The 121,896-nt window shown below is 41.0% G+C and overlaps 1 protein-coding gene and 1 pseudogene across 1 annotated transcript; one reads left to right on the top strand and one right to left on the bottom strand.

Moving 5' to 3' along the window:
* Positions 1 to 343: 343 nt before the first annotated feature.
* nck2b (NCK adaptor protein 2b) lies at positions 344 to 88,142 on the bottom strand. Its single transcript, XM_063054047.1, has 4 exons — positions 87,986 to 88,142; positions 32,199 to 32,441; positions 6,931 to 7,652; positions 344 to 2,372 (listed from the first exon to the last, which is right to left on the bottom strand). The coding sequence occupies exons 2-4, from the start codon at positions 32,422 to 32,424 to the stop codon at positions 2,178 to 2,180; spliced, it is 1,143 nt and encodes a 380-aa protein (XP_062910117.1). The 5' UTR covers positions 32,425 to 32,441; positions 87,986 to 88,142; the 3' UTR covers positions 344 to 2,177.
* LOC134349948 (sin3 histone deacetylase corepressor complex component SDS3-like) lies at positions 49,561 to 50,585 on the top strand (annotated as a pseudogene).
* Positions 88,143 to 121,896: the final 33,754 nt, after the last annotated feature.

Raw genomic sequence — 121,896 nt, 5'->3', positions numbered from 1 at the left:
ACGAAATTGTAAAGACTTTGATTGTTCAAAGAGCGAATAAAATAGTATCAAATATAAAGTGCCATTCTCAGACTTTAAAAGCTGGCTTTAATAATGGTCTTCAGGGTGGGTTTGTGCCAAATGGAGCTGGAGTTGCACATCCAGTAGAACAGAGCTGCAGTGACTAGAGTTCAATTCAGTTATCCAGTACCACCTGAGCGGAATTTGCACTCTTGATCCACCCCCTCCACAGCCCTAAGACATATGGATTAGTAGGTTAATTGGCTACTGTAAATTCCTGCAAGTGAACAAATGTCAGGTAGAAATTGGGGTAGTTCATAGGAATATGGCAAGAATATAATTCAACTAGTGTAGGGTGCTGGTCAGTAAGCTGAATGGTTCTGTGAAATAGTTTTTATAACTCATTTTTAATTAATAATTCATGTAAATGATAGAAAATATATTCAAAATGTGACAAAATTTTATGTACAATTGCAAATATTTCTGTATCTCATGCTGATGGGAAAAATTATTGTTCAAGAAACAATTCATTTATGTTTACATGTGGCATCACTTCATTTATATTTAATCCTAAACTAAGAACACACATTTACACAAAGAAACAAATCAACCAACTTTCCAAGACAGGACAGCCAGACCTGAAAAAAAAAGATATTATTAAGCTGCACATGTAAATTGTCAGGGACTGAAGAGTGAATTCTTCTCCCCAAAAAAATGAACATTCAATACAAAGAAAATAATGGCCAAAACCATGTGCAACAGCAACTTGCAAGGTTTTGTCTGTATGCAAAACAATGATTGCATGATAAAGTTACAGAAAGTGTTCAGTGAAACTGGAATGAAGGTAGCTAAAAACATTTTGTCTAAGTTGTTCTAGAATTTGGTCCAGTCTAATGTTAATTTTGTAATATGTAATTGACACCCCTTTACAAATGGGAATACATTGGAAAACACTTTCTAAACTATTTAGCATACTAGACTAATTAGTGTTATTACTTTTTTTTACTTAATTTTTGTCAGTGATAACTTGAAATCATTGTTTTCATTTAGACACATTTTCATAAACTGAAAAATACAAAAGTAGATTTCTCCAAGAGAAACTATGAATAACTTTGTTTAGCATAAATAAAAACATATTGTGTCATAGAAAAATGTGACAAATGCTTAAGGGGATGATATGCAATAATTTTAAAGTTCATTTTGGGCTGACTACACAACTATAGTACTAAAACTATGCTTCTAAAATGATATGTTAAACAGAACTAAAATGTGTAAAGTGTAAAAAAAATCACAAACTACACATCTCATGCTAGTAACCCCCAAAATGATCAGTTTTATTAATCTCACTTATTAGTGTCAACAACCTGCTACATATTATGGTGACAATTAAATACGTATTATTTACTGGAAACAAGCATAATGAGAGTGAGTGGCACAGCTGAAAGCACAGATAACATTGCCCTTCAGATTCTGACATTACAGACACCTGATTTCCATTAATCCTAAGCCTGTACTTTCCACTAAATGCAAATTACAGATCAAAATTTGTTACACTTATTTCTACAATTTTCCTTTGTAGTCTAGCAAGTTAAGTGTTGACAATTCTATTGATATAATCTTTATGTGAAATTAAAATTATATAGAGTACAGTGTAAAGCACTTCTAGATTCTAGGAAATCTCAGTAACTACTTCATAAGCAAAAAGTATAGTACTTGGTGCCACATTTGTTATATCTATTTTCTCTTAATTAGCTGTAGCTTCAGTGCATTTAAACTGTGCCCGATAGTTTTCTCAAAAAGAATATAATTAGTGAATGTTTTAATTGGATTAATTAACACTGCAGTTTCAAGGACAGCATCTTCTAATCATCCATTTTCTAGCTAATTAAGTGTACATTTGGGAAAATCTAGACCAAGCGAGTACAAAAGTGAACACTAAGAAAGTGAAGAGGTTCAACATAACCTTTGGAAGGCAACATGTTTAATAGAATTAAAGACAAGCAGGCAAATGAACAGGGAAAATATATAAAATACAAAAGAAAAATATAATTAATGACACTCAAAGAGGCAAATCCATAGAGAACAAAGTATCAGAATCTCTTAACATCTTTATTCTTTATAATTGTTCAGACCTAAGACTTTGCTAAACCTGGTCACCACCAGGTCTGTAGCCTTTATCACTGCAGGGGTTTGATTAGATACAACTTGTCTCCATGTTCACTTGTGAAGATAGGTGCCTTTTTGTAGTGTTCTACCAATTCATCCATTGTGTTAAATCGACGTTGCCCAATACAATACACTCCATTTACTAGCTGGACCTTGAAATGTTTGTTTTTTCCTGATGCTTTTAATGATATTGACAGGTCACTTGGCTGAAAGAGAAAAATAATTGGCTCTGATTATACTGTTTGCATAACACCAACCTTCAAATATTTACTCCAGCAAAATTATCTGATTAAATTAACACTTTCACACCATCTCATTAGATTGTGTCCTTTATGGTTGAACAGTGTGTTTCTAGACCAAGAACGTACTGAAATAAAATTAATGTCCGATTAATTCATTAATGCATTAATTAATTTTACCATACACATTTAGGAAACTGATCAGATACATTGAATCAAATGGCAGGTTGCAACTTCATCAGAAATCAAGTTACAAAGTCAAGTTCTGGGAGATCCTCCTGAATTTCATATATATCTTGATTAAGTTATGCAAACAAAATGGATGTACTAAGTTGTTAACCTCCAATTAACTCACAGAACTGATGTGAAAGTAACTTGCAAATGGCTGGAAGAACTGACGATTGAAGAAAAAGCTGCTAGGCACTTCAGAGTTAATCATTTTCACAGAACTACATCATTTTACACCAGTAACAGATTGGGCTGTGGGTGGAGAACAGGACAATAAATTTCTTCATTTTCATTTGTACCAAGCTTTCTGACTTAATCTATTCACACTCATGCTGCATACCTAATGAGGTAATATGAGGAGAGCAATGAGAGGTAGAATATTCTAGCTGTCAAAATTATACAAATTACTAAGTACAATTGTTGAAATATTGACTGGTATTTTAAACCATTATGCACTGGTACCCCACTTGATTTTCTTAATATCACCTTGAGAGTGCCAATTCAAATTAGAGCACTTGGTGCTGGTGTCCAAACAGCCACAAGTATGTGCCCTATCTCCCACCTGTGCTTTAAAATAAATATATTCTCTCTGGCTGTGTAATGCACTTTGCCGTCCTGCAATCCTCATGCAAAATACTGTCATCAGCTGTGTTCCCAGCCAAACAGCTGTGATCTCACCAGAGAGGAGCTGCTATCAGTCCCAGGAACAATCCCCAGTAACCAAGCAAGCCAAGATATAGTCCAGCTTGCCCAATACAAGTCCTTACAGGTAGCTACTATATTATTGCCTTGGCTGTCAGACTTTAACCATTACATTTATGTGAAATTATCAATGGAGGGCCGCACCCTCAATCAGGTTCCCCAAAATGTTAATACTACAAGGAATGCATTTTTGCTCCTAATTCTGGGAATTCAATCCAGAGCACGAAGATATCAATATCCCTAGTTGTAGCTGAGCCCTCATTCTGATATAAATCGTTTCAATTTAATTCCAATGACAAGTTAATAGGGTTGTTAAGAAGGCATATGGTATGTTGGTTTTCATTAGTTGGGGGATTGAGAGATCTCAAGAGCTGTGAGATAAAGTTGCAGCTCTACAAAACCCTAGTTAGAAGACACTTGGTGTATTGTGCTCAGTTCAATAGCCTCATTATAGGAAGAATGTGGAAGCTTTAAAGAAGGTGCAAAGGAGATTTATCAGGATGCTGCCTGGACTAGAGGGCGTGTCTTATGAAGATAGGTTGAGTGAGCTTGGTTTTTCGCTTTAGAGTGCAGGATAAGAGATGACTTGATAGAGGTGTACAAGATGATAAAAGACCTAGATTGAGTAGATAATCAGAGACTTTTCCCCCAGAGCAAAAAAAAATAAGAGGGCATGATTTAAGGTGATTGGAGGAAAGTATAGGAAGAATTTCAGATGCAAGTTCTTTACACAGAAAATGGTGGGTACGTGAAATGACCTGCCGAGAGAGGTGGTAGAGGCAGACACACGAGGAATTTTCGGAAATTCTTAGATAGGCACATGGATAATAGGAAAATTGAGGGCCATGTAGGATGGAAGGATTGAATGATCTTACAGCAATTTAAAAGGTCAGCACAACATCATGGCCAAAAGACCTGTACTCTTCTGTAATATTTTAAGTTTTATAGCCTTAAGAGTTTCACTGATGTACAAATTTGTTGTTCTATTTTACAAAGGGTAAAAGTGGACACTTGACACCAGCCAGTGATGCAGTGGCATCAGCACTGGACTTTGAGGCAGATGGTCCCGAGTTCAAATCTGGCCAGATCCCAACTTGGGCAGCAGCAGTATCTGTGCGGAAGAAAGGCCTGGCACATCTTGCCATGAAAACCCTATGGACAATTACACCATCCACAGGGTCGCCATGAGTCGAGGCCAACTCAACAGCACTCAACAACAACAAAACTAGACAATGATGAAAAATTGAAGCAACACACACAAAATTCTGGAGGAAATGGACATCCATCTGGCTTTGGCCTAAAACATTGACTGTACTCTTTTCCATCGATGCTGCCTGGCCTGCTGAGTTCCTCCAGCATTTTGCATGTGTTGCTTGGATTTCCAGCATCTGCAGATTTTCTCTTGTTAATGATGAAAAACTAATGGAATGTACAGATCAAAAAACAATTATTCATAAAAATTTAACACTACAGAAAATTAAAGTTTAAAAAATGTAGCTAGTCCTTTGTACACCAAAATATTAGCAAATAAAATTCTGTCTTAGAAAAGATATGGAATTAAATTAAAATTATCTTAATTTCCTGTTGAAATGATTCCAAAGAATCAGTGTTAACAAACTGAAAGATGGCATACAGATACAATGTTCTCATCTTTAAACGAAGGGAAACCAGGAAAACGTGTGGACAAACAGTCTAACAACTTTAAAAAGGAAGAATGTATATTTTAGGAGGCATTGACAAGGATATATAGCTAATGCTGACAGTAATCAGAACCATCTGGTATCTAACAAAATACATTTTCCTCTTCCTTACTTCTTCCCTCAATCTCACTAAAAATATTATTACACAGAAACTCAAACAGAAAATCCAAGCAGGCAGTATTTTTTTTTTGATGCCATACTGGATGAGTGGTTAAATTCTGTATTAATGGCAAACTGTAAAATCAGAAGCTACAATTTTTCACCAGATTAAGTCAACCTGTCATGGATATAAAGGATACAATTTCCACAGCAGAAAAGTGTGAACATCTAATGTATAATAGCAGGTTTTAGGGTCTTAAAAATGAGTCAGAGGAGCAGCAACTATAATTAAGCTTTCTATTCCAGATGTTGGTGGGGCGGGGATTGCAAATGAGAAAATGCTCTTCAGTTTACTTCATACTTTCCTGTTTTATATGTACGAATGATTTAAAGGAATGCAGTAAAAGGCCAATGAATAGAAAGCAGTAAAGCTCTTAAATAGCTAGCATAGATTTATTGGGATGAATAATGATTCTATTAAATGGAATAATGGAAGGTTTCACAGAAGCAGTTAAATATTTATGTATTACTTAGCATTTACAATACACAGTTCAATACATAGCTCCCCATTAATTCTTCTGCCACCTACCTTCACTATGGGCAATTTGCAGTAGCCAATTAACCTATCAATGTGTCTTAGGACATGTGAGGAAACTGAAGCATATGATGGAAACCTAAGGTCACAGAAAGAACATACAAAGTCTACAGAGAGTACCTAAATTCAGGACAGAACCCAGTTCCCCAAAACTATAAGCAATATCACTAGCTGTTGTACCAACATTCCACATCTGTGATATGGGAAAGTGCAGGTTGAAACATGGAAGGCAGGCAGGAACATTAGAACCAAGAATAGGGAAAAATGGGAAACCATTTTGCTCAAAACTGCAGATTTAATAACACTATAGCATGTAGATTCATATATTCATATATACCAACAGTGCCACCTGTTGGCTTAAAAGCTGACTACTAAACATTCCCCCTTTAAAAATAAATTCAGAAGGTTTTATATCCAAATTTGCTGAAAACTACTGGCCAGAAACAAATGTGAAAATAACTACATGGTATTTTATGTATAATCCTGAAGCCCACATAACAAAAATGATTTGCACTTGATCTAGAGAAATTTAGGATTATTGCCTTGTACCAGAGAAGAAACTAATTTTAAACTTGGAAGAGAAGATAACCTAACATAGCAAAATAACCTATGCCAATATATCTGAAGCCAGTTTCACCTTCATGTTTGACCTTCATGTTTGTTCATTGTACAAATAGGAGCTAGTGATAACTGATATTAGTCCAGATTTTCCTGTTTCTGTGAAATTCTAGCCTGTTATACTAAAAATAAAACTATCTATTTTATTAGCTATTGAAATTTCCATTGCTTTGAGCTTAAAAAACTTTAATCAACAGTAAGTCATGGCATGCAAGTCAAAACAAAAAGCATACACGATGACTGAAGCATGTTCAAGCAAATGCTAAAGAAAAACTTATCCTAGATGTATTAATATTTCAGGCATCACAATTATATTTTTCATTTCTTGAGTGAAAGAAGCCGATGTGTTTGCAAAACTGGCAAATAGTGCAACATGTGCAGGGCACTTTAAAAAATACACTTGGCATGAAATTGTTTTCTGAGTAAACAAAAAAATAACTAGCATTCTGATAACAGATTAAACCATTGATCTTGCCAGAAACTACTCACAACAGTTGTATGTTAATTCATTCTCATACAATCTCAAAAACTGTCAAGCTATACAAAAACATCAATTTGCTGACTAGGCCAGCATGATACTCACCGATGACTCACTATCTCTAACAAGAAAGTCGCCATCAATTCCCTTCTCATTTAGAACCATTTCAGCCTGATGCCGTGTGACATTACCATAGTACCATTCCTTTCCAGCGAACTTTCCTGTTGAAGATGGGCCAGTATAGCTAATCTGAGAAGCATGTGAGCTGCCCATAGGAGGTCCATCATTTAAGATAACTACATAGTTTTTGGGAACAAGACCAATTTGTCCTTTAGAATTTTGACACTTCCACCATTCTGGATCGTTCTCTGGTTTCTCAATGACATCCATAATCTCACCCTTTTCAAAATTTAGTTCTTCCTCTGTGACAGAGCTGAATGGGTAAAGAGTCTGTACCACATGAAGTACTTTTGTGGTTTGCCCATTACTCATTGCTGCTCCCAGTCTAGATGAGAAAAAACTGGGTGAATCAGCAGTGGCCTCGTCAACTTCTTCTACAACATAATTAGATGGAAACCAACCAACTTGTCCATTGTAGCCACCTCTCCACCAGCCATCGCTACATTTTTCCATAACAGTAACACGTGATCCCTTCACAAGCGATAACTCATCATCTCTCTCCGGCACATAAGCAAATTTGACATACGCTGGTATATTCAAATCATATATACGGTCCGAACTTCCACCATTTGTTGAAAACTCTGCATCTGTGCTTGGTGTAGGGGAAGCATCTCTTGCACTCGTCTTCCTTCTTGCTTTACCCAAACCTGTGTGGAAAATACAAAAGATTTTAAAAAACTGTAATGTATAAAATGCAATAAACATTATTAAAAGAGCAATGAAAAACCAGGATTTTATTCTTTTTAATATTCAATCTTTGTTTAGCAGAAAGCATTTAAAGGCAAATGTCTACTTGCTTGGCAACCACTACACTTTCAAATATAGAAGCACTTAAATGCATGCTTCATTGCAAAATGTCATATCAATAAGTAATATTATTTAAATTTTTTCCAGATTAAATTGTCATATTCTTCAGATATGATTTTAGCTTCTCACGACCCAATAGCATTCAAAGTACACTCCAAAACTTCGTTTCAAAAATTGAATATTAATATTTTGGTCAGTTATTTTCTTAATAATTCTACAAAGTAATTTTTCAGGCATTTCCCGCAAAAGCCTTATTTTCCTGCAAAATATTGGCTTTCTTGGCCTTTAAGCAGAAGCCCGTGTTCAGTTGCTTTACCAGTAGAATTTGCTCTCTCCTTTTTCATACCTCCAGTCCACTCAATTTGTCCATCATTCAACTTAAATTGAAGAGGTAAATTATATTAATATTGCAAGGATTTAAGGTACTCCAGATTGACAAAGCTACCATCAAGCACATTTATATTCTACAGTACATAAAAAAGGCTTCATTTTCCTTGCATTACTGGCATTAACACCTTTAATAAAATCATGAAAACAAAGATATAAAGATTTTAAGACAACCAGAAATATGAAAAGCTACCAACGCTACTATAGAAGATGATTTGAGTATGTGTGTTACATAAAAATGCCATCTTACCAAACTTCCTCAATGTTGTGCTGTTAGCAGCCAGACAACATTAGTGGTTTTGCATTTTTTCCATTGAAAACTAGTCTTCATATGATTTTGCATTTTTTCATTGTCTTCTAACTAGATTGTTGGCACTAACTTATGGTTGCATTGAACAGCATAAAAACATGAATAATGTTGCTTCAAATATAATTATTGGAAATCATGCTAAAATAGTCTAAAGAACATGGTAACAATTATCTATAGAGAAGTGCAAGATACAAATCAAAAATCGCTATTAAAACCATAGAAAAAAGCACAGAATACAATAAGGGGCAATTTTACTTATAAGTCCTCTAATGCATTAATCAGAATTTTATAGCATTATTTGTTCCATGTAAAGCAATCCAGTTGTTTCAACAATCACTCTTCTCACATAAGCCTGTAAAATAAGCATCAAACCAAAGCTACTGGAGTAGACAATACTGTTCCTTTGCTTAAGGAAAGAAAGGTAATCCAGGAAATGAGAGGCCTGTCTGCCTCATATCAATGGCAGGGGAGCTACTGGAGAGTATAATTAGATAGAGGATTTACTCATATTTGGAAAAACAAGAACTCCATTTAGAACAGCCAGCACAGCTTTGTGCAGAGCAGGCCACATCTTACAAATCTGAGTGGGATTTTTTAAGGTAATCAAGGTGATTGAGGAGGGTAGCAGTGAATGTTGTCCACATAGAATTTCGTAAACTATATTAAAATGGACTTGGATAAAAATATAGACGGGTTGGCTTGTAAATTTGCAGATGATACAAAGTTGGTGGCATTCTGAACAGTGAAGGTGGTCAAAGGATTCAGCAGGACATAGATCAGTTATAGATTTGGCAGAGAAATGGCCAATGGAGTTTAATCAGGACAATTGAAAGGTGTTATTACTTTGGAGATGCTTAATGGCACTGATATACAGAAGATCTCAGGGTCCAAATGCATACCTCCCAGAAAACAGCAATGCAAGTAGATTGGTAAAGGTGGCGTACATCATGTTTGCCTTCATCATTAGGGACCTAGACTACAGAGTCTCGAGACGATGCAGTTGTATAAAACCTCGATTTAGCTACACAGGAAGCATTACATTCAATTCTGGTCACCAGTTACAGGGGTGACATGAAGGCTTTGGAGGGAATTATGAAGAGGTTTACCAGAATGCTGCCAGGATTAGAGGATATTAGTTATAATGAGAGGATAGACAAACTCGGATTGTTTTCTCTGGAGCACTGGAGGCCAAGGGGAAGGCTCAAAGATGATTGTAACAAACAGCCAGCAGCTTCCCTGTCAACCAAGAGTAAAAATGTCAAATGCTACAGGGCACAACTTTAAGGTGAGAGGGAGGAAGTTTAAAGGGGATGGGTGGGGAAAAAAGATAGAGGTCAGTGCCTGGAACATGCTGTCAGGGCTGGTATGCATGTGCAGGGAATAAAGGGATATGGATCATGTGTAGATCGAAGGTATTTGTTTAATTTGACAACATTCTTGGCACAGATACTGTAGGCTTAAGGGGCTGTTCCTTTGCTCTTCTGTTCTAATATGTAAAAAATATTTCATTATTATCTCTTTTTCCCCTATAATGAAACTATATCCATGAAAAGTTTGTTTTTCCAAATTTGAGCCTCATGATCTTGTATAATCCGCAACATTTTTTTGGTCCAAAGAGAAAGCCAGCTGCTGCTGAGATCCCTCAACACAAGGAATATCCCAGGGATTATTTCCTGCATGCTGTCAAGAACAGTAACATTCTTCCTAGTATTATGACCAAAATTGGACATTATTCTCCTGTTGATACTAACTAATGTTTCATACAAATTAGCAAGACCTCCTGCTATTGCATTTATAAAACCCATGATCCCAAGTACATTAAAAGCTGTCTTACAATATTTGCTATTTTAAAAGATTCATAAACATATATATTCAAGTCTCAGCTTCCATACATTCTTAAAAACTGTACCATTTAGTCTATATCACTTTTCCTTGTTCTTTCTGTTAAAATGTATAACTTGGCATTTCTCTGTACTAAATTTTATCTGCCTCTTGTTTGTTCATTAGGTCTGTATTACTCTCCACCAAAATTTATTTACTTCAAAGTTCAAAGTAAATTCATTATTGAAGTATGGATATGTTTTCTTGCAGACACTTATAGGGAAAAAATACAATAGAATACAAATGAAACGTACATAAAGACTGACAAACCCCAATGTGCAAAATGCAACAAACTTTGCAAATGACAAAATGCTGAGAACATTAATACAACTAGTCCTTGAAAGTGAGTCGGTGGATCACGGAATCAATTCAGAGTAGCAGTGAATGAAGTTAAACCCATGGGTTCAGGAGACTGATGGTGGGTAAGGTAATAACTATCCCTGAACCTGGTGGTGTTTGACCCACGACTTCTGCATCTCCTGCTTGATGATAGTGTGAGAAGTGGGCATAGCCTGGAAGGTGGGGATCTTTGATGATGGATGCTAATACTTCTGCAAAAACACATTAAAGGTCAGTCTTGCATTTCTCACCTTTGCTCAAACATCATAAGCAATATTACGGTAATTGTCCCCAAATACAGAAGAGTACACTTCTTGAACATCTTCAAACTTACCTACAAACTTGCTCATTCAGTGGTGGCTCAGAATTTTTCCAGCAATATAACCTATTCTTGCTTCTTAGCACGTTTATGAAAGTTTGAGGATACATGTTGGTACCAACGACATAGGCAGAAAGAGGGATGAGGTCCTGAAGTGTGAGTTTCGGGAACTAGGCAGAAGGCCAAAGAACAGGACCTCAAAGGTGGCGTTCTCAGGATTGCTGCCAGTGCTACGTGACAGTGATGGTAAGAATTGGAGGAGATGGAAGTTGAATGCGTGGCTGAGGAGCTGATGCAGGGGGCAGGGTTTTAGATTTTTGGATCATTGGGATCTCTTCTGGGGAAGCTGGGACCTGTACAGATTGGATGGGTTGCACCTGAACTCGAGGGGGAACAATATCCTTGCAGGTAGGTTTGCCAGCATGGTTCGAGAGGGTTTAAACTATTTTGCAATGGGGATGGGACCCGGAGCGATAGAGCAGTGAAAGAAGTGCATGGAGTAAAGCCAGATCTAACATATAGAGAGGCTTTGAGGAAAGAGAAGCAGAATAAACGGTGTAAAGGTAGTAAGGTAGAAGGGCTAAAGTGCATGTACTTCAATGCAAGAAGCATCAGGAACAAAGGTGATGAACTGAGAGCTTGGATACATACATGGAATTATGATGTAGTGGTGATTACAGAGACTTGGCTGGCATCAGAGCAGGAATGGATTCTCAATATTCCTGGATTTCAGTGCTTTAAAGGGGACAGAGAGGAGGGAAAGAGGGGAGAAGGGGTAGCATTACTGGTCAGGGATACTATTACAGCTACAGAAAGGGTGGGTAATGTAGCAGGATCCTCTTTTGAGTCAGTACGGGTGGAAGTCAGGAACAGGAAGGGAGCAGTTACTCTATCGGGGGTACTCTATAGGCCCCCTGGTAGCAGCAGAGATACAGAGGAGCAGATTGGGAGGCAGATTTTGGAAAGGTGCAAGAATAACAGGTTTGTTATCATGGGTGACTTTAACTTCCCTAATATTGATTGGCACCTGATTAGTTCCAAGGGTTTAGATGGGGCAGAGTTTGTTAAGTGTGTCCAGGACAATTTCCTGTCACAATATGTGAACAGGCCGACTAGGGGGAATGCCATACTAGATCTAGTACTAGGTAATGAACTGGGTCAGGTCACAGATCTCTCAGTGGGTGAGCATCTGGGGGACAGTGACCACCGCTCCCTGGCCTTTAGCATTGTCATGGAAAAGGATAGAATCAGAGAGGACAGGAAAATTTTTAACTGGGGAAGGGCAAATTATGAGGCTACAAGGCTAGAACTTGCGGGTGTGAATTGGGATGATGTTTTTGCAGCGAAATGTACTATGGACATGTGGTCGATATAGAGATCTCTTGCAGGATGTTAGGGATAAATTTGTCCCGGTGAGGAAGATAAAGAATGGTAGGGTGAAGGAACCATGGGTGACAAGTGAGGTGGAAAATCTAGTCAGGTGGAAGAAGGCAGCATACATGAGGTTCAGGAAGCAAGGATCAGATGGGTCTATTGAGGAATATAGGGAAGCAAGAAAGAAGCTTAAGAAGAGGCTGAGAAGAGCAAGAAGGGGGCATGAGAAGGCCTTGGCGAGTAAGGTAAAGGAAAACCCCAAGGCATTCTTCAATTATGTGGAAAAAAAAAGGATGACAGGAGTGAAGGAAGGACCGATTAGAGATAAAGGTGGGAAGATGTGCCTGGAGGCTATGGAAGTGAGCGAGGTCCTCAATGAATACTTCTCTTTGGTATTCACCAATGAGAGGGAACTTGATAATGGTGAGGACAATATGAGTGAGGTTGGTGTTCTGGAGCATGTCGATATTAAGGGAGAGGTGGTGTTGGAGTTATTAAAATACATTAGGATGGATAAGTCCCCGGGGCCTAATGGAATATTCCCCACGTTGCTCCACGAGGTGAGGGAAGAGATTGCTGAGCCTCTGGCTAGGATCTTCATGTCCTCGTTGTCCATGGGAATGGTACCAGAGGATTGGAGGGAGGCGAATGTTGTCCCCTTGTTCAAAAAAGGTAGTAGGGATAGTCTGGGTGATTATAGACCAGTGAGCCTTACGTCTGTGGTGGGAAAGCTGTTGGAAAATATTCTTAGAGATAGGATCTGTGGGCATTTAGAGAATCATGGTCTGATCAGGGACAGTCAGCATGGCTTTGTGAAGGGTGGATCATGTCTAACAAGCCTGATAGAGTTCTTTGAGGAGGTGACCAAGCATATAGATGAGGGTAGTGCAGTGGATGTGAGGATGTGATCTATATGGATTTTAGTAAGGCATTTGACAAGGTTCCACACGGTAGGCTTATTCAGAAAGTCGGAAGGCATGGGATCCAGGGAAGTTTGGCCAGGTGGATTCAGAATTGGCTTGCCTGCAGAAGGCAGAGGGAGTACTTTCAGATTGGAGGAATGTGACTAGTGGTGTCCCACAAGGATCTGTTCTGGGACCTCTACTTTTCGTGATTTTTATTAACGACCTGGATGTTGGGGTAGAAGGATGGATTGGCAAGTTTTCAGACGACAAAAAGGTTGGTGGTGTTGTAGATAGTGTAGAGGATTGTCGAAAATTGTAGAGAGACATTGATAGGATGCAGAAGTGGGCTGAGAAGTGGCAGATGGAGTTCAACCTGGAGAAGTGTGAGGTGGTACACTTTGGAAGGACAAACTCCAAGGCAGAGTACAAAGTAAATGGTGGGATACTTGGTCGTGTGGAGGAGCAGAGGGATCTGGGAGTCCAGGTCCACAGATTCCTGAAAGTTGCCTCACAGGTAGATAGGGTAGTTAAGAAAGCTTATGGGGTGTTAGCTTTCATAAGTCAAGGGATAGAGTTTAAGAGCCGTGATGTAATGATGCAGCTCTATAAAACTTTGGTTAGGCCACACTTGGAGTACTGTGTCCAGTTCTGGTCACCTCACTATAGGAAGGATGTGGAAGCATTGGAAAGGGTACAGAGGAGATTTACCAGGATGCTGCATGGTTTAGAGAATATGCATTATGATCAGAGATTAAGGGAGCTAGGGCTTTACTCTTTGGAGAGAAGGAGGATGAGAGGAGACATGTTAGAGGTGTACAAGATAATAAGAGGAATAGATAGAGTGGACAGCCAGCACCTCTTCCCCAGGGCACCACGGCTCAATACAAGAGGACATGGCTTTAAGGTAAGGGGTGGGAAGTTCAAGGGGGATATTAGAGGAAGGTTTTTTACTCAGAGAGTGGTCGGTATGTGGAAAGCACTGCCTGAGCCAGTGGTGGAGGCAGATACACTAGTGAAGTTTAAGAGACTACTAGACAGGTATATGGAGGAATTTAAGGTGGGGGCTTATATGGAAGGCAGGGTTTGAGGGTCGGCACATGTGGGTCGAAGGGCCTGTAATGTGCTGTACTATTCTATGTTCTCTATGTTCTATGTTCATCTCCAACCTTGATCAGGTTTGCCATTCCACTATCTTATTTTGCTGTATCTTTTCTGAGCACCACGCATCTAGAAATATTGAATAGCTGCTATTAATTTTTGATACTGTGTTTCAGTTACTACCAGAATATATTCCCAGAAAACTATTTATGCCTGTCCTTCACCCTTATTTGCTACGATCTATGTGTTTCCACACTTGAATTCTAAACCAGACTCACACACACCCAATACTGAACTACTTTCTAATCCAGTGTTAAGACTCACACCTTTGGTGTATGTTATTTCACTTTCGTTGCTCTAGGGTGGTAATGAACCTGCTCTATATTATTCAATCTGTTACCAACTGCAACCTGTGCAAGTATTCCACCCTCTTGACGACAAATTGTCCTATATGTTACCATTGCACAGATTTCAGGGCTGATAATTTACTCCCGGTGTTCCTACATTAATTTCAAGAATTCTCTGCTCCTACACTTTCCTTGTTGGAGTGAGTTGGATTTATTTAATTCTTCCAGGAAGTAATAAATGAACATGCAATTATTTCTTCGGTAGTTTGAACGGGGCACGACGGAGCAAGCGCTTGGAGGTCAGCCAGTGAGAACAGCGGGAAGAGTTTAAAAGGAAGACAGATTTACAGAGCGGGAGACAGAGTAGGAAGGCTTTGGCTCAATGGGGCTTAGGCGATAAGGTGTCGAGGCCAGGTAGGTTATATGTTTAAAATAAAGACAGAGGGTGTGTGTGAGAGGCTGGTTTTCTGTGCTCGGTGTCAGATGTGGGAAGTCCTAGAGACTCCTGGCCTCCCAGACGACCACTTCTGCACCAGATGCGTCGAGCTGCAGCTCCTTAGAGATGGCATTAGGGAACTGGAGCTGCAGCTCGATGACCTTCGTCTAGTCAGGGAGAGTGAAGAGGTGATAGAGACAAGATATAGGCAGGTAGTCACCCCGGGACCACAGGAGACAGAGAAGTGGGTAACAGTCAGGAGAAGGAAGGGCAAGAAGTAGAGAGTACTAGAGAGTACTCAACAGTACTCAAGCACGAATACTTATTGTCCCCCTTAACAATAAGTATTCCTGCTTGAGTACTGTTGAGGGGGATGGCCTACCTGGGGGAAGCAACAGTGGTCGTGCCTCTGGCACAGAGTCTGGCCCAGTGGCTCAGATGGGTAGGGAAAGGAAGAGATGGCAGCAGTGATAGGGGACTCTAGTTAGGGGGTCAGATAGGTGATTCTATGGACGCAGGAAAGAAACGTGGATGGTAGTTTGCCTCCCAGGTGCCAGGATCTGGGATGTTTCTGATTGTATCCACGATATCTTGAAGTGGGAAGGAGAACAGCCAGAGGTCGTGGTACATATCGGTACCAACAACATAGGTAGGAAAAGGCAGGCGGTCCTGAAAAAAGACTACAGGTTGTTAAGAAAGAAGTTGAGAAGCAGAACCTCAAAGGTAGTAATCTCAGGATTACTGCCTGTGCCACGTGACAGTGAGTATAGGAATAGAATGAGGTGGAGGATAAATGCGTGGCTGAGGGATTAGTGTGGGGGCAGGGATTCAGATTTCTGGATCATTGGGACCTCTTCTGGGGCAGGTGTGACCTGTACAAAAAGGATGGGTTGCACTTGAATCCGAGGGGGACCAATATCCTGGTGGGAAGGTTTGCTAAGGCTATTGGGGAGAGTTTAAACTAGAATCGCTGGGGGGTGGGAACCAAACTGAAGTGATGGAGGAAAGGGAGGTTGGCTCACAGAGAGAGGAAGTTTGGAGACAGTGCAAAAGGGAGGATAGGCAGGTGATAGAGAAGGGATGCGCTCAGTCTGATAGTTTGAGATGTGTCTATTTTAATGTGAGGAGTATCATGAATAAAGCGGATGAGCTTAGAGCGTGGATCAGCACTTGGAGCTATGATGTTGTGGCCATTACAGAGACTTGAACGGTGTAGGGGCAGGAATAGCTACTTCAGGTGCCAGGCTTTAGATGTTTCAAAAAGGATAGGGAGGGAGGCAAAAGAGATGGGGGCGTGGCACTGTTGATCAGAGATAGTGTCACGGCTGCAGAAAAGGTGGATGTCATGGAGGGGTTGTCTACGGAGTCTCCGTGTGTGGAAGTTAGGAACAGGAATGGGTCAATAACTCTACTGGGTGTTTTTTTTCCATAGACCACCCAAGAGTAACAGGGACATCGAGGAGCAGATAAGGAGACAGATTCTGAAAATGAGTAATAATAACAGGGTTGTTGTGGTGGGAGATTTTAATTTCCCAAATACTGATTGGCATAAGGAAAACCAATTTCCCCCGGGATCAATAAAGTATGACTATGATTATCTCCCTAGAGTGAGGGGTTTAGATGGGCTTCAGTTTGTTAGGTGTGTTCAGGGAGGGTTCTTACACAATATGTAGATAAGCCTACAAGAGGAGAGGCTGTACTTGATTTGGTATTGGGAAATTGTGTCAGGTCTCTCAGTGGGAGAGCATTTTTGGAGATAAATTGTGATCACCATCTCCTTTACCATAGTATTGGAGAGGGATAGGAACAGACAAGTTCGGGAAATGTTTAATCGGAGTAAGGGGAACTATGAGTCTATCAGGCAGGAACTTGGAAGCATAAATTGGAAACAGATGTTCTCAGGGAAACATACCGAAGAAATGTGGCAAATGTTCAGGGGATATTTGCATGGGGTTCTGAGTGAGCTGGTGATCTCTTTGGAAACTCACCCGGCAGAAGGCAATGGTAAACCACTGCTGTAACTTGCCTTGTACGCGGTTCCCCACTGAGAGAGGCATGGAGGGAAATTGTCTACTAACCAGAGAAACTCCGGATGCGACGTACCTTTCCGAGTAGGTACGTTCCAATGAGACATGGAAAGGATGGTAGGGTGCAAGATCCGTGGTGCACAAAGGCTGTTGTAAATCTAGTCAAGAAGAGCTTACAAAAGGTTCAAAAAAACTAGGTAATGATATGAATCTGGAAGATTATAAGGCTAGCAGGAAAGAGCTTAAGAATGCAATTAGGAGAGCCAGAAGGGGCCATGAGAAGGCCTTGGCGGACAGGATTAAGGAAAACCCCAAGGCATTCTACAAGTATGTGAGGAGAAAGAGGATAAGACATGAGAGAATAGGACCAATCAAGTGTGACAATGGAAAAGTGTGTATGGAATCGGAGGAAATAGTGGAGGTACTTAATGGATACTTTGCTTCAGTATTCACTGCAGAAAAGGATCTTAGCGATTGTAGGGATGACTTGCAATGGACTGAAAAGCTTGAGAATCTAGATATTAAGAGGATGTGTTGGAGCTTTTGGAAAGCATCAAGTTGGATAAGTCACCGGGACTGGATGGGATGTACCGCAGGCTACTGTGGGAAGCGAGGGAGGAGATTGCTGAGCCTCTGGCAACGATCTTTGCATCAATGAGGATGGGACAGGTTCCGAAGGATTGGAGGGTTGTGGATGTTGTTCCCTTATTCAAGAAAGGGAGTAGGGATAGCCCAGGAAATTATAGGCCAGTGAGTCTTACTTCAGTGCTTGGTAAGTTGATGAAGAAGATCCTGAGAGGCAGGATTTAGGAACATTTGGAGAGGCATAATATGATTAGGAATAGTCAGCATGGCTTTGTCAAAGGCAGGTCGTGCCTTACGAGCCTGATTGAATTTTTTGAGGATGTGACTAGCACATTGATGAAGGTAGATCAGTAGATGGTAGTGTATACGGACTTCAGCAAAGCATTTGATAAGGTACCCCATGCAAGGCTTATTGAGAAAGTAAGGCAGCATGGGATCCAAGGGGACATTGCTTTGTGGATCCAGAACTGGCTTGCCCACAGAAGGCAAAGAGTGGTTGTAGGCGGGTCATCTTCTGCATGGAGGTTGGTGACCAGCAGTGTGCCTCAGGGATCTGTTCCGGGACCCCTACTCTTTGTGATTTTTATAAATTACCTGGATGAGGAAGTAGAGGGATGGATTAGTAAATTTGCCGATGACACAAAGGTTGGGGATGTTGTGGATAGTGTGGAGGGCTGTCAGAGGTTACAGCAGGTCAGAGGCTACAGCAAAACTAGGCTGAGAAGTGGCGACGAAGTTCAACTCAGATAAGTGTGAGGTGGTTCATTTTGGTAGGTCAAATATGATGACAGAATATAGTATTAATGTTAAGACCCTTGGCAGTGTGGAGGATCAGAGGGATCCTGGGGTCCGAGTCCATAGGACACTCAAAGCTGCTACGTAGGTTGACTCTATGGTTAAGGCGGCATACGGTGCATTGGCCTTCATCAATTGTGGGATTGAGTTTAAGAGCAGAGAGATAATGTTGCAGCTATCTAGGACCCTGGTCAGACCCCACTTGGGAGAACTGTGCTCAATTCTGGTCACCTCACTATAGGAAGGACGTGGAAACCATAGAAAGGGTGCAGAGGAGATTTACAAGGATGTTGCCTGGATTGGGGAGCATGCCTTATGAGAATAGGTTGAGTGAACTCGGCCTTTTTTCCTTGGAGCGACAGAGGATGAGAGGTAACTTGATAGAGGTATACAAGATAATGAGAGGCATTGATCGTGTGGATAGTCAGAGGCTTTTCCCCAGGGCTAAAATGGCCAGCACGAGAGGGCATAGTTTTAAGGTGCTTGGAAGCAGGTATAGAGGAGATGTCAGGGGTAAGTTTTTTTTTTATTAACGCAGAGAGTGGTGAGTGCGTGGAATGGGCTGCCAGCAGCGGTGGTGGAGGCGGAATCGATAGGGTCTTTTAAGAGGATCCTGGATGGCTACATGGAGCTTAGAAAAATAGAGAGCTATGGGTAAAGCCTAGGTAGTTCTAAGGTAGGGAGATGTTCGGCACAGCTTTGTGGGCCGAAGGGCCTGTAGTGTGCTGTATGTTTTCACTGTTTTTATGTAATTTTTGAAGAATCAAAGGGTGCTAGTGGAGGTTTGGTTGCCTTTATTTTACCTTGGGGATGTATCATCCAACTACCAATTAATATAGAAGATTCACTTAAGGCATGGTGTGACTTTCAAACAGAATTCATTAATAACCCAAACTAAATGTTCAACCTTGTGGAATAGCACTAATCACTCAAGCTATACCACCCCAGAGGTTACATGATGGATCTGATAGGCGATATGACCAAACAACCATAAGGCTTAATTCAAAAGGTTGTTTTTTATCCCTCCTCATGGCTCATCATATACTGTCAAATACAAGTGGCAGACACACTTCATTAATAGCTCTGAAAGTAAACCTTTTATGCAGGGACTATTAGTTCTGCTAATCCTTAATTAACCTGAAGAATTCCAGTTATGGAAAAATGTTTCTGAACAAAGATAGAGTTATAGAAATAATAAGCCTATTATATCTTATCCACATATTCCAAAAGCAATCAACCTTGGGAAATGATGAATACATACGTATTACAATACATACCACTGTCATTAATGGAACTGAGCAGTGTCTGATGTCAGCCCCGATGAAGCATTATGTCAAAAAAAAAATGTAACCATTATCTTTAAACTTCTGCTTCCCTGTCATTTTGAATTTTTATTTCACTACATCAAGAATATTGAAATTTCAGAGTCAAAGCTTTTGGCATTTCTAAATTCATGTCAATGTTTAGAACCAATTATTAAGCATTGGAAGCTTAATAATTGAGAATATATACAGTCTCAGGAAGGTGAAAGACATGCACTTCAGCAATAATGAAACAAAACACATTTTTCAATTCTATAAAATTATTTGACCTGGGAACCATTTTAATCAATAACAATTCCTCAGCAAATGAAGCAATAAACAGCACTGTATGCAGCAAGACTGAGACAGGTAACATTCAAGCGTGGACTGATCAATGCAAGCAACATTCATGCCACAGAACTGCCAGCCAATAACCATCTCCAATCACCAACCCTCAACACTAAGATATTATCATTGATTAGATCCCTCGCCAATATCCTGGGAATCATCATTCACCCAAAACTCAACATAATCAGAGAGGTCAGAGATTACATATTCTGTGACATTTTACTTACCACCTAATAGTTCAAAGTTATTTTTAAACCATCAACATGATTCACACGCATGAGTGCAATACCAACCTTCAGCAATCAAACTTCTCATTCCATGAATTTGGAAAAAAAAACATACAATACTTTAGAGAAACTTCAGTAAAAGAACACCCTCAAATACCATACTCCTGTCAACCACAAATATTCAGTCCACATTTGCACCAAATACTGTTTCTGAAAACACTTAGGTGGATTTCAGTACAGTCCAGGTAAGCTTCTCAACTGCTTTCTTATTAAGCATCAAGATGAAGAATGACTAATGTCTGCAACTTGCATTTGATTGGGAAAAGGATCAACAACAAAAAGCAGCTAGTTCTCTAACTTTGATATTTGTTCTGACATACAAGTGTAAGATTACAATCAGAATCATATTCAGTTATATAGTAGAAAAAAGGTCCTGTGACCTAACATGACCAAATTCTTATCTTTACCAATTCCATTTACCAACACACTTAGATAGCTTTCAATGTCTTTGCATTCAGAGTCATATAGCACAGAAACAGAACCTTTGCCCAACTTGTCTATGCTCTCCAAGATGCCCTATCCAAGCTAGTTCCTTTTGCCATCATTTGCCCTATAGGTATCTAAACCTTTCCATAAGACAACTATGCAATTAGGTCTTTCGGCCCATCATATGCCTCCCCAAACCATGTATTTGTGCAACAGTTTTTTTAAAAAGTTACTGTACCTTCCTCAACCACCCCTTATAGCAGCTGATTCTGCCAAGACACCACACTTGCTGTAAAAAAAATATGGTTGTTCAAATTCCTACTAAATTGTTCCATTCTTCAAACCTATGCCCTCTAATTCTTGACACCCCAACTCTGGGGTAAAAAGATTGAGTGCATTTACCCTATGCCCTCATAATTTTAAACACTTCCATAACATCACTGCTCGGTCTCCAAGGCTCAAAGGAATGAAATCCCAGCCTATCCAACCCCCTCCCTAGTACACAGTCCCTCAAATTCTGGCAGTGTCACTGCAAATCTTTTTCTGTACTCTTTACAGAGTAATAATATCTTTCCTATAGCAGGGCAACCAAAACTGAATACAATACTCCAAGTGTGGCTTCACCAGCATCCTGTATAATCTCTTTGACCTCCTACAACCTCCAGGTTCTCCATGTCCCCTTTTATATTTAGTACCCCGACTTATAAAGGCCAGCATACCAAAAGCCACATTCATCGTCCTGTCTCCCAGTGTCTCCACTTTCAGTGAACCAGGTAAATATACTCCAAGGTCCCTTTGTTCTACAACACTCCCCAGGGTCCTGCATCTCACTGTGAAATACCTACCTGGATTGGACTTTTCCAAAAAAAATGCAACACCTCACACTTATCTGAATTAAATTGCATTTGCCATTCCTCAGCCCAATTACTCACTGATATATGTAGATGCTCCTGTAATTTTTGATAACTTTCTTCACTGACCACCATACCACCTATTTTAGGCGTTACCTGCAAACTTATTAACCATAATTTATATTTTCATATCAGAATAGTTGACATAGATGCCAAACAATAATGGCACACTACCAGTCACGGGCCCCCAAGCTAAGAAACATCTTCTGCCATCATCCGGTTTTCTATCAAGCCACTTATGTATCCAGAGAGCCAGCTCTCACTGGATTCCATGCCATCTAATCTTCCAGAGAAACCTACCACGTGGAACCTTAAAGGCTTTACTGAAGTTCATATAAACCATGTCTACTGGCATGTCCTCATCAACTCTTGGGGTCACCTCATCAAAAAACACATTCAAGTTTGCAAAATATGATACAGGTATCCCCCGCTTTTCGAACATTTGCTTTACGAAACCTCACTGTTACAAAAGACCTACATTAGTACCCTGTTTTCGCTAACAGAAGGTGTTTTCACTGTTACGAAAAAAGCAGCACGCGATAAAAGGCAGTGCGCACCCCGAGCAGTCGCTCTCCTCTGGATTCGGATCTGCAATCTCGCCGGCATTGCTTAAACACGTGCCTGTGAGCAGCCCTTTACAAGATGAGTTCTAAGGTATCGGAAAAGCCTGAAAGAGCTCGTAAGGGTGCTACACTTAGCGTAAAACTAGACATAATTAAGCGTTTCGATCGTGGTGAACAAAGGAAGGACAACGTGAGTTTGGCTTGTGGAAGTTGACGAAGATGATGTTGAAGAGGTTTTGGCATCCCATGACCAAGAACTGATAGATGAAGAGCTGATGCAATTGGAAGAGGAAAGGATAACAATCAAAACCAAATGAGTAATGATAAAGTATGACTTTAATTTTGAAAGGGTACATCGGTTTAGGGGATATTTGCAGGATGGTTTGAGTGCTTACAAAGAACTGTATGATAGAAAAATGCGTGAGGCTCAGCAGTCAAGTAAGCCTTCCACATCAGCCATAGCAGACGACTAACCTCAACGTTCGACATAGAGGCGGGCAGTCATAGGAGAAGATGAGCTGCCTGCCCTCATGGAAACAGACATCGCCCCAGTGTCCCACCACCCCAACAACCAGGCCGCGGACAGGAGGGTGGGACCACTGCACCACCCAAACTCCAAGTCTAACACACCACCATCAGTGTGCTCCGCGCTTTCCCAATTCCGGTAAGTGATACTACATTGTACATACATTATTTCTACTTTATACCGGCTGTGTATTTTTACGCAAACAACAGGAATTCTGCAGATGCTGGAAATTCAAGCAACATACATCAAAGTTGCTGGTGAACGCAGCAGGCCAAGCAGCATCTATAGGAAGAGGCGCAGTCGACGTTTCAGGCTGAGACCCTTCGTCGGAAGGGTCTCGGCCTGAAACGTCGACTGCGCCTCTTCCTATAGATGCTGCTTGGCCTGCTGCGTTCACCAGCAACTTTGATGTATGTTGCGTGTATTTTTACGTGTTATTTGGTATGATTTGGCAGCTTCATAGCTTAAAGGTCACTGGAGAGTGCTTGCGCCGTGTTTTTGCCGACGGCGCTTGCGTGAGATTTTCGCTACGGAGAACAGTCCAGGCAATGATTGTGGAAAAGTATTTCTACTTTATATAAGCTGTGTATTTATCATATCATTCCTGCTTTTACTATATGTTACTGTTATTTTAGGTTTTATGTATTATTTGGCATGATTTGGTAGGTTATTTTTGGGTCTGCGAACGCTCACAAAATTTTCCCATATAAATAAATGGTAATTGCTTCTTCACTTTACAACATTCTGGCTTACGAACCGTTTCATAGGAATGCTCTACCTTCGGATGGCGGGGGAAACCTGTATCATATGCACAAAGTCATGCTGATGACTCCCAATCAACCTGCCCTTCAAGATATACATATATTTTATCCCTGAGAATCCTCTCCAGTTACTTGCCTACCAGAGATATTAGACTTACTGGTCTATAGTTCCCAGATTTTTCTTTGTCGCCTTTCTTAAATAAAGGCACTGCATTCCTTAGATACTAAGTAATAAGACTAACTACTTCTACCCACCGACACAAACCGTATGATTCAGATTCCAATCACTCTATACTATTTCCACCTAATTTTAGCCTGTAAGGGTCCTAATGTAAAATTTGCCTCTGAGTTTTGTACTGGAAATAAGTCAGATCAATGGCCTAGAACTTACATACCTGTAATACAGCACATGACTTTCGCTCACCATTGAGTTATGCAAAGAAAATGAAAACCTGCTGAAAGTTGCCCAGATCCAGCATATATCCAATGGGCCAAATAGTCTCCTATGTTATAAAGAAATATGGAAAGATCCAAAATGGGGAGAGCTACTTCAGAATCAAATTTACTATCACTGGTGTATGTTGTGAAATTCATTGTTTGTGGCAGCAGTATATTGCAATGCATAATAATAAAACTATAAATCACTATTTATAAATTAAATAAGTAGTGCAAAAAGAGAGGAAAAAAGAGTGAGGTAGTGTTCATATTCACGGCAAAGGGGAAGAAGCTGTTCCTGAAACACTGAGCTTGTCTTCAAGCTCCTGTACCACCACCTTCATGGTAGCAATAATAGGGCATATCCTGAGTAATGGGGGTCCTTAATGATGGATGGATCACCTCTGAGGCATCTTGGATGCTGGGGCGGCTAGTACCCATGATGGAGCATCCTTTGCAATAGCCCCTCCATAACAGACGGTGATGCTTTCCCCTTTCTGAAGTCCAGAATCAATTTTCTGGTTTTACTGATGTGTGCAAGGTTATTGTTGTAACACCACTCAACAAACTGAACTACCTCACTCCTGTACATTTGCTCGTCAACATCTGAAATTCTGCCAAATTTATAGATGGTGCTTGAGCTGTGCTTAGTTATATAATTGTGTAGAGCAGGGCTTGGCAGGCTTTTCATGACATAATGCAGTTACATGAAAGGCCAGAACAAGCTTGACCCTCAAAAATGCAGGAAAAATGTAACAGCTTGCAAAGACAAAGTTATCAAGTTTTTCTAAATGCTACTTGATGGTCCAGACTTTCACAATTCCAAGTATTAAAAACCAATTAACACATTTAGAAACTACGTTTGTAATTGAAACATGAAAGCAAATGTAATTAATTAAATACAACTTGTCTTATTCTTATTATACTTACAAGGAAAAATGATATTTGAAATTGCCAGCATTTACCAGCAAGTTGGGGAATGCTAATTTGAGCTTACTTCATTTGTATTTATGTTGTATTCAGTAACTGCAATGAAAATTTTTCAATTAACTGCAACTCCCCATATGTTGGAATAAATAAAGGAAGAGTACATCTAATGTAGGTAGATAGGAAAAAGCCAAACCATTTGGTCCCTTAATTCCATTCTGCCATTGGCCAAGTGGTCAAGGCGTTCGTCTAGTGATCTGAAGGTCGCTAGTTCGAGCCTTGGCTGAGGCAGCCTGTTGTTTCCTTGAGCAAGGCACTTAACTACATATTGCTCTGTGACGACACCGGTGCCAAGCTGTATGGGTCCTAATGCCCTTCCCTTGGACAACATCGGTGGCGTGGAGAGGGGAGACTTGCAGCATGGGCAACTGCTAGTCTTCCATACAACCTTGCCCAGGCCTGCGCCCTGGAAGCCTTCCAAGGTGCAAATCCATGGTCTCATGAGACTAACGGATGCCTATATAAATTCAATGATGCCACTATCATTCGTACCCCAAAAATGTCCATTGCCTCAGCTTCTTCCCAAATTACAAAGTTATCAAGAAATCTCAAATTTAAACTTATTAACTGACATTCACTGCTTCAGGTGCAAGAGACTGCAGTTGCTGAAGTTTGGAGTAAATAAAGATCATTTTCTAGGAGGAACTCAGTCAGCAGGTCAAGCACCTATAGTTTGGAAAGAAACTATCAATGTCTTTGCAAACAACAGCAATTCTGCAGATGCTGGAAATTCAAGCAACACACATAAAAGTTGCTGGTGAACGCAGCAGGCCAGGCAGCATCTCTAGGAAGAGATGCAGTCGACTTTTCAGGCCGAGACCCTTCGTCAGGACTAACTGAAGGAAGAGTGAGTAAGGGATTTGAAAGTTGGAGGGGGAGGGGGAGATCCAAAATGATAGAAGACAGGAGGGGGAGGGATGGAGCCAAGAGCTGGACAGGTGATAGGCAAAAGGGGATACGAGAGGATCATGGGACAGGAGGTCCGGGAAGAAAGACAAGGCGGGGGGACCCAGAGGATGGGCAAGGGGTATATTCAGAGGGACAGAGGGAGAAAAAGGAGAGTGAGAGAAAGAATGTGTATAAAAATAAGTAACAGATGGGGTACGAGGGGGAAGTGGGGCATTAGCGGAAGTTAGAGAAGTCGATGTTCATGCCGTCAGGTTGGAGGCTACCCAGACGGAATATGTCAATGTCTCTGCAGCAGGACTGAGAGTGCAGAAGGTAGACAGCCAGTATGAAGGTGAGGGGAAGGGAGAGGCCAGCAGTACATACATGTAGGAGTATCATACATAGGTTGGTGACTTACTTGTACTTAATAGAAACCTCAGATTACTCCTCATATTATGGGACCCAACTCCTAAAGACAGACATTTATGATAATATTCACCACAGCTCTCAGTCTGCCAGAACATCCCTTGGTTACCAGAGTAAACAGGTGTTTGAATACCAAAATCTCAAAACTGGCACAAAAATTTATAGTCAAGCAGACACCAGTAATCACTATCCTTCCATTTGCTTCTGAGATTTGAACCATCTTTAACAAGCACCTCAAGACCTGAGAAATATACCACCATTGTCACTGCTAAATACTCCAAATGTACTGGAAGGATATGCAAACCAACATCAGCGCCCTCTCCCAGAAAAAATCCCCAGCATTGAGGCCTTAGATATATTCAGTCAGCTCAACTGGGTAGGCATTGCCAATCACATGTTCAGACTTCTGAAACAGGCATCCAATTCCAAACTGCTTCAGCAAGTGACTAACCTGTGGACATTTGAACAGATTAACAATGCTGTCTATCAAAGCATCCGTTAAAAATTGGAACATCTCCACTTTAGCCTGTGAATCTCAGACCCATCATCATTCCAAGTGGTTGCAACATTCAGAATAGCACTGAGAACCTCAGGTCTAAATGCCATGAGAATACAGAAGACCAGTTTCAACGGCAAAAGAGGCGGCCGTGGACTAATATGTCAGAACGGAAAGATGGATAGGAATTAAAATGGTTGGCCACTGGGGAAATCCCGCTTTTGGCAGATGAAACGGAGGTGCTTGACAAAGTGGTCCCCCAATTTATGTTGGGTCTCACGAATGTAAAGGAGGCTACTTTGGGAGCACCGGATACAATAAACAACCCCAAAAGATTTGTAGGTGAACTGTTGCCTCACTTGGAATGAACGTTTGGGACCGTGAATGGAGGTAAAGGAGGTGGTGAATGGGCAGGTGTAGCACTTTTGTTGCTTGGCTCTTTTGCCATGATGAGGCCATTCACAGGGAGGACCAACACCTTATAGCCTCTAAGCCAGTGGTCCCCAACCTCCAGGCCATGGACTGATACATTGCCGTGAAGAATGCAGGGGTGCAGCGGTAGTCGGAACGCACTCAGCACATCTTTAAGAAAAAAGCCGAAATAAACAAGCTAATTATTTAAGTGCCGCCTGGCACGTAAATGTCTGCCCAGATCAGAGGTGACGCAATCTGCAATCTCCAGTATTTTGTGTGTGTTGCTCTGTATTTCCAGCATGTGCAAAATCTCATGTTAATGACTTCAGTAGAATATTTGGGCATGAAACTCACTGCAATTCTGAAGAAGCACTGTACCGTCAAAAGTTGGATCATAAAATAGAGGAGCAGAATTAGGCCATTCTGCCCAGAGTCTGCTATGCCATTCAATCGTGGTTGATCTATTTTCCCCCTCAACCTTTCTCCTTGTAACCTTTGATGCCTTTACTAATCAACCTCCACTTTAAATATACCCAAAGACTGGCCTCCAAAGCCACCTATGGCAATGAATTCCACAGATACACCACGTTCTGGCTAAAGAACTTCCTCCTCATCTCTGTTCCTGTTTCTGAGGCTATGCCCTTTGGTCCTGGAAATATCCTCTGCACATCCACTCTATCTAGGCCTTTTTAATATTTGGTAGGCTTCAAAGATATCCCTCTTCATTCTTTTAAAATCCAGTGAGTAGAGGCCCAGAGCCAAGAAATGCTCCTCATACATTAACCCTTTTCATTCCCAAGATCATTCTTGTTCTTCTCCTCTGGAACCTCTCCCATGCCAGCACATCCTCTTTTAAAAGAGGCCTAAAAATGCTCACAAATTTCCAAATGTAGTCTGACCAATGCCTTATAAAGTCTCAGCATTACATCCTTGCTTTTATATTCTGTAAATGAATGTTAACATCGCAGTTGCCTTCCTTGAGAAAACATTAATTCTCTGCTCTCCGATATTTGTCAGTATCCTGGCAAAAACTACGCCAAGACGACAAAAGAACACCACAAGCAACTCCACAAAAAAGGTTATTGAAAAGCACAAGTCAGGAGATAGATACAAGAAAATTTCCAAGTTACTGAATATCCCTTGGTGTACAGTTAAGTCAATCATCAAGAAATGGAAAGAATATGGCACAGCTGTAAATCTGCCTAGAACAGGCCATCCTCAAAAACTGAGCGACCATGAAAAATGGGAACTAGTGAGGGAGGTCACCAAGAGACCCATGACAACTCTGAAGGAGTCACAAGCTTCAGTGGCTGAGATGGGAGAAACTGCACATACAACTGTTGCCTTGGATGCTTCACCAGTTGCAGCTTTATGGGAGAGTGGCAAAGAGAAAGCCACTTGAAAAAAAACTCACATGAAATCTAAGCTAGAGTTTGCCAGAAGGCACGTGGGAGACTCTGAAGTCAGCTGGAAGAAGGCTCTGTTGTCTGAGGAAACCAAAATTGGCCAGACTGAATGCTATTTTTAGTGTAAGCCAAACACCGCACATCAGAAACACACCACTCCTACTGTGCAGCATGGTGGTGGCTGCATTACGCTGTGGAGGTGCTTCACTGTAGCAGGCCCTGGAAGCCTTGCAAAGGTAGAGGGTAAAATGCAGCAAAATACAGGGAGTTCCTGGATGAAAACCTGATGCAGTTTGCAAGAGAACTCCAACTTGGGACAGGATTTGTTTTCCAGCAAGACAATGACCAAAACATAAAATCCAAGTTAAACAGGAATGTCTTAAAAAAAATTTAATATCCTGGAATGACCAAGTCAGAGTCCAGACCTCAACCCAACTGAGAATTTGTGGCTGGATTTAAAAAGGGCTGTTCACTCACGATCCCATGCAATCTGACAGGGCCTGAGCAGTTTTGTAAAGAAGAACAGGAAAAAATTACAGTGTCTAGATGTGCAAAGCTAGTGACCTATTCACACAGCCTCAAGCCTGTAATTGCTGCCAAAGGTGCATCTACTAAATACTGACTTGAAGTGGGTGAATACTTATGCAATTAATTATTTTGTATTTTATACTTGTAATTAATATACAAGTAGATTTACAAGGACGTTGCCTGGATTGGAGGGTGTACCTTATGAGAGTAGGTTGAGTGAGCAATGGAGGATGAGAGGTGACCTGATAGAGGTGTATAAGATGATAGAAACATTGAAAGTCTACAGCACAATACAGGCCCTTCGGCCCACAAATCTGTGCCGAACATGTGCTTACTTTAGAAATTACCTAGAATTACCCATAACCCTCTATTATTCTAAGCTCCATGTACCTATCCAGGAGTCTCTTAAAAGACCCTATTGTATCCACCTCCACCACTGTCGTCAGCAGCCAATTCCACACGCTCACCAGTCTTTACGTAAAAATACTTACCCCTGACATCTGCTCTATACCTACTTCCAAGCACCTTAAAACTGTGCACTCTCATGTCAGCCATTTCAGCCCTGGGAAAAAGCCTCTCACTATCCACACTTCTCATCCTCCGTCGCTCCAAGGACAAAAGGCCAAGTTCATCCAACTTTATTTTAGAAAGGATATACTGACGTTGGAGAGGGTTCAGTGAAGATTCACGAGAATGATTCCAGGAATGAACGGTTTACAGTATGAGGAATGTATGGCAGCTCTTGGAGCTCAGGAGAATGAGGGGGGAATCTCATAGAAACATTACGAATGTTAAAAGGCCTGAACAGATTAGATATGGCAAAGTTATTTCTTATGGTAGGAGATTCTATGACAAGAGGATTGAAGGACGTCCTTTTAGAACTGAAATGCGGAGAGATTACTTTAGTCAGAGGATGGGAAATCTGTGGAATTTGTTGCCACGAGTGGCTGTGGAAACCAAGTCATTGGGTGTATTTAAGGCAGAGATAGACAGGTTCTTGATTAGCCAGGGCATCAAAGGGTATGTGGTGAGTGGAGAGGAGTGGGGATGACTGGAAGATCTGGATGACTGGCCTACTTCTGCTCCTATATCTTATGGTCTATTCTCATAAGGCAAGCTCCACAAACCAGGGAACATTCTTGCAAATCTGCTCTGCATCTTTTCTATGTTTTCCACATCCTCCCGGTAGTGAGGCGACCAGAACTGAACACAGTACTCCAAGTGGAGTCTGACCAGGGTCCTATATCGCTGCAACATTACCTGTCAGCTCCTAAACTCAATCCTACAACTGACGTGTATGAATTCTTAACCATAGAGTCAACATGCGTAGCAACTTTGAGTGCCCTATAGACTCAGACATCAAGATCCCTCTGATCCTCCACACTGCCAAGGATCTTACAATTAATACTATATCCTGCCATCATATCTGACATACCAAAATGAACACCTCACACTTATCTGGGATGAACTCCATCTGCCACTTCTCAGGCCAGTTTTGCATCCTATCGATGTCCTGCTGTAACCTCTGACACCCTCCACACAATCCACAACACCCCCAAACTTCATGTCATCATTAAATTTACGAACCCATCCTTTCCACTTCCTCATCCAGGTCACTTATAAAAATCATGAAGAGTAGGGATCCCAGAACAGATCCCTGAGGAATACAACTGGTCACCGATATTGACACACAGGTACTCTAAATTGCCCTTTCTATCCAATCCTGACCTGTCTATGACGCTTGGTTTTGCTTGCTCGTCCTAACCTTTCCTGAATTCCACAGTCAGCACTTTGATCTTGCCACGTTGAGTGCAAATTTGTTGCTGAGGGTCCACCCAACTAACTGGTATATCTCGCTCCCTTATGCCCTTTCCTCACCCACTAAAATTCTGCAAACAATGATTATATTATCAGCAACTATAGTTGACATTTGAGATGTTGTTAGCCACATGGTCATGGGTTTAGAGAGAAGGCAATTCAAAGGCTGTTGATCAAACAGCAGTTCGGGCCACCGAGCCCGTTCTAGTACTCAATACCATCCTATTTACAAACTCTTTGTCCGTAGGCGGCAATGCCACTGTTTCAGTGTGTTCATCTGAGGGGCATTGATCATGTGGATAGCCAGAGACTTTCTCCCATGGCTGAAGTGGCTAACATGAGGGGGCACAGTTTTAAGGTGCATGGTAATAGGTACCAAGGGGGTGTCTGTGTTTTTCACACAGAGAGTGGTGGGTGCGTGGAATGCACTGCCAGTGAAGATGGTGGAATCGGATACAATAGGGTCTTTAAGAACCTCCTAGATAGGAACATGGAGCTTGGAAAAATAGAGGGTTATGTGCTAGGGAAATTCTAGGCAGTTTCTAGAGATTACATGTTCAGCACAACATTGTTGGCCAAAGAGCCTGTAATGTGCTGTAGATTTCTATGTTCTATGTTCGAATTTAGATCATTTTGTAGAGATCTGTTTTCATTTTGACACGAAAGAGTCTTTTTCTGTTAATCAGTGTCAAAAAAAGCCAATTAAATTCACTGAGATTCAACGTTATAAAACAATAAAACATGAAAACTTCTGGGGCGGGTGGTGAATACTTTTTATAGGCACTCTAACTGAAATATTAGAACACTGAGATATGAAAAACAACTGCTGCACAGAAAAATCTTTCTAATTTGATGACAGACCATCCATAAGTCATTAAAATGCATTCCGATGGTTAAGGAAACCAAAGTTTGTCCCTTCTATCCCATTTGGAGGACTGGACAAGACAGTACCTAAATCTTCATGCAAATGAGACAGAACACTACACTTTGAAGGATCAAAAGAAACACGCAACTCTCCATTTTAAGATCATATTAAAGAATCTTACTAAAGTGTTTACTTGCCTAATGTATCTTTAATGTTCTTCACCAGTGACCCCTTTTTTAAGCTGTTCTTTCTTTCTACATAGTTTGATGGAACATAACCAGTTTTGTTTGATGTATTTCTCACTCTCCACCAAGTTTTAGAATCATCCAGCAGCCATAATCGCTCATTTTTCTTGATGTCAAGTTCTTGATCCTGCTGTGCTGTGTAATCCCATTTTGCAATAACAATAACTTCTTCTGTCATCTTTCATCGAGTCCTTCCTATCAGAGAGAAGACAACTCAGCATTAAAAGAACATCACATTTGCTGAATGTTGAAACCCAATTACTAGCAAGTGATTGAAATTTTACCTTGCATTTATGTATATCTTTAATATAGTAAAATAAAAAGAAACGCAAGCGCTTTTTTATTAAAATAATTCTTTCCTCCCTTTCGATCTAATTATTCACAGATGTGGTCTGAACAGAAAAGGTTAAAGTTTATAATTAAGGAAAGGTGCTGTTCCAATCTAGAATCAGTTCCAGTTTGGCTAGGAACAATTCCTGCAATATCACTATTTAATTTTACATAAATGCTTTATGAATCTAAAACAACTTGCCCAATTAACAAACAAGCAGCAATTTGTTAAAAATGTTGCAATGTACATTTCTTCCTTTGAACAGTTCAAATATAAACAGCCTCAAATTTACATTTAAGCAAGGTTAAATTTAGAATGATTATCTAGTCAAATGATACAATAATTTCTGAAAGAAAGTATTGTTTTCAAATTGTTCAGAATACAAATTGATCATAGTGCACACTGAAAACAAATCCACTTGAAAAGCCGCAAGTCACGCATCAGGACTTTTTGTTCTTTCTTACCACATCCCCCACACAGACAAGACATGGAAATTATAGAACATTTGGATGTTAGATCAAGCTACTTTCATATAAACTGAGTCCAACCATCAAGTCACATGGATCACATGCATACTGATCTTCTGGATCAGCCTGCCACGAGGAACCTGGTCAGTTGCTTTATTAAATCCATGTAGACAACAGCCACCCTCAAAACCTTTTTTCTGGAAAAAATACACCTTCAGCTTATAGGACATGACCTGGTCTGCAGAAAGCCATGCTGACTGATCCATATCAGATCATGTTTTAACAAATGCTCATAAATCATATCCATGTGAATCCTCTGCAATAGCCTTCCTCCCACTGACATGAGACTAACCAGCCTATAATTTCCTGATTATCTCAATTTTGAATTGCATGTTTCAAGAGGAAAGTTTTTTTAAAAAAATGCATTATCTGGGACTTCTAAAATATTACTTTCAAAGAATAAAATCTATCAAAGGTTCCATGGGCTACAGTGGAAAGTAGAGAACATTAAATACCATTTATTAAAATTCACTTTTGCTACATGGTTACTAAGAGTTCACAGCACTTGAAAGGGAAGGAGGAAGTCAGCATTTACCCATCCAAACTCAGCTGCATTTTACAAGATTTTATTTTGGCATTAATCACGTTGAAGAGTAACGTGACTTTTGGTGTGTTCCAAAAGCATGCATATGGGTAAACTGAGATTATGGCAGGCTGAGGATGGAAAATTTCACTGGGCTGTAATCTGGCGACACAGGGATTTCTCTCCATTCCCATTGATGGAATAACATGTTTGTTACTTTCAATTGAAAGCCCATAGGGAAGTGGCACAATTTAACTTGGACTCAGAGCTTTGACATGAGCAGTGGTCTAGCTGCAAAACAAAAATCTGGCAAACATACTATACCGAATTGATCTTTGCAAATCCTGTGCATGTAGTCCAAGGAAAAGTGTGAATTTTGGCAATCTCCCCGTGGCTGCATGGGTATTCTCTGGGTACTCTAGTTTTCTCGCACATTCCAAAGACGTAGGTTAATTGGTCACAAGGGAGTAATAGAGCAGAACAGGCTCATTGGGTGAGAAGGACTTATTACCATACTGCATCTCTAAAAACATAACACTATTCTCATAGTTAAAGGAATGGAAAGGGAATTACATTTCCAAGTCCTGATAAAGAGTCTCAGTCCAAATGGAGACTGCTCATTTCTCTCCATAAATGCTGCCTGACCCATTAAGTTCCTCTAGCGTTTTCTCTCTGTTGCTCTATGTTTCCAAAGTCTTTTTGGTACTGCAGGAAAGAAAGGGCACTTTGTAGAAAGGAGCTTCAAAATTCACAACTTTTGATCTCCACAAGGAACAATAACCTTTACTCTGCCTCACAATTCAAGCTGTAGCATCATAAAACCTAATTAATATGGCAGAATTTAGGTCAGAGGTAACTGAACAAAAGCATGCTGGGATAGTAATTTGTCAAGAACTTGACTTTCTAGACAAGTCCAACAAAGTAAGCCTGTGAGCCTCCGTGCAAGGCCAGGGCACTTCTGTGCGAAAATAAGACAAGTATGCTCTGTTTTAGTTGGAACTCATAAAAAGGGAGCCCTTATTACAAGCAGATACAGATAACAGGAATAATCAGCGACTCAAAAAGGACTGTAGCATGGATAACCATACAAGCAAAACATTATTAAGAGACATTGGTAAAGTCAGAAATGAGAAAGATCAAAACGCTTTAACAGAGAATTTCATAAGTACATGTCAGCATTGACTTGATGGGCTAAATGGCCTTCTCCAAGTATAATATGAAATGAACAATGATTCTGTTTAAAAACAAAGGGCTCTATCTCAAATATTCCATGAGAGGCAAATAAATGCCAACTAAAGGAGAATAACAATCAAGACCTAGATATCCAAATACATGCTTTAAAAAAAAACTATTTGTTCAGCAGTGAAAACTTTTTTACTTAAAAAAAGGAACAAGTTGCAGATACCTGAGCATATTACAGTTAAATACAAAATATTAAAGGAACAAATAAGCAGTTTAAAAAGGAGAGGAAAAAAGGCAGGAACATATTGCCATTCCACCAAAAGCCAGACATTCTGGGGCAGGAAGCACTAAAGAAATGCAGTAGATATAGGGGGGAAATATTAGAAAGATGTACCAAAAGAATCAAAAGTTCTCGGCTACAGGGGGAACTAGAAAAGACAAGAACTTGAGCAATATTATCTACACCAAATGACCACCTACTCGAAGGAAAATCTTGCATCAAGCTTGACGAAGCTCTATACGGATGGTGTTTCCTAGAAATTACGGGATAAAGTCTTAATCGAGAGTCTAAATCAAGCGCATAATGACAGACATCAACATTGCCATGTATAAGCCATTGGGATCAAGACAAAAAAAATTGAAACAGAAAATAGGATGAAGAAGAGCCTTATCAAGAGCTCACTTCTGCAGACAACCTACAAAGCCAAAATAAACTTATCAAAATACATGTATATCACCATATACTACTCTGTGATTCATTTTCGTGCAGATATTTACAGAATAAAGAAATGCAATAAATTTATGAAAATTAAACATAAACTGACAACCAACGTACAAAAAATAAATAATGCAGCAAAAATGAGTTGCAGAGTCCTTGAAAGTGAATTTGTAGGCTGTGAAATCAGTTCAGAGTTGAGGTGAGTGAAGTTACCTATGCTGGTTCAAGGCACCTGTTCGTTGAAGGGTAGTAACTGTTCATGAGTGGTGGGATGGGACCGAAGGCGCCAGTACTTCCAGTCTGACAGTAGCAGCGAGAAGAGTGCACGACTTGGATGGTGGGGGTCCTTGTCGATCAATTCTTTCGTGCAGCAGCACTCCTTATAAATGTTGTCAATGGAGAGGAGAGCTTTACACGTGATGTATCCACCACTTCCTGTAGACTTTTCTATTCCTGTGCACTGTTGTTTCCTCACCAGTCAGGATACTCTCCACTGTTTATCCATACAAGTTTGTTAAAATTTTAAATGACATGCCGAATTTACGCAAACTTTAAGAAATTAGAGGTGAAGTCTGTGTGTGTGAGTGTGAGAGTGAGAGTGAGAGTGAGTGTGTGTATATATCAGTACATTTGGACAAGAGTTCTAGAGCAATATAGCATGGATACAGGCCCTATAACCTAACTATTCCATCCCAACTGTCAGCTCATTCATATAATCACCACCCTCTGTGTTAAACCATAGGTCTCTTGTCAATCTTTTCCCTTCTCTGGATCCTCAAAGTCCTCATCAAGTGACCACATTCAGTATGGAGATGTTATCACCATCCCTTGCTGACAATCAACACAAGCACACCTCAAGAATCAGCATTTAGCTCACTGCTCTATGCTCATGACTGTGTGGCTAAGCTTATTAGCAAGCTTACTGATCAAGCCTTGTGTATTTGCATCCAAATTATTTATATAAATAATGAATAATAAGAGCCCCAACACTGACTCCTGTGGCACACCATTGGTCACTGACAGCCATCTCAAGAAACACCCTTAAATCACCACCCCTGCTTTCTATCTCTAAGCCAATTTTGATTCCCCCTAATTAACTCTCCCTGGATTCCACAGGACCTAACCTTCCAAACCAGCCTGTGGCATGGGATCATGTTGAAGGTCTTGCTAAAGTCTAAAAACCGCTCCACGCTTCTGGTTACCTTTCAAAAAAACTGAAGGATTGTTCAAGCACGACTTTCCTCACAAAGCCATAAATCTGCTGGTACATCTTGTCCCTCAGAACTCCCTCCAGTAACTTCCCCACAACTGATGTCAGGCTGACCAGTCTGTTGTTCCCTTGCTTGTTCGTGCTATTCTTCTTAATTAGACCAACATTAGCCACCTTCTAGTCTTTGTGAATTTTGCAGTGGCTTAAAAAAAGCAAATATCTTCACAAGAACCTCTTATTTCTTCTCTACCTCCCACAAAGTCTGAGGCACCTACTCTTGCCAGCCACCATTTTACTCTTAATATAGCTAGAAAACATCTTGGAATTTTCCTTAACCATACCTGCTGGATCCATATCATACCATCCTTGCACTGACTTCCTTCTTAAGTTTATTTTTAATCTTTTTATGATCAAGGAATTCTCTTGTCCCAACCCACTTTCAATACATGCTTCCTTTTTTTTTTGACCAGAGACTCGATTATCTCTTATTAGTCAGGATTCCATAAACTTGCCAGCTTTACCCTTCATGTTAACAGGAACATGCTGTTTTTTGACACTTGCTTGCACTCTTAAAGGCCACCGACTTGCTATTCATTTTTTTCCCTTTTAAACATTAGACTTCTGCTAGATCCTACCCAATCCCTCAAAATTAATCCTGCTCCAGTTTAGGACCCTAATCAATGGACCTCTCTGAGCCTTTTCTATCACTATATTAAAACTAATAGGATTATAATCACCAGAGCTAGTGCGCTCCCTGACTGCCATTTCAAGTACTTGCCCTGTCTTGTCCCACAAGGCAGTCCAGTATTGCATCCTCCCAAAAGGACTCTCAGGAAACTTTCCTGGACACATTTCACGAATTCCACCCCATCCAGGCCCTCAACTCTTAACTGAGTGGCCCAGTCAATATCAGGGAAATTAAAATCTCTTACTAATAACAACCTTATTTGTATAACTATCAACAACTTTCCTTCTCACTAGTTCAAGTTTCCACTGACTATGGGGGGGGGGGGGTGATGTCTATAATACAACCCCACTAGAGTGACCCTCCCCTTCTTGTTTCCAAGTTCTAGTGATAGGACCTCAATGGAAAATTCCTCCAAGAATGTCAACTCTAAGCACCATTTTACATCCTCCTTTATCAATTCCTGTATTACCATAGAGATAATGAACATTATTATGATCCAATGAAGTCATTGCTACCATCACTTTAAGGCAGGGAATTGGTTTTATCATACTCTACGTAGAATGGAGACAAGTGACTGATTGAAAGGAGAGCCCAGTGCAAAATGAGAGCACAGCAAAGTTATTCTGAAAAGAAAAGCAGCTAGGCTATCTACAGAGCAAAGATGCTTCATGTATTCATAAAGCAGGAAGTCCACAATTTTCATGGACTGTATCAGTCTGTCAGTTAAGTTGGGGAATTCAATGGAATACCTTTGATGACTTTAACTGAAGTACAGAGATGAGTATTAACATCATCAGCATACAAATACATTTTGAAGTACAAGAGTGGACAGTGCAATTTGAATGCGATGTATCAGTACTTGTGTACTGTACTGCCTGGATGTAGGATAGTATTCCTACCACAAAGAGATATGACCTCAGCCCTTTGTGAGCGTACAACCACATCCACTGTGGATAGGGAAAAGAAAAAAAAATCATTGTTACCACTTTGGAGAAAAGGGTATGGCATAACCAACCAGAAGGCATCCGTTAGTCTTGCGAGACCATGGATCTGTGCCTGGAAAGTCTTCACTCTCCAGGGCACAGGCCTGGGCAAGGTTGTGTAGAAGACCAGCAGTTGCCTATGCTGCAAGTCTCCCCTCTCCACAACACCGATGTTGTCCAAGGGAAGGGCACTAGGGCCGATACAGCTTGGCACCGGTGTCGTCGCAGAGCAATGTGTGATGAAGTGCCTTGCTCAAGGACACAACACGCTGCCTTGGCTGGGGCTCGAACTCATGACTCTCAGATCGCTAGTCGAATGCCTTGACCACTTGGCCACGTGCACACACACAATCAACCAGAATGTTACAGCTTTTTAGGGGAATTGTAGTTGTTGATCCATCACAAGCAACATCAATTATTCTAAAATAATTACTGGGTACATTGCAAACTGAGCAAGTTACACTCAGGAGTTATACTTCATGGCCTGGAAAGGCCAGGAATGCATAATAATGTTTACAATATCAGCAACACAAGACTCCACCCGATCAATCCAGAGTCCTGGCTGAACATGCCATGGTTGAGGAGATGCATGGATTTTGCCAGGCTATTTATGGGGAAATGGTATCAAGTAGATGTGTGTTCCGAGTGGATAGATGTTACTTTTTTTTGCACAAGGCTAAAGCTCAAGAGAACTTGAAAATTGGGATTGACTTACGCTACCAGTTTTTTTTATGATTGATAATGGAAGCACCTTCCAAAGTGCTGAATCTGTCAAATTTCTCAGCAGGAATGAAATTAAATGTGCACACGCAGCACAATCTCAGTTTAAGTTTGGCAGAAAGTACACTTTTCCTAGTCTGACCTGCATTGAAAAAGATTGCAACGCAAAATTGTGACTGAGGTTCCAACATCCATTCGAGCACCTACTGAGTTATTAATGGACAGAGTATCAGACACACATGGATTAGGCTAAGGCAGAGTTTAGCATTGCATGCTTAAAACAAACTAGACAGTAGCTTGTCTTTCCAAATGCAAACAAGTGCTGCATTTCAGACACCCCTCCAGTAACTTTCCCCACCACTGGCCCATAGTTCCTTGGCTTGCCTTTGTAGCTCTTCTTAAATAAAAGATCTTTCAGTATCTCACCCATGGCTAAAGATGATGCAAATATCTCAGCCAGTGCCAGTGCAATTTCTTCCCTGGCTTCCCACAATGTCCTCAGTTATACCTGGTTAGGCCCTGCAAATATTAACTTTTATGAGCTACAAGACAGCCAGAACCTCTTTTTTATTGTGGACATCTTTCAAGACATCACTGTTCTCTTCCTTGATTTCCCTAGCTTCCATGATCTTCGTGCAGATGAGAAATATTAATTTAAGAACTTATCCATTTCCTGGGGCTGCACAGATGACCACATTGATCCTTAAAAAGTCCTTCTTCCATTTTACTCTTTTACTCTTAATATACTTATAGAATCTTTTTGGACCCTACTTTACCTTATCTGCCAAAGCTATCTCATGTCCCTTTTTTGTCCTCCTGGTTTCCCTCATATATACTTTTACATCCAGTTCTTTGGGAAAATGAAATGAGTTAGCTAGACTAGACAAAGAAAAGTGTGCTCATCTCAGAGCCCCATCGATAGTTCAAAAGGTGCAAGTTGGTATCTCAAAGTAATCCTCATATGATAACTGCACTAATGACGTACTGCAAGAAATTACTTTACAAGGCTAAAGTTGAAATGGAGTATGACCTATTCAGCGACAGGGAGGGGCTCATATTTGGTACACGTTTGTTGACATGTTTATTCATAAAGCTAACTAATTTCCATATGTTCAGTAAAGCTCTCTGATCAATATGCAGCTGAAGTGTATTAATACTATGAACTGGAGATTTCAAGTCAGGCAGCATCCATGGAAATAAACAGATGTTTTGGGCCAACATCCTTCTTCAGGACTGGAAAGGAAGAGGGAATACTTCAGAATAAAAAGGTGGGGGAGGGGAAGGAGGATGGCTAGAAAGTGATAGGTGAAGCCATGTGGGTATGAAAGGTAAAGGGTAGGAGAGGATGAAATCTGATAGGACAACAGGAGAAAGGAAAGGAGGAGCAGGCACCGGGGGAGGTGATGGGCAGGTGAGGAGAGGCAAGAGGTCAGAATGGGGAATACAAGGAGGGAGAGGGAGGGAAAGATATTCATACTAGTTGGGACCAAAAAAAAAATGAGTTAAGAAATTGAAAAGTAGCTTCCCTATTAGTGACTGGTAAGAATTGGAAAATCACTACTGCAAGGTTGAGGCAATTAGCTTAAGTGGATTGAAAGGAAATTGGAAAAAGCAAACGAGGCAGAAAATTATTAATGAAGGATTATGCTGCTAAGACATATACATGGAAGGATTAAATGGAAATATATGTATGCATGGAACAGATGAGTCAAATGACAGGCTTTCAGATTGGATATTCTATGTATTTCAATGTGAGCTGATTCAGAACACACCAGGAATGAAACAGAATATTTCTCATTAGGGTGGAAATGCTTTGGACTGTACGACTTTTCCAAGATGTTCAAAAGAAATCACATGCTGGATAAAATAAATACCAACCTGCAATTAAAAATGCAGAAATTACAGTAATTATACTGCACATGATAGCCAAATATATATGGCAATGTGTTTTTGATTGATTTTTTAAATATACATAGAGCTTAATCATAAGTGTCGGAATAAATAGCTTTATAACAATTTTCAGCACAATTAGGAAACAGGATATAGTATATATAAATTCTGCATCATGTATCAGTTTACGATATACAAAAATCTTGACTTGCCCGTAATTCTGATAACCTAAATGAGACAGTTACGTAAACAGTTCCAGGACTATGTTAATTAAATCAATTTTTACAACTGCATTAAAACCCATTTTTCCCTGAGCAGAGAATTTCAAATAGTTTTTTAAAAAAATATCTGGAATCAAGGAATTTCTAAATGAGCTCTTTAGGGTGCAGATTGGCTTGGCTACGCTCGCTGGTTAGCAGAACTAAAAGAACCAGCAAAAGAAACTTACAACTTAAAGGAACACACATAAAAATTGCTGGTGAACACACCAGGCCAGGCAGCATCAATAGGAAGAGGTACAGTCGATGTTGCGGGCCGAGACCCTTCGTCAGGACTAACAGAAAGAAGAGATAGTAAGAGATTTGAAAGTGGGAGGGGGAGGGGGAGATCCAAAATGATAGAAGACAGGACATCCTTCACCACACCTTGTTCCAATTCCAACCTCACTCCTTTCGAACGCTCTGCTCTCCACTCCCTCTGCACTAATCCTAACCTTACTATAAAACCCGCCAATAAGGGGGGTGCTGTTGTAGTCTGGCATACTGACCTCTACCTTGCTGAGGCACAGCATCAACTCGCGGATACCTCCTCTTATTTACCCCTCAATCATGACCCCACTAAGGAGCACCAGGCCATTGTCTCCCACACCATCACCAACTTTATCTGCTAGGGGATCTCTACTGCTACGAACCTTGTAGTTCCCAAGCCGGCACTTCCCATTTCTACCTCCTACCCAAAATCCACAAACCTGCCTATCCAGGTAGACCCATTGTCTCAGCTTGCTCCTGCTTCACCGAACTCATTTCTGCATACCTCGACACTGCTTTATCCCCCCTTGTTCAATCCCTTCCTATGTTCGTGACACTTCTCACGCTCTTAAACTTTTCGATGATTTTAAGTTCCCTGGCCCCCACCGCTTTATTTTCACCATGGATGTTCAGTCCCTATATACTTGCATCACCCACCAGGAAGGTCTCAAAACTCTCCACTTCTTTTTGGATTCCAGACCTAACCAGTTCCCCTCTACAACCACACTGCTCCGTCTAGTGGAATTAGTCCTTACTCTTAATAATTTCTCCTTTGGCTCCTCCCACTTCCTCCAAACTAAAGGTGGAGCCATGGGCACCCGTATGGGTCCCAGCTATGCTTGTCTTTTTGTTGGCTTTGTGGAACAATCCATGTTCCAAGTCCATACTGGGATCTGTCCCCCACTTCTCCTTCGCTACATCGACGACTGTATTGGCACTGCTTCCTGCATGCATGCTGAGCTCGTTGACTTTATTAACTTTGCCTCCAACTTTCACCCTGCCCTCAAGTTTACCTGGCCCATTTCCAACACCTCCCTCCCCTTTCTGGATCTTTCTGTCTCTATCTCTGGAGACAGCTTATCTACTGATGTCTACTATAAGCCTACGGACTCTCACAGCTGCCTGGACTATTCCTCTTCTCACCCTGCCTCTTGCAAAAATGCCATCCCTTTCTCTCAATTCCTCCGTCTCCACTGCATCTGCTCTCAGGATGAGGCTTTTCATTCCAGGACGAAGAAGGTGTCCTCCTTTTTAAAAGAAAGGGGCTTCCCTTCCTCCACCATCAACTCTGCTCTCAAACGTATCTCTCCCATTTCACGCACACCTGCTCTCACCCCATTCTCCTGCCACCCCACTAGGAATAGGGTTCCCCTTGTCCTCACCTACCACCCCACCAGCCTCCAGGTCCAACATACAATTCTCCATAACCTCCGCCACCTCCAACGGGATCCCACCGCTAAGCACATCTTTCCCTCCCCCACTCTCTCTGCTTTCTGCAAGGATCGCTCCCTACGCAACTCCATTGTCCATTCGTCCCCCCATCCCTTCCCACCAATCTCCCTCCCGGGACTTATCCTTGTAAGCAGAACAAGTGCTACACATGCCCTTACACTTCCTCCCTCACCACCATTCAGGGCCCCAGACAGTCCTTCCAGGTGAGGTGACACTTCACCTGCGAGTCGGCTGGGGTGATATACTGCGTCCGGTGCTCCCGATGCAGCCTTCTATATATTGGCAACACCCGACGCAGACTGGGAGACCGTTTCACTAAACATCTACGCTCTGTTCGCCAGAGAAAGCAGGATCTCCCAGTGGCCACACATTTTAATTCCATGTCCCATTCCCATTCTGATATGTCTATCCACGGGCTCCTCTACTGTAAAGATGAAGCCACACTCAGGTTGGAGGAACAACATCTTATATTCTGTCTGGGTAGCCTCCAACCTGATAGCATGAACATTGACTTCCCTGACTTCCGTCAATGCCCCACCTCTCCTTCGTACCCCATCCGTTATTTATTTATTTTATTATATATATATTTTTTTCTCTTTCTTTTTCTCCCTCTGTCCCTCTCACTATACTCCTAAGCCCATCCTCTGGGATTCCCCCTTCCCTCTTTCTTTCTCCCTAGGCTTCCTGTCCCATGAACCTCTCATATCCCTTTTGCCAATCAACTGTCCAGCTCTTGGCCCCATGACTCCCCCTCCTCCTATCATTTTGGATCTCCCCCTCCCTGTCCCACTTTCAAATCTCTTACTAATTCTTCTTTCAGTTAGTCCTGACGAAGGGTCTCGGTCCAAAATTTCGACTGTACCTCTTCCTATAGATGCTGCCTGGCCTGCTGCGTTCACCGGCAATTTTTATGTGTGTTGCTTGAAATTCCAGCATCTGCAGATTTCCTCACGTTTGCGTTGCAACTTAAAGGAATTAATTCCATTGTTAAATAAACAGCTTTTTCATTGCAAGGTATAAGCATGAAAAAATACAAACATACTGGCACTGTTCCTGAAAAAGTCCGGTAGCAAAAAGTAATAGTGCCTACTTTCCAAATCTCGTGATATATATCTTTTTTTTTTAAATTAGCTTCTAGCCTTGAAAATTTAATTGAGGAGAAACTCAGCAGTTTTTTCTTCCTTGCATGATCCACTCCAGTGCCAACTTGGAATTTACTTACGAGCACACGTGGGTGAACTCATGCAGTTTTGAATTTGATGCTCTCTGGACAAAGTTCAGAGAGTCAAAATTGCTAATGAAGTATCATTAGCTACTTTCTAATCCCAAAGAACTATTTCAACCCAAGATACAGGCCAAACAGAATAGTAAAATATAAATTATGTCGTACACGTCTGGATCAAAAGGCAGCAGCATCTTGATACTTCCAGTCAAGATGCTAACACCGAACGACGATTCCTCAGGTGACATCTTTCAGATAGCAAATCTTCTCAATATTTCACTCTTTTGACACCTTCTGCTTGTTCTTTTTGTCTTTGCATTACGGAAACTGCTGGAGCCTCCGACATACAGCTTGAATCTCAACAGAAGCATACAGTGCTCCGCTGTGTAAGGAGAGCTACCTTGTGGAGATCAGAGACGGGGAGGCCCCGAGAAGGTCCGAGAACACAAGCTGACTCATGGAAAAGATCAGAGACGAGGTGCTGGGACAAGAATGACTCCATCTCCAAGCAGCGGGGAAGATTGGAGCAGAGGTGAATATGGAGGCTGTCAATGATGACTTGGCATGAAGACAGTCAGCAGCTGGATTGGTGTGTTCAGCCCCGAGTGGGTGGTTACTCTTTACAGAGGACTGAGTTCATACGGTTGCTCTCCATGTACGCAGTGAAAAAACGTTTTCCATATTCTGAGATTTATGCGATTATTGCACTGTACTTTACATTGGTTTCCTTCAGCTTTTTGGTATTTTCTTGTGGATGATTGGGTGGTGGGTGATCTGTTAATTTTTTTTGTGAGGGGGTGTTGGGGAGTTTGGTGCTATTGTCACTGTTCTTTTCTGTGAGTGAGGGGGTCAAGGATTGTTATGCATAGAGGATTCTTAATTGTTACTGTGGCTGTTTTATTTTTACTGCAGGTGAGGAGAGGATTTTGGGGTCTGAGTTTTGTTTTTTTCCTTCTAAGTGCCAGTGCTGTGCTGGTGGTGCTGGGGGGGGGGGGGGAGAAAGGAGTTGAAGTTGTGTTTCGCCAACATGCATGGTCTTTCTGTATGTAATGGCTACAAGAGTAGACAAATATTAAAGTTGTATTGCACGTGCATACTTTAACAATAAAATCAACCTTTGAACGTCATTAAGAGCGTTCCTTTCTAAAAAGAGTTAATGTGTAATATGACCATAGAAGCAAAAAAAAACACCCTCTTCCTCTTCATAGATTACTGAAATAAAAACTATAAAAGCAATAATTTGTGAATATCCATGACTTTATATTGCTTCTGCAATCTCAAAACTATGCATTATCATACAAAAAAAAAGACAATTTAAATGGATTTGCAGAAAAGTAAATCCAAGTCCTGAGGACAGTCACTTTTCAGTTGGCCAATGTTCAAAGCTTGAACATTGATTTTGACACCGAGTACCAGTTGGATGCACTATGGTTAAGTAGATAACAGAAGTTCAAGGATGGTCACACCCATAGCTTCCGCAAACCTCAATACATCACATATCAGAACCAATTATCTGTGTTCCAAGATGATTAGGCGTAATGATCCTCAAGAGCAGGGATTCCCAACCTGGGGTCTATGGATCTCTCAATTAATGGTAGAGGTCCATGGTATAAAAAATGTTGGGGACCCCTGCTCCATGGAGTCCAATGTGAGCTAAGTTGCCCACAACATTATGGGTGACTCAGCAGAGCAAGAGTTTAAGGGCAACAGTGGTAGGAAACATGATAATAAAGGAATGGACCCAGTGGGGGGGGGTCAAAGTTCAAAAGTTCGAAGTGAATTATCAAAGTACATATGTCACCATATACAACCCTAAGATTCATTTTCTTACAGGTATACTCAATAAACCTGAAGAATAATAACCATAACAGAATCAATGTGTGTGTACAACCAGTGTGCAAAAGACAACTAACTGCAATCACAAAATTAAAGAAATAATAATAATATATAAATAAACAATAAATATTGAGAACATGAGATGAAATGTTCTTGAAAGTGAGTCCATTGGTTGTAGGACCATTTTAATGATGGGGCAAGTGGAAGTTGAGTGAAGTTATCCCATTTGGTTCAAGGGCCTGATGGTTGAGGGTAGTAATTTTTCCTAAACCTGGTGTGAGTCCTGAGGCTCCTGTACCCTTTTCCTGAGAGCACCAGTGAGAACAGAGCATGACCTGGGTGGTGGGGGTCCCTGATGATGGATGCTGCTTCTCTGTGACAGCGTTTCATGTTGGATGTGCTTAATGGTGGAGAGCGCTTTACTCATGATAGACTGGGCCATATTCACAACTTTTTGTAAGATTTTCTGTTCAAGGATATTGGTGATTCCATACCAAGCTGTGATATAGCCAGACAATATACTCTTCATTACACATCTATAGAAGTTTGTCGAAGTTTTAGGTGTCATGCTGAATCTTCCCAAACTCCTAAGGAAGTTGAGGCGCTGCCATGCTTTCTTTGTAATTGCTCTTACTTGCTGGGCCCAGGACAGTTCCTCCAGAACAATAACACAGAGGAATTTAAAATTGCTGACCCTCTCCACCTCTGATCCTCTGAGGAGGACTGGCACATAGACCTCTGCCTTCCTTCTCTTGAAGTCAATTACCAGCTGCTTCGTCTTGCTGATATTGGGTGAGAGGTTGCTGTTAGTAATAATTAGTGCAAAGAGAGCAAAGAAATAAAAACATGGTTTCATTGTCCATTCAGAAATCTGATGTGGGGTGGGGGTGGGGGGGGGGTTGCAAAAAGCTGTTTCTAAAACATTGAGTGTGTGCCTTCAGGCCCCTATATTTCATCCTCAATGGTAGCAATAAGAATATGATATATCAAGCATGACGGGAGTCCTTAATGACAGATGCCATCTTTTTTGAGGTAACACTTATTGAAGATATCCTCGATGCAGGGGAGGCTAGTGACCATGATGGTGCTGGCCGAGTTCATTACTTTCTGCAGCATTTTCTAATTTTGTGCAGTTGTCCCTCCATTTCAGACAATGATGCAACCATTTAGAATGCTCTCCACAGTTCATTTGTAGAATCAACAGAAAAATGTGTGCGTCTTTGGTGACATATCAAGTCAAACTCCTAATGAAAGAGTTGCTGTCATGCCTACTGATAGGCACAGGATAGGCACAAGATCTATCCTATGCCTATCAGTATGTTGGGCACAGGATAGACCTTCAGACATTGACACCCAGGAACTTGAAACTGCTCAACTTTTTCAGTGCTGATCCCTTGATGATGAAAACTGGTGTGTGTTCCCTCGACTTTCCCCTCAAGTCCACAATTAATTCATTAGTCTTACTGGCATTGAGTGTGTGCTGTATAGCCTACAGTATAATAAGGGACTACTTTATGTATTAGTAACAGACCGATGAATGCGCTATTAGGCACGTATTCATCTCTGTGCCAAGTTTGGTATCTGCCAGTAAAGAGCCATGAACCTTAACTCCCGTCTCCAGCATTTTTACTAATAGCATTGTTGTGTAACCAGGCCACATACACAACAAATTGGCGATGAGGTTAATGAACCTACATCATACAGGAATGGCGTGTTTTAATTGATAACGACACTTGGAAGAAGAGCATAAGGAAGGCGCCAAGGAGCGGGAGAGGAAGGCAGAGCGAGGCCGCAAGTCTGAAAGGAACCAATTTAACCAATTTCCCCCAGGATCAATAAAGTATGACTATGACTAGGAAGCGGGAGCACAGCCGTGGTCGGAAACGTCGGGAGACGAAGAGACACAGTCGGAGCCGCAGCACGTCCAGGCGAGACCGCAGCCAGAGCTAACCCCAAGGGGCTGAGGGTCTGCCTGCCCCAGAAGGGAGATAAAAAGGAGCAACGCACGTATCTAGATGGAGTGCGCTCATGGCGCTAGCAAAAAGGACACGCGAGTCAAAAAAAAGAAAACAAGGGGAAAACAGCGCTAAATTAACATAACAAAGATGGCGATGATTGGAACCATTACAGCATTTGATCGTGGCATTGAAGACTGGGCAACTTGCATTGAAGACTGGGCAACTTGCATTGGAAGAGTGGAGTTATATTGTGAGGCTAATGCTGTTAAGGGTGAAAAGAAAGCCAGCGCCTTACTCAGTATTATGGGAGCAAAAACATACAGCTGGCTATGGAGCTTGTTAACCCCTGAAAAGCCAGCTGACAAAACGTTCAAGCAAATAGTAGACACTCTCCAACAGCATTTAAACCCCAAACTACTGGTCATTGCTGAAAGATTTAAATTTCACAATTGGAATCAGAGCAAAAATGAAAGCATTTTTGAATATTGTGCTGAATTGCACAAATTATCAGAACATTGTCAATTTGGAGCTGGTCTATCAGACGCATTGAGGGACAGGTTAGTGTGTGGCATGCACTGTGAAACCACACAGAAGAAGCTTCTGTGTGAAAGAGACCTTACATTTGAGAAAGCGCTAAACATTGCAATATCAACGGAAACAGCGGTATGGGGTGCTTCCGAGATACAACAAAAATCTCTGGAATGCGACAAATAAAATGTCACTGAACAGAAATGAAGGAAAGAAATGTCACTGCTGTGGGCCACGGTCACATGACCTGGATGACTGCTGGTTTAAAGACAAAAAATGCAGAAACTGTGGCAAACAGGGCCACATTGGCAGAGTATGCAAAGCTAGTAAACAGCAGAAAAAGGACAAAATACGGAGAAACAAGAAATCCCAGAAAGGAAAATACAATGTACACAAAATGGAAGAAAGCATCCGATGAAAATGACTCAGATGAAAGTTGTCTTGTCTGCGACTTCACAGCATGTGCACTTTACATAGTTCCATGTAGGCCTGAAGTCTAATGTAGTTTTGTGTTGTTTCATGTAGTCTAGTGTAGTTTTGTGTTGTTTCATGTAGCACCATGGTCCTGGAGGATCGTTGTTTTGTTTTTACTGTGTACTGTATATGTACTGTGTATGGTTGAAACAACAATAAAAGCGACTTGACTTGAAAGAGACAGATGACTGAAGAGTATTAAGGATCACTCCACAAGTGGCAGGTGTGAGACTGAAAATGGAGTCGGACACAGGCTCAGCTTTAACAGTGATCTCTGTACACAATTACAAACGACTGTTTACTCACATACCTCTGAAACCAACTAAACTACTGCTAAAGACTTACACAGGACAGAAAGTGCGTCCCAAAGGTAAAATTAAAGTGACAATGACTTACGGAGTCAAAACACAGCAGCTGAACCTCTATGTACTGAACCACCAGGACCACCGTTGCTGGGACGTGAGAGGCTCAGAAAAATCCAGTTGGATTGGCACACCATCAAGGCACTAGATGTGTCAATAAAGGAGGGCAGCTTGGCGGGGAAGATGTCCACAGCTCTCCCCTCACCCATTGTCGACTATAACAACGACAAAGAGGAGCTAGACAGCATTGACGATGAGGACAAACGCAGTATCCGTGGCCACAACTCGGATGAAGATACAGAGGATGCAAGGGAGACAGATATTGCCAATAATCAGGATGATGAAGACTATCTGGAAGTAAAAGAGCCGATGTACCAGGAGAAATTGACATCTCTCAAAAGACAGCTACAGCAGCTACAGGAAGGCACTTTGCAGGAGTATCAGAAAAGGATGAAGAAACTAGATCAACAATTCAAGGAAAGAATGCGAAGTGCAGAGCTTTTTCTACAACTGGAGACAGAACAAACAAGTGGAAAGGAATTATATTAATGAGAAGAAAGCAGCAGTGAAAGAATTTGAAAATAACAAGATTGAGTTAGAAGAAAAGGAAAAGATGATTGAGAATGAGAGGCTAACAATGGAACTCACAGAAGATTCTATGGAGCTAAAGCCAATAATGACTAGGAAATTAAGGAGACCTAATGACCCTGCTCCAATTACAGACAAAAGATGAAAACCTGCACCTGTGCAGTTAAATTACTTGTTAACAGATGAACAGATAATGGAAGATCTGTGAACTCTCAATAAGCTTAAATCTCCAAAAAGACCAGCATTTCCGTCTTCTCCTGAACATCTTCCCAGCACTCCTGCTGAATCACCAGCACAAAGATATGAAGCACGAATAGAAGTTGGAAAGTTTTTTTATGATAAGCGATGGTATCAAAGGTCAGGCTATCTATTTGGAATCTAAGGAGAATACGAAGATTGGCTGTGTAATTAGCTTAGTTGGAACAAATGAGATATGGGTAAGGAAGACAAGTGATAGCACAAAGATGCGTATACATCTAGGACAGCTGCACAGAGGAGTCTTCATTATACGGAGACGATCTGCTGCCTAGAACTCTTAGCAAGTTGGAGGCGCACATCCTCTTAACTCCCTACGCTCAGAGGTAAACTTTTCATGATTTTTATATGGAAATCTGTATTAAAACAAACAAGTTTATTGACAGACGTTACCCAGAGAGGCAGAGAAGACCCCCCCAGAGACTTGAGTTATAAATGGGTCTTAGACCAAAAGTTTAAAAAAAAGCCTTGTTATAATTTGATATTAAGTTACTAAGAAAACAAATGGTAGGTGTTTGTATGTTAAGGGTAAGCATATTTATTTAGCATAGTGCCCCAGAAAAAAAAAGTTGATACACTATTAAAAGGGGAGGAGTGTACCATACAGCCTACAGTATAATAAGGGACTACCTTATGTTTTAGTAACACATCGTTGAATGTGCTATTAGGCGCATATTGAGCATGTGCTATTAGACACGTACTGCTCTGTATCTGTGTGCCGAGTTCGGTTTCTGCCAGTAAAGAACCATGAACCTTAGCTCCCGTCTCCAGCATTTTTATCAATAGCATTGTTGTGTAACCAGGCCACATACATAACAGAGTGCAAGATTGTTGCTGCGACACCACTCAACCAGCTGATACGTCTCATTCCTGTACACCTCCTTGTCACCATCTGAAATTCTGCTAACAATAGTTGTGTCATTGGCAAATTTATAGATGACATTTGAGCTATGCCAAGGCCACACAGTCATGGGTGTAGAGAGAAGAACAGTGGGCTAAGCATGTATCCTTCAGGTACGCTAATGTTAATTGTCAGTGAGGAGATGTTATTTCCTATTTGCACTGATAGTGGTCTCCCGATGAGGAAGTCAAGGATACAAATGCAGAGGGAGGTACAAATGCAGAGGGAGGTACAGATGCACAAGTTTTGGAGTTTGCTGATTAAAACTGAGAGTATGGTTATGTTGAACCCCAAGCTACTGTCAAAAAACAGCAAACTGACATTAGGTATTAATATCGTCTAGGTGATCCAAGGACGAGTGGAGAGACAGTGAGCTTGCATTGGCTGTAGACTATTGTGGTGATAGGCAAATCAGAATCAGGTTTAATATTGCTGGTATATGTCATGAAATTTCAGCGGATCCCTGTCCTTGCTTAGGCAGGAATTGATTCCGGCTATGACCAACCTCTCAAAGCACTTCATCAGAGTAGATATGAGTGCACCTAGTTGATAAGACATTGAGGCAGCTACCCCTGCTCTTCTTGGGCACGGGTATGGTTGCCCTTTTGAAGCAGGTGGGAACCTCCGACTGCAACAGTGAAAGATTGAAGATATCCAGTCAGTTGGTTGACAGTTCTCTACCAGGTACACATTCAGGGCCTGACGCTTATTCTCTCTTTCAAAGCATGCATAAAAAACATTTAGCTCACCTGGCAACAAAGCAACGTAGTCATTCCTGATGCTAGGTTTCACCTTACTGGCCTGCCAGAGCTGACAGGCATCCAGTTCCATCTTTAACTTCAATCAGTATTGTTTTAACGCTCTTAAAGTAGCCTTCTGGGCTTAAGTTAGATTAGCAGGGGGGTGACAACAAGAGCATCAAGTCAGAAAGTGGAGGAATGGAGAGGAAGGTAGATGGCAAGGCCAGTGAAAACAGGCAAATGCAAAGTAATAGATACAATGAGATGGATAGCTTGAAGCTTGTATATTTTAATGCTAGGAATATTATGGGTAAAGGTGATGAACTTAGAGCATGGGTGAGTATTTGGAGTTACGACGCAGTAGCCATTAGAGACAGTTGAGATGGAGACAGGAAAAGATGCTTAATCTCCCAGTGTTTCAATGTTTCAGAGAAGATAGAGAGGGAGGTAAAAGAATGAGGAGTTGCACCACTAAGCAGGGACAATAATATCACAGCTGCAATCAGACAGGACATAATGGAGGGCTCATCCACTGAGACTACCTGGGTCGATCTCAAAAATAGGAAGGGTACACTTTGATGGGATTGTACTACAGACTCTCAAATAACCACTGGGACATTGAAAAACAGATATGCAGGCAGATTGAGGTGCAAAACAATAGGCTTGCTGTCATGAGGGGTTTCAATTTCCCTAATATAAAGTTGCACCACTTTAGTGCAAGTGTTTTTTTTAAAAGATGGGGCAGCTTTTGCTGGGTGCATTCAGGAGGGCTTCTTAAATGAATATGTAGATAGTTTAACATGAAGAATGTTAGGTGTCCTCAATGAAACCTATAGAATGGTGAAAGGGCTCGCTAGAGTGGATGTCTAAGACCAGGGGACACAGCCTCAGAATAGAGGGACATCCTTCTAGAACAGACGAGGAGGAATTTCTTTAGCCAAAGGGTGGTGAATCTGTGAAATTTGTTGCCACAGGCAGCTATGGAAGTCAAATCATTGGGTATATTTTAGCCAGCGGTTGATAGATTCTTGATTGGTCAGAACATCAAGGGATACGGAGGTCGACGGAGCTCATTATCGATGTTAAACTTCACAGAAATTTACCTAATTTTGTTGTAGTCCAAATGGAATTGAGGACCTTTAAATTTGGATTTTCCCATTCACTGAAATTATGTATTTGTACGAACCTTTTGCCATTGCAGACAAAAAAAAGCAGGGTAGTATGACAGTGCTGTAATTGTACAAGTTATTCACAGCTCCAGGGACCAGAGTTCAATCCGAAACTCGGGCAGTGTTGTATGGAGTGTGCAGATTGTATAGACTTCCGAATGTTCCAGCTTCCCTCCCCCGTCTCAAAAAATGTGCCAGTGGAAGACAATGGATTGCTTTGCTGGGAACCAGCAGGTACTCAATGGACTAAATGCTCTTCTAGATCCAGTAAGGAAAATGTTAAAAATATAGAGCAGATAATAATTTCTTTAAAAGTATACAGAATTATACATCAACTTTATAATTAGAGCAGTGGGCAAAGGTAAGATTGCATTTATAAATATATTCAAAAATTAATAATCAAAAGCTTGTGAATTCCAATGAGTGCCTAATGAAAGAAATCAGTGTTTTCCTTAACAACTGAGTAGCAACCAGATGAACAGTCAATTTTGAATCCCAACATTTAATAAATGCAATGCAACAATTTACTTCAAAATTATAGTTAAAGAATATATTTTATGTCAATGTTTTAATGATGAATTTTGACTACTGTTCAATTTCTATTCAACAGAATTGAACAGTAGTACAGGTCGATCTTCACTAATCCAGCACCATTGGGACCTGAGGAGTGCCGAATTAGTGAAAATGCCGAATTACGGAAGGATCACATTAAGCATAATCAGTGCCAGATTATTGAAGGAACCGGATTACAGGTTGTCGGATTAGCGAAGGTCGACTGTATTCAAAATTGTACGATGTGACTGTACAGTAGCTGCTGCTTAACACTACAATCTCTAGTCAATTCAAGCGTGTGTACACCAATAACTTAGGCAAGGGGGAAAAGATTAATTTGAAAATGGGTAACTCAAAGTTCAAAGCAAACTTATTATGTGTATACCTTAAGATTCATTTCCTTGCAGGAACCCACAGGAAAATAAAGAAACACAATGCAATATAATTCACGAAAAATCGAAGTCAGACAAACATCCAAAGCAGGATATTCTTTTGCAAACTGTCCAAATAATGAAGTAAGCAAGTATTGAGAACTTGAGCTGCAGAGATCCGAAAGTGAGTCCACAGGCTGTTCAGCGCCTGTGAGTGAAGCTTGTTTAGGAGCGTAATGACTGCAGGGCAACATTTGCTCCCAAACCTGGCAGCGTGGGACCCAAGACTCCAGCACATCCTGCCCGATAGTAGTAGTGCTTTTTATGCTCAGTTTGACCAAAAGAAAAACATGGAGGCATCTTCACAAATTCCCACAGCCCCCGACGACCCTGTGATTACAGTCTTTGAGGCTGACCCCATGGAAAGCATCTGCCCCAGAAGGGTTACCTTTCAGAGTACTGTAGGACTCTTCGTCTCATGTTCTTGATACTTATTATTTATTTGTGTTTTTTTGGTATTTGCAATTTATTGTCTTTTGCACACTGATTGTCTGTCTTGGTGCGTGTGATCTTTCTCAATGACTGAGAAGTAAACAGGAATAATTGATGGACTGGAATAGATGAAGTGCCAGAACAGGTGCCAAAGGAAAAGTAGGAGGGAAAGAATTGAGTAAGGAGGAAGACAGAAAAAGTTAGGAAGATTTCTTTTAAAATAAACTTCCACAGAAATTAATTGCCTGAAGGAACGAGTCTCCATATTGTAAACTCTTAGTTTGCAAAAGCAAGGAAATCGATGAATGTTAATCATTAATTAATCATTATCTCATTGATAAAAAGGTAAAGGTAGACTCTGTATCAAGTTTAGAGGGTAATTTCTTTAAAAAAAATAGGACGACCAAGTTTTAAACTCCTGATATACCAATCCTTCAAATTTTCTGGACAATTTGCATTTTTGCTTCAACACTAAAATCCTACAAAAAGTAGTGGATATGGCCCAGTTCATTGCAGGTAAAGCCCATCCCACCATTGAGCACATCCACACAGAGCACCGTCACAGGAAGGCAGCATTCATCATCAGGGACCCCCACCATTCAGGCTGCTCTCTTCTCCCTGCTACCATCAAGGTGGTGATACAGGAGTCTTAGGACTCCTGCCACCAGGTTCAGGAACAGTTGCTACCTCTCAACCATCAGGCTCAAACTAGATGGGATAACTTTGCTCACCCCAACACTAAACTGATCCAACAACCTATAGACTCACTTTAAAGGACTCTTCTACTCATGTTCAAGATAATTTGTTGCTTATTAATTATTACTTCTACATTTTTGCAGTGTGTTGTCTTCTACACATAGGCTGTTTATTTGGGTGCAGTCTTTCATTGATTATATTGTGTTTGCTCTTCTCTACTGTGAATTCCCACAAGAAAATGAATCTTAGGGTTGTATATGGTGCCACACATGTACTTTGATAATAAATTTACTTTGAACTTTATAACCCACATATGAAAATACTGTCAACAACAGTGTTATATGAAGAAAGGTTGATCAAGGTGGGGCTTTCCTCCTTGGAGTGACAAGAGGATGAGAGGCAACCTGAGAGGACGTACAAGATTATGAGAGGCATAGAAATGGACAGCCAACACCTATTTCCAATGCCAGAGGACATCAATTTAAGGTGAGTGGAGAAAGATTCAGGGAAGATGTCAAAGGTAGGAGGGAAGATTTAGATTGATCATGGAGTAGGTTTATATAGGTCTTTATATTTTCTTTGAGATAGGCTGGCTGGTTGAGCGGTGTCAGAACAACACCTTTATACTCAATATCAGTAAGAGCATGGAAATGTTTGTTGACTTCAAGAAGGGGAAGTTGAGGGAACATACACCAGTCCTCACTGAGGGATCAGAAGTGGAAAGGGTAAGCAGCTTTAAGTTCCTGGGTACTAACATCTCTGAAGATCTATCCTGGGCCCAATTTACAGATGTAATTATGAAGAAGGCATGTCAGCAGCTATATCTCATTAGCCATTTGACAAGACTAGTGAAGTTCTACAGATATACCGTGGAGAGCATTCTAACCAGTTTGCATTACTGTCTGGTAAGGAGGGGCCATTGCACAGGATCTGAAAAAGATGCACAGCATGGCAAACTCAGTCAGCTCCACCATGAGCACCAGCCTCCCAGCACTAAGGACATCTTCAAAAGATGATGCCTCATAAAAGGTGGAATCTGTCATTCAGAACTCTATCTCCCAAGACATTACTACCAGACAGGAGGTACAGGAGCCTAAAGACACACAATGTTTTGCAAACAACTTCGCCCCCTCCACCATCAGATTTCTGAATGGACAATAAATACCTCACTATTTTTGCACTACTTATTCAATGCAATACAGTCCCGATGAAGGGACTTGGCCCAAAACGTCCACTGGTTAATCACTTCTACAGATACTGCCTGACCTGCTGAATTCCTCCAGTGTTTTGTGTGTGTTGCTTTTGATTTCCAGCAGTGCAGAATCTCATGCTTATTATTTAATTTCTTATTGTAATATTTCTTATCGTAATTTATAGTTTTAAGATGTATTGCACTGTACTGCTGTCGCAAAACAATAAATTTCAAAACGTATATCAGTTATACTGAACCTGATTTTGGGCTTAGGTTAGCCAAAGAGCTGTACTGTTCTATGTGTTATACAAACTTTCATGAATTTAATAGATAATGTATGAGATCATTTTCAGTCTGCTCTCTCATTGTTATTTCTTCACCAAGTTCCAGACCAAGTAGCTAAAATAGATACGACAATGCTTTGTGGTGGGAAAGTCAAATTAACAATCTGAAACATTTCTGGGAACCACTCATGAAAGCAGACCTCTCAAGTTTCCTAGTAGGTCATTCCCATTGTCCCATCAAGTTGCAACGCCATTTTGTCATTTTAGCTGCACTCCAATATTGAGTTTCTCAAGGTGGTACCAATTCTTGCAATTTTGCTGCAGTTTTGTTAGGGAAATCTGGGCCTTAACAAGAGCCAGCCTAGTCTTGGGTAGGTTTAATGATTTAATTTATTCATTTTAATGGAAATGAATAGCCCAGAGACAAAGGGGCAAGTATAAGGTTACTTTTTTTTTAAAAATTGAGCCGACAAATTTACTTGTGTGTATTTAGAAGCTTGTAACTATTTGAGTACTAAGTATTTTAATATTATTACAACTTGGATTTTTTTTTAAATGGAATCAGAATCAGGTTTATTATCACTGATACCATTATTATCTGACAGGGCATGAAATTTGCTGTTTTGCGGCAGCAGTACGGTGCAAAGACAAAATTACTATAAATTACAAAATAAATAGTGCAAATAAATGAATAACAGTGCTCATGGACTGTTCAGAAATTTGATAATACGAAAGAGCTGTTTCTGAATCATTGAATGTGGCTCCTCAGGCTCCTGCAGCTCCTTCTTGACAGTAGTAATAATAGGGCATGTCCCAGATGGTGAAGGCCCTTAATGATTTAATCATTAAACAGATATTGATTTTACCTTTGAATGCTAGTGCACAGTTCAACTGGCAATAAATCTTGTAAGGCTCACAGATTAAGCAATAAATACGAAGACTTAGTTTAAGATGAAATTGGTGATGCCCAGCAACTACTTACTGGGAGCAAAATTCAAAACCAAGAAAACTGCTTGACACTTTATTACTAACGATCACCCCTAACAATGGAGAGGCATGCAGAGACTGAACAATCAGAGGCGAAAGCAAGGCATGGCAGAAACAAGCGGAGGCGGGAGCAAGGAATGTCATGATGTCTGATCGATTTAAGCACCAGGCTGAATTAGAAAGGTCAGGAATGGGCGGCAGGGCCCAGAGCCCAGGCCCCAGAGCTGTCCGACAGCAAAGAATGACCTGATGTTTGGAACATCTAAGTGCTGGGCCAGATTAGAAATGTCAGGGATGTCGGGACCAGAGGTGAGGGGTAGGTCAGTTCTGTTTGCTGCTCCGAGTCGTTTACTCAGTCCTGCATTGAACTGAGATTGTGGCCTGTTCCGGTTGCAGTGACGCCTGGATTCATGTCTTTCATAAAACTTCAGTTCTGAACGCTATTTGTTTACTTTTATTGTTTGCACGACTTTCCCTCCTCTCTGTGCACTGGGTGTTTGACTGTCTTATTTAAAGGGTTTCTTTGGTCTATGGCTGCCTGTAAGGAGTCAAATCTCATGGATGCATAATGTAAACATACCTTGAACTTACTGCGTCTGACAGTCATCAAACAGGGAAACAGTCTTTTTGGCTAACAGAATATGTGCAACTACCCATTTACATTACTCCCACTTTATTATGCCCATATCCAAGATTATTTCACTGATTTACAGTGGCTGTTGACCCTCTTGTCCCCAGAACTGCCCCCATACTCCAGGACCCTTGGTGTTTGTCTGAAAAACAACAACCACTTTGGCATCTTACACATACAGAATACAGGTAAGCACATGGAAAGGATAGCTAAGCATGGCGTCTCCCTACTCATTATGGGACACGAGCAAGAACTATACTGCAAGCCAGATGTTATGGCACCAAGATCCAAAAATTAACAAGGTGAATTGAAGGAAGAAGAGTGCAAAGAACAATTGTTAGAGTTAAAAAGATTAGGATAAGGCACTCAAATGATAAAAAAAAAATCTGTGCTGAGGGGAATAAATGGCATGAGCAATTTTTCATACCTGTGCCCTCACATTTAGCATAATTGGGGAAAACCATTTTTGCACGAGACCTTCTGCCAGGATATGGGACTCAAATGAACAGGATAAGCAAATGTACATCTTTTCAACTTCCCCTTTCTGCATCCCCAGACAACATGGATTGGCAACATCTCCTCCACAATCACCATCAGCACAGTGCACCAGAAGGCTGTGTGCTTTGCTCTCTGCCCTAGTCGCTTTATCCCATGACTGAGACTAAGCTCAGCTCCAAAGCCATATTTAAGTTTGCTGATGACACCATTGTTGTTGGCTGAATCCTATAGAATAGCATATAGAAGGGAGATTGAAAATCTGACTTGTGTGCCACAACAATCTCTCACTCAGTGTCAGTAAGACCAAGGAGCTGATCATTGATTTCAGGAGGGGGGAAACCAGAAGACCACGATCCAGTCCTCATCAGGCATCAGAGGTGGCAAGGGTCAGCAACTTTAAATTCCTTGGAGTTATCATTTCAGAGGATCTGTCCTGGGTCCAGCACGTAAGTGTCATTACAAAGAAAGCATGGCAGTGCCTATATGTAAAAGAGTGTGAAGAGTTGGCATGTCACCTAAAACTTTGACAAACTTCTATAGATGTGTGGTGGAGAGTATACTGACTGGTTGCATTATGGAAATGCCCTGGAATGGAAACGCCTACAAAAGGTTGTGGATGCAGCCCAGTCTATCAGAGGTAAAGCCCTCCCCACCATTGAGCACATCTAAATGGAGTTCTGTTACAAGAAAGCAGCATCCAGAGATGCCCACCATCCATACCATGCTCTCCCTCTCCCTCCTGCCATCAGGAAGGTGGACAGGATCCTCAGAACCCACGCTACCAGGTCCAGGAAGAGTTTATTAAACCCTCAACCATGAAGCTCCTGAGCCGAAGGGGATAACTTCATTCAACTTTAGTCACCCCAACACCGAACTGTTTCCACAACCTATGGACTCACTTTCTGGGACTCTTCCTCTTATGCTCACAATATTTTGAGAAAACAAAATCTAATGGTTAACAATTTCAAATATTGACTTTTTTATGATTGATTGAAAGATTAAAGAAATATTCCCCCCCCATTCAGAAAGTGAATTTCTCAACAATTCCGCTGAATAATGCTTAATCTGATCAATTTTGAACTGCCATAATGGACATTCATTTGTCTTTCCAAAAGCCAAATAAAACACTTAGTATCCAGCACTAGATGAAAATCGATACAAACTACTTTATTTCACAACATTTGAAAATACAGAACAAAAGTTACGACTGGGCTTGTTTAAGCTGGAACATCCTGTATCATTTCAAGACAAAATAATAAACATAGAGCATTTCATGGTCCACATCAGTGAATCCTATAACCTAACAAAAACAAAACAACTTCTCATGACCTTGTGCATTTTCTTTGAGCTCAGCAAAAGATGCCTCTTGCAGCCTTCAATTTAAAAAATCTGAATGCCAGCCTGTCTCTAACCTCCCTTGATGATAACCTGCTGAGTATCTGCAACTTATAACCTCCAAAATGGGTAGGCTAAGCTCTTTTCTGTCAAGGTGAGCTAAAATGTTTTATCATTCACAGTCAGTTATACAGCACAGAAACAGGCCCTGACTTTTTGCACATCTACAATCCTAATTGCCTGTATAAGGACCATAGCCTTTCATTCCTATCAATTTATGTGACTAAGTGTTTGTTAACTGTATTAATTGTATCCAATTCCACTATTTCAGACACCATGTTCCAGATAGTGACCAACCTCTAAAACAAAACGTGCCATCACCTGTATCCCCTTTAAAACTCCTCCCTTTGGAGCCTATACCCTCAAACTCAAGCCCTGTAATTCAGGCAACACTGTGAATCTGTGCCCTTGATGTTTATTTTAAATCTATAACCACTGCTTCAAAACATAATCCTTAAATATTTCATCAGTATGGTACTTTTCATAGTGTTCCCCATATCCCAACAAACCTCCAAAACTACTCTTTGAAAATATCACAAAATCACATATTATTTGTTAGGCTATTAATTTTCTGCCTTCTACAGACAATTACTCTGCAATATATCAATGTGGCATTTCAACTCTGCCATTCAAGCATTGTCAGTTTGGTACAATGTCAAACGGAGACTTTTATTTATTGGAATATACACTAATTGATTCACTTGAAGTTTTTCCAGCAACAAATATGTCACCCCATAAGCTGAACTCATACTAGCTTCCCTTGTAGAATGATGAAACACACAATGGGACCATTTAGCTCAATGTTCCAAATATCCTTTTCTACCTTCTGCCGTAGTTGGATGCATCAGCAAGGGAGATGAGGCTGAGTACATGGCTACGGTAGAAACTTTATCACATGGTGTGAGCAGAATTATCTGCAGCTTAATGTGAAAAAGACTAAGGAGCTGGTGGTAGACGTGAGGAGAGCCAAGGCACCGGTGACCCCTGTTTCCATTCAGGGGGTCAGTGTGGACATGGTGGAGGATTACAAATACCTGGGGATACGAATTGGACAATAAACTGGATTGGTCAAAGAACACTGAGGCTGTCTACAAGAAGGGTCAGAGCCGTCTCTATTCCCTGAGGAGACGGAGGTCCTTTAACATCTGCTGGACGATGCTGAGGATGTTCTACGAGTCTGTGGTGGCCAGTGCGATCATGTTTGCCGTTGTGTGCTGGAGCAGCAGGCCGAGGGTGGCAGACACCAACAGAATCAACAAACTCATTCATAAGGCCAGTGATGTTGTGGGGATGGAACTGGACTCTCTGATGGTGGTGTCTGAAAAGAGGATGCTGTCTAAGTTGCATGCCATCTTGGACAATGTCTCATAGCCACTACATAATGTACTGGTTGGGCACAGGAGTACTTTCAGCCAGAGGCTCATTCCACCGAGATGCAACACAGAGTGTCATAGGAAGTCATTCCTGCCTGTGGCCATCAAACTTTACAACTCCTCCCTTGGAGGGTCAGACACCCAGAGCCAATAGGCTGGTCCTGGACTTATTTCCTGGCATAATTTACATATTACTATTTAACTATTTATGGTTTTATTACTATTTAATTATTTATGGTGCAACTGTAATGAAAACCAATTTCCCCCGGGATCAATAAAGTATGACTATGACTACATTTCTTACCTTCAAATATTTATCAATTCCAAATCAGGCATCTTTTAAAAAAAAACACAAAAGTTCAAGGTCTACAAAATTGCTACCTCCTGTTGAACATACCCATCCTTGGTCTCTGGATGGTGGGAAGAACTGAAAGGTCAAATACCTGTGGTATCCCAGGGAAGTACCATAAGTAGGGGGTCAGCCGATGCAAACAAAAGACTAGAGTCAAAGGGAATGATCCCTGTGAAATGCTGAAAGCGGATGAGAGGGATTCAAAAGGTCTTTCCAAGTGAACCAGCAATTTACTTGCACTCCCTCCTATCTAGCCCAAGGCAGTAAGTACTTGTGATATAAATTTCCTCTACATGGGAAAAAACAAATGCAGATATTGAGAGACCATTTTGCACATCTGTATTCAGTCCACAGGGGAACCCTTGTGCTTCACATTACCTGCCACTTTAAATATTCCATCCCACTCACAATTTGGGGCATACTTAAAGACTCTTGTTCTTCTAGATGTATTGTAGACTTCTAGGCTTGATATTGAATTCTGCAATTTCAGGTAACTCAATGTCTATGTTTATGAATCAGCCACTTGTTACTGACTCAGCTCATTTGTTTCTTGTTTTTCATGTTATTCCTCTGAGAATGGAAGATGTGTGACTTGTCAGGCAAGTCTTCCTGCTCTGCATTCCACATTTCCTATATTCTTTTGACTCTGATGAACTCTCTGCTCTCATTCCCTCACTGACCAGATAACCTTGTTTACAGTCTATCCCCTTGGTCACCAAAATTTTAGTCTATCCTCCCCACAGCTTAACAACCTTCTTTTATCTCCTTTCCTGTTCTGACAAAGGGTCATCAACCAAAAACATCAATTGTTTCTCTTGCTGCAGATGCATCAGCAATTCAGGCAAAAAACTGACTTTCAACACGTTAAAATTGTCCATGTAAAGAGACAATTACAAAAGACCAATTTTTTAAAAAAATGATTACCACCCTTAAAATACAATGCAGTTCATCTTTTACCTTGGAAATCTCAATTCCCACCCCATAACAAGATAAACTGCATTATACTAAGACAAGTGAATGCACAAGAAAGCCAGAAGCTATTTGACTACAACTTCCTGGTACTTCCAAACAAATCAGTGGAAGGCATAAAATTATAACTTTCCATGAGTGTCTATTTTTTTGGATTATCTCTACTAATTTAACTTAATAATCATACTTGTTTAAAAAGCAAATTTTTCGTTGCCTGTAAATTGTTTCATCTCCCATGCTAAGGAATTAAAATCTTCAAAATAAACATTAGTTTTCCTAGCAATTTAATGTATTCCCCATACTAATTTCCTGCCTTAAAGAGAACCAAATCTTCTGGCTTTATCCATCTGTATTTTTCAATGATTTGCACATCAGTAACATCTCGTTTCCTAAAACTATTCTTTTTACACACTGTCTGCCATGTTGTTCTTCTGTTAAACCTCTGTAAAACTAACCAGCACACAATGCAATATTCAAAATATATTCTAACCTGTACATTTTAGTAATCCAGCATTAATGATGTACAGTACATATAGAGTCTGTTGCCTTGCATCATGATCTAACATTCAGCAGCTTTTGATTGCTTTGCAATACTAGTCAGAATTTATAAGCGATGAAGTCACTATTCCAAACAAATGCATAGTTTCACATTCCCATTACCAGTCATTCTGTTAATTATTTGCAATTAAAGCATTTCACAATACTGATTACTTCCCAATTCTTTCTGAAGTCGTGTTTTGACTAGATATTACTTTCAACTCCAATTGTAGAGTCAGAGTTCTATGACATGGAAGCAGGCCCTTCAAACCATCGAGTTCATGCTGATCTGATCTTCTGTTGAATCCCACCTATATGACTAGAGTCAGTATACAGCAATTTTTCCGTAGCTTATAAATAAAAATACTTACTTGGACTTTATGAAATATAGTACATGATCAAATGTAAGTAACTAGCTATTATACAATGATGCATGATTAATCACTTCAGCAAAAAAAAAAGCAAAGCTATTCCTGGGTGGCAAATAGCCCAACAATCATACACCTCTACTCCATGTTACAAATTACCAAATGTCTTTGCAAAAGTACAAGATCTTTTCAGACTGGACCTTCCCACTATGTATTACAATTACAGAAATGCTTTTGTTGTAGAGCTTGTTACCATATAATCTGCAAATAGTATCACCGAAAGCATATTTACTTTACCACATGGCTTCTGATGGCATTACAGATTGTTAGAGGTGGCAAGGTAAACAAATAACACAGCTCTCACCATAGAGTCCAAAAGCAGTACAAACATGGGAACTATGAAATAAAGTAGCAATAGTCTATTTGGCCCCTTAGAGTCAGAGCATTACAGCACAGAACCAAGCCCTTTGCGCCCCTGAATATGCACCATACTGTTATTCTGCACAGTCCCATTAACCCACAGCTGGACCATAGCCCTCCAGTCCATCCATATACGTTTCTACTTATCCAAACTTCTCTTAAAAGTTGAAATCAAACCCACATCCACCTGCAGCTCATTCCACACTCAGACCACTATGGTAGTGAAGTTCACCCTCAGTTCCTCTTAACCACTTCACCTTTCACCCTTGACCTATGACATCTAGTTCTAGTCTCATCCAACCTCAATGGGAAAAGCTAGCTTGCATTAACCCTCAATTTTGTATCCCTTATCAAATCTCCTCTCATTCTCCTATCTTCCAGGGAATAAAGTCGTAACTTATTCCACCATTCTCTGTGACTCAGATCCCAAGTCCTGGCAACATACTTGTAAATTTTCTCTTGCACTTTTTCAATCTTTTTGATAACTTTACTGTAGGTAGGTTACCAAAACTGCACACAATACTCGCAAATTTGTGTGCTGGTAATTGCATCATGCCATATCTCCAGTTTTACAAAAATACCTAAGAACAAATCAACAATCTATGGATGGGAACAGCATCATTCACTACTGGAGTTTTATTTTTAAAGAAAATCTTATTTAACACCTCTCTCCTCATTTGAACTATTAACACTAAATTTGTAGGAGTATTTAGGTCATAAACAAACATCCCACAGATCCCTTTCGGTACCAGAAATGCAAATGCTTAATCACAGACAAATAAATAATGAACTTTAAATAAATCTGTAAACAAAAGAATGTTATACTGGCAAATATTTCCTAGTTAAGCACATAAATCTTTGAAGATGGTTTTTTAAGAGAATACTGTGGGTCTTGCATGTAGCCTTGGGCTTCATATGACAAGCATAAAGAAGTGGAGATTATGTTGTACTTCTATAAAACAGTGGTTTGGAAACAACTAGAGTATACATGAACACATGTGGCCAAGTGGTTAAGGCATTGGACTAGCAACCTGAAGGTCGTGAGTTCGAGCCCCAGCTGAGGCAACATGTGTTGTGTCCTTGAGTGAGGCACACATTGCTCCACGACGACACCGGTGCCAAGCTGTATGGGTCCTAATGCCCTTCCCTTGCACAACATTGGTGTCGTGGAGAGGGGAGACTTGCAGCATGGGCAACTGCTGGTCTTCCATACAACCTTGCCCAGGCCTGCGCCCTGGAGACTGAAGACTTTCCAGGTGCAGATCCATGGTCTTGCAAGACTAACTGATGGCTTTATTATTTACCTTATTATTATTGTTTTTGCACTTTGTAATTTGAACTTTTTTTTATGTATTTGCACTGTACTGTTGCCACGAAGCAAATTTTCATGTCATTTAAGTCTGTGATAATAAACCTAATTCTGACAATTCTAGATAGCACTCTCTGGAATGCAAAGAAGGTTTCAACATGATACATTAAAAAAATCTACTGGTACATTTCAAAAATAGAGATTTTGGCTGAGAAGATTTACAGGATCTGTATGGTGATGTATTCTTTGGAGGTCATGTAGAAATTAAAGAGATGCAATGAATCGTGTTTTGATCAGGCACGTAGACAGAAGCTGTTATCACTCAAGGACCAAATGACCCAAGTTTAAATGATAAGCAAAAGAACCTAGGGTGACTTGAAAAAGCATCTGCCGAGTAGTTTAGTCTGAAAATGTGAATGGAGAATCTCCAGGGCAAAACAGAATTGGTGGGCAAAAAATAAGTTACAGGGTTGCAAGGAATAAGATGTAATGCGATTAACTGGATTATTCCCCTAGAAGGCAGCATGGTGGCCTTATGGTCTCCTTTCATGTTGTTATAATAGCAGTGGCTCGACTACTTAACAAAGAGCAATCACATTCAAGTGGTCAGACGGTCACTTACGTATTACAATAAATTTATGACTATATTACTAAGTATTAAACAACTGTCCTAATTTTGATTTCCTCCTGAGTGCAAAACTATTAAAACATGTAATGAAAAAGCTCCCCCCTAACACACATAAATTAATTTTGATGGGCCTGCTGGGATATATCCCAGGTTACTGAAGGAGGCATGAGAGGAGATTTGGTGGGACATTGGAAAAGATTCTTACAAGCAGCAAATAAGATCCCAGAAGACTAGAGTGTAGTCAGTGCTGTCCCTTTGTTCAAGAAGGGAAATAAGGATAATCCTGAAAGTGATAGGCCAGTTAGTCTCACATCAGTGGTAGGGAAGATAATGCAGTGGATCTTTCAGGTTAGGATTTACTCACATTTGGAAAAACACGGCCTGTTCAGGGACAGCCAACATGGCTTTGTACCAGGCAGATTATATCTAGTAGTGGACTGATCAAGAACATGAGGATGCATGGAATCCACAGTAACCAGGCAGTCTGGATTCAAAACTCACTTGGCCATAGAAGACACGGGTATGGTAGAAGAGTTATTCTGACTGGAGTTCACCAGTGGTGTTCCAAAGAGATCAGTGGTGGGGCCTCTGTCATTTGTGACATATAAATAACTTGGATGAAAATGTAGAATGGTCAGTAAGTTTGCAGATGACACAGATTGGTGGAGGTGTGCTTAGTGTAGAGGGCTGTCAAATGATACAGCAGGATATAGATCTGTTTCAGATATAGCCTGAGAAATGGTAGATGGAGTTTGATCTGGTTAAGTGTGAGGCGTTACACTGTTGGTAATCAAATGCAAGGCGACAGTATACAGTTAGTACAGGATGCTTAACAGTTGATATACAAAGGGATCTTGCAGGCCCAGAAGTGGCTATGCAAACAGATACTGTGGAAGGGGGCATATGCAATGAATTTAAGAGTGAGGAAACATTGCAGCTGTGAGAAACTTCGGTTAAGGAGCACTTGAAGTATTGTGTACAATTCTGGTTGCCCCATTACAGGAAGGACACAGATGGTTCGAAAGGGTACAGAAGAGAATTACTAAGATGGGCTTCAGCTATAATGCAAAGTTGAACTAACTTGAGTTGTTTATCTGAAGCATCAGAAGCTAAGTGGGGAACTGATAGAAGCTTATAAAATGATGAGAGGCATGGATAGGTTACACAGATTCTCTCCCTCCCCCACCCCCAGGCAGAAAGGTCAAGTACTAGAGGACATACATTTAAGGTGAGTGGAGCAAAGTTTAAGGAGATATGTTGGGCAAGTTTGTTTTTATATACACAAACTGGTAGGTGCTTGGAATGGGCTGCTGGTATAAAGGAGGAAACAGAAACAACAGTGGCATTTAAGAGTTTGCTAGATAAACACATGAATATGCAGGGAATGGACAGATATGAATAATGTACAGACAGAAGGAATTTAGTTTAATTTAGTATTGAATTGGCACAGACATGAACTGAAGTATTGTACTGCTTTGTCTACATCTCTTGCGAACCCCAATAGACAGAAATTGTGTACAAAAAAACAGAAATACTGGAAATATTTGGCAGATTAGAAACAGAAAGTTAATGTTTCATGTGGTAACCCCTTCCAGAAACTTTCCAGCAACTACAGATTTATTTCAATTACCATAGAAAAGGCAAACTCTCATGCTGTTCTACCTCAAAAACACCTGAACATGCGTATGATTTTACATTATGGCCCATCTACTAGATTGCTGTAAGCAATCTCACTGTACTTTCCTCAGATCCAATCAACATCACTAAAACAGATTAGATATCAAAATTGCACAGCTGATTATAGGAGTTTGCATTCCCCCCACACTGCAAGTACTTTAGTAGCTGTAAAGTACTTTGGGATGTTCAGAAATACTATAAATTCTACTTTTTTCAACTTTCATTTTCTAAAAGCTACTGCCCTCAGCACAATTTACAATCTCATTACCATAGCCATAATTACAAATAATCTTGAGAGAATGCAGAATCTGAATTCAATTTACTATCACAGGCAAATGTCGTGAGATATGTTGTTTTGTGGCAGCAGTACACTGCAATACATAAAAACTATAAATTGCAATATGAAAATATATATTTTTAAATTAAATGTAGTACAAAGCGAGCAAAGGAAAACAAAATTGAGTTAGTGTATATAGGTTTAACTGCCCGTTGAGAAATCTGATGGTGGGGGGGAAGAAGCTGTTTCTAAAATGTTGAGAGTGAGTCTTCTGGCTCCTGTACCACCACCTTCACAATAGTAACGAGAAGAGGGCATATCCTGGGTGATGGGGGTTCTTAATGACAGATGCTGCTTTTCTGAGGCATCACCTTTTATACATTTACAATCGTACACATTGCATTCAAGATACATTATCAATTAATATCAATACTTAGCTTGAGGTATAAAATGTTGACTCAACCAGTAGAACTCCCCAGTTACAAGTAATGCCAATGATTCCAAGAAACCCTTACATTTCAACCTCCAGAGTATTCAAACTGAATTTCATTCAAATGCTTCTCTTGACACCAGACCCAAACGGTTCCCCTCCACCACCCCTCTTGTTCATCTGGCAGAACTAGTCCTCATTCTCAATAATTTCTCTTTTGCCTCCTCCCACTACCTTCAAACAAATGGTGTAACCATGGGCACTCGTATGAGTCCCAGCTAAGCCTGTCTTTTTGTCGGTTACGTGGAACAATCTATGTTCTAAGCCTACACCAGTATCACTGCCCAACTCTTCCTATGCTACATCAACGACTGCACTGGTGCTGCTCCCTGCACCCATATTGAGCTCACCAACTTCATCAGCTTTGTCTCCAACATCTACCCTGCCCTCAAAATTCCCTGGTCCACTTCTGACACCTCCCTTCCCTTTCTCAGTACCTCTGTCTCTAGCTCTGGAGATCCACTGATATTTTATAAGCCTACTGATTCTCACAGCTACCTGGATTATACTTCTTGCCACCTTGTCACTTGTAAGAATGCCATCTCCTTCTCTCAATTCCTCTGTCTCTATGGCATCTGCTCTCAGGATGAGGCTTTTCATTCCAGAACTAATAAAATGTTCTCCTTCAAAGAAAGGGGCTTTTCCTTCCTCAACCATCAATGCTGCCCTCAACTGCATCTCTTCCATTTCACACACATATGCCTTCATCCCATTCACCATGGATAGGTTTCCTCTTGTCCTCATCCAGCACATCACCTCCGCATCCAGCACATGACTCTCTGTAACTTCCGCCATTTCCAACAGGATCCCACCACTAAGCACATCTTTCCCTCCCTCCCACTTTCCACAGGGATCTTCCCTTAAGTGACACTCTTGTCCATTCTTTCCTCCCCACTGATGTCCCTTCTGGGCACTTATCTGTGCAAATGGAAGAAGTGCCACACCTGCCCCTACACCACCTCCCTAACTACCATTAAGGGCCCCAAATAGTCCTCCAGGTGAAGGAACATTTCACTGCAAGCCTGTATATTGGTGAGATCTGACAAAGATTGGGCTTGACATAAATCTGACACCCATGTTCCGTCAGCTAGAAAAAGTAGAATCTCCCTGTGGTGACCCATTTCAATTCTACTTCCCATTCCATGGTCACCTCTACTGCTGCGATGAGACCACACTCAGGTTGGAGGAGTAACACCTTACATTTCATCTGGGTAGCCTTCAACCTGATGACATAATCATCGAATTCTCGAACTTTCGGTAATTGCCTTTCCCCCACCTCACTATTCCCCATTTCCCTCTCTCAACTTATCTCCTTACCTGCCCATCACCTCCTTCTGATGCTCCTCCCTCTTCCCTTTCCTCCATGGCCTTCTGTCCCCTCCTATCAGATTCCCCCTTCTCCAGCCTTTTCTCTTTCACCAATCAACTCCCCAGCTCTCTACTTCACCCCTCCCTGGTTTCGCCTATCACCTACAACTTTGTACCTCCTCCCCTCCCCCCACCTTCTTACTCTGACTTCTCATCTCTTTCTCTCAGTCCTGATGAAGGGTTTCAGCCCGAAACCTCGACTGTTTAGTCTTTTCCTTGGATGCTGCCTGGCCTGCAGAGTTCCTCCAGTATTTTGTGTGTATTACTTTGATCTCCAGCACCTGCAGATTCTCTTTTTTTTCATTTAAATGGTTCCTTTCTTTTGGCACAATAGAAATCATGATGATTATTAATCATGGATCTGCAGTGATATCCAAGAACAAGATGCCACTTGTAAGTAGTCTGGGCACATTACATTCAAGACTGCTCATGCCTACCAATTTCATTACAACATAATCCAAATGGTATAACAACAGAACTACATTAAGTTCATTCATGTGTTCCTTGTAATACAGAAATAAATGGTGAGGTAACCTTACCTTTCAAAAAGATAAGCTCTGGACCCTGTCCATTAACTTTTTCCATTTTACTTTGGCTGTTAAAGGTGAAGACTTCTAACCAAGTATATCTGCACCTTAAAGTTGTTGTTGTTGACTTGTCCTTCAACAATTCCCAAATAGGACGGCATTGGTTTCCTTTCCGGTCAATAAGTCCCAAAAGGACTGGCTGCACTACTTAAACTGGTGTGCTTAAAGCTAGAATGCATTCCTTGAGGTGTAATAGAAAAGCAAAAGACAAATCTGATCTGAGAAAGCACTCTGAATTGCAACGATGCAATGGAGACAATAATGAAGGTGGTGGAATCAAGTTGAAAAATATCCTGTAAATTTACAAGACCACGATGAATGTCTATTGAATGGAATAAGAATGCCAGAGAGATCTGTGTAGCTCCATAGACCTAGGTATTGTTACTAGTCATTTAGTGATCTCCTATCAGTACCAAAGATTAGCAAATAAATCCTTCAACGTCATAACTGGTTACAAGTCATTACATAAGCAACCTATCAACAAAAACAAAGCAGAAATTGCTAGTACTAGGGAGTACAATTACAAGGTGAGTGGAGGAAAGTATAGGGAGTTGTTATAGGCAAATCCTTTACACAGAGTGGTGAGCGGATGGGACATTCTCTGGGGTGGTGGTAAAGACAGATACATTAAAGCCATTTAAGAAACTCACGTGGTTCAAACTGGAAAGACTGGAAATGGTTCAGTTTCTTGGCTTGTTGTTGGTACTCTGTTCATATTTCGTAGGTGTAAAGCAGAATGGAAAGTACTATGGCTCTTCACACCTTCAGCTTCGTCAGTAGACTTGTGCCTCTTCTGTTCTAAGCATTAGTAAGCCTGCCGAAGGCTACATATACTTGCTTGGATGAAAATCAGTAACAATGTTCTGAGACAGTGTGCTGTCAAGGTACATGAACCTGTTCACTGTGGCATATCAGAAATACTTAATCTGATTTGTAGTTTGTAAGATTTTCCAGCTCCACATATAACAGCTGTTTAGCAAACATGCTACCCAGTCTGATATATTGTTTTTAGGTATCCCTGACCATGCTCCTCACACGGCCTGCTTCATTCCACATTGAATGGGAATAGATTGACTGGCCTGGTTGGAACAGTAGAAGTGAGAAACAAAAACACAAGTGGGGGTAGAGACTGTGGTAGTGCACAATTTGGCTGCTATTGATATGTCACAAAACCCAATCAGCACTTGGTTTAATTCAAGTTCAATTGTCATTCAACTATGCACACGGATACAGCCAAATGAAACACAGTCTTCCTCTGTGGTCAAGGTGCAAAACACAGAAACAGCAGTCACACACCACATATATAATAGCAGAAAAACAGTTAGGAAGAGAAAAAAATTAATAATATAACCCAAGCCTCTGAGTGTCCTAGCCTGTAGATTGATGATACATGGATTTTCTCCTGGAGCCACATTTCTGAATGAACGGTCGATACCAGTTCCTCATATTGCACATAGCAACGGCAGACAAAGGCAATCCAGCTCGTCTCCCACCGGGCCAACACTTTCAGGAGGGCCCAGCCTCCAACCCAGCGCGGAATCCAGAGGGACACAGCCAACTCCTGCACCACCTTTTTCAGTAGCTGCAACCGGCAACCCTGAGGCACAGAGGGGAACCTGGTCCACACCACCCCTACCAGTTTCGCCAGTGAACCAGAGAATCGGACTTGCAGTGTTCTATGTATTACCAAGGTCCAACGGGGCCTTGCGATCACAACAGGAACACCTTGCACCATCCGTTGGATCGTAGACCACCAATGACAACTACAACACTGTACAACAAGTCCAGCTCCCTCACTATCAAGGCAAGTCTGCTCCAAGTCATGCATGATATAACATAATTTAGCACAACTGCAGTATCGCACAACTTGGAAGGAATCCACGATGTGAAAACAGCACATTCTCCACCCTTACAGGACTGGCGCTAGTCAATTCTACTAATGCCATCATACAATAAGTAAGCAGGCGAGGACAAGGTCGTAAGGTTTATATCTTGTATCTGTTGGCCCACTGCCTGCTGTTGACCAGTCTGGCAGCTATGTCCTTCAGGACTCTGCCAGCTGAGTTCCAGAAATGCTACATCCTTTTCTTTGTGATGTACACTGAAGTCACAGGAGTAAATCCTGTGGCTTTGCTACTTGGAAGTCCTTCTTGTTCAATATGCAGGAGCACTGATTTATCATCTAAGAGGAGATCCACAGTCAGGATACTCCCTCGTGTTTAATCTGTTGCCATGAAACTTAAATGGGATTGGACATCAGTATTAAGTACTCATACAACTATTTCCTCTCGCTGTTCTATCTTCTGCCCCGCCACAGAAGTGCAATTGTGATTAAGTCAGAACTCACCACTATTTAAAAAGTATCTGGATAGGTACAGTAAAAGTTTGATAATCTGACTGCTCAGAACTAGCAGATTTTCAGAACTACTGAATGTTATTTTACTAACACTGCCAGTTGTAATTCAATTCACATTGTATTAAAATGTTATCCATATTATAAACTCTCCAGTGATTCCGGCAAGTTTCAAGGGAGAGCAGGACTTTAACACCTGTGATTGGGATGGGATAGTAGATCATCAGATTTACGTGACTATAGGGCTATGGGTTTAATGCTGCAAGGTGGCATTCAGTGAGATGCTTATTTTTTCCAAATAGCTCACTTCTACACCATAAATTTACTCTAATTCTTCAGTCTGAGCCCACTATATCCAACGTGGAGGCCCAAGTAGTGTCTATCGGCCAATAGCTCAGCTTCTATTGCAGTACAACTAGCTTTCACCAAAATTTTCTGCGAAAGCTTAAATTGCTCCCACAATGATTCTGAACATCAAAATTGAAAGGGCACTGAGTCCGTCACAGTAATCTGAACTCCAGCTACTCTGAACTGCAGCAGAGCAGACAAATTCTGGCAGTGAGCAGGTGAATTTATGTCTGCTTCAAGATGACACTATTTGTCATCTCTCTACTGCCTATTGTCCAACTAGCCCAACCTCTTACTAATCTTACCAAAATAGTACATTCTGAAGCTAAACTCAAGGGCAAGAAGGGTTCAAGATCATTTTCAAAGTTTACCTGAAGGAGTTGCAATGAAAATCTGCTGTCTTCATCAGGAACAGCTTCTTCCCCTCTGCCATCCGATTCCTGAATGGACTTTGAAGCTTTGGACACTACCTCACTTTTTAAAAAATATACAGTATTTCTGTTTTTGCACATTTTTTAATAATCTATTCAATATACCTAATTGATTTACTTGTTTATATTTTATTTTGTTTTTTTTCTCTTTCTCTGCTAGATATGTATTGCATTGTACTGCTGCTGCCAAGTTAAAAAATTTCATGTCACATGCTGGTGATAATAAACCTGATTCTGATTTACATTGTATTACTACAGAATCAGCATGCAACACTTGGAAAAGACAAAGAAGGGAAAGCATAAAAGGTGAACGATTATGCTTTCATGTAGTAGAGCATAATATATGCCATTCAGTTGGTTAGGAATGCGTTACCTTGAATTCTGGACAAGATGACAGTGCAGTGATCAGAGAGACTGATAAGATAAGCTTGAATCCAATCACATAACACAAAAAACAAGCACACAGTTGCACGATTTCTCATTGAAAAGGTACACCTGAAGAACTGTATCATCAAATGGTAAGGTTGTGCAGCTTGCTGCACTGTACCATTAAGCTTGAGATATGCTCATGAAAGGCTTGCTAGGCTCCTATAGGGAAGTTCAGTAAGTCTAATTGTTTCTGAGAATGCTAATGTTCTGTTCACACTTTCTTTGCAACAACAAAGCTCTTAACTGTATACATACTGTGTATATAAACAGATTGTGTACTGGAGCTACATGTCATCAGCTGTTGTAGACATGAGATTCTGCAGATGCTGGAAACCTTGTGCAATACACACAGGAGGATGGGTTTCAGGCTTAGATCCTTCATCTAACAGATTTGACGTTGTGGCCCCTGCCCATCCTCGACATGAGCCATCTGTTGTTGGCCCCCAACCAACACATATTGCACTCTCCCCTCCTACCCCTCCTCACAGTCCCCCACCCTGCTCTCATGACTATACCCCTTCCCCACATGAAACCACCACGGTGGGCTTCACAGCTGAACAGATGAGAAGACAGCTGAAACGTCTCAACCCAAGCAAGGCTGCAGGACCGGATGGTGTCAGTACCAGGGTGCTCAAAGCCTGTGCCCCTCAGCTATGTGGAGTACTTCGCCATGTATTCAACCTGAGCCTGAGGCTACAGAGGGTTCCTGTACTGTGGAAGATGTCCTGCCTCGTCCCTGTGCCTAAGACGCTGCGCCCCAGCGGCCTCAATGACTACAGACCGGTGGCATTGACCTCCCACATCATGAAGACCCTGGAGAGACTTGTTCTGGAGCTGCTCCAGCTTATGGTCAGGCCACACTCAGATCCCCTCCAGTTCGCCTACCAGTCCCGACTAGGAGTTGAGGATGCCATCATCTACCTGCTGAACCGTGTCTACACCCACCTGGACAAGCCAGTGACCACTGTGAGGGTCATGTTTTTTGACTTCTCCAGTGCATTCAACACCATCCACCCTGCTCTGCTGGGGGAGAAGCTGACAGTGATGCAGGTGGATGCTTACCTGGTATCACGGATTCTTGACTACCTGACTGGCAGACCACAGTATGTGTGCTTGCAACACTGTGTGTCCGACAGAGTGATAAGCAGCACTGGGGCTCCACAGGGGACTGTCTTGTCTCCCTTTCTCTTCACCATTTACACCTCGGACTTCAACTACTGCACAGAGTCTTGTCATCTTCAGAGGTTTTCGGATGACTCTGCCAAACATGGTGTGAGCAGAATTATCTGCAGCTTAAAGTGGTAGATAAGGAAAGGGAACCCTATCCCTGTTATGACTATAAGAGGATGGGATGATGGAAGACGTGCAGAAAATGGAGAAGATACAGGTGAGAGCAACACCAATGGTGATGGAATGGACTCAGATATGCAGACATAGGGCAGTCAACTACCTCACAAACTCAGATTCGCAAACCCAGGGCTCCAGCCAACAGGTCTCAACTTTCGATTCAACCCTCAGGCCTCAATCCTGGGCATTCACCATAGGTCAAACATCAATCACCAAGCTTGATGATGGCAGGGGTGTTGAGCTCTGGCCTCACCAATATGTGAACTGAGGGCATCATCGGAGCTCATTCCTCCTGTCTGCATGGAACTCTTGACTCCGGAACATGCGGGCAACTTGTTGATCCTGGGGAAGCCACCAGCCTTCGTCCATACTTGTCATCAGTCTGACATCCTGGCCCAGTATGCAGATCCCCACATCAATGTCACTGAAAGTGGAGGGGAGACTCAACACTCCGGCCTGTCCTCTAATTCCCCTACATCCTTGTCCCTAAACAGTAAACTGATCCCTATTCCCCCCTCTGCCCCCAAAATCATGCCAAAGAACCAAAAATAAAACAGTAAAAACACAACATTGCTAATCCTTGCCTACAGATCACTGGTTAAACAAGTCAAATTGTTTCACCGGGAGATCAGCATCTGGCCAGAAGGTGCCACCTCTGTGCTGCAGGACCGCTCTGAAAGCATGGACTGAAGCATATTGAGAGAGGTGGCTACCTACAATCATCACATTAACATTGATGAATATGCCCAGCGGCACTGACTTCAACAATCATGAAGAGCTTTGAGTAATTGACTGGTAGTGAATCATATAGAATCCCACCTTCCAGCTACATTGGAGCCTTTCCAGTTCACCTACTACTCAAACCAGTCCACTGATGATTCATAGCCTCAGCCTTCCACTCCATGCTGTCCCACCTATAAAAAGATGCTTTGTATGCCAGGATGTTGTTCATTGTGCTAAATGCTGAGCTGAAGTCAATCTCTGAGTTTGCTGGGTAAACTATCCTCATTGGGCCTCAACACCCCACTCTGCAACTGGATCTCTGACTTCTAAATGGAAAGACCACAATCAGTCCAAGTTAACATGATACATACCATAGGCATCCATTAGTCTCGTGAGACCATGGATTTATGCCTTGGAAGGTTTCCAGGGCACAGGCCTGGGCAAGGTTGTTTGGAAGACCAGCAGTCGCCCATGCTGCAAGTCTCCCCTCTCCACGCCACCGATGTTGTCCAAGGGAAGGGCACGAGGACCCATACAGCTTCGCACCGGTGTCGTCACAGAGCAATATGTAGTTAAATGCCTTGCTCAAGGACACAACACGCTGCCTCAGCTGAGGATCGAACTAGCAACCTTCAGATCACTAGACCGACGCCTTAACCTCTTGGCCAGGTGCCAACACAACATCCTATAGCACTGAACACTGGTGGCCCCCACAGGTTGTGTGCTGTCTTCTGCTGTTCACATTCCTGATTCACGATTACACTGCCAGATTCAGCTGAAGTTCGCTGATGATACTACTGTGGTTGGCTTCATCAGCAACAGTGATGAGTTGGCATACAGAGGCAAGGTAGAGAGGCTTGTCAAATGCTCTGAGAACAACATGAGTCTCAACATGGGTAAATCAAAAGATGATTGTGGGCCTCAGGAAGACACAGGTCAAATGCTCTCCATTGCACATCAATGGCTTTGCAGTGGAGGAAATAAAAAGCATAAAGTTCTTGTGTGCACATAATGGACTATTTATCCTGGACCCATAACCTCCTTGCTACTCAGGAAGGCAGAGCAGTGTCTACACTTTCTGAGGAGATTGGGGTGTGCAAGGTTCCCTGTTCCTATTCCAACAACTTTCCATTGAGAGTGTCCTGTCTGGCTACATCATTGTGCGGTACAGAAGCTGCAAGACATCAGACCGCAAGAACCTATAGAGCATAGTAAAAACCATTGAGAGGAACATCGGGAGTCTCCTTCCCCCCTATTTATGACATTTACCAAGAGCTTTGCAGACAAAGGGCTTAAAGCATCGTTGAGGATTCCTACCACCCATCCCAGAAACTCTTTGACCCACTACCGTGAGGAAGGAAGTACAGAAGCATCAGGACTTCTGGGTAACAACTTCTTCCCTCAGGCTGTGACACTAATGAATATCCTGTCACCATCTGAGGTCTTGCTATGAACACAGCAAGCTGTTTACTGTAGTCAACCTATGCTGAGCTTTACCACATGCATTTTGAATTATATTTTCTTAACTTATTTATAGTATAATGTTTTGGTTTTATGTGATTTCTGTAAAATATGTTGTGTGGGTACACTATGGTCCGGAGGAACGTTGTTTCATTTGGTTGTAAATATGTTGTCAGATGACAATAAACAAACTAATACTAAGCATAGGGGTCACAGTTCAGCGCCACCTTGAGCATCCAGCTGCTCATCTCCAGCAGGAGGTAATGAAATGACAACGTTTGAGGAGAACCTCAGATTACTTTCATGCATCTGGTGGGAAGGAACCATGGTCTAATTTCTCACCCAAGATCTCGTACTTTTCTTTTAAAAAAAATGGTGATTTTCTGAACAATGGTTTTGGACTATTTTATCATCTCCAGATTTTGTAAACCTAAATGATAAACTCTTCAATGATTGAATTATAGATTCCATTGTGAACAAAAATACTAAAACTATCAAAACATTATAGAACAAGCCCAGGGAGATTCAACGTTAACCTAACGAAAGCATTAATACACTAATAAATTTAAATATCTGAATAAATTTAAATATCTGAATTTTGCAGCAGGTCTTCCATTTCACCTAGTGTTTTTAAAAATGCCCTTGGATAACACTCACCAAAACATCTGAAACAAGAGCCATACTGCTTTCAACATCTGTAACATATTTAATTACAGCCATTGAATAATTGAAGTGTAATACAGGCAAGGCTATATTATTTAATTGTAGTTCCAGTACACCATCACTTCATGAAAAAGGGTACAGGTGCTGTGGAATCAGAACTACAGTGTATTTGGATAGCAATCAAAGTAGTATTTTTTGCAACACTCCCTGGACTTTCTAGCTATTTTGGTCAGTAACTTGATATGGTTCAAATCAGACCCACATTTGATTTAACTTGGGCTTATGAGCAATTTATACAAGCAAACTCTCCTCATGAACAATTTGGTACCTAAAATGAAATTGACCTTAAATGGCATTAAATTCCTCATGAGGAAGATAGCCCATTTCTTGTCATTTTCTTTCTTCAGTTTCAGTGCACAACTGGGAAGACCGGGAAATAAGAGGAAGATTTTGGCTTATGTGAACCATTCACAGTTTATTCCTTATATTAATCCCGGGGATTCATTTATAATATACTACTGAGACATTATTAAATTAATATTCAAAACTAAACTTGCTCTTTGATGTAATGGAGCATGAGATCCTGAAAAATATGAGACCTGCTCACAAGAAACCATGTCAAGCATTTTCCACTGTGTGCTTGTCAGCCCGCAATTTCCTGTCAATTAAAATGAATGGGAGGAAATCATGGGCTATTGAATGTACAAGCCAAAAACTGCAGCTTGTTTCCAAAGTTACCAGACAAGCTTAAAGGGAAACTACAGTGTATAATGCGATTTACCAAAAGCACTTTAATGAAATGGTCAAAGTGACTGCAGACCAATATTAACAAAAGCAAATCTGCAGATGCAGGAAATCGAAGCAACACACACACACACACAAAGTGCTGGAAGAACTCAGCATTTACAGAAAAAGAGTACAGTCAATGTTTCAGACCAAGACCCTTCAGCAGGACTGGAGGAAAAAAAAATGAATAGACTTAAAAGGTGGGGGAAGGGGAGGGAGAAGCATAAAGGGGTAGGTGAAACTGGGAGGGGGAGGGGTGAAGTAAAGAGCTGGAAGCTGATTGGTGAAAGAGATACAGGGTTGGGGAAGGGGGAATCTAATCAGAGGGGACAGAAAGCCATGGAAGAAAAAAAAGAAGGTGGGATGAAGGAGCACCAAAGGGAGGTGATGGACAGGCAAGGAGATAGGTGAGAGAGGGAATAAGGGATGGGGAATGGTGGTGGGGGGGCAGTACCAGAAATTTGAAAAAAATCCATGTTCATGCCATCGGACAGAATACAAGGTGTTGTTCTTCCAACCTGATGGCATGAACATCGATTTCTGATTGCGACAGTAGAGGAGGACATGGATTGACATGTTGGAATGGGAATGGGACCATTACTGTAGTCTTATTGTACGACTATCATTAAAGCATGCATCAGTAGGCAGAATAATTCAGGTTCTAAAAACAAATTGAAAATCATTGAGCTGCTCAATTTATACTTTTTTTAAAATTTGCCTTGCAAAATCAAAAATGCTCCTTAAAGATGGCTATTCCTTAAAATTTGTACCTTTCAATATTAAACATGATCTGTTAATTAGCAAATCAAGAAGTTATTCACAAGTTATGATAAAATTAAATATTTTACTACAGTGTTAGAACTTCAGAACTCTTTTGCATACACTTTTGTTGGCAATTCTTTCCAGACACTAAGTTATGGCAAAAATAGGAAGTTAAACATTCACATCACTTCCTTGGGTCAATAATAATCCTGGACTACTTTCAGCTAAGATTGACTCTGGAAATTAAAACAAACTGTTTGAGGTTTTAGAAAAAACGGAATGTCAAAATACTTAAACATTTCTAGAACTGAGAGCTTTGCACCATTCTACGAAATAGCGCAAATTCTACCACTATAGAACATTTTCGATAACAATTCTCATTTTTCTTTTCAACTCTCAGTCAGGAGTAGATCCCTTCGATATTTTTCTGTGCAATCGATGCCAAAAACATTTGGTAGTTACATGAATCTAATCAAAGTTCCATCAATTTCTTTAACTTTCAATCATGTTTTAGCAGTATTTATTTCCCCCGCCCCCCATTCATGCTAGGGATGTGAGTGTTGCTATTAAGGTCAGCATTTAACACCCATTCATATGTGCCCTCAAAAGAAAATGTCTTCTTGAAATGCTGCAAAGCTTGTGGTGAATGTGTTCCAGAATTTTGATTCAATAACAACAAATGATTGGGGGCATTTTAAATCCAGATGTTATATAACTAAGAAGGGATCTTGCAGTTATCCACTGCTTTTGACCTTAGACAAATATGCCATTAAAAGCAATGTTAAGTAAATCCAGGAGCCATCCGTGCGTGGATTGCACTGAAAATGGAGACAGTTCAACTTCGTTACTAACTTCTACCCCGCCCCATATTTGCTTGGACCATTTCTGATACTTACCTCTTTTCCTGATGTCTCCATCTCAGGTGTCAAACTATCCACAACAAAGCCACCAACTTGCACAGCTACCTAGAATATACCTCCTCCTATCCTGTTCATTCTAAAGGTGCCACTCCTTTCAATTTAGCCACCTCCACTACAGATCTCAAGATGAAATCATCCACTCCAGGACATTGGAGATGTCTGCTTCCTTTTTCAATTAGGGCTATACTGCTCTGTGGTTAAGGGAGCCTTCATCCATGTCTCCTCCATTATCCATGCTTCGCTCTCACTCCACTTCCCCCCAGACACAGAAGAGCTCCCCTCGTCTTTATCTTTCGCTCCACCACCTTTATGCATCCAGCACATCATTCTTATGACGTTTCTGTCAGCTACAGCATGGTTTCACCACAAGCCACCTCTTCCTCTCCCTACCCCATCTGCTTACTACAGAGCTCACTCTCACATTGACTCCCTGCTTCACTTATCCCTCACCATTCCTTCTAGACACTTCCCTTGCAACTACTCAAGGTGCAACACCCATCCCTACCCTGCAACACCATCCAGGACCCCAAAATGCCTTCCAAATGAGGTGAAATTCATATGCAAGTTCTTTGAACTTCTTTATTGCTGTTAATTTAGTGCTGCTAATGTGGTCTTCTCTATAGAATGGACAACTGCTTTGGCATGCATTTGCACTCCATCTGGAGTTCCTGGCTGCGAGACATTTAAATTTCCCTCATTTCTACACCAACATGCCTGTCTTCAGCCTCTTGCACTGCCAAGGGGAGTCCAAGTACAAACCAGAGAAATAACACCTTATATGTGGCCTGGTAATCCACAACCCAACAGCCCAAACACCAAATACAGGTAATCTGCTTCCTCTCCACCTGACTTACCTAGTTCCTCCCACACACATCCAACCACCCCAGCCCTCTATCACACAGGTTCTTTCCCCTCTTCTATCTACTCATCACCCACATGCTCCTTCCACTCGGTCCCATCCCACTGCTGCCATCTGCCCATCCCACCTCCTTTATTTGGGTCCATGCTCCAACTTCTGCTCCTACTGGATTCCATCGTCTACAGCCCTTTGTGTCTCCATCAATCACCTCCCAGTTTACCCTTACTTCACCCATCCCTCCTCTACCTGTCAAACACACCACCATCTGTACCCATCAGCTCATCCACTCCCTTCTCCTCTACCTGTCAAACACCCCACCATCTGTACCCATCAGCTCATCCCACCCCATCCTCCTCTACCTGTCAAACACCCCATCTGTACCCATCAGCTCGTCCACCCCTTCTCCTCTACCTGTCAAACACCCCACCATCTGCACCCATCAGCTCATCCACCCCCTTCTCCTCTACCTGTCAAACACCCCATCTGCACCCATCAGCTCATCCCACCCCATCCTCCTCTACCTGTCAAATACCCCATCTGTACCCATCAGCTCGTCCCACCTATCCTCCTCTACCTGTCAAACACCCCACCATCTGTACCCATCAGCTCGTCCACCCCCTTCTCCTCTACCTGTCAAACACCCCACCATCTGCACCCATCAGCTGGTCCCACCCCCTTCTCCTCTACCTGTCAAACACCCCACCATCTGTACCCATCAGCTTATCCCACCTTTTCTCCCTTACCTGTCAAACACCCCAGCATCTGTACCCATCAGCTCGTCCACCCCCTTCTCCCCTACCTGTCAAACACCCCACCATCTGCACCCATCAGCTCGTCCACCCCCTTCTCCCCTACCTGTCAAACACCCCACCATCTGCACCCATCAGCTCGTCCCACCCCCTTCTCCTCTACCTGTCAAACACCCCACCATCTGCACCCATCAGCTTGTCCCATCCCCTTCTCCTCACCCATATACGCTGGCCATCTATCTTCTACTCTTTCAGTCCAGACAAAGGATCTGTTCCCAGTATCTGCAGTCTTGTGTATACATTCATGTTTAATGCAAACTGTCACCAAGCATACCACTTCATATTCTGAAGTGAAATTTCACATCTAGCGTTTCATTTATTTGATCTGCGACATCTAAATATTGTACAGTGTCATTGTGGAGTTGATAGTCCAAGTTTCTCTGAAAAGCACAAGTTTTATCTGCATCTCCACATACCTTATAAATACAAGAATGTTTGGAGCTCTGACAGAAGTTTTCAGAAAACTGGAAATCTGAACTTCCTGACCCATCCTTGCTACTATTAATTTTGTATACATCATGGAGACCACTGATAGAAGACTAACTTCCTGGAGTTGTCCAGCTCCAGGAAATTTGCTCTCTGATCTGTACCATTTAATTTAATGGAGAGGAATTACTTTTTTCAACAAAAAAATGCTGTAAAAAAAATAGAAATGGAAAGTGGAGTAAGCAGTATTTACAGAAAGATAAATACTTAATGTTTCAGATTTCTGAGCCTTCCTCAGAATTGGGAGACCAGGAGTTTAAAAATTTAAAGTTGACAAGTCAGGGGTGCTGGGGTTTGGGGAGTGGAAGAGAGAAAATTTATGATAGGATGAAGGCCAGAAACAAACTAAATGCTGGTTCTGTAGCATTATGCTGGTAGTGGCTAAAATATACTGAAAGTTCATGATTTACAAAAGGCATGCAGATGAGAGGTATGAACAGGAAACAAATGAATCCTCAAAATACCAAAAGGAACAGAGATCTGGAAATGTGAGACAGCATGCAAGAATGATTAGTTTTTGAAATCAGCAAATTCAACATTGAATCCAGAAACCTGTACAGACAGTGCAACTTACATGAAAATCAACCAAAATCTCAGGATCACACTTGTGGACAGAATGAAGTGTTCAGCAAAGTGCTAGCCCTGCCTCAATGTTAAGATGTATACAAGATCCTTTTTGCTACAGGTAAGGGATAACTTTGCATTAATGACATAGAACAAACATCACATATATTTTGATTTATACATACACCCAGAGTAGTCTGTGAGATAATGAATTGCTGGCCTGAACATGCTAACAGCAATTGTGGCCCCAGGTTTCTGCATCTGAAAATATTCCTCAAGGAGGGTCAAAGTTTTAAGGAATTGCTATCAGTTGAATTCTCTTACACCTGACAGAAATCACTCAATACTTTTACACTGCAGTTTAAAAAAAAATTCAAAATTATAATAAATGATTTTTAACATCAGTACCCAATTTCAGAACTAAACTCAATATTTATCTTGCAGCTAATTTTATTCCAATGTTGAAACTCAAAACCTTAGTAATAAATTATTTAGTGTTGCAGTTTATGCAAATATTACTTAACTATACATTATATATAGGTGCGGAGCACAAGAAAAATAGCAGGGGTCTACCACACGAGACAATACCCAAGATGCAGACTGTGCAAGGAATCAGCTGAAACCATCCAGCACAGGGTGCAAGATGCAGGCAGGGACAGCATACACTGAACAGCGCAATCAAATTGCAGGAATTGTGTACAGGAACATCTGTGCTGAGTATGGATTGGACACTCCGAAGAACAAATGGGAAAGATCCAAGAAGGCAGTGGAGGATAACAGAGCTAAGATCATGTGGGACTTCAAAATACAGACTGATTAGTAGGTACTGGCCAACCAACCAGACACAGTAATACTGGACAAGGAACATAAGAAAACAACAGTAATAGATGTGGCAATCTGATGACAGTAACATCAGCAAGAAAATGAGAAACTGAAGCAGTAACAGGGCTTGAAAGAGCAGACAGAAAAGATGTGGAAAGTTAAAACCAGAGTAATCCCAGTGGTGAGAGGAGCACTTGGAGCTGTGACACCTGGATTGGGAGAGTAGCTCCAAAAAATCAACGGGAACAAAATCAGAGATCTTGGTCCAGAAGAGTGCACTACTAGAAACAGCAAGGGTACTGAATCAAACCTTTTTTTAATGGTTTATCTCAATTTGGATTATAATTTCAAAAGTTTAGAAACTATTGTTTCACAAGCTAACTTGATTCTGGTTGATAGCATACAACATCAGCATTGCCAACACTAGGCTGAATTCATTATGGCACTGGTTCTCAAGACAAACAAGTACAATAATTGCGTGCTATGTAAAATATACCATTAACTTTAAATAATGTTATTAGTAAACATGCACAAACTGATGTTGTTGGAATATAATGTAAAATCATCTCGTTTTTCAGTTACAGCATACATTTGCTGCATGGCATTATTTTGTAGGCCACTCATTGCCTGATACCTCAGTTCACATGTGTGAAAGCTGCAGTCATGATTTAAAATTCTGTAATTTTGGAAAGTAAGCAGATCATTTATGCAATGATCTCTCATATCCTGCCAACAGTCCTTCACCTAGTTACAAAACTAACCATTTTTATATCACCACAGTTCTCAATAGCACTGTGTATTTCAATCAGATATTCTTGCATGCTCAAAAAACCCAAATACCATTGACTACTCTTTATATTAAGAATTCTGATCATAAGCTCTCCAGTACGTATTTGAAAGGTAGTTAATGAGACATTAGCTTTTTCTGTCACATGTACCTTGAAAGAGTGAAATGTGCCATTGTGTTAATGACCAATCAACCAACCAACCTAGTCCCAGGATGTGATGGAGGCGTAGAGTTAAGTGCTGTTAGGTAGAAATACTTGGATTCTGTAGATATAAATAACTATTTATCTCGAGATTGGATAGAATACTTAATATAGACAAAATAAACACAATGGTGTTTCAAGTTATTTCAAGTTTAAAGTTCAGAGGAAATTCAATTCCGGAAAGTATATTTACATTGAACCGAGATGGTATTCAAAGCAAGTCAATTATGGGGTTCACTGTCAGTTTAATTCTTTTGCTGAATACAAATAGTTTTAGGTAAAACAAATAGTGCTATAGCTAGTTTCCATCCTATTGGAACTTTTGAAACACCTTTGCTCCACTACAAGATACAGGGACTTCATGACTGAGAACATGTCCCGAAAGTGTGTACATTTGGTAAAAATCTCATATATGAATTAATTTACCCATGGAACAGAGCTCAGAAGAAAACTACATCAAGAGAAACATGGGATTTCCATCGCTCTTGCAAGTTATTTTCAAAAAAAAAGCTGCCTACTTATTGTTGATAAAACTCCGGTATTTGATCATGGCATTTCTTCAGAGGCATACAAAAATCAATATTGCCTGAAATGTAATAACATTAATGTCTGTCTAATCATCACAGCATGCCCTGTGCCAGCAATGAAATAGCCAGCACCAAATTTCCTCCAAAAGCTACCAGTCTATACAGTAAATATAATACAAAATTTGTTCTAATATTTCAAATAAAAGCAAACAGGTTTCAGCTGTTGCACACTTCTTGTGAATATTGATACAATTGGTAATAAAGCCATGATATCATAAATGTTTCTGTAAATATCCAGTACCAGCAGAATATATAAATGCAATTATGAATTCATTTTGCTTCATACTTTATCTGTCCTTTGAACTACCAACTAAGAACACAGGAAAGCAAAGTCAAAAGCCACATCTTCACTTTCATAAATGAAGCATTATACTCCCCCCCCCACCCCAAATGTTCACTCTAGTTCAGTATCTATCAGGTCACATTTTTTTCTTGGCAAAAAAACAACATTTGCAGCAAGATTCACAAACCCAAGGAGTGAAATCGCAAAGTATCTTGATATGAACACAGAGAAAGTAATAATTTCAAATTCTGATGTCTCAATTATGCATAAACATTTCTTGATAAGTTTCTGTTCCAAGTGAACTAGTTATCCAGATTTAGTACAAGTGAAGAACAATATGACATCCAGTGCTCTTAATAATCTAGAATTTTGCAAAGCAGAATGAAATTGCAAAGAGATACTTGCATACATCTTCATGATCGAAAATATACAGTTCTGAACAGCTGTTAACTTTTGGATGCAATACTTCTAACTGTTGAGATTTAAGTAGAAAATTCTGTACAGAACCATTTATAGTACAAAGTAGTTTCAACGTTAATTTTCCAACCCCAACGTGAAAAAAGCTACATTAAATGAGTCCAAAAACCTCTAGTAAGAAATGCTAGATATAATATAACTGAAGAGATATTCAACAACTTAAAAGCGCAAAAGTATTTCTCAATTGTAAAGTATTATTCCTTTCAGAATTTTTTTTAATTCACTGGTATGTACTCAGTGGATTTCAATAACATTCGAAGCAATTTATTTGTGTGTGCTGGATCTAGGCAGGCAAATCTATTTATATATTTCACTGACTTGCAGAACAAGAGCAGAGTGTCCATCATATTTATCATAAAGACATCAAGTATTGTAAAACTTGCCCCCATTGACCAGATGTTCTCAGTCTTAGCTTAAAAAAAGAAATTGGAAACTCTTGCTCTCAACCTCAACTCTAAGTGTGAATTTCTCCTGTTAAACATTGGGGAAATTAAAACCACTGCCTATGTTTTCCCCAAAGTTGCTAAATTCTAGTTTGCTCTCTAATTATTGACAATGCATACGTTTTAATTAGGAATTGTTTCCAACTCCATAACATTCCCCATCAAAAGCACATCTACATTCACTTCAGTAATCTTTCTTCAGTCTATTTGTCCCTGAAATACTCATCTTTACTTGGATTATATCCATACCTGACTCTTCCATTTCTGCAGTCTATAATCTTACCCCAGACATTAACCTTCACCTAATGATCGTTATCTTAAATTGGCTCCCAATCCACCAAATGTTAAGTTTTCATGGATCTAGGTGAAGGCATTCTGTACTGTAGTGTGCCTTAACATTCAACACCTTGCCAGCAGTCAAATTCTAGGAACATTTCCGGAGGCCTTCTGGCACTCGCAAAGCAGCCGAGAACTCAGCATAAATTACAAACAGGAAATTGAAAGGAAGTTAAAGGGAGAAAGGCTGAACAAAAAGGGACATGGGTTTAAAATTATCAAATTCTGGGAACTCTGTCGGTAGTTTTGTCACTTAGGCAACACATCTGAAAAAAGCATGAATGGCTTTTACTACATCCTTGGTACCGTTTTCCAAATGAGTGTTACAAAGATTAAACCTCAACTTCAGCATTAGAATTGAAGGAAAGGAAAGCTAAACGTAAAGCTAGTTGCACTTCGTGGTACCGTGATGCTTTTGTCCCTTATCGCAGGGCTGCGCCTTTCTACTCAACTTCCCTACTCTCTGGTAGCGAAGGAAGGGAGAGGGCACTGCCGGTTTCCCCGCTGACAATCACTCGAGACTCGGTACCTAGTAGTGTCGAGCCCCGGGGAACGGGCCCTGGAGCAAAGAGGCCGCAGAGGCACCGGGTGCCCATCTTCCACATTGCCGCCGGCGCCACTCACCTCTGCCTCAACGGCTCCGCTCCGACTCCCTGCCTCCCACTCCCTCGTTGCTCCGTCTTCTCTACCTCCCTTCCCGCTGCCGGAGCGGCCAATCCCACGAATCCCGGTTCCGCTTCCCTCCTACTCCTACTCCAGGGATGAGGTCAAATGGCCTGCGCCAGGAACCACGCAACTGCGCAGGCGCCGGCCGTCCCGTTCCCCACCGCCACGAGATGCCAGGGAAGGGATCGGAACAAAAGGGAGAGTGGCGGTGTGGCCGCTCTCTGTCTGCCGAGCTGAGTCTCTTCGTCCTGGTAACTTACAGCAAGCGCGTTTCAGCATAAACTAAGGATTTTCATCAACAATGTGAGAATGGTATTTGGTTTCTTCCTACCTCCCCTTTTACAGGATCCCACATTCTCACATGGCATTTTGACAGCTCTTTAAACATTGTAGTGGGCCTCCACGTCAATAATACTGATAGATAGTGACTTTTTTTTAGTTTTCGATGTACTAGCTAAGATAGTTAATAACAAACCTAAGCTAATATTCTGCACAATAAATTACTTAAGACTTTTTTTTTACAATTATGAAAACTGCTTAATTAATGCACAATTAATACCCAGCAGGAAAGATTTTCACTGTTTTGTTACATACTATAATGGTATTTTTTTCCAGAGCTACAGGAACTTTTGAACAAATTAAATATTAAAGTGTAAACCAATTCAATTTAGTGGTTAGGTGAATCACCTGCTATGCTTGTGGAACATAAGAACAGCATTCAATGTTGCCTGCTGTTAGTGGCTGATCTGTATCTTAACTCCTGGTTCTGTGACTCTTAACATGCTTGCTTAACAAAGTCTATTAATCTTTCAGTTGATTTAAGTAGCAGACTCATCTCACTATTTTAGGTCAATATAGACTTTATTGAATTGAATTGACTTTATTACTTACATCCTTCAAATACATGAGTAAAAATCTTTACATTACATCTCCATTCAAATGTGCAATTATAGTAATTTATAATAAATATTCCAAGAACTGAATTGCAATCTTCATTGTGACAAAACAATGTTATGAAAGATTCAGTCCCTTATCAGTCAGACACCAAAGACAAATGTTTGTAATACTTGTATAATCTAGTACAAATGGCTATACCTTGAAGACATAAAGTCTTGAAAACATAAGATTAGACAATAAGGTTGAGAAGATACCAACATAGAGGCTGTGTACAAGATGGGCCAGAGTCGCCTCTACTTCCTGAAGAGATGGAGGTCCTTTGGAGTATGCAGGCCTCCCCTTCACATGTTCTACTAATCTGTTGTCGCTGGTACAATCCGGTGTGCTGGGACAATAGCATCAACATGGGTAATGCCAAAAGGCTTAATAAACTAATTAGAAAGACTGTCTCTATTATAGGAGTCAAACTAGACACACCAGAGGCTGTGGTAGAACAAAGGACCCCACAGGAAATCCTAGCAATTCCAGACAATGTTTCTCACCCTCTGCATGCCACCTTGGCTGAACAGAGGAACACTTCTAGTAGTAGCCTAAGACAACTGCGCTACTCCAAAGAGCACCTTTTGAAATCATTCTTACCCTTGGCCATTAAGCTCTATAATGAGTCAACCTATAGCCAGGAAAGTGAAGACCCCCTCCTGTTAGACTGTTTGAGGTAGCTTATTTTTTATTCTTTCTACTTCTAATATGTATATCTGTGCACTTGTTATACTACTATATCACTGTAATCTCCTTTGGGAACAATAAAGTATCTATCTCTCTAAATCTAAAAGCAAATTACTGCAGATGCAGGAAATCTGAAATACACCACAAAATGTTGAAAACATCCAGTAGTAAAGCAGCATGAATGGAGAGAGAAAAGTGACTCACTGGTGGCTGATCTGTTGTTTGAGTGTCTATTTTATTTAATATAGTCAATATCTTTAATAAGTTGCTTTTGTTTTATCATGAAAAAGTACCTCTAACATTCTTGGAAATTTCAATGATTTTGGGGTCATCAAGTGAAAATGAAGGTCAAATACAACTTTGTAGAATTATTTTCGCCCAATTAAGCAACATGTGGAATGAGCTTGAATACTTCTTGAATAGAAGCCATGTGAAATTCCATGTAGACTATCAATATACAGTCATATGTATTTCCACTCCTAAATGTTTGACTTACTTAACACCTATTGAAGGAGGCAATTTGGTCCATTTGATCCATGTCAAAATCCACTCAGCAGAATAATTATATCTATGACCTTTAATTTTTTACATTTTTAAGATTGCTGGACCACATTGCTAAAATTCTATTTTCATTTTATCCCTTATGTTCTTCCTGTTCTGCTCATTATGTTAGTTCTTTTCATGTTCTTCTGTTCTTGCAATGCCTCTGATTATCACATAGAGATGTTGTTCATTTTGTTTAACAGCTTTCTGTTTTGTCTTTATGCCTTTGGAAAGTAATTGGCTTTGGCTTTGACTTGGATTTTTTGTTGTTTGTTTTACTCCCTCTTTTCTCTTCTCAAAGGAGATCGCTAGTCTTTTGGGTTTCATTTCTGAAGGTTTTGCCAATGGAAGTGATTCAGTTTTGTATTTCCACTAACTATATTTTGTTTTGAAAGAAAGAATTTGCAATGTTTTTCACATCATTGAGATGCAACAAGATGCTTCCCAGCCAATGGAAACCCATTTTGGAAGTTCAGACTCTGTTGACAAACAAATAAACCAATTTTTAACTTACAAACAACAATAAAATGTATGTTCAAATTATCTGTATTGAGTGACCTTAATTAAGGGATAGAGCCTGGCTAAAGCACTAAAGGAGTTCTCTACTTCCTTTCAGATTGTCAAATGGGATTTATTGGAACAACATTACTGCAAAAAGTTTAATATTCTACCTGAAATATGAGACTTCAGGCATGTTAGTATTTCTTGAATTGCCACCAAGGTAGTTTGGTTTGGACATGAATTCACGATCTCCTAAATCAGAATGCAATCTCTGAGCAAAGCTAATAGTAAAAATTGTTAATGCAGTATAATAATATACCTGCCCACTCAAAATATTAAGAAGATGATTTCCTAGTATTGTACTGAATTGCAGTACAACTGAACCTGAAAAGTAGTTTTATTAAAGCACAGATTATGGGTGGGATTCTTTTAGGAAGCTAAATCCTGTTACAGTAGTGCTTAGATTTAGAATTTTTATGTAGAAGAACAATAATTGAGCCAGTCACTCAATTATTTGTTACAATATTAGATCACCGAAGTGGTTCACAGCGAATCTTTTTTGGCCAATGAAAACAATAGAAGGACATCTACATGTGAATGTCATTTTGCTTGGGGCAAGACACATTTTTCCTGCTCCCTTATGTGAGCTAATGTTTTGTAAAACAGTTTATGATATTGATAGAAATAATAAAACACTTCACTTACATTTCCAGGTTTCTTTGGTAGCTAAAGAAAATTGCAAACCAGGAAGATATCCTGCAGCCAGAATTACGAATTTCAACAAACAACATAAAAGCAGTTGCAAATCAGTAATCAGAAGTTGACATAATTACTTTTGTTGGCATAAAAACAAAATGCTGAAAATACTGCATCAGTAAGGTTAATGATCCAGTAAATTCAAAGGCTGGCAAAGTGACTTTTCAATTGCCAACCAGTATTGAACTTCCCTGTCATCTGCTAAGTGATCAAAAAGTAATTGTGCATCAAATGTAAATGGTGAACTAACGTGATTGCAGCATTATTGTTAAGTGGTCATGATACTAACCTGCAAATTAATGGCTCCTCCACATCTAGAAATGGAGCTTATAAGGTAATTAAACTATTTTTGGTATTATGCACTTCGTTTACTTTTTACATATTAATTCATAAAATTGATTAAAACCAAATAAAATAATTTAGAAACTATATTCACTTTAGTTATTTTGTGAGTTGGAATAGTGGTAAATAGATAGTATTTTTATAACTTTGTTCAAGTTTAAAACATTATTCATTTTGCAAATTATTTGAATCTATATGTATCCCATCCTCCTTTTGCTCTTGTTTTGTTAGCACTTGTTTCTATGACCATCAAGAACATGGTCATAAAACCTTGACCTGTTGTTATACTTGTGTTATTTACGGACTGTTACAACACAGGTGAAGGAATCACTGGCTTTCCTTTCCCATTTTCAATGGAAATACTAATGCTTAAGAACTCCAATGGCCTAATATTCTAAAGGACAAAAAGTCAAATATAATGTGCTACTATTCAAACCAATACTGCACATACTCAAAAGAAGTTTCCTTAGAACCTTGTTTCTGAAGTGCTATATTTTTGGTTAATGCAGCCTTTTATGATGGCAGACAAGGTCACATGCAGAAACTATGTCTTATTATATCCCTCTACTTGAATTTCCTACTGTGACTTTACTAAATACTGGCTCACGTGAATCATCCCTTTCCATTCAAATATCCAGTAAAATGAATTGTCATCCCCATTTTTCTTACAGCATGAATTTATCCAGTTGAATTTCCACAGAGGCCACTAAGGCATGTTGAATGGAATTTAAATAGGAGCATGAAAATTTTATACTGGTAACATCAAAAGAACAGAAAGGAATATAAGGAAACCAGGATATAAATGCAGATAAATGGGACAAGATATTTGGATAATATGAAGAAACAGTGAAGGATTAGATGCCATTACAGTCCGATTATGTTATAAATGACTGATGTTATGCAGGTGGAAGTAGTTGAAATGAACGTAGTTTGTTACAGAAACACAAAAAGTATCATTTAGAAAGAATGACAATTTAGGTATGTGAAACAGCAGAATAAAGTTCTTTACAGTGGCATAATGATCTGTGAAATTTATTTTCAAAACTAGTGCAAGGCAGAAGTTATGTCAATGTTTAAAATGAGATTGAATTGGTGGAAGAACAGGATGCAGTTAAAGGAAATTGTGAACAGGTTAAGTAAATGTGATTGGCACATCCAAAAGGACCGGTGTCACAGGATGGCATCATCCATCATCATCCAACGTCGCATGTTCTCTTCTCACTGCTGCCATCAGGAAGGAGATACAGGAGCCTTAGGTCCCACATCACCATGTTCAGGAATGGTTTTATCCCCTCAACTACCAGGCTCTTGAACCAGAGGGGTAACTTCACTCACCCAAACACTTAACTGATTGCACAACCTCTGGACTCACTTTCAAGGACTCTACAACTCATGCTTTTGATATTTATTACTTTTTTTCCTCTTTTTTTAACTTGCACAGTTTGTTGTCTTTTGCACATTTGTTGTTTGTCCATATTTTTGTGTTTTTAATTGATTCTATTGTGTTTCTTTGTATTTACTGTGAACGCCTGCAATAATATGAATCCTGGGGTTGTATACGGTGACATACATGTACTTTGATGATAAATTTACCTTAAACTTTGAAAATTGGACTAGTGTCATTGAAACTCAGTGAGGTACTAGAAATTCTGAAAACGGAATTGGAAGAAGGAGGGAAGGAGACAAACATAAAGAGAGGGAAAGAAAGGAAGAACATAAACCAGAAAAGGAGGGGAAGTGATTGAGAGCAATATTAACTGAAAGTGTGTGTGTGTGAGTGAGAGAGAGAGAGAGAAAAGTGCAGCGATGTTATAGAGATCAGACATTCATGTTAGTCAGTGATATTTTTAGTTGAGAATTCAGCCTTACATCCAGTACCATAGATAAGGTCTCAGCCTGAGACGTCGACTGTACCTCTTCCTAGAGATGCTGCCTGGCCTGCTGCGTTCACCAGCAACTTTTATGTGTGTTGCTTGAATTTCCAGCATCTGCAGAATTCCTGTTGTTTAAATTTGGTTTAGTTTTGATTTTATTAATTTGGTGTATATTATAAATGTTATGAAGTTGTATAAAAAGTTTATTTATACAAAAAAAAACTAGCCGTCTTGGAGGGAGGCAAGAGAGTCAGTGTGCTGCACCTGAGGTGGTGTGGCATAGCGTCCAAGCTGGAGCTGGTGCTGCCCCCAGTGTTCACTTGGCAGAAGACAAGTTGTATTGTGACCGCAGACTCATGTGACGTTCATGGACTCAGGGTCAGGGACTATATTCTTTGTGTGACTGTACTTTACTGATATATGTGCTTGCTATCTTATATGTGCCTTGTGCTGTGTGTGACTGTAGGTGCTATGTTTTGCACCTTGGCCCCAGAGTAACACTATTTCGTTTGGCTGTATTCATGGTTTTTATGTATGGTTGAAATGTCATTTAAACTTGAACTTGAAAGGTTTAAAGATGTGGTTATAATTGTATTCACCTACAGTATACTGCATTAGTAAAATGATCCTTTTCCTGTACCAAAATCCAAGCATTTGTGGTCCCGAGAAAAATATTTCAGAACAATTTTCTGAGATCATAGTTGAATCTTTACATGAGAAATTGCATTTTCTTGTAAACTGAATGAGAGTTCTCTGTTGAGTTCAGAATGTATGTGCAAATTGTATCTTCAAATTACAAGTATTTATCTTATTAGCGACAATGACTTACAAATAAGGGAAAATTATTTCTTTCATCGTCTTTCATAAGCAAAACCAACATTTTCAATTAATACAATTTTCCTTTACATTAGACCCATCTTGATGGATAGCTACCAGGATGATTAGGCACCTTTGCTATGAATTATTCATGGACACTGATGCTGTTCAATATTCTATTTCTCTTTCTCACGATAGATTAGGTTTTCCTCTGTCCTCCATTGGGAGAGCTGGTGGGCCATGTCAAGGTGTTTTGGCTAACTATTGCAAAAGGTAAAAGCATGTTTAACAATGATAAGAAGAAGGTAATATGTGGTGAGTGAAGAAACAAAGGAATGGTCAGCAGCCTATTAAGTAAGGTTTAAATTGAGTGAAATGTTTATTGTTTGTGAGTATAGCAAGGCAGATGTCTGCCAGAAATGAAGAGTTTATGATAAGCTACTGTGAAAAATAAAACAAAAAGAAGATGCAAACTTTGCCATGGTACCTTTAGGTTTCTTTTTGTTTCAACTCCCTTGCATTTTCACTGCAAAACATGATAATGAGTCATGCAAACTGGAATAGTCCCAGTCCCTAATCTGTGCTCAACTGGGCAATTGTGATAGTTTAATTTCTCTCCTATTCTCTATTCAGGTATTTGAACCCAAAACCCAAAAACCTGGAAGAAAGTATATATATATCTGTTTTTTAAAAAAAGGGTTATCTTGAATGTTGTACTATTTACAAACTGTTGATACGACATTGGTAGAGTGTGCAATGTCTAACATGCTTTGGAAGCAGGATAAAGTTCCAAAAACTACTCTGAAAAATACAGGTCTGTCATGTCTCATTGATGTGAAGTCTGACTAATTGGTTTAGATATAGACTATGCTTAAAAGTATATATAGCTTCCAGATTGAAATTAATTTATAACTTGCTTCATTCTTTAAACAGTAAATACTCCATAATTAAAGATAGACATAGTATAATACTATTTTCTGCCTGGCTTTACATTATTTTACTTTATTATTCCTGACAATTCGTATGTCCTTTGCTGCCAAATTATGGAATAGGCTGCCACCTAGTGCAATTAAAACATCCTGGCTTATTTAAAGAACTTAAATGGTTTAAATTCATAACTTAATATTTAATAGGTTTCGTAACGATGTATGAGACAATAACCAGTTTTGGACCATAAAAGAAGTCTTTCGATGATAAGAATGGATAAAAGGATTTCAATGTCCTCTTTCAAAGGCTTCATCCTTTTAGGTAAGTATGGTATTTTAGGGACAGAAATGGTAGTAAATAGAATATAAAATATATTTGAAGTAAAACAGTTCTGTCCCTTCAAACTTAGTGACTATTAACAATTCTCAATAGCTCTTTCAGTTCAATACTAGATGTACATTTTTAATATAAATCTAAGTTGTTAAAACTACAGGGGCAGTTGTAATATGTGAAGTGTATATGATTGAGACACAAGAAATGATGAAATCTGGAACAAAGCACAAATTGCTAAGGAACATAGTTTATTGAGCAGCATCTGTGGAAGGAAAAGAACTATTACTATTTTGGATCAAGACCTTGGAGTTTGACTGAGGTGCGAGAGGGAAGATAGTAACAAGGAGAAAGAGGAGGGAGAAGGGTGGGGAAGGGGTCAAGAGATGATTGGTGGACTTCCTGTGTATTCCTCTCTGCTTCAGTTTTGTTCCTTTTCCCATAACCCCACTCTGCCCCTGCCCCCATCACACATTTTCACCCCCTTTTCCCTCCTTGTTCCATCCATTACCCATACATTCCCTTCCTTACCAGATTCCAGCAATGTTAGCTTTTGTGTTCCCTCCAGCAGCTATTTTCCACCTTCACTCTCCTCCACCTCTGCCCCCACCTCCGCCCCGCAGACTACATTAGCCTTTTCTTTCCCTTTGTCCTTGGAGGGCTTCTACCTATCACCCACTTGTCGCTGACTCCCAATTCCACTCTTCCCTCTCTCCTCTTTACAACAGATATCTCTGCTCTTAATCCCAATGTAGGGTCTCAATGTAAATCATTAACAATTCCATTTCCCCACTGATGCTTAACATCCTGAGTTTGCTTGTTTGCAGATACATATTACACTTGTACTTGCCTCAAAATGACAGTACTTTAAAAATCCCTTTACAGAAGTGATGGTAGCTTGATGGGAAGCAACAATTAAATACAATGTGGTGGTTTGTCTGGAAAAATGTTCTTCAATTCTACTTTCCTGAAAAAAGGTTTTCCTGTAAAATTAAATCACGCCGCTTATGAAAAATATTTGACTAATCACCTAAATATGAAATAACATACTAAAAGAGTAAAGTTGAGAAGATACTGCATTATCCATGGTCAGGAGATTTATTGCTAAACTCAGCTTTTTAGCACATCAGAAGAAATTGTCTAAGGTTCAAGATGTTTACTGTTAATCTCTAACTAATAGTATTTACCTATTTTCTTGAGAAACAATATTGTCAAGGCTCAGGAAGTCTGTTGTTGACGTAACTGAGACCGCAACCTAATCAAAAGAAACAACATTATCTCTTTAACCTGATGCTCCTGCCATTTGACCTCATCAATGCAGTTGTGAAAAAAACCACTTCAATGGTTCAATGGTTCAATTTATTATCAGAGAATGTATACAGTATACAACCTAAAATTTGTTGAAAGACATCCACGAAAAAAACAAAGAATGAATGACAGAAAACAGTAACCCCCCCTTCCCCCTCCCCCTACTTGCTCCAGCAAAATCTTCACCCCTTCCACCAACCACCATGCAAGTAACAGCAAAGCAGCCCCCAAAGAGACCATGGTCTAGAGTCCATCAAAAACTACTGTCCATTCCAACATTTCAACATCTCAGACAGGCTCTCTCTCTCTCACTAGTGAGGGAGAAAGAGGTATCGCTCCTGCAACAGTGAGAGTGGAGACCACCAGCTCACTGTTTCAAAGTTACAATCTGCTGCGTCGCTTGTCCAAGTTCCCCAGTTCGAGGATCAACAGACTCTCACTCACCATCGAGAGAGATCGCTCGAGCGCAGTGGCCTTCTTTCGAAAGCAGTGTATACCACCTGCTGTCTTGATGTTTCAATCTCTTGCAACCCTTCAGTTGATGATATCGGCGAGGATTTGGGTCGTTCACAGGGCCACACCCAAAGGAACACATTTTCCAGGCTGCACCTGGAGATATCAAAATGTCAGGCCGCATGGCAAATCTGCGAGCGAGAACCCCTCACCCATGAAAAACCATTGTCTGAGCTGCAGCTGTAGATCATGGACTCCGACAGGATCTCAGCTACCTTGAAAAGGAAAAAGAGACGTAAAAGAGAAGAATATGCTGTTTTGTGGATGAACTGGATGAAGTTGCCTGGGTCTGAAAAAACATCTGGTGTCATTTTAACTCCTCCCAGATGAAGTTGTCACTAGATGAATGACAAAAATAGATATCAATATTGAAAGGCAGTAAGGATGGAGACAATTACTGAGATGAAGACATAGAATCAATTCCTCAGCCTTGACCCAAGAAGGATCTCTTTCTAGGGCCTTGTTTCTGAATTGGATGAAGAGCCTTGTCTCTAAATTCAATGATTTGTTTGTCTGCAACTTACTGATATGATTATCTAGTTTGTAAAAGTTGTACTTGTGTTTGAAAACTATTTGTAGAATTATAATCACTGTCAGAAAATACTCCTCAAAATACATGTTCTCCACTAAAATAAAATATCTGTGTTTAATCTACTTCATTAGTTGGAAGTATCTTCTCTTTGATTGGGAGAAGTGACTCACTACTCAAAATAGTGATTACTGACAGATAAACTCCTTCAATAAGAGACTAAAGTAGTTAAATAAATTAGACTTTGAACTACAGGTTGACATAGTATAATTTCTCTAAAGTGTGGATAGAAACTATAACTAAAAGACTTAAGGTCTTGGCTTAGGTTTAGGGCTGCAGAATGAATACAGTAAATATCATCACAGTTAGTGATTGAAATGGGGTGCATTTATTTTTTAAAACATATATTATTATTAATAGTGAGTCTTAGCAGCTGGCATCCCAGTTCCAGTAACTGCTTAGACAAATCCTGGTTGGTAAACAGAAATATAGAAGAATAGATTTGATGCTTCTGAAATTAATGATGGTGAATGGAAAACCACCTCCACACTTACCCATGCGGAAGACTACCTATGAATTATTATTGATTCAACTATTAGTAGAGATGTGACACACTGCAGGCCACTTCCACAGGTATGGTAATAAGTTAATCAATGAAATAAGCTGTTGGGATGGATCTTGCTATGGTAAGGGAGGCCACAGTTATGGTAGTAACTTATCGATAAATAAAGAATAGCCAGTATGATGTTTTAAGAATATTCCCCAATACTACTAAAGCCAATACCAAAAGATTTCCAACACAGTACATATACAGGGCTGATATTGACGGTATTGAGGGCCTGTTTCTGTGCTGTAGTGCTCCACTCTAACCCTTGAGGGAGCACCCCTGACTGGTGAGTGCAATATCTCGCTCCATTTCCTCAGTCCTGATCACAACAGGAGTGTAAGGAAACAGTGTAGTGATTCCAAGCCACTGCAACGAACTCTTTCAGAAATACACCACCTGACCTCTCAGTATTTTTCAGAACTTACTGGATTAATATTCTGATAATTCTCAGAATGTCTTGATTACATTAGACCTGAAACTAAGTACTTGATGATGATTGAAACATTATATTAAAAAAAACTAAGCCTAAAATAAAAACAAAAAATGATGGAAACATTCAGCAAGTCAGCCTGAAACATCAGCTCCATTCCGTTTCTCTCTCCAAAGATGCTGCCTAACCTGCTAAGTGTTTCCACCATTCTCTGTTACCACAACGTGGCATTTCAACAATACTACCAGCCACTTGACAAATTGGCAATTGGTTTATAATCTGGTATACGTCAATGATTTGGATGACAAAATTGGTGACTTTGTGGGCAAGTTTGCGGACGATACAAAGATAGGTGGAGGGGCAGGTAGTGTTGAGGAAACAGGGAGGCTGCAGAAGGACTTAGACAGATTAGGAGAATCAATAAAGAGGTGGCAGATGGAATATAATGTTGGTAAGTGTATGGTCATGCACTTCGGTAGAAGGAATAAAGGTGTAGACTATTTTCTAAATGGAGAAATCTCAAAATTCCAAGGTGCAAAGGGACTTAGGAGTCCTTGTGCAAGATTCACTAAAAGTTAATTTTCAGGTTGAATCAGTGGTGAGGAAGGCAAATGCAACATTAATATTCATTTTGAGAGGATGAGAATATACAAGCCAACATGTAGTGCTCAGGCTTTATAAGACACTGGTGAGGCCTCACCTGGAATATTGTAAGCAGTTTTGAGCCTATTATTTAAGAAAGGATGTGCTGACATTGAGGAGAGTTCAGAAGAGGTTCACAAGAATGCTTCCAGGAATGAAAGGCTTATGGTATGAGGAGTGTTTGATAGCAATGGAATTTAGAAGAGTGAGGGGGGATTGCATTGAAACCTATAGAATGTTTAAAGGTCTAGATAGAGTGGGTATGGAGAGGATGGCTCCTACACTGGGGGAGTCTGGGACCAGAGGGTACTCAAAATAGAAGGATAACCATTTAGAGCAGAGATTAGGGGGAATTTCTTTAGCCAGAGGGTGGCAAATCTGTGGAATACGTTGCCATAAGCAGCTGTGGAAGCCAGGTAATTGGGTGTACTTAAGTTGGAGGTTAATAGATTCTTGATTAGTCGGGGTGTGAAAAGTTATGGAGACAAGGCAGGAGAATGGGGTTGAGGTAAATAGATCACCTATGATGAAATGGTAGAACAGACTTGATGGGCTGAATGGCCTAATTCTGCTTCCTAGTCAGACACAGTGAGTGACGTGCCATAGGGGCCTCAGCATTTTACAATTTAAGTAAAAGAATTGATCATAAAAGTGTGGTTCACCGATGACATCAAGATAGATCGTAAAGTAAGAGATTAAGCAGACATAAGAAGGCTTCAAAGGGATAAGTTAAGAAAATGGGAAATATCTGGCAAGTGTAATAAAATATGGGAAATATGTAAATGTGCACTCTAGCAAAGAAAGCAAAAAGAAAAGCATATTTTGTAAATAGTGAAATACTTCAAGATCTCTGAGCTGCAGAGGAATCTGGGTATCTTAGCACTTGGTTCTCAAATGGCTTGTATGCAGGTACAGCAAGGAATTAGGAAAGCTAACAGAATCTTGTCCTTTATTGAAAAGTGAAAAGTACAAAAATAAAGAAGTTTTGCTTTAGTCATGTAGTGCATTGCTGATGCAAAAATCACTATTTATTCTCCTTATTTAAGATTGTTTTCTCAACTTAAGGAATGTTAATACATTAATTTGAATTTGAATTTGTTTAAATCTTACATCTGTCCCACAAGGAGAGGGAGTAAAAATCTTTGCATTATGACTCCGTTGCAATGTACAGACATGTGAATTCATGAGTCTAATGGCTTGTAGAAAGAAGCTGTCCATAGCCTGTTGGTCCTGACTTTAATGCTGTGGTACTGTTTGCCAGACAGAAGCAGCGGAAACAGTTTATGGTTGGGATGACTGGTGTCTCTGATGATCTTCCAGGCCTTCTTTCTGCACCTGCTGCTGTAAATGTTCTCAGTAGAGGGAAGTTCACATCTACAGATGCGTACCACCCTCTGCAGTGCCCAGCGATCAAGGTTGGTGCAGTTCCCATACCAGGCGGTGACACAGCCAGTCAGGATGGTCTCACTGGTGCCCCTGTAAAAGGTCTTGAGGATTTAGGGGCTCATGCAGAACATCTTCAGTCGCCTGAGGTGGAAGAGAGGCTGTTGTGCTTTTTTTTTGCAACACAGCCGCTGTGTACAGTCCAGGTGAGATCTTCGGTGATGTGTATACGGAGGAACTTTAAACTATTCACCCTCTCAACTGCAGACCCATTGATGTTGATTGGGCCGAGCCTGTCTCCACTCCTCCTGTAATCCAAGATCAGCTCTTTTGTTTTTTGGACGTTAAGGGAAAGGTTGTTATCGTGGTAGCACTGTGTCAGGGTGTTAACCTCTCCTCTGTAGGCATTAGAAACTGTCAAAAGGTTTACTAAACTAATACCTGCAATAGTCGGGCTTTCTTATGAGAAAAGTTCAGCTACGCTCATCTTCTATCCATTGGATTAAAGAAGAATGAGAGAGAACTTGATTGAAATATATAAGATCCTGAGGAGTATTGATGGCTCTGGAAAAGAAGTTTCCTCTTGTAGGAGAATCTAGAACCAAGATTGTTTATTGTCATTCTTCAGTAACAAGTGCAAAGGAGAATGAAATGATTGTTATGCCAGTTCCTAAGCAGCATAAAAAACACAATGTATAAAAGCAATCCTATAAAATACAATGTACAAGTAACTGTAAAGTGGCAGTGCATGGGGTGGGGGGATGAAAGGTGCTGAGGGGCTGATATGGATGCAGTGGTGGTAGAGTTGGAGGTGTGGGTTAATGTTGATCAGCCTAATGGCATGGAAGAAGTAACTATTTTTGACTCTAGTGATTCTGGCATGGGTGCTGTGTAGCCTCTTTGATGGGAGTGAGATGGGGTGCTGTGGTAACGTAGCATTCACTGTAGTATTCACTGTACAGGTCAGGGCATTGGGGTTCATTGATCAATTCCAGTGGCATCTGTAGGGAGTGACCATGTGGGTTTCTTCCGGGTGGTCTGATTTCCTCCCACAGTCCAGAGATGTACTGATTAGTAGGTAAGTTGGTCATTGTAAGTTGTCCTGTAACTTGGCTAGTGTTAAATTGGTAGATCGCTAGGTGGCATGATTTGTTAGGCTGGAGCGGCCTGTTTCGTGCTGTATTGCTAAATAAATAGATAGATAACAGTCCATAATCAGGATGGATGGAATCCTCATGATATTGCTGGCCTTTTTCAGCACCTTTCTGTATGTGTGTCCTTGCTGGCGAGTGGACTGGTCCCAGTGACGCACTGGGCAGATTTAGCTACCCATTGTAGATCCCTCCTGTCCACACAGTGCAATTTCTGTACCACACTGTGTTACAGCATGTTCTCAATTGTGCTTCTGTAAAAGGTCGTGATGTGCATTGTCCAAGTGTCACTACTTAAAAATTAAGGCAACACACACAAAATGCTGAAGGAACTCAGCAGACCAAGCAACATTTATGGAAAAGAGTAAACCGTCAATGTTTCAGGCCAAGACCCTTCATCAGGACCTGATGGAGGGTCTCGGCCCAAAACATCAACTGTTTATTCCTTTTCAGAGATGCTGCCTGGGCTACTGAGTTCCTCCAGCATTTTGTGTGTGTTGCCTTAATTTTTAAGTAGTGACTCTTCGACAATGCAGCATCTGTAGTTTTCTTGTATTTTTAAAATTAAGGGGTTTGTGTAATTAAGAATGTAAGAGATCAATTTCTTTTTCTCTGATGTCTTTGGAAATCTTCTACAAAGGTAGGCAGGGTTGCAGGAGCAGAATCATTTGATGTTTTTAAGGCAGAGATAGATAGATTCTTGATAAGCCCAGAGATGAAATGTTATCACACATACAAAAGATAGGAATGTGGTTTAGATATTACAATCAGATCAACTGCGATCAAAATAAAAGGCATAGTAGGCTGAGGTGCTGAGTGGCCTATTTCTGGTCCAAATTTGTATGTCCATCTCTGGTTTCTTCAATGCCACTCTATAAATCCCATTGAATTCAATGGGGCCTTGGGTCTTACACCAGGGATTCAATAACTGATTTACTAGCTCCTTGTTGAATTTTGAGAGGAATCTAGCAGCAGATTTCACAAATTCATGTGTTCCAAATCTCTTTGTTCAAAGTTAATTTCCTGGTATGAGAATGCCCTATCAAGAGATACTAAACAGTTTGGGTTTGTATTCCTTGGTGTTTAGAAGAATGAAGAGTGATCTAATAATACTCTAAGGGAGCTTGACGGGGTGGATGTTGAAATATTTCCACTGGTGTATGCTATTGGTAGTTGGTTTATTATTATGAGATGTACTGCAGTACAGTGAAATCACAGAACATTTTATAACATCAGTACATCGAGGTAGTACAAGGGGAAAGCAACAAAAGAACGAGAGACTAGTGTTAAAGTTATAAAAAAAGTGCAGTAGAGATAGACAATAAAGTGCAAGTCTTTGATGAGGTGGATTGTGAGGTCTAGATTCCATTCCATCTTTAACAACGGGATAGGAGCTGTCCTTGCATCTGGTGGTATCTGTTTTTAGACTTTCATATCTTCAGTTTGATGAGAACAAGGGGGCCAACTGCAAATGAAAGGGTTGTTTATTTAAAACTGAAATTTCTTGTCTCAGAGAGTAGAGATTTTCTGGAACTCTGTCTCTAAAGATGACGGTGTCCAGGTCGTTAGACGTATTTTGATGGAGTTAGATAAATATGTACTTTTGAGGAGTTATTGGGAACTGACACAGGAGTTAAGGTTGACATAAATCAGCCATAGTTAGATTGAATACTGGAACAGGCATGAGTATTCGAGTAGCCCACTCTTACTCTTATTATCTTGTGTTGTGTTCTCAGTACATATGGACTTCTTTATTTGATTCTTCTCACTTAAACAACTAAAAGCCTACTGTTCCATTTTGACTATTGGCATTAACTCGAAAAATGCAGGCTAATAATAAATTGAAGAAATTCCATATAATTGTAAATCATTAGACTTAAAAACCGACAGTAAAATGGTGCAATTTTAGTAGGAAGAATAAAGAAGCCATTTACTCTTTGGAAATTTTGGAGTAAAACTTAATTCTTGGGCATATGTGCAAAATCAGCAGATGCACATCTTCATTTCCTTCCAAATTCAGTTCCTTTGATAACAGGATTTCTGAAACTGACAGCAGTGTGCTTCTGATACTAAAATATGGGGGCTGTGTAAGTGATTACAGACATATTTCAACGATAATCTGTATGTCTCATTTCACATTTGTTAGTGTTGAAGTTATGAAGAGAACCCCCAAAACAGATTGCAAAAACTTTTGGTATACACTGCAGTTCTTTCATCAATACCTCAATAACATTAATTCAAAACTTCTCTGAGGTATTCCCCTTCAAGGATTAAGGAGGAGAAATTGATTAATACTGGAAATTGTACATTGGAATTATTATGAGTAAATAATTTCTGCTCTTTTAAATTGGTGCAGGGTTTATACAAGGTTTGTACTCTCTGTGCTATTCCCCTTAAATATTTCAGCTTCCACCCTTAACCCATGACCTCTAGTTTTAGTCTCACCCAGCCTCAGTGGAAAAACCCTGCTTGGATTTACCTTATCTATAACCCTCATAATTATATATACCTTTATCAAATCTCCTCTTATTCTCCTACACTCCAAGGAATAAAGTCCTAGCCTATTCAATCTTTCCCTATAACTCAGGTCCTTGTAAACTTTCCCTGTACTCTTTCAATCTTATTGATATCTTTTCTAAATGAAAGGAAGACTCCTATCAATTAATTCCATTTCCCAAGAAGCTTCTGCGATAACAGATTGAATCAGAATCAAGTTTATTACTGTATCACTGACATATGTTGTGAGATTTGTAGTTTTTTAGCAGCAGTCAGTGCAATACACAAACCAATAAGTTAAATAAATAAATAAATAAATAAATAAGTCGTGCAAAAATTGAGGTAGTATTCATGGTCCATTCGGCAATCTGATGGTGGAAAGGAAGAAATTCTTCCTAGAACATTGAATGTGTGTCTTCAGACTCCTGTACCTCCTCCCCAATAGTGGTAATGAGAAGAGGGCATGTCCTGGATGGTGTGGGTGCTTAATGACTGATGCTTCTTTGAAATAACACTTATTGAAGATGACGCTGATGGTGCGGAGGCTAGTACTCATGATGGGGCTGGCTGAGTTTACAACCCTCTGCAGCTTTTTCAGATCCTGTGCATTGGTGCCTCCATATCAGGTGACGAGACAACCAGTTACAATGCTTTCCTCAGTACATCTGTAGAAATGTATCTGCTGGCATGCCTTCTTCATAATTGCATCATTGTGTTGGCCCCAGGATAGATCATTAAGAGATACTGACACCCAGGACTTGAAGCTCCTCACCCTTTCCACTGCTGACCTCTCAATGAAGACTGGTGCGTGTCGTCCCAAATCCCCCTTCTGAAACCCACAATCATTTCCCTGGTCTTGCTGACATTGAGAGCAAGGTTGTTATTGCGGTACCACTCAACCAGCTGATCTACCTCACTCCTGTATGCTTTCTTGTCACCATCTGAGAATCTGCAATCAGCAGTTTTGTGGTTGGCAGATTTGCGTATGATTGGCATTTGAGCCCTGCAACCCAGTCATGAGTGTAGAGGGCAGAGCAGAAGGCTAGGCACACATATTATTTCCGATTTGCACTGGCTGTAGTCTCTCAATGAGGAAGCCAAAGATCCATTGCAGAGAGAGGTACAGATGCTCAGATTTTGAAGCTTGTTACTGGTTCGAGGGGACGACGGTGTTGAATGCTGAGCTAAAATTAATGAACATCAGCCTAACATAGGTATTGCTGTTGTCCAGGTGATCCAAGTCCAAGTGCAGAGCCGGTGAGATTCCATCTACTGTAGACTCATTGTGGCGGTAGGCAAATTGTAGTGGATCAGGATCGTTGCTTAGCTAGGAGTTAATTCTAACCATGACCAACCTCTCAAAGCACTTTGTCACGTTAGATGTGAGTACTACTCAGCAACAGTCATTGAGGCAGCTCTCCCTGCTCTTCACGGACTCTGGTATGATTAATCACCTTTTGAAAGATATGGGAACCTCTGACTGTAGCAGTGAGAGGTTGAAGATGCCCTTGAACACTTGGTTGGTATAGGTTTTCAATGCCCCGCCATGTATGCCATTGGAGATGACGCCCTGCAAGGGTTCACTTTGTTGAAAGATGTTCTGATCTCAGCCTTAGAGTGATATTAAAGGGTTGCCAGATTCTGCAGGGTTTCACACAGGTATAATTTTATTCTCCCTTTCAAAGTGTGCATAAAAGGCATTCAGCTCATCAGGGACTAAAGCATCACAATAATTTACGATGACAGGTTTCTGCTTGTTGGAAGTAATAGCCTGCAAAGTCTGCTATAGCTGATGTGCATTTGATTCCATCTCTAGCTTCATTCAGAATTGCTAATTCACTCTTATGTAGGTCGTACATGGACTTCTTGTATAATTCTGGATAACTGATCTTGAACACCACAGGTCTAACTGTCATCATACTGAAAATCTCCTGGTTCATCCATGGTTTCTGGTTTGAGTATGTCCAGTATGTTCTTGAAGGCACACACTCATCCACACAGATCTTGGTGAAGTGAGTGACAACTGTGGCATGTTCATTCCGATCTGAAGATGGATCCCAAAATATGGTCCATTCCACCAATTCAAAGTAAGTGCTCTTCTGCCTCCCTTGACCATAACTTCACAGTCCTCACCACTGCTGCCCTGGTCCTCAGACTCTGTCTGTATGTTGGGCATAGAAATAAAGCCAGAGTTCAGGTGTGGGATGGCATGGTAAGCATTATTGATGATGTTGTAACAGTGTGTTGGCTCCTCTGGTTCCATAGGTGAGATGTTGGTGGTAGTTGGTCAGAGACTTCCTTGAGGTGGCCTGTTTGAAATCCTCTGCATTGATTGGGAAGACATCAGGGTGCATGGTCTCATGACTACTGATCAGGGTGCTCAGCTCCTCCAGTGCCAGTGGTGGAATGTACACTACAACCAGGAAAACGACAGAAAACTGCCTGGGCAGGTAGAATGGATAACACATGTTCTAGATGGGAGGAGACCAGATTTGGTAATACAAAGAAGATTTTTGGCAAACTGCAAGCCCAAAAGAAGGTTTGCATTAAATGTCAGTGAGCATGAGAGAAGTCCAGCTTTTTCGCTTGTTCAGAGATTTTCATAGGAATCCGGCACCTCTGCCTTCAGGATTAGAAATTTTATCAATTGTCCATACAGGTCTCATGGAAGTGAGAGATAGTCATTCATATCTGAAGATGAATCTCTGAATACAAACTGATTAAAGACAGTCCTGTAAGTGCTCTTCCGTGTCTTGCGGCGAAGATTATGGGTTCTGTTTTCAAAGAAGTAGAAGGCCTTCAATATATGAACAATGCTATGTTAACTCAAACTGTTCATGAGCTGTGAAGGTGTTGCAGAACCAATAAACCACTGAATGTGTACAATACATGTCTGGCTTTTGCCTGTATAATTTTTAACCAAGCTGTACAATATATAAGCTACCAAATATTTGGATACAAAACTTTGCATTTTGAACGTAGCAAGGTAAAAATTGTGTCCACGTGGTTGCTTCTGCAAATGTTATTTTTCTTCATCTGAGGGGTGATTGATAAGTTTGTGGCCTAAGGTGGAAGGAGTCAATTTTAGAAAACCTAGCACATTTATTTTTTCTACATTTGCACACTTAGTCCAGCAGTCGTGGAACATATGGATCCCTTCTTTGTAGAAGTCAGCGTCTTGGAACTCCAGAAAGTGGTCCACAGCAGGGGTGATTGATAAGTTTGTGGCTTAAGGTAGAAGGAGATGAGACTTCAGACTTTCTGTATTTTCACTCAAAGAGTTGAACTGCATGTGCATGTAACGAGAGTATAACTCATCTCCTTCTACCTTAGGCCACAATCGCCCCTGCAATGGACACCTGGAGGTCCAAGACGCTCTCGTTACATGCACGTGCAGTTCAGCTCTTTGAATGATAATGCAGAAAGTTTGAAGTTAATAACTCATCTCCTTCTACTGTGGGCCACGAACATATCAATCACCCCTGCTGTGGACCACTTCTACAAAGAAGGGATCTGTATGCTCCACGACCACTGGACTAAGTGTGTACACGGAGGGGGGGGACTATGTTGAAAAATAAAAATGCCATCCCCTTCTCGCAATTCCTCCGTCTCCGCCGCATCTGCTCTCAGGATGAGGCCTTTCATTCTAGGACGAGGGAGATGTCTTCCTTTTTTAAAGAAAGGGGCTTCCCTTCCTCCACTATCAACTCTGCTCTTAAACGTATCTCCCCCATTTCACGTACATCTGCTCTCACTCCATCCTCCCACCACCCCACTAGGAATAGGGTTCCCCTGGTCCTCACCTACCACCCCACCAGCCTCCGGGTCCAACATATTATTCTCCGTAACTTCCGCCACCTCCAACGGGATCCCACCACTAAGCACATCTTTCCCTCCCCGCCTCGCTCTGCATTCCGCAGGGATCGCTCCCTACACAACTCCCTTGTCCATTCGTCCCCCCCATCCCTCCCCACTGATCTCCCTCCTGGCACTTATCCGTGTAAGCGGAACAAGTGCTACACATGCCCTTACACTTCCTCCCTTACCACCATTCAGGGTCCCAAACAGTCCTTCCAGGTGAGGCATCACTTCACCTGTGAGTCGACTGGGGTGATATACTGCGTCCGGTGCTCCCGATGTGGCCTTTTATATATTGGTGAGACCCGACGCAGACTGGGAGACTGCTTTGCTGAACATCTACGCTCTGTCCGCCAGAGAAAGCAGGATCTCCCAGTGGCCACACATTTTAATTCCACATCCCATTCCCATTCTGACATGTCTGTCCATGGCCTCCTCTACTGTGGAGATGAAGCCACACTCAGGTTGGAGGAACAACACCTTACATTCCGTCTGGGTAGCCTCCAACCTGATGGCATGAACATCGACTTCTCTAACTTCCGCTAAGGCCCCACCTCCCCCTCGTACCCCAGCTGTTACTCATTTTTATGCACACATTCTTTCTCTCACTCTCCTTTTTCTCCCTCTGTCCCTCTGAATATACCTCTTGCCCATCCTCTGGGTCACACCCCCCCCCCTTTTCTTCCCGGACCTCCTGTCCCATGATCCTCTCGTATCCCCTTTTGCCTATCACCTGTCCAGCTCTCGGCTCTATCCCTCCCCCTCCTGTCTTCTCCTATCATTTTGGATCTCCCCCTCCCCCTCCAACTTTCAAATCCCTTACTCACTCTTCCTTCAGTTAGTCCTGACGAAGGGTCTCGGCCTGAAACGTCGACTGCGCCTCTTCCTATAGATGCTGCCTGGCCTGCTGCGTTCACCAGCAACTTTGATGTATGTTGCTTGAATTTCCAGCATCTGCAGAATTCCTGTTGTTTGTGAAAAATAAATGTGCTAGGTTTTCTAAAATTGACTCCTTCTACCTTAGGCCACAAACTTATCAATCACCCCTTGTAAAAGCAGGCATCACAATGTCCTGAAAACAACAAAGCAAAACCACAGAAATATTCCAACTGTATTTATGAAGCCGTGTTTCCACTTTATGCCACAGAAGCACTGACTTGTTTTCAGTTAAAGCTGTGAAGGTCCATTTCAAATGTGCTGGAACTACACTTCTGATTAGAGAACTAAAAAAACACAAATGCTTATTGTAACACCACAGATGAGAGTAAAGGTCAGCCAAAGTGTTTGAAATATCTTTACTGCTGATTTGGGTATGCTATTTTAACTTCTTCAAAATCACCTTTGTACTGTTGCTTAAACCAGTTTCTTGCGTCAGAGTACATTTGTCATTGTGACACAGAACCACCTCTCCAATTTGCAGCAGATAAGGAACTTCATATCAGCCTAAGAAAGAGAATTCTGGAAGCCGAATCTAAGATATGAAATGGCTAAATTTCCCATCACAATAAAGATGCTCTGTATTGAAACAAATATTGAATAGAATTTCAAAATTGGCCTCCTGAATTTCTTACCAGAGATGAAAGGGAATTTAGTAGTACTGGGTCAGGATGGGCTGGACAGTAAATCAACAACAACTAAGTGAAGGGGCTTGCTCCATTTTCTAATGTATTTTTAAAGATCTTCTGCAGGTACAGGGTTTCAGAAAGTTTTAGAGCTGGAGTACTTTGGGAGGGGGAGCTACATGTCACCCTCCGGTTTGAAGTAATGACCTGGATGCTTAGCAGGAAACAGCTGCCAGAATTAATGCACTGCCAATCAACCAAATGTTTCGGAAACAGATGTAGAGAAAAAAAAACTCCCATAAAGTCTGCCTTGCAAATATTAGTCAATACTGCACTATATCGTCTCAAACCACAAAGTATTCATCCCACTAACAGTTTCCTCAATGACAATCTCAGTTCTGAATATGAAATGAGGAACATGCAGACCTAGTTTATGGTTATATTAGATGCCAAAACATGTACATTATAATCAAAGATTTTAGGCAGTCAGGAGTGATACATCACAAAATCAATTATTTAGTGAAGAGTTGTAGGAAAGACAAATTTTCAAGCTGTCTGCCTGTAATTTTCTGCAGCATAAAGACCATGCACTTCACCTAATTAGCACAATGTGTGATAAGCCAATGCTTTGTAGTCTAACAATTAACTTTGGGAAAGTAAACTGTAAATCAAGATTATTCTTATTAGAAAATAAAATCTTTGTAAAAGTTGACTGCTACTGTAACTTGAATTCATTCAGTGGAGTGTAGTAATTTTGAATATTTCAGGTCTTGTGACTGTGATCAAAGTCACCGGGAGACTGCAGCTGGTGATATAGACCATTGTCATCATGGCTATCCCTCGAGGTCGAGGATGATGGTCTTTGTTCTGTTGATCTACTTATGGGCTCTCAAGTGGATTATGATTCCAATCTTGGCTTTGAAAGTTCTTCCGCATTCAGAACAGGTGGTTCCAGATGGCAGATCGGGGTTTGGTTGTTGCTGCCTCTCATTCCATTTTCTTCTAATTCTGTACATCTGTTGGCTTTAAAAGTTGCTGTTCCTTCTCGGATGATGGCTTGCCAGAGTTTCCTGTCCTTGGCATTAGTTTCCCAATTGTTGATGTCGATGTTACGTTTCTTCATGTCATGTTGGCTTTTAAGACGTCTTTGAATCTCTTCTGTTGTCCGCCTCTTTTACATTTGCGTTCTTTAGGCTGGGAGTAGAAGATTTGTTTCGGCAGACATTTGTCTTTCATCCGAACAACATGACCATTCCATCTTAGTTGGTTCTTGATGATGTAGGCTTCAATGCTTGTTGTTTTTGCTTCATTTAGCACACTGACGTTGGTTCTTCTATCTTCCCAGCTGATATTTAAGATGTTTTGAAGACAGCGTTGATGGAACTTTTCAAGTGCCTTCAGATGTCGTCGGTATGTTGTCCAGGTTTCTATATATAGAAGTCTTTATTTCGCACAACAAGCTGGCATCATAATGGTAACTCTCTTGAAAAACAAAGGTCACAACAGGACGATTTCTACAGTTAAACAGCATTCATAATGCTTCATTTGATTTGCATATAATTTGAAATGCCAGATCTTCACACCGACACACCCAAAATGAGTGTTAATCACTTGTTTCTGAGCTGCATTCATGCATATGCAGACATCTCAGGTGAATGTGTGTTTCCTAGTTTGCAAACAAAACCAGTCTGCAGTTCTAGGATGACCATTGTTCTGATCACAAAGGAGCGAAAATCTGCAGATGCTGAAAATCCAAGTAACACACACAAAATACTGCAGGAACTCAGCAGGCCAGGCAACATCTGTGGAAAAGGGTACAGTCAATGTTTTGGACTGAGACTCTTTGGCAGGACTGGAGAGAAAAAGCTGAGGAGTAGATGTAAAAGATGGGGGGTGGGGGAGAGAAACACAAGGTGATAGGTAAAACCTGAAAGGGGAGGGATGAAGTAAAGAACTGGGAAGTTGATTGGTGAAAGAGATACAAGGTTGGAGAAGGGCAAGTCTGATAAAAGAGAACAGAAGGCCATGGAAGAAAGAAAAGTTGGGAGGAGCACCAGAGGGAGGCAATGGGCAGGCTAGGAGATAAGGTGAGAAAGGGAAAAAGGGATGGGGAATGGTGGAGAGAGCGGGAGCATTATCATTGTTCTGAGCTGCATTTAAAATTCAATCTACAGTCCACATTCAGATCTGTTGAAATTAATATTTACTATATTCCATAACTCCAAAATATACCCTAACATCAGGTAGTGACAAAGTGTTTTTAATATTGTATTTACACAAACATACTGCATCTCTTTCCAGCAGTGTCTTTTGTTAAATATTCGTTTGCTTTTCTTTCAGCTGTGCAGCTGCTTTAATATTCTGTATATTCTGTTCTGAAATGAGTTTTGCTGTCACTGCAAACATGTGAATTCTCCTGAGTTGACACTAGAAATAACAACATTAAAATGATGTAATTTATTGTGAAATTTTCCAAAATGAATATGAACGGAACAATATTGACTTCAATGTCATCACACACTTTGATAAATTTAATGCTGTAATGAAAGCAATAACATTATTTTTGAAAAAAATTATAGATAAGTGTTTAAGATTGTAAGGGGAGCAGCAGTATTTGCATTGCATAGGTGGGTTAATAGGTCCCATTGATTTAGCTCTGCCCAATGTCATTCTGCTGCTGTTTTCCAAATTTGACTATTAATTTCACACTGTCAAATGAATAAATGCCTACTGTTTATTCATTTCCATCGATGATGCTTGGATTTCCAGCATCTGTAGAATCTCTTGTGTTTATTATCCACCTTAATGTTTTCTTAAGAGACCTAACATGACCTCTTTCCTAATCTCAAAATGTCCTGGTATCATAGCATGCTCTACTCTGATCTCACTATCCTCTATATCCTTCTCCTTGGGTAAATACCGACACAGTGTACTCATATCACCTGCATCCTCTACCTCTCTCCTTTACTCGTCAGCAGTCCTACCTTTGTCCTACTTTGCTCTTTGCATGTGTAGAATGCTTTGCGATCCTTATTGATCTTATGCTCCAAGAACTTTTCATTACCCCTTCTGGCTCTCCTAAGTTCCTTCTTGAGTTCTCTTCTGACTTCTTTATAATCAAGCCCCTTGTTCAATTGCAGCTTGTGTATGCTTCTTTCATTGGTACATATTATCTAAACTGTGGGGAACAGTAGGAATAGCCGCTGATTGTGTGGATAGTCGGAGGCTTTTTCCCAGGGATGGAATGGTTAGCACGAGAGGGCACAATTTTAAGGTGCTTAAAAGTAGGTACAGTGGAGACATCGGGGTAAGTTTTTCACGCAGAGGGTGGTGAGTGCATGGAATGGGCTGCTGGCGATGGTGGTGGAGGCGGATACGATAGGGTCTTTTAAAAAACTCCTAGACAGGTACATGGAGCTCAGAAAAATAGAGGGCAATGTGTAACCCTAGGTAATTTCTAAGGTAATGACATGTTCGACACAGCTTTGTGGGCCGAAGGGCCTGTATTGTGCTGTAGGTTTTCTATGTTTCTATGTTTCTAATACATGTAGAAATTTCATTAGAAGCAAAATCAAAGTGTCAGGAAATGCGGAAGAGACATGACCCAAATGCAGAGCACGGGAGATGATTTAATGGTGAGTGATAACGTTAATAATCAAGCCAGGAGAGGCGACAAAACAAGAGAGAACAGATACCTAGCACGAGAAGGCAACAAATAACTGAAGGCTCGGAGCAACCAGTTGAGGGTGGCTGGTTTGTATGGGTGAAGAAGGACTGTGGCTGAGAGCTGGGTTTAAATGGGCTGCAGGTGAACGAGTGGCAGGTGACTCCTGTTGGTTGGGTGGAGACTGGGAGGTGCCTGCCTGTGCAGGCCTGACAGGACACCTACTCCCCCTCCCTCCATGGCTGGCATCTGATGGCCCAAGACAATCCGGATGGGTCTGGTGGAACTTCTCAATGAGCAATGGATCCAAGATGAAACTCGACGGCCCCTAAAACCTCTCCTCTGGGCTGTACCCTTCCCTGTCGACGAGATACTGCACACCCCATCTATGATGAGTGTAAACCCATCAACCAGTGAACCATGTATACTGGACAACCGGCCATTATCTTTGGCTCCAGAAGTGCAGGCTCAGGTGGGTTGAGTGGACAAAAGGTTTGAGGCAAGACATGTTGAAGTTTTGTGTGTATCTGAGATATGGTGGCAGCTGGAGATAGTAAGGGACTGGTTTGATGTGATGGGTGATCTTAAAGAGACAAATCACCAGGAGTGAGAACTTACAGGATTCAGTGTGCATGGGCAGACATGGTCCCTGGGCCGGAGTGGTCTGGTTGGGCACCAACAGCGGTTAGCCTGTCAGTAGTTGGCATGGTTGGCAGCTATGATGGCCCTCCATCCCCTCTTCCAATCATTCTGGCATCAGCAGCCAAGGTGCTGGCAGATGGGAACTCCACCGTTGGCTGCTCTTCTGTGGGGAACAACGGGTTGGTAGCCATGAAGCACTCCAAAGGGTGACATACCTATGGCAGAGGAGGTGTGTAGAAAATTTGGCCCACAGCAGATAATTCTTCTATGAGGTGGAAAGTTTAGAAGTGGTGAAGGTTCACAGAAACTTCTCAACTTGCTTTGTTCTTACCGACTGACCATTGGTCTGCAGATGAAAGCTGGAGGACAAACTCACTGAAGTGTGGAAGAGAGAGGAGAAGGCTCACCAGTAGTGAGAGATCTATTGTGGGCCCCGGTCCGACACCTGGTGTAAGCTGAGGAGGCGAATTACTTGTTGGAGAACCAAGTTTGCCATCTCAGCAGCTGACAGAAGTTTGGGGAGAGCTATTAAGTGGGTCACTTTGGAGAACTGGTCCACCACTGTCATGATCACAGTGGCCCCATTGGAAGGTGGCAAACACATGATGAAATCATGGCCAAGTAGGACCACGGTCATCAAGGGATCAGTAGAGACCACAGGAGCCCACTGATTGGAGGAATCGGACTGGGCACATTGAGGGCAGGCAGCAACGAACTGACTTGCATTTTTGATCATGGTGGACCACCAGAAGCAGCGTGCAGAAAATCCAGGGTCCATTGTGCATCTGGATAACCAGAAATGGGCTCCCTGGAGTGTTTCAGAGCACACAGAATGTGTCAGCCAGAGCAGGCTTGTGCTGCAGGGCCTGGTGCATCTGGCTCTCAAGATCCCAGACGACTGGAGCGAGGACCTGCAAGGATGGAATGGTGGGCTGAGGGTCAATCTCCGTTTCAGCTGGGTCAAGCTGTTGTGACAGGGTGTCTGTTGTAGTATTCTAGGAGATGGTGAAGTTGAATTGCTCGAAGAGGAGGGCTCAGCAAACCTGATGTTGTTGAGTGGGGGGTCAGGTCAAATCAAATCAAGTTTAATTATCATTCAACCCATACATAGATACAACTGAACGAGACAGTGTTCCTTTGGGGCAAAGGTGCAAAACATTCAAAATAGCATGAGCAACAATGGATGACACAGTCTCCCGGCAGTGTGCAGACGCATGGAATCCAGCCTGTCATTCCATTGCTTGAACATGGGAGGTCAGGCCCCAGCCGAACGTGGACATCATGCTTTAATGCTTCTGCGTCGTCTTCTCACCTGGTCTGCAGCAGCAGGCGAGCTCAAGGCTTGAGACCAGTTGTATGGATATGAGGTTCTAGGCATCAGTCCAGATCGGGAAGGGCTCAGTGTTACCCATCAACCAATGTCTCCATTCCTCCAAGGACCATTTAATAACAAGTAGCTCCCTGTCTCCTATTCCATAACAGCACTGTGTAGAATTAAATGTGTAAGAAGAAGGCACAAGGGTGTGACTTCCTATCCAGTCCTTGCTGGTTGAGGATGGCTCTGGCGCCCATGTCCAATGCATCCACCTCTACCATAAAAGATCCGGAGGGTTTTGGCTAGTGGAGAATAGGAGCTGTGGTGAAGCATCTCTTGAGCTCATTGAAAGTATGATCTACTTATCAGACCAAGTTATCTGTGAGTTAGGTGATTTGATGAGAGAGGTAAGAGGAGCAGTGATGTTGTTGTTGTTCCAGATGAAACAGTAGTAGAAGTTGGAGAAGCCCAAGAAGTGCTGTAGCTGTTTGAGGGAGCACAGCTGGAAAGTGAAAGGCATCACTAGGTATTGTTGTAGCCAGTGGGTGTTAAGTGTGCTGTCTTCCACTCATTCCCCTGGTGGATGCAGGTCAGGTTGTATGGGTGACCATTTGGAGCCCGCCCAGTGTTCTGAGCCACTTCTCTCATCAAAGGGGGAGGGTAGTGGTTCTAGATGGTGATTTTGTTCAGTCCGCGGTTGTCGGTGCAGGGACGGAGACCTGCATCTTTCTCTTTGACAAAGAAGAGTCCTGCACCAGCTGGGGACTGGGACAGGCAAATGAAGGCATGCTGAAGCACTTTGGCGATGTAGTCATTCATGGTGTGGGTCTGAGGAGAGGGACAGGGAGAACCTTGCCAAGGGCTGGTGCCTTGGAGGAGGTCAATAGCATAAATGTCTGGTCTGTGAGGCGGTAGGGTGCTGGCTTCCCGTTTACCTGAAGGAGGGGCTGAGTTGTGGTACTTCTGTGGGAGTTTGGTGATGTTGAGAGATTCATCCGTCTCCTCAGATTTACAGGGTGAAAGTCAGCGGAAGTTGCAGGCAGGTGGGTCCCCAAATCTGCAGTGACCTAGACGACCAGGTGAAGTGTGGGTCGTGGGTGGAGAGCCAGGGAAAACCCAGGATGAAAGGAGTGTTGGATGAGTCAATAAGAAGGAATCTGATGGACTCCTGGTGCTCCCTGATGCTCATGTGCACAGGCCATGTGCATGCTGTAACCATCCTAACTCCAAGGGACATCTGTCAATGGTCTTGATGCAGAGGGAGTGAGAGATAGGCTCAGTAGGTAGTCCAAACTGCACACACCGAGAGTCCAGAAAGTTGTCTGCTGCGCCAAATCCACCAGAGCCTCCTGTGTCATTGAATGATTAGGATGCGCAAGAGGACAGAAAGAGAGTGACTTGGGGTATGGTGTTGGACGAGAGGCCAGAGAGAGCTTACCAGATAGAGGGCTCCTCATCTTTGCTTGGTGGTTCTGTTTTCCCAGACACAGTGGGAATTTGATGCGTGGGTGATCAGCTGCTCCACAGTAAGCACACAAGTTGTTTCTCCACTGACACTCACACTCTTGCAGCCGGGGGGGGTGGGGGGGGTGGTTAAGGGAACTCCCCCTGACTGCACTGGTTCCAGAAACATTGGTGATGAGGGTCCTGCAGTGGAATGCTTCTGGGAATGGAACTGGGGTTCAGGCTGATGATTTGGAGAGCTGTTCCATAAAATGCTTGTCAGTGCAGAAGGCCAGAGTGATGAGGCTTTCTAGGTCAGTGGGTATCCGGTAGGTAGACAGCTCGTCTTCCAAACACTCCAAGAGGTTGTGATGATAATGGGTCAGCAGCGCTTCTGCATTCCCGCAGCACTGGACTATGATGGTCTTCAATTCCATGGTGTAATCCAGTTCTGAGTGTAAGTCTTGATGCACCTGAAATACCTGATTCACTCCCTCAGGTCCACTTCCTGGATGATCGAAAATTCGGCACATCTCAGTGGTAAAGTCTTCATATTTATCGCAAATGGTGGTTTTATTGTCCCATTTAATGGCAGCCCAGATCAGAGCTCACCCTGTCAAGAGAGAAATGATGAAAGCAGTTTAGGCTCAGTCTGTAACATGCAGAGATGGCTGGAGCTTAAAGTGTAAGATGCACTGGGACAGGAAGTTGTGGCAGCACATTAGGCATCCAAACTGTTCAGGCACCAGAATCAGGGGCTCTAAGAGAGGAGATTGACTGGCGCAGGGTTGGTTTATCAAGACAGAGTTGGTTGAGAGTGGTTTCCTGCTGCTTTGAGGTCATGTGCTTCTGTCAGTGCATGACTTCCTTTAGGTGAGTAAACCTTGCTGATCAATTGTTAGTTCACCCATCATGGCAGGAAATGTAGAGGAGGCTTGAACTAAATGCAGAACAGAAATGCAATTTAGCAGCGAGTGATTACTTTCATAATAAACAGCAAAATAACAAGCCACGAGAGGCCACAAAACAAGAGAGAACGCTTACTTAGCAGAGAAGGGAACAAGATAACTGAAGGCTAGGAGCAACTGGTTGAGGCTGGCTGGTTTGTATGAGTGATCAAGGATTGTAGATGAGAGCTGGGTTTAAATGGGCTGTAGGTGATGAGTTAGAAACAAGAAGCAGGTGATTCCTGTTAGCTGGGTGAAGACTGGGAGGTGCCTGCTTGTGCAGGCCCAGACATCCCACCTCTCCCGGGAGTTCCGGGAATCTCCTGCATATCGATAGTGGCTCCCTGATGCCTGCAAATTATATACAACATCCCGGAAATCGGTTTTTTTAGAGAGGGAGAGGGAAAAAATAAAAGAAAGAAAATGAATGAATCCTGCTTGATCTCTCTTTGTGCTAAGTAGACATATCAGTTTTCTCTGTGCGCGGGCTTTACAGTCAACCTCTCTCTCTCTCCCCCATATTCCATCAGTTCAGTTACTGCCGTCTATAATGACGCTGAAATCATCCAGACAACTTGGTGATGAAGTACAAAAGCCTGGCGAAGAAATTCCCAAGGCTGGCAGTGACAGCCTGACTACGCGAGGCTGTCCTATACGGGCGGGGCACATTGGCGTCTTAAAGGGGATTAGAGCAGGGTTTAAATTGGAGCGAAATTCCAAAATCGTCCGCTAAGACATCTTTAAAAACGCACTTGCAGCAAGCAAATTCTTCGGGTTTTTTTTCCTGAAACACTTCCACTTACAGATACATCGAAGCCCGCAATGGGCTGGGTTTAAGCGCAGCCATTTTCAGAAGAAAAACCGATTTTAATAAATACCCAGCCCCCACCGAGGTCTCGTCATTAGGACAGCGAACCGTTTACCTGTGCTGCGCACTTGATATGCATTTTGAATTACTCTTTATTAAATAATATAATATATTGTTTTATGTGGTGTGTGTGATATATGTATTGTGGCTACACCGTGGTCCGGACAGAGGTTGTTTCGTTTGTGGACAATCAGCCAGATGACAGTAAACTTGAACTTGAAGATACAGAACTTCTAAACCACTCATTTAAAATCCCCCACTTTGACTTAAAAAGTAAGTTCTGATCCCGGCTATTGCAGGCAATGTGTGTGAGTGTGACTACGGACATATGCGATCGGATGTTGTCTGAATGGACATTAAGCAGCGTACACCTGTAATAATGATACACCTTATGCTTTTATTTCTTTTAGGGACCACAACATATTAGGGAGGCTAAGGACAGGGAAAGCTGCTCAAGTACTTCACAGTTCTTTTCAACAGAAAACCAAAGTCTGACAGAGAAGGTCGCGAGAACTGAGGTATTCAGGAAAATGTTTCCTGATTCAGAAATAGCAAAAAACTATGCCTGCTCATCAACCAAGACAGCAGCTATTGTGAACATGGCACATTAAGACAGAATTCAGAAGCCAGCTGTCTCACAAAACGCTTGTGAATCTGATGTCTTGCAAAATTAATAAATTCATTGACACAGACTGCTATGAGGTTGAGACTTCCGGTTGAGACCTCCCTGAAATGAGTTTTTGCAGGGTGGGATGTCTGCAGGCCTGACATGAAGTCTGTTAGCTTATCATGAGTCTGTTTTATAATGCTGGAAGTTTCATTCCCCACATATCTTTGCATATCTGTAGTTGTATGAGCTCTTAAGTCTTGATTTCATTTGGCCGTGAAGAACAATTTTACATGGCATGATGCCTGGGATTTCTGAATTCCTGTCCTCAATTAAATTTGTGAATGCAGATTTCCGGCTCATTCCTGCAGTAATTCGGAGGCAAATAGAGGCTAAATGCAAATTCCAGGCAGCTAGGATTCAGTTCCAGCTTGAAGGCAAGTTATTTGGTACACTCTCAAATCAAAGTCTAATGCCAAAGAAAGCCAACAAATAGAATTAAAATATATTTTAAAATTAAGCGTTAGTCATCTTCATGGTAACTTGTGGATTGAATTGTTTGACTTGAAAATTCTATAATGAAAACCACAGAAAAAAAATTGCTTTATTTATTAAATATGACAGAGCACTGAGCTCATCTTTTACAGCCGATTGAAGTAAAATGCTTTGATGCTGTGCAGTGAGTTTAGATCAGGAAGGAACCCAATAATCATCATTGATTTGGGTAGAGGTTCATCTGTGCAAAGTGTTCTTTATCATCTAATGGTTACACAACATTGCTTAAACAATTGTACTATTTCAAAATTATTGACTGCTATGACAACTACTATGTTGCTCCAAGTGTAGTTTATTGATCTAAAGTTTCTTTAGATCTCTTGCCCTTTGAGCATCAAATTAGGCATTTGGATTCTAGCTTTGAGATTCAATTTATTATATTGTTTTTTTAAATAAAAGGATTTAAATTCTCTTTTATATGTAGTGTACAAAAAGTAATAATGAATAAACTATTTTATAGGTTGACAGTTCATTGTCTGGTTTGTGATATTCCAACTATACTCTGCTGAACCTCAGATTCTGAGGGATCAGTCTTTGAAAGAAGGAGAATAAGGAGGAGGGAAATGTAGAGGGGTAGGCAACCTTGTCAGCCAATTTCTGCTCAGTCTCGCCACAAAAATTCTTATTGAACACATTGAACAATCTTATTGAACTTAGTGCATATTTAATTTAGGCCTTTGTACCTGTACTCTTGTGTAGTACAGTAAAAGTGGCAACTGGATTGCCTTTGCCTTTCAACAGAGAAAACTGCAACCTTCAGCAGCTCATTACAGTATCTAGTGCTGGGTTACAGACTGTACCTTTATGGCCTGGGCATCTGTTGTCCAGTCCAGTGGGTCATAGAGAACATCAAGGACACTGGTGGAGTTGCAGCTGTAAGGGGAAGGTGCTGTTTGCTGGATAGAGGACAGAACATCTGAAATTCTTGAACCTAGTATCCCTGACCTGAGATGGTGACTTCAGCCATCCAGAAATCTATTCAAAGTTTTAAAGGTTCATTTGTTCTAAAAGTATACAACTCTGAAATTCTTCTTCTCTGGGTAGCCATGAAATCTATTACAGGGCAAATGACCGATCTGCTGTGATACCTTTTACATTGGACCTGAAATTTGATCCTGAGCATTAACCCTCATGGTTGTCTGTTCCCTATGCCAGCTGTGCATATTTCTGAGGAAGATTCTGGACAGACAGTCCAAATCTTTTTTTTCCCATGATAGGTGCATCAAAAACAAGATGGCATAGGTCTACGGTGAGAGGTACAAGTTTTGAAGGAGATTTAAGGGGAAAACCTTTGTATAAAGAAGGCGGTTGATATCTGGAAACTTGTTGCCTGAAGAGGTAATGGAGTCAGATACAATCACAATATTTAAGAGACATTTAGACAGATGCTTAAATAGCCAAGGTGTAGAAATATGATCCCATTGCAGGTAAAATAAGTTTTGTGTTGACGGTCTAAAAGGTCATCATGGCCATGATGGATCAAAAGGCATATCTTGGTGTTGTACAGATCTATGGCCCTATGACTTTTATCATGCTCTGCTGTGGAATAATGGCCACAACCTACCAGGTTGGAAGACCCCAGGTACATCTGTAACACAAGAGACATCAGGAAGGTAATCTTTCTAAATTGCTGGATC

The sequence above is a fragment of the Mobula hypostoma genome, chromosome 7 (assembly GCF_963921235.1).
Source record: "Mobula hypostoma chromosome 7, sMobHyp1.1, whole genome shotgun sequence".
NCBI lineage: Eukaryota > Metazoa > Chordata > Chondrichthyes > Myliobatiformes > Myliobatidae > Mobula > Mobula hypostoma.
Note: the sequence above shows the minus strand (reverse complement) of the source record. Positions and strands in the feature narration are given on the sequence as shown.

Excerpts from the sequence above, each read along its gene's own strand:
- nck2b (XM_063054047.1), bottom strand. The coding sequence starts at position 32,424 with ATGACAGAAGAAGTTATTGTTATTGCAAAATGGGATTACACAGCACAG. Across the intron at positions 7,653-32,198 it reads GAACATTAAAGATACATTAG|GTTTGGGTAAAGCAAGAAGG; the intron begins GCAAGTAAACAC and ends TTTTCCACACAG. Across the intron at positions 2,373-6,930 it reads TTAGAGATAGTGAGTCATCG|CCAAGTGACCTGTCAATATC; the intron begins GTGAGTATCATG and ends TTTCTCTTTCAG.